The sequence below is a fragment of the Gobio gobio genome (assembly GCF_949357685.1).
Source record: "Gobio gobio genome assembly, chromosome: 14".
Lineage (NCBI taxonomy): Eukaryota > Metazoa > Chordata > Actinopteri > Cypriniformes > Gobionidae > Gobio > Gobio gobio.
This window is the reverse complement of record NC_137107.1, coordinates 19834794-19952581: the sequence shown is the minus strand read 5'-3', so window position 1 is coordinate 19952581 and position 117788 is coordinate 19834794. Positions and strand designations below refer to the sequence as shown.

General features: G+C 38.6%; 5 protein-coding genes across 6 annotated transcripts; 3 read left to right on the top strand and 2 right to left on the bottom strand.

The window, feature by feature from the left end:
* Positions 1 to 9139: 9139 nt before the first annotated feature.
* vtnb (vitronectin b) lies at positions 9140 to 25120 on the bottom strand. 2 transcript variants are annotated; one of them, XM_079835915.1, is made up of 10 exons: positions 24811 to 24923; positions 24595 to 24714; positions 21285 to 21547; positions 20455 to 20679; positions 20225 to 20364; positions 19393 to 19549; positions 11624 to 11773; positions 11314 to 11545; positions 11076 to 11233; positions 9140 to 9542 (listed from the first exon to the last, which is right to left on the bottom strand). In XM_079835915.1, the coding sequence occupies exons 4-10, from the start codon at positions 20663 to 20665 to the stop codon at positions 9421 to 9423; spliced, it is 1170 nt and encodes a 389-aa protein (XP_079692041.1). In that variant the 5' UTR covers positions 20666 to 20679; positions 21285 to 21547; positions 24595 to 24714; positions 24811 to 24923; the 3' UTR covers positions 9140 to 9420. The 2 variants fall into 2 exon arrangements, with proteins under 2 accessions (XP_079692041.1, XP_079692040.1); XM_079835914.1 differs by lacking the exon at positions 21285 to 21547 and having other exon boundaries at positions 24811 to 25120.
* Positions 25121 to 40793: 15673 nt separating this feature from the next.
* slc13a2 (solute carrier family 13 member 2) lies at positions 40794 to 55251 on the top strand (the record flags this gene model as incomplete). Its single annotated transcript, XM_079834534.1, has 12 exons — positions 40794 to 40913; positions 42397 to 42525; positions 44550 to 44686; positions 44781 to 45013; positions 46360 to 46543; positions 46779 to 46901; positions 48008 to 48217; positions 48312 to 48445; positions 48544 to 48683; positions 50357 to 50518; positions 54175 to 54312; positions 54435 to 55251. The coding sequence occupies 12 exons, from the start codon at positions 40794 to 40796 to the stop codon at positions 54576 to 54578; spliced, it is 1854 nt and encodes a 617-aa protein (XP_079690660.1). The 3' UTR covers positions 54579 to 55251.
* Positions 55252 to 55400: 149 nt separating this feature from the next.
* On the bottom strand, positions 55401 to 91728 carry unc119a2 (unc-119 lipid binding chaperone a2). The gene is made up of 5 exons (XM_079835913.1): positions 91265 to 91728; positions 65519 to 65632; positions 62066 to 62165; positions 59944 to 60116; positions 55401 to 58544 (listed from the first exon to the last, which is right to left on the bottom strand). The coding sequence occupies exons 1-5, from the start codon at positions 91566 to 91568 to the stop codon at positions 58432 to 58434; spliced, it is 804 nt and encodes a 267-aa protein (XP_079692039.1). The 5' UTR covers positions 91569 to 91728; the 3' UTR covers positions 55401 to 58431.
* A 2629-nt stretch (positions 91729 to 94357) lies between these two features.
* cryba1b (crystallin, beta A1b) lies at positions 94358 to 98402 on the top strand. Its single transcript, XM_079834735.1, has 6 exons — positions 94358 to 94399; positions 95327 to 95399; positions 95527 to 95645; positions 95734 to 95875; positions 97334 to 97476; positions 97698 to 98402. Exons 2-6 carry the CDS (start codon positions 95355 to 95357, stop codon positions 97843 to 97845), a joined length of 597 nt encoding a protein of 198 aa, XP_079690861.1. The 5' UTR covers positions 94358 to 94399; positions 95327 to 95354; the 3' UTR covers positions 97846 to 98402.
* Positions 98403 to 101061: 2659 nt separating this feature from the next.
* On the top strand, positions 101062 to 116363 carry cpdb (carboxypeptidase D, b; the record flags this gene model as incomplete). Its single annotated transcript, XM_079834533.1, has 21 exons — positions 101062 to 101654; positions 103318 to 103520; positions 103609 to 103751; positions 105636 to 105802; positions 105884 to 106227; positions 107052 to 107243; positions 107314 to 107496; positions 107582 to 107664; positions 107842 to 107932; positions 108379 to 108524; positions 108597 to 108766; positions 108854 to 109123; positions 109377 to 109572; positions 110131 to 110269; positions 110355 to 110486; positions 111008 to 111103; positions 111208 to 111269; positions 112176 to 112307; positions 112407 to 112592; positions 113408 to 113504; positions 116122 to 116363. The coding sequence occupies 21 exons, from the start codon at positions 101062 to 101064 to the stop codon at positions 116361 to 116363; spliced, it is 3867 nt and encodes a 1288-aa protein (XP_079690659.1).
* Positions 116364 to 117788: the final 1425 nt, after the last annotated feature.

Genomic DNA, 117788 nt, shown 5'->3' with positions numbered 1-117788 from the left:
TACACTTGGCACAATGCAGTCAGGCAAGTACCGTTCTCCTGGTAACTGCCAAACCAGACTCGTCCATCGGACTGCCAGACAGAGAAGCATGATTCGTCACTCCAGAGAGAGAACACGTCTCCACTGCTCTAGAGACTAGTGGCAGTGTGCTTTATACTACTGCATCCGACGCTTTGCATTGCACTTGGTGATGTAAGGCTTGGATGCAGCTGCTCGGCCATGGAAACCATTTCCATGAAGCTCTCTACGCACTGTTCTTGAGCTAATCTGAAGACCACACAAAGTTTGAAGGTCTGTAGCTTTTGACTCTGCAGAAAGTTGGCGACTTCTGCACACTGTGCGCCTCAGCATGTGCTGACCCCACTCTGTGATTTTACATGGCCTACCACTTTGTGGCGGAGTTTGTGTTGTCCTCCTCAATTGCTTCCACTTTGTTACAATACCACTAACAGTTTACTGTAGAATAAGTGAGGCAGTTTTTCATGAATGGACTTATTGCACAGGTGGCAACCTATTACGGTACAACGCTTGAATTCACTGAGCTCCTGAAAGCGACCCATTCTTTCACAAATGTTTGTAGAAGCGTCTGCATGCCTAGATGCTTGATGTTATACACTTTAAAAAAAAAAGGTTCTATAAAAAAAAATTTGCTTGGCACCAAAAATGGTTCTTGGCTCGTAATCATAGGGGAACCTTTTTAAGTGCTATCTAGCAGCAATTTTGGTGCTTCAGTGGTTATTCAGCGGTTCTTCACCGGTTCTTTGACTAAGGTGCTATATAGCACCAAAACATGTTAAGATATGGTGCTATATAGCACCAAAAGTGGTTACGACGAAGAACCATTTTTGGTGCCATATAGAAACTTTTTTTTTTTTTTGAGTGTACATCTGTGGCCATGGAAGTGATTGAAACACCTCGATTCAATGATTTGGTGGGGTGTCCCATTACTTTTGGCAATATAGTGTATTATTTAAATATTGTATTTAACAAATATGGTAGCTCTAGGCTATGTGTATGGCATGCTTTATATGCTTTCTTTGGAGCTTTGATACAAACATTATCTTTTTAGAGGAGCAAACTGGAGTTAAAGAGTGCCAATTTACACCACCATGTAAAGATGTTCACATGAAAAGACATCTTATAATACATCAACTATTGTTTTTAAACTTTTCAAACTTAAAACAAAAATTAACTACAAAAGCAATACAACATTTGGGATCTCTTTTGTACCATTTGTTGGACTTAAGTCCTCTACATTTCTAGTGGTCAGCAGGAAGCAAATAGCATGTTAATTGGCCACTTTTCATGCCAGTCACTCTTAACAATGTTTTAGCAACCTTGTTTCTACAGACCCCAGAGTTATTGTGTCCTAAAAATTCTTTAAAGTAAATTACAATTATAGAATTCAATGAATACACCAACAGCAGCTGTGAAAATAGTTCCTCATCCACAAGGATCTGTGCATAATCTATCATAGCTCCTTCTCTTTCAGGTGAATCGCTGTGGCACAATTTTGGCTTTGTATCAAAAATTCTTCTCAGTAGCACTATACCTCTAAAGTATGAAAACTGGCCGAACTCCTTGAAATATTTCCCCAAACTGACAGAATAAATGGCAGATGTTTCCACATCAAACAAAGAGCCGGCCTCAGGTGTTTGCGCACTGTGAAGGGAGAGGAACGCAGCTGCGATGACACGTCATTTGCACCATTGTGACACTACTGTTGCCCTGGGCGCAGGAAAAGACAGAAGATCCATTGGAAAGAAAATGTATGAATGCAAACACACACATTCCCACATACCAGGCACTCATACACTGGGTGGACATGTACACAAAAATTCAAGCCTGTATTGAAGCATCAGAATTTTGAAATTAGAAAACCTAGAGTTAAACTTAGGATGCAAGAAATTAATGCAATATCATAATAATAGGATATTCATGATCAATTTGTAACTAATTTGCATAATTTGTATTTTAAAGGATACAAAAAAAAATATATATATATATATACACACTCACCTAAAGGATTATTAGGAACACCTGTTCAATTTCTCATTAATGCAATTATCTAATCAACCAATCACATGGCAGTTGCTTCAATGCATTTAGGGGTGTGGTCCTGGTCAAGACAATCTCCTGAACTCCAAACTGAATGTCAGAATGGGAAAGAAAGGGGATTTAAGCAATTTTGAGCGTGGCATGGTTGTTGGTGCGAGACGGGCCGGTCTGAGTATTTCACAATCTGCTCAGTTACTGGGATTTTCACGCACAACCATTTCTAGGGTTTACAAAGAATGGTGTGAAAAGGGAAAAACATCCAGTATGCGGCTAGCCTGGCGTGGCCATACTCAATTCTAGTCAGAATATGAGTCTGGTACCGCTCCATTGAGCTTTGATTATGGGGCGTGTTTCAACCGAGCCAGGAAAGACCTCAATTGGATAGACCCACAACCAATCAGAGCAACGGAGCGACGCGTAACGTTAGTTGTCAAATGTCAACAGAACTCAACTGCACTGTGTTACCAAGTCCGTGTTTTTCTCCATGTCCGCGGGTTGAAGCGACCCCAATTATGTGATTATATAAACCCAGGAATGCGAATTTTAGCAGGCAACCTTGCCAAAATAACATATTTTGCCAACCAAACGCCATTTTTTTCCGGAGAACCCCCCGGAAAGTTATTGTTTTGGGCTATAGTATTGAGTAGCAATTGTGTGCGACATTGTAAAAACACTTGGAAACCCTGTCTGCACGCACGCTGGATTAAGTAACGTTACAAGAAAAAGATGTGTAAACGATCTTTGCCAGTAATAAAATAATTTAAGGATACACAGAGTACTTACCAACACGATCATCGTTTCTGAGAGAAATAGTGAAGGTGAATGCATATACGAACAAGTTCTCCGTTTAGGATAAGAGCAAATTCAACCCCAGAGCCTTCGATGACGTGGATGATTACGTACTGTTGATCATCTGTCCATCATAGTCTAAAGCCCGCCCTGATGATTTCATTGGTCCGAACAGTTTCTGTTCGGGCATAATTCCTCCTCTATGGAGCGAGTCCAGACCGAATTGCCCGAGCAAAACATTTTGTGGGCGGGGCTAAATTCGGCTGGCATCCAGGCTAGTATGCGGCAGTCCTGTGAGCAAAAATGCCTTGTTGATGCTAGAGGTCAGAGGAGAATGGGCCGACTGATTCAAGCTGATAGAAGAGCAACTTTGACTGAAATAACCACTCGTTACAACCAAGGTATGCAGCAAAGCATTTGTGAAGCCACAACACGCACAACCTTGAGGCGGATGGGCTACAACAGCAGAAGACCCCACCGGGTACCACTCATCTCCACTACAAATAGGAAAAAGAGGCTACAATTTGCACGAGCTCACCAAAATTGGACAGTTGAAGACTGGAAAAATGTTGCCTGGTCTGACGAGTCTCGATTTCTGTTGAGACATTCAGATGGTAGAGTCAGAATTTGGTGTAAACAGAATGAGATCCATCATGCCTTGCTACCACTGTGCAGGCTGGTGGTGGTGGTGTAATGGTGTGGGGGATGTTTTCTTGGCACACTTTAGGACCCTTAGTGCCAATTGGGCATCGTTTAAATGCCATGGCCTACCTGAGCATTGTTTCTGACCATGTCCATCCCTTTATGACCACCATGTACCCATCCTCTGATGGCTACTTCCAGCACTAATGCACCATGTCACAAAGCTCGAATCATTTCAAATTGGTTTCTTGAACATGACAATGAGTTCACTGTACTAAAATGGCCCCCACAGTCACCAGATCTCAACCCAAATATAACATCTTTGGGATGTGGTGGAACGGGAGCTTCGTGCCCTGGATGTGCTTCCCACAAATCTCCATCAACTGCAAGATGCTATCCTATCGGGCCAACATTTCTAAAGAATGCTTTCAGCACCTTGTTGAATCAATGCCATGTAGAATTAAGGCAGTTCTGAAGGCGAAAGGGGGTCAAACACAGTATTAGTATGGTGTTCCTAATAATCCTTTCGGTGAGTGTATATATATGCACTATATTGCCAAAAATATTGGGACACCCCTCCAAATCATGTGGAAGTGGAAGCCATTGGGAATAACAGCACGTAATCAAGGCCACGTAAAATCACAGAGCGGGGTCAGCACAGTGCGTAGAAGTTGGCAACTTTCTGCAGAGTCAATAGCTACAGACCTCCAAACTTCGTGCAGCGTTGTTTTTCAGGGGTTGGGCTTGTCCCCTAGCTCCAGTGAAAGGAACTCTTAAAGGGTCATGAAACCCCCTGTTTCAGCAGCAGTCAGTTCTCACCACAGTTAGTTAAATGGCCGTGAAGATCGGTTACACTCACAGTGTGGATGAATCACGTTTGTGTGAAGACTCAGGATCTATTGAAGAGAACTTAGGCAACGCAGAAACTCATAGAAAGCGGAAAAAACACTCGTTTTTGATCCATTAATGCATCTCTCACTTACTGAATGCGATCTCATTGTTTGAAGCGCCAGTCAGAGGAAAATGCCTATCAACGCGTGCTGTCATGAATAATTAAGCGCTTGCTGTCATGAATTAAATAACACGTCTTCTCATAGGATAAAGACACGCAGACTCATGAATAATTATGAGACACCGAAGAGTCATCGCCGTACTATACGAGAAAACGTCACAACCTAGACGTTAACATGAAGGCGAATTTAAACCAGGAAGTTGAAAACAGAGCAAAACGGTTAAAAATTAACTAGTTTTCTCCCACATTCAAAACTAACAGATGGTAACATTGTCTTCCATGATGTTCAACACACATGCCTCTGTTAAAATCTCAGAAAATTTGGTTCAGGGTTTCATGACCCTTTAATGCTTCAGCATACCAAGACATTTTGGACAATTTCATGCTCCCAGCTTTGTGGGAACAGTTTGGGGTTGGTCCCTTCCTATTCCAACATGACTGCACACCAGTGTACAAAACAAGGTCTATAAAGACATGGATGAGCGAGGTTGATGTGAAGGGACTTGACTGGCCTGCACCTCAAATTTCAGTAACAATATACATTCTAAAACCCTTTTATTACCAATATAATATAATGCTGTAATATTGTATAGGACACGATAACATCCACAGAGAGGAAGGAAAATGTCCATGAAAACATTTTAGGCACTTTACTAAAATTAAACGTGAACTTCAGTTGAAGAAGAACTTGTGTCAAGAAGTATATTAAACATGATGTGACATGTTGCTATCAGCATTCTTCGGGTTATCTCTGAGACTTTACCCGTACATACTTTACCCCACTTCTAATAAACGTGAGTTAGCTTTTACTAGAGGATATCATATTGTGCACTGTGCTTGAAACTCGAAAGGACTGTGCCCTTGTGAAAAAGAAGTGCCCTTCATTGTAGGCCTATATGTGCATCACGATAATGTTTCTTAACACAAAATTTTAGAAAGTGCATTTTGTAATGTCAAATTAAAGTTTTACTTTAAAGCACATATTAAATCATGTTTTAATAATACTTTATGTACTAAACTGCATCTTCATTATTAAAAACGTGTAATTACAAAAATGACAAATATACAAATACATGACAATTTTCGGTTACACTTTGTTTTAAGGTGTTACAGTGTAATTATACATTTTACTGAGTAATATTGATTAACTAAATGTACTTATGTTTAGTTTAGGGTTAGTTGCAAGTTATTTATAATTTGTAGTACACTGCAAAAAAAAGTGTTACCCAATTACATCAAAGTCTATTTTAGTTTAGGCCTACCATAAATGCTTGTCAGTACATTCGGCAGTAGGCTACTTTAAGACCCCTGTGGTGAAAATCAAGTTTTTAATGTTGTTTAGATGTCTGTGGTGTTTTTAATAGGCTTTAAGACATGTGCAAATACATAAGTCAACACCATTGCTAAGTATTTACTCCTTAAAACTGCTGTGAAAAAAAGACTCAAAAACGCGGTTTGAAATCGATGTTGTTTCTGACGTCACAAATTCCTTTGTAACCAATAACGTCACGAGCGGGCTTTAGCATATCATTAATATGCTGCAAGGCAGGGAGTCTCAAGAGAAGCCAGATCATCCCTTTTTTATGATATGAAAAATCGGGTAGGTTTACTAATATAGCGGCTTGTGACATATATCACGATGTCATGATGAATGCCTTGCAGATGTCTTCAAACAGCCTTGAAGATCAGTGATGAAGCCCACATGAAAAAATACTATAGTATATTATAGTAAAATTACAGTAAAATTACTCTAGTAAATACTATAGTGTTTTTGAACCATACTATAGTAAAGATACTACAGTAAATTGGAGTATATTGTAGTATATTATAGTATTTACCACACTTTGTTAATTTACTGTAGTATATTTACTATAGTACGGTTCAAAAACACTTTACTAGAGTAATTTTACTATAATATAGGCCTACTATAGTATTTTTTCATGTGGGAGCCCTAAGATATTCCCCAGAAAGTGTTGATATGAAAAGAAGAAAAATAATATTAACACAAAAGCTTAATTTGAAGATGTGAAAATCAATTCCTGTATGTTGCTTAAAAATACAACTTCGGTAAACTGCAAACTGTCTTATAGTGCTCTGGTGTAAGCTTCATTGGCAAAATTTATTTATCTTGTTTTTACTTAGGGATTTTTTTTTGTGACACAGATGACCATGTGCATGTGCAGGTAACACCCCCGCCATCATCTCCAGACAGAATATTTTATTTAGCAGTATTATTATCACGTCAACATTGGGGAAAAATACACATTGATTTATGAAAGTGATGTCTGCCGCCCTCAAGTGGCTGTGAGAAAAAACACAACCACTTCCCAGCAGCCACTTCAGATGAATTAAATAATTATGTAATGCCTTTAAGAGCAAATATTAAATGAACCACAAAAAAATTGAGAATAAGCAACAGGGAAATTTAAACCTGGAATATATCACACAGGCTACTTCTGAAGGTTATTAGAAAAATTACATTTGAGTTATCTGGCTAAACCCAAATGATTTTGTAAAGTTGTCTCAAGGGTAAATCTCACTAACCATAAAGTTTTGTGACAAAAAGTTTCAATTACACAATACATTTTCTTTAGTAGTGTTTCATTTATGTTGTTTCAAATACTAAATACAAAAGGATAACTTTCTGAATTCTGTCTTTCAAACTAAAACCCAAAATATATTTTTGTAATGGCTGTTTTTGCATTCAAATTAGATAACTTTGTGGTTTACATGTCATACAGTGGCCTCAAAAAGTATTATAATCATCCCTTTAGGATCCTTCAGCACTAACTCATCTTGCAACTAACCAACAGCAAGAGCAATTCACAACTGTGGTAAGGGACTTTTTATTAATTCAGTTTTTTATTTTATTTATATGTTAAAAATATACTTTATGTATTTAATCTCAATTTATGAATCAATGTCTCTGCTGCTGACCTTCGATTATCCAATTCAACCATTATGATTAAGCAAAAATTACTTTAGATAAACTTCACATTCTGTGTTTCCTTTTTTCTGAAGACTGTTGAACTTTCTTCTCCTGTACTTTCTTTCTGTAATACAGAACTTTTTTCAGAATTTTGTTTGAGCTGCGCCCTCTACTGTACATGTGTGAATTTGCATTACCTTCAGGTTGAGGCTTATTCATTTCACTTTTGGTGTGAAAGGGTCTTTACATTTGCCAAAAATGTAACTTTTCTTTTTGGTTATTAAAAAAACAAGCAAGCTCAGTCCAGATTAGAAAACTTTGCATAAAAAGTAATTAGTAATGCAATATTGTAATGAATTAAATTTTTTAAGTATAAACTGAAGAAAAAAAACAATAAGTAAGATTTACTTAATTTTTCTTTGGCAAGTTTTTGCACGCATATTTTTAAGTAATTTTCACATAAGGAATTAACACATCAACTCTACTTAACTAAGCTAAGTAAAATGAACAAAGAAAATAAGTACTTTTAACGCAAAAGGTTGAGTAATTTCTACATTGTTGAAGTTTCCCTTGTTTAACATTTTACTCAATAAATATATATTGAAATAAACCCCATGCTTTACTTAGAAATATCTAAGTAAGTGTCACAATAGAAAACAGAAGTCATGTTGTTTCTGAACACCTCAATACTTGGTACACAATACACAGTGACGGGAACATTTGATGGATCATTTTTGAGTATGAATGTGTCATTTTGAGTAGAAAATGAACTCCAAATGTCACAAAATGGCAAGTTACTAAACCTAACAAAAAAAGCGATGATAAAACAGTGTAAATAAACCTGGAAAACAGCGAAAAACCAACCTCATTAATTATTCAAACCCCAGTGCATGATGGGAACACCAGTGTCAGGAAAGTTGAGTAGTTTTACTTAATTTTATAACGTTGATATTTAAGCTTGAACTGAGTACTAATATAGAATTTACTTACTTTTTTAATTCTTGCCTGAACTAACTTTTTAATGGAGAAATTACATTAGTTTTTTTCTGTAGTATTTACTTCACCACAAAATAATTTTTATCAGTATAACTTTCCCCAACACTGCTCATAGCTCAATACTGCTACACTCAGTCACTTTTTTTGTGGCCATACTTTTCCCAGCGAGTGAAACACTCATTTGTGCCACTAGAGGATGCACTCATCATGGGGATAGAGAGAAAGAGATGAAGGAGGTGAAATGGAACTTACACTTCCATCTCTATAACCAGATATTCATTTTATGGTGCATAACAGTAATGCTTTGAGATATGTTTCATGAGTTAAATGCCTCAACTCTAAAACCTTTCATCTTTCAGATACATTGTATTGTGTAATATAATTTCTTTGCCAAAGTTGCTCTATTCATTAAAGTGATCTGAATTATATGTGCTATGCTAAATGTGAGTTTTGAGACCCCTGCAGAGAACTCAAAAGAGGTTGTGACCCAACAAACATGCTGGGAATCCAGTCCTGCTGAGCTTCAACAGAGGAGATTCAAAACAGGACAGATCGTTTTGTCTTTTTTCAATTTTGTGCACTGATGAATCCTGCTCAATGAGACCAGTTACATGCATTAAGAAAGTAAGTAAAGTCAACATAAAATACAACTGACTTAAAAGTATTTCAGTAAACAAATCAAATGATTCAGTAAATGAATAAAAACATGACATACGACAATGCTGGTTGCACTGGACAGACCGTTTATTATTATTCAGCATTTTTATACTTCTGTATACAAGAACAGTTTATGAGTTCATATATCATATTATATTGAATCATAGTAATACGTTTATCAGAAGATTTATCCTAATGCATGCAAAACCATTGCTATAACTGTAATGTAACAGATAACTATAATATTGATAGTACTGATTAATCCCCATAAATGGCTTCTAATTAAGCAGTAACATTAAAATCTTTGTGATTAACGCAAATATGGAAACCTTGTTTCTTATCTTTTTTCTGACATGTCCTTTTCTTTACATCCCAACCAATATTTGCCAATTGATCTTGGGTAAGGAGGGTTTACGTAGTCAATCCGTTTGGTCTGCAGGTCCACCCTGTAGTATTTATCTAGAGGAGCAATGCCACAATATTAATACAAATGTTGAAAAATATATAAAAAAAAGTGTGTTTTATTACCATTAAAACAACATGTAGACTGATGTTTTGGGGGGGTCAGTGCAATTTAAAAAAAATTTTTTTTTTTTGAAATAACTGTTATTTAAAATATTTTAAACAATTTAAAATAACTTCTATTTGAATATATTTTAAAGACCCTCTCTGGTGAAAATCAAGTTTTTAATGTTGTTTATATGTGGTGTTTTTAATATGCTTTCAGACAAACAATGTGCAAATTCATAAGTCAACACCATTGTTGAGTATTTTCTTCTTATAAGTCCAGTGAACCAAAGACTTGGTTTGAAATCGCTGGTGATTGTTACGTCACAAACTACCTGGTAACCAATCACATCAATGTGTGGGCGGGCTTTAGCATATCATCATTACTATGCTGTGAAGCAGGAGAGTCTCAAGAGAAGCCATACGGGTATATTTTTCTGTTGATATGAAAAATCGTATACATTTAGCAATATAGCGGGTGTATATGTATATTATGTATATTACCATGTTATGATGAGCTATATGCCTTTCTCCACTGATGTTCTATGATGTTTAAAGCGTTTCTAAGGATGCTGATTTTCAGAAGGCAGACTGAGTTAGTGAACAGGAACATGGTTTGTGTAACATTAGCAACACATTATTAGCTGTTTGATAACGTAGTCAAACAAAAGGCTAATCATATTAATTATTGTTATGTGTCCGACGTTGTAAAGAGTGATATATTGTGCAGCGTTTACTACAATAACTTGAGTAAAAGTTGAGCGTCTCTGAGCTGCTGTGAGTGAGTGGAGGCGGGGCTAATTTGCTTATTATTATTAAAATTACATATTATACTTGCATATTAACTTTAAAATGTAATCTATTCCTGTGATGGTAAAGCAGAATTTTCAGCATCATTACTCCAGGTTTCAGAGTCACATGATCCTTCAGAAATCATTCTAATACCGGTATGCTGATTTGTTGCTCAAGAAACATTTCTGATTATCAATATCAATATTGAAGACAGTTTTGCAGCTTCTGACTTTTGTGGAAACAGTGATACATATTTTCAGGATTCTTTAATTAATAGTTTGTTCATTTTTTGATGATCAAAAGAACAGCACTTAAATGAAATCTTTTGTAACATTATACATGTCTTTACTGTCACTTTTATTCAATTTGTTGCATCCTTGCTGAATAAAAGTGTTCATATTTTGTTCATTTCTTTACTGATTCCAAACTTTTGAACAGTAGTGTATGTAATTTCACTATTGCCATTTGTGATTGAAACATAAAATTATATATATATATATATATATATATATATATATATATATATATATATATATATATATATATATACATATATATATATATATAGTTTTTATGATGCAAACCTACATTTTACCCATCTTCCAAAGTGCACCTTAAAAGTAAACTTTAGCATAAATATGTTTTGGATTCATCTTAACAGAATGAACAGAACATTATCATGACATGCAGTACCTTTCTTAAAGAAGTAGACGTTCTGCACAGGTGTGGCCTTCTCTTGGACGACCTCCTCATCAATGTAGTCCATCGGGTCGTAGCTCATGTCAAATAAAGATGGACGTCTTCCACGGCCCTTTTTCTGATTTTTTCCTTGCTTCTCTGCTCCATAATACCTATAACACATATTGATACATGTAATCGATACATCCCCTGTAGAAAATATACTCTCAGCAGACCTCAATAATTAACAAACCTTTCCTCATAGTCCAATCCAAAGTCTTCCCAGAACAGCGAGCGGCTCACTCTGGCTCCTCGACCCCTGGTCTTCTTTCTGCGTCCGGTTCGGCCTCTGCTCAGTCTGCTGGCTGGAGACGGCGAGGGACCAGGGTTTACATACAGTCGGCCGACCATTGCAGCATCTATGGGAGGTTTGATGCCAATCCAGTCTTTGGAAATGAAGCGTGGCCCTTTGTGATGCCCTTGAACTGGGTGGACAGGGAACATTTTAGAAAACCAGACATATATTGAACCCTCTGCTTAACAAGATATGTATGCAAACTTACAGCCTTGAAAGAGCGCAGCAAACAAGCTATCAAAGTCACAGTACACGTTTGTATAACGTGTGAAGGCAACAGAGGGCGAAGACTTGGTCATGCGGTCACATTCTTCATGGGAAGGCTGGTGTTTGAACTCATATTGGTAGTACTGGTCCCCTGCGGGACAAAGGAAAACATTAAATCTTGAATAAATCCACTGCATAAGGTGCATAACGTCTCGGTTACGTATGGTAACCCTCGTTCCCTGAAGGAGGGAACGGAGACGTACGTCGGTAATAACCGACGAATTGGGATCACTTGAGAGAGCCCCTATCAGCTTCGAGATTTAGAGAACAGGCCAATGGGCCATTGGCGTGCGAGATTTGCATCTCGCGCTCCGCCCCGCGCCGCGGGTATAAACAGGAAGCGAGAGCATCGCACTGACGTTTTTCACTGAGGAGCCGAACCAGAGACCGGCCAGGCAGTGATGGAAGGAACTGTGGCGACGGGACGTACGTCTCCGTTCCCTCCTTCAGGGAACGAGGGTTACCATACGTAACCGAGACGTTCCCTTTCAGTCGGTCACTACGACGTACGTCGGTAATAACCGACGAATTGGGATCCCTATGGAAAACGCCACAGTTACTACCACTTCCAGCGCCCAGCGAGAGCCCCTCAGACCCCGTTCTGAAGCGGGCGGGAAGATTCACGCCAGAAGAGTCATACTGCTGTTCCGCAAGACCCATTCAGCAGACTTGATTGGATAACGCTGGGAAAGCGTGCCCGAAGGACGCTGCGGGAGCCACATCATGCCCGGAGGGAGTTACCATGTGGAGAGAACACGTATGGGCTGGCCGTGGGCAGCACAACATACGGAAGTCCCAGGGGAGGCCCCGGCCTAATGCAGGCGGGGGACGACACCGTACTGAGACGGCAGAGAACTCTGCCAAGGGAAAGACACGAGCTCGCCGTAGGGAGCTGTACCGTGGAAAATACACGTATGGGACCGCCGTAGGGGTCACGACATACGGAACCCAGCCTGACACAAGTTCCACCAATGCATACGAGTGCCAGACCTGGCGTCGGACGCTCCGCAACATCCGACTGCCGAGGGGTGCGGAGGACTCAACAGGGTTCGCCAATCCTGGGGAACTCGACTGGAGAAATAAGCGCACGTATCCGTTCCAGGGGAAGGGAATGGCGCAGCAAGCCGACACTAGAACGGGCACTTCAGTGAAGCTGACTATGGGAAGCGAGCACACGAGAAGCCACCGGCTCTACACGCAGGCTATAAAACCTAGCGAACGTGTTGGGTGTCGCCCAGCCCGCAGCTCTACAATGTCTGTCAGCGAGGCGCCACGAGCCAGCGCCCAGGAAGAAGCTACACCCCTGGTGGAGTGAGCTCTAACCCCGAGCGGGCAGGGCACGTCTTGGGATTCATACGCCAAGACGATGGCATCCACTATCCAGTGGGCCAACCTCTGCTTGGAGACAGCCTTTCCCTTCTGCTGTCCTCCGAAACAGACGAAGAGCTGCTCTGAGGTCCTGAAGCTTTGCGTTCTGTCCACGTAAGTCCGGAGAGCACGGACGGGACAGAGCAAAGCTAGGGCTGGGTCTGCCTCCTCCGAAGGCAGCGCTTGCAGGCTCACCACTTGGTCCCGGAAGGGAGTAGTGGGAACCTTGGGCACATATCCAGGCCGGGGTCTCAGGGTCACCTGAGAATCACCCGGCCCGAATTCCAGGCACGATTCGTCGACCGAAAATGCCTGCAGGTCCCCTACCCTCTTAACTGAGGCCAATGCAATCAGGAGTATTGTCTTTAGAGACAAGATCTTAAGCTCTACTGACTGTAAAGGCTCGAAGGGCGCCCTCTGCAGTGCGGTCAGCACCAGAGTCAAGTCCCAAGAGGGTATAGAAGAAGAGCGAGGAGGATTTAGTCTCCTCGCTCCCCTTAGGAACCTGACGATCAGATCATGCTTGCCTAAGGACTCACCATTAATGAGGTCATGGCTTGCGGCGATGGCGGCAACATATACCTTGAGGGTGGAGGGAGACAGCCTTCTCTCCAACCCGTCTTGAAGAAAAGATAGCACAGATCCGATCGAACATTTTCGGGGGTCTTCTCGGCGAGAAGAGCACCAGTCGACGAACAGGTTCCACTTCAACGCATATAGCCGTCTCGTAGAGGGGGCTCTGGCGGAAGCGATGGTGTCGACTACCGCTTGCGGTAGGTCACCTAGAACCTCCGCGTCCCGTCCAGGGACCAGACATGGAGTTTCCAGAGGTCTGGACGCGGGTGCCATAGGGTGCCCCGTCTCTGAGACAGAAGGTCCTGCCTCAGAGGAATGGGCCAAGGAGGTGCTGTCGCGAGGAGCACTAGTTCCGGGAACCACGTCCTGTTGCTCAGATGCTTCTGACTCCACAGGAGGAGATGGCGGGCGAGTTGGGACAAACGGCGGGAGCGTAGACCACCTTGTTTGTTGATGTACGCAACGGCCGTCGTGTGGTCCGTCCGGACCAGAACGTGCTTGTCTTTGAGCGACCCTTTGAGGCGGCTGAGAGCAAGACGAACTGCCAGCAACTCTAAGCAATTGATATGCCATTGCAGTTGGGGCCCCGTCCACAGACCCGATACTGCAAGCCCGTTGTACGTGGCACCCCAACCCGTGGGTGAGGCATCCGTGGAGACAACATGATGCCTGGACACTTGTTCTAGAGGCACTCCTGCCCGTAGAAATGAAGGGTCCGACCACGGGGTGAGGGTTTGGCGGCATCTCGGCGTCACTTGGACACGGAGGGACCCGCTGTGCCACGCCCATCTCGGGACTCGGTCGTGTAGCCAGTACTGAAGCGGTCTCATATGGAGCAGCCCTAGCGGCGTTACTGCGGCTGCTGCTGCCATATGCCCCAGGAGCCTCTGAAAATGTTTCAGTGGAACCGCTGTACTGCGTTTGAGCGTACTCAAGCAGCTCAGCACCGACTGGACGCGCTCCTCGGTGAGGCGCGCTGTCATGGCGACCGAGTCGATCTCCATCCCGAGAAAAGAGATCCTCTGTACGGGACAGAGTTTGCTCTTCTCCCAGTTGACCCGAAGACCCAACCGGCTGAGGTGCCGAAGCACCATGTCCCTGTGTTCGCACAACTGTTCCCGCGACTGGGCAAGAATCAGCCAGTCGTCGAGATAGTTGAGAAGACGAACACCACGCTCTCTCATGGGAGCAATGGCCGCCTCCGCGACTTTCGCGAAGTCACGGGGCGACAGGGACAGCCCGAAGGGCAGGACTTTGTACCGACATGCCCGTCCGTCGAAAGCAAAGCGTAGAAACGGTCTGTCGAGGGAGAATCGAGACATGAAAGTACGCGTCCTTCAGGTCGATCGCTGCAAACCAATCCTGGGGACGGGGGCACCTGAAGATGCGTTTCTGCGTTAACATTCTGAACAGCATCCTGTGGAGGGAACGGTTCAAGTAAGGCAGGTCCAAGATTGGCCGTAACCCGCCGCCTTTCTTGGGTACAATGAAGTACGGGCTGTAGAACCCGGACTTCATATCGGCTGGAGGGACCGGCTTTATCGCGTCCCTCGCCAGTAGGACAGCGATCTCCGCCTGAAGCACGGGGGCATCCACCCACGCAATAGACGTGAAGTGAACGCCCCCGAACTTGGGCGGACGCCGGGCGAACTGAATCGCAAGCCGAGTCTGATGGTACAGATGACCCAGCGAGACGGGCTGGGGAGCGCTAGCCAGGCCCCCAGAGACCGAACAAGCGGGGTCATCGGTACCACAGACGTACCCGCAGCAGGGCAGCGAGGCGGAATGCAGGGACCCCAGGACGACATGGGAGTGGTCCGTGTAGGGGTCTGGGTCTGACACACGACCTGCATCCGCTGAGGGGGTGCGCGAGTGTGGGAAGGCCGCTTGAGTGCGTTCCCACAGCCGGCACCCCCTGCTGGCGATTTGGAGAGGCACCGGAGGCTGACAAGGCATGTGAGCGTTGTACACCGCCCAGCGCGCTCTCCAAATGAAGGAGGGGCTGAGCGTGGCAAGGCTTTGTGGCGTTGCACACGGTCTGCCTCACCTCCTTCCTCAGCGGGGAACAAGAGCGGCGAGGCATAGCGTCGCGCACTGTCGTCCGCACACCGCTGAGAAGAGGGGAATGAGAGTGGCGAGGCTTGTAGCGTCACACACTGCCATTCTCGCCCTCTTGTGGGGAGGGGAATGAGGGCGGCGAGGCTTGTAGCGTCACACGCTGCCATTCCTGAACTCCCGAGACCCAGAGATATTGGAACTGTTCTCCTCTTTTTTTTTCTTTTTTTTTATATATATAAATATATTTGGGTACCACTGGCTGTTTTTAACCCCAGTGGCGGAACAGAATTACTAATGGTTTTTACCCGGCCCTCCTCCGGGGGAAGAACAGAACCAAACCCGGGTCAATGGTGTTTCTGGACATCGTCTAGCCAAGGGCCAGCGCTGTGCGCAGCTCAACCTCGGCTGAGAACTACCCTCATGCCCTAAGCAGGGCGGAGGTGGCCTGCCAGTGGCACTGCCACCCCACCGATGAGGGTAGTGAGAGAGAGGAAAACTTTATACAGATTATGGCCCTATTGGTGTTCCATATTTTGCCACCAATAGTTCCACAATGCAAAAGCTTTCCAACGCACATCCGGGAAAGGCAAGGGGCAGGCAAGGCGATTTATGCGTTGCACTATGCCTCAGCCACCCGGGAAAGCATGGCTGTCGAGCATGAATCGGATTCAGCACGAGCGCCCACTATTATAGTGGGAATCTCAGCATCATCTTCATTTTCAACACATAACAGCCCTCTCTCCGATGCAGCGATTGACATCTGTCCTCTGCTAGAGCCCCAAACGAAACGCTAGGTCCCTTTTTTATTTTTTTATTTTTTTATTTATTATTTTTTTATTTTTTAGGACCAGCAATCCCATCTGTAAGCTACCAGCAGACATGTGAGACAGTGGGCGTGGCCGTGAGACGGCACACGGTGCGCTGAACACTCAAGCCCTTATGAAAAAGGCAAGACGAACAGCGCGCCGACGTGGCTATGCTCTCATTAGAGAGCATAGACCACCCACAAACACAGTCTCAACATGCGTAGCCGCCGAGTGACGCGCGCTGAGCTGCCGTGGCAACCCGCGCTGTCACTCGGCAGCTAGACGGCACACGGCGCGCTGAACACTCAAACACTCACGCGGAAGGCGAGATGACCAGCGCGTCGACGTGGTCCCGTTCCCCTGAGAGAACACGGATCACCCACGAACACAGTCTCAACATGTTTATGCGAGAGGGATCGTGGCCGTCAGGACAGGAAACAACCGCATCCAGAAACGCACGAGTGGAATGACGTCTTGAAAAAGACGCAGTGTCACACCCGTGTTGCTCTTTTGTGAGGAAACGCTCTTTAAGCAGTGCTGAAGCACCCAGGGGAAGACCGCAGGCTTGCTTCATCAACGCCGTTCGGCTCCGAAGTGAATGACGTCAGTGCGATGCTCTCGCTTCCTGTTTATACCCGCGGCGCGGGGCGGAGCGCGAGATGCAAATCTCGCACGCCAATGGCCCATTGGCCTGTTCTCTAAATCTCGAAGCTGATAGGGGCTCTCTCAAGTGATCCCAATTCGTCGGTTATTACCGACGTACGTCGTAGTGACCGACTGAAAGGGAACCATATTTCAGTGCTGCAGTGATGACGTATTTTTGTCAGCATTAAACTGGTTCCCTATACAAAAACCCAATAGGATTTTTTTTCTTTGGCTTTTGGATTGTTGTAGAAAATAAGCAAAAAAGTTTATGATTCTCAGACATTTTGTTCATTATGACAATCTTCACAAATGAGCACAACTTATGTTGCCTAAATACAATCAACAGAAGGAAAAAAACTAAAGGTAGGCTAAACTAACGGTATGGTTGCATGACTTGAATGTCACCATCACTAAGGCTGTGTTCAAAACCACCCCCTCTATCATTCACTATTCCCTACATTAGTCCACTAATATAGTCCACTTGAAGGAGTGAATGAAAACAAGTGGCTGTTGCTATTGTGTTTGTGATTGCTGTTTAATAATCATTTGAATCTTAGCAAACTGGCAGCTCCAGTAGTAATGAAAAGATTTATCTTGAACTCTGTCATGCAAACTATAATTTAAACAATTTAATGATCATTTAAAAAGGAATTTATACCTGTATGATACACTGTACCCACATTGGACCAGCGGTTTGGAAAATGGATGGATGCATGGATGTGTGGATGGATGATGGATGGATGGATGTTTGGAAAGGTGGATGGATGGATTCATGGATGGATGCGTGGATGGATGATGGATGGATGGATGTTTGGAAAGGTGGATGGATGGATGGATGGATAGATTGGATGGATTCATGGATCAATGGATGGATGGAGGCATAGTTATATGGATGGATGCATGGATTCATGGATACATGGATGGATGCATGGATTACCAGCAGCCATATCACGCTGTAGCCCAATACTGGTTTCCCACTGAAGCTAAGCAGGGCTGAGCCTGGTTAGTACCTGGATGGGAGACCAACTGGGAAAACTAGGTAGCCGCTCACCCTGTGGTCTGTGTGGGTGATGGGGACACTATACTGTAACAAGCACCGTCCTTCAGATAAGACGTTAAACCGAGCTCCTGACTCTCTGTGGTCATTCAAAATCCCAGGATGTCCTTCGAGAATAGGGGTGTAACCCTGGCATCCTGGCCAAATTTGCCCATTTGCCCCTGTCCATCATGGCCTCCTATTCATCCCCATGTATATATATATACGATTGGCTTCATCACTCTGTCTCCTCTCCATCAGTAAGCTGGTGTGTGGTGGGCGTTCTGGCGCAATATGGCTGCCGTCGCATCATCCAGGTGGATGCTGCACATTGGTGGTGGTTGAGGAAATTCCCCCCTTCTATGTGTATAAAGCGCTTTAAGTGCCTAGAAAAGCACAATATAAATGTAACAAATTATTATTATTATGGATGCATGGATGGATGGATGGATGGATGCATGGATGGATGAATGGAGGGATGGATGCATGCATGCATGAATGGATCCATAGATGGATGGATGGATCCATGGATGGATGAATGGATGGATGGATGGATGGATGGATGGATGGATGGATGGATGGATGCATGGATGGATGGATTGATGGATGGATGGATGGATGGATGGATGCATGGATGGATGGATGGATGCAACTGAGGGTGCCATCCTCTGGCGAGATGAGGGAATTAATTTGGCTCAACCCTCAAATTTTGCAGAGCAATGTAGGATTGAATGAGTGCACTCCATACCATCCACTATGGTTTTGGACACCACTACAAACGGCTGTTCCTTCAAATAATACCCTATTTAAGATTCTGACAACTTTTTTATTCGTTTTTTTGTTTGTTTTGTTGTTTTTTTCCCCCTGAAAGTTCAAGTTATAATAGTTTGCAAGAATGTGAATATAAACACAACAAGTGCTGTGAAAGTGGACTAATGAGTATGTGTATGTACGGTGTGATGACGACTATTGCCACTGAAAACCTCTGTATTCCCATTTAGACACTTGTTGGCAACATGCCTTTTTCAAGACAAGTAAAAAAAAAAAAAAATAGTTTACTGATGTGAAAATATCTTGTGCTTGTGTTAACCACAGACCTTATTTCAGGTATTTAACCCAAAAACCATTACTAAAATGCTAACTTATTTCCAGGTTTTGGCATCAAAAAATGACATGATCGCCATAGCACTCTATTATAACCTTCATTTGACTTTCGCATACCTTTAAAAAAATACACTTTTTCCTTTCCATGATGACCTGGTGCTGGGATTGCAAATGCAGCATCAATATCATCTGGAATCTTCTCAAAGCCCACGGATATGTCTCTTGGATAATCTTCATCCAAGACATCACCATCAAAACGCCAGTACTTGTTGCCCTGTGATTCAGGAGTGACATAACCTTTCACATTTTGCTATAAATATTTTAGTTTCCATCAAACTAGCTTCTCGGCTAGTGACATATATATGAGTGTCCATGATAAATAAATATTGATTTAAAAAATCAAAAAAACTTAGATAAAAAAAAAAAAATCTAGTTAAAAACAAATAAAAGTATAAATATTATAAATATGTCTTTTCATTTTTTAGGTTTTAATGATTGCAAAATGGATTATGGTGTGACCATCAAAGTAAAAAGTCATAACATATTTCTCTTACAGCTTGAATACGTAAGTACACATCTAATTAAGTTTTTCTTTTTACAAATATCATGAATTATTAAGTTGTGTTTTTTGGAGAGTCGCACCACATGACATATTACAACCTGAAATAACCTTGTCATAAAAAGTTGAAACGATCTGATATTTTAGAAGACTTAACCATAACAGTCATGAGGGTCTGTAGGAGTCCTCTCTATGACATCATTTCCTGCTTTCAGGGAGTTCAGAAACAGTGATATAAAGAATAACTTGGACTTGGAGTGGACTTGCTTTGTAACTTTGCAGACCTTTTTCATGCTCAAACAGCAACAATTACACACTAAAGAAAGCTGAAAATGTAAAACAAAAGCATAATAGGTCCTCTTTAATATGAAATAAAATCCATAAACAGACCTTGAATATGTACGTTTTTCCCTGGCAGTTGATGCGTGTGAAAGCAGCATCAATAGGACCAGCGATGCCCCACACATCCTTGATGAGTTTGGGATACCCAGGCATGACAGATCTGTCATCTAACTCAAAGAAATAGTCTCCTGGAACACAAATTAATAGAGGCTTGTGTAGGCAAACTGTACTTGAACTGAGAAAGAGCCATAGTGATTGCATTCAACCTCTGAACTCACCTCTGAATGCAAAGATTGAGCCATTCTTCAGCTGCATGAAGGCATCAAAGGTACGGCCGCTACAGGTGACGGCGTCTGGATCGGGTGGAAGTGTAGGAGACACAGGAGTGGGAGTTGTGGTGGTGAGGGGCAGAGAGGTGGTGACTGTCACATTCGATTCCTCTGTCGGTGTCACTGAAGAGGTCAGATCCTCCTCAGGCACATCGAACATGTCACCACGGGCAACTGCAGGGACAATTTTGATTGATTTTTGGTTGATTTTAATGAAAAGTAACAGATTTTAGATTTATTTTCTTTTTTAGTGAAGAGCACAATGACACGTTGTTCTTGGGGTCTTACACAGAGAAAAAGGGTGTCAAAATGGTCCCTTTAGGGGTACAACAGCTTGTCACTGGGGCAGTACCTTTAAAAGACATATATTTGTACCTTTTTTACCACAAAAAGGTTCATAGTAGTACCTTAAGGTACTTATTTGTACTCTAAGGTACTAATATCCACCTTTTAGGAGTAAAAAGACAAAAAAATTAATTAAAAAAAGTCCTTTTAAGGGTACTGCCCCAGTTACAAGCTGTTGTACCCCTAAATGGATAATTTTGACACCCTTTTTCTCTGTGTGATAGTGCTTGGAAACATGTTATCATTCATTTTGTTACTACCTTTCATGTACATAAATTGATATATGTATGTATATATACAGTAAATAAATTAATAAATATATATATATATATATATATATATATATATATATATATACACACACACTGATCAGGCATAACATTATGGCCATTATATTGTGTTGGTCCTGATTTTGCTGCCAAAACAGCACTGACCCGTCGAGGCATGGACTCCAATAATCCCTTGAAGGTGTGCTGTGGTATCTGGCACCAAGATGTTAGCAGCAGATCCTTTAAGTCCTGATACTCGATTGGATTGAGATCTGGGGAATTAGGAGGCCAAGTCAACACCTCAAACTCGTTGTTGTGCTCCTCAAACAATTTCTGAACCATTTTTGCTTTGTGGCAGGGCACATTATCCTGCTGAAAGAGGCCACAGCCACCAGGGAATGTTGTTTCCATGAAAGGGTGTGCATGGTCTGCAAAAAATCAAAGGAACATCCACATGGATGGCAGGATCCAAAGTTTCCCAGCATAACCTAGCATCACACTGCCTCCACCGGCTTGCTTTTTTCTCATAGTGCATCCTGGTGCCATGTGTTCCCCAGGTAAGCGACGCAAACAGCCATCCACGTGATGTAAAAGAAAACGTGATTCATCAGACCACACTCTCAGAAAAAAAAAGGTACAGTGGAGGTACAATTTTGGGGAACAAAACGTATAACTGTACCTTTAAAGGTACACAATTGGTCCTTAGGGTACAATTATACAATTGTTTTCTTCTACTTAGAGCAGGGGTAGGCAAGTTTGGTCCAAGTGAGTCACTGTCCTGCATAGTTTGGCTCCAACCCTGAAAGACATCTATAGAAGCTCTTATTGAGAATTAACAGAGGTTTAGATGTTTATGTTTTATTGAAAATATGTGGTCATCATTATGGTGATCAGTGTTGGACAGTTTGACTCTTCGCTTTTTATGTGAGTTTGTGGGTTTTTTTACAGTGAAAACAGTAAAAACACATAATCTGTTCAAATCAAAATAAGCCATAAACTAAAGATGTCATGAAGAAAGATGTTTGACTAAACTCATCACTGACTAAAAATGTTAATAAATAATATTCACCAACAATACTTTCTTGCTACAGATCAGAGCTTCAGAATTTTGATTTTTAAATACACTCTAGGTGGAAAAAAATTAGACGCACACAGATATCAAGAATCAGCATATGAATCTCAACAATGGTGACATACTTAATGTTGCCAGTGCCATGCATGCTGGGAGCCATGAGTTTTATACTGTGGTGGCTTAGTAAGGTTGGAGCTAAACTCTGCAGGACATCAGCTCAGACCGAACTTGCCTCCCCCTGACTTAGAGGTACAAAAACGTATAAGGGTTCCACCACAGTGACAGCCACTTGTACCTTAAAAGGTCAAATGTTTTACTCTTTTTTTTTTTTTTTGAGAGTGCAGGCCACCTTCGTCCATTGCTCTGTGGTCCAGTTTGGATGCTCACATGCCCACTGTTGATGCTTTCTGTGGGGGACAGGGGTCAGCATGGGCACCCTGACTGGTCTGCGGCTATGCAGCCCCATACGCAACAAACTGCGATTCACTGTGTATTCTGACACCTTTCTATCAGAACCAGCATTAACTTCTTGAGCAATTTGAGCTACAGTAGCTCGTCTGTTTGATCAGACCACACGGGCTAGCCTTTGCCCCACACATGATGAGCCTTGGCTGCCCATGACCCTGCTGCCGGTTCACCACTGTTCCTTCCTTGGACCACTTATGATAGATACTGACCACTACAGACCGGGAACACCCCACAAGAGCTGTTTTGGAGATGCTCCGACCCAGTCATCTAGCCATCACAATTTGGCCCTTGTCAAACTCGCTCAAATCCTTAAGCTTGCCCATTTTTCCTACTTCTAACACTTCTACTTTGAGGAAATGATCACTTGCTTCCTAATATATCCCACCCACTAACAGGTGCTGTGATGAAGAGATAACCAGTTTTATTCGCTTCACCTGTCATAATGTTATGCCTGATTGGTATATATATACAGTATATACACAACATGTGTTGTGGAAGAAGTGACAACTGTTGTCCATAACATTTTCAGTGTACCACAGTCGTCACTTCTTCCACAACAAACAATTTTGTGAGTAATAAAGGTTTATCAGAGTTTAGTACACTTGTTTACCAAGAACATAATTAATAAGTTTGAGATAAGAAGATAAGAGACATGTGCTGTGTGAAGCAAAATCAGTTATGGTAAATATCACCTGTGAACAGCATATTTTCATTTCCAATTAAATGGAAATGGTTTGCTACACTGTCATTCTAGTTGTTTAGTGTGTATTATTAAATTGTATTATTGTGCATATGTTCTATATCTTAAGTTTAGAGTTTCTATGGTTATGTAGTAAAATAAAAAAGTTAAAAAGCAATGGAATTAGCTTTAGCGAGACAAAGGAGTTAAGTGCTGTCATTTCCATCATGGACAATGCAGAAATTGAGAAAATGATACAGGAAAATGTGGTGGTAATGTTTATGATGTTTCAGAAAAGACAAAAACAGTTATCTGATTCATGTTATGTATGCTATGTAATCTATCTCAGTTTATCTTTATTGTTTCTTTGTCTGCTGTCATGTTTATTTAGCGACCTTGAGTTTGCAGAAAGGCGCCATAAAAAATAAACATTATTATTATTATTATTATTATTAAAAAAATGACAGAATTGTCATGCAATGCATGTATTACATGACAACATTGTTAATAGACAAATTAAACTGGGACTGTGAAAAGTGTGTGTTAAAAGTTTATTTTCAAAGTCCACAAAGGGCCAAAAGTGCACATAGTTGTTGCAAAACCTTATTGTAAACATGTTTCCCAAACACTCCCCTCATCTGCCATTGGTCAGGCAAAACAGAAAGCCCCTCCCCATTCTCACACCATTGGCAGAGCCTGTGTTGCTGCGTAGGACTACTCAAGCTCCTCAAACAAACAGAGCAATGTAGCACCACAGCGTTCACGCTTTTCAGGGAAATCATCCCATAAATGGTGTACTTATAGTTGAGTCTGCATAATAAACTATAGGACATTTTAACAAAATAAAAATAAAATAGATATAGTAACACACACGTCAGCTTTAACAGGCTAAATAGATCATTCAGTACATTCAAATACAAATATACTATTCAAAAGTTTGGTGTCAGCAAGACATCCACAAAAATATTAAGATGCAACAGTTTTTCAACAGTTTCTGAAGCTTCTTAACATTTTCTTCATTGTTTTCTGGAATTGGAAGTGCCAATTCATGTGTGAAAATGATTCTTCATGCTCCCTCCCAACCATTCTTTCACAATTTGAGCCTGACAAATGTTGTTATTATATTTTTTATCAAACAAATGTATCCTTGGTGAGCACGAGATACTTTTTTTCAAAAACATTTGACAGACTTCAAACATTTGAACCATACCGTGAAAATACATCAATACACGTTAGAATGTGCATTAAGTTCTTACTTTTTGTCCGACAGGCGCTGTCAAAATCCTCACAGCAGCTTCCATAGTACTTGCACATTCTATCACACTGGCATTTCTTTGTAGGATCAAAGCCACTCTGACAGCGTCCCAGGCATGATTCTGTAGGGAAAAAAATGCAATATGTAGATTTCTCTGAAACACAATGAGAATAAACCAGCAGTCTAATTATAACAAAGCAGTTTGTGGGGCACTTACCCTCCGCAGCGAAACAAGTCGCCAAAACAAGGGATAATAAAATCACAAATTTCATTTTTTAATGCGACATCTGTCAGCAGTGAGTGCCTAAACTGCTCTAGAAACACCAGTGTGAAAGAACGACAGAGGACAGTTCAGACATCTGTGCCGATCGATGGTTCCAAAAGTCACCCACCCCCCTGTTTGTTTAGTCTGAAAGAATCAATGATTACTACAAAGTTGCTCTGTTACATGTCTACATAAAGCTGATTTTTAAAGTTAAGAGAGTTTAACAAAGATGTAACCGAATGGGGTCTAAAATGTACAGTATAAGGCTAATAGGACAGTAATAAGCGGGACTGTTTCTGTGACCTAGTATTGAACTACTATTGAGCTGGCTACTATTGATTTCACTGTCTGAACAACTAAACTGGCTGATGTTCAGTTCTGTTCCAAATGAGATATTATTACCACTTTAAACAACTGTATATAAGAGCCTTGAGCTATAGGCCGTGTTGGAGGAAGGTCTTCAACCCCACTACAGAAATATTTGCATCAAAAGATGTGAAAAAGTCTGTTCAGTTCATATGACAGGTGTGCTGACCAAGGTGCTGAAATAATTGGAGGAATAAGAATTATAAACATTTCTAACTAAACTCGATTAGTAGCTGTAAATGTAGTTTCTGTAAATTGGTATCGCAATAATTTATTATTATAATGCTTTTTTCATTTCTTTATTTTATTTTTTACTACGCTGCATTACTGTGCAGATATTTATGTTCTGATTTTCTGGTTTGATTTTATATAAAACTTTTACTTTTTAATTCAGCAATTAAAGCAATACATTTAGTCACTTAATGGAATCCATTCAAACTTTCTTTAAGGGTAATGTAAGTCTTTGGTGTTATATATTTTTCAACATTTTATTTCTATTTTTATTTATGTACTTTTTACTTCTAATGTTATATTTTATATAACAAAATCTTAAGATTTGTTTGAAAAACATTCCATTAATTTACGTTAAGGCAAGACACTACAGACAAAACCAATTTTGAGATTTGGGGCTAATATTAAAAAAAAATTGACACTAAAGCAAAAGATATAAATATGTGGCTTAATACCAGTTTTGTTTGTGTGAAAACGTGCCAAAGACTTTTGCACAGTACTGTATGTAACCTGAGATGGGGTTTTTCCCCCTATCTACAGTAGTGTTCAAAATAATAGCAATCCAACATCACTAACCAGATCGATCACTGTTTTTGGTAGAAATTATATTTCTACATGGCAAATATTTTACTAGTTGGTGTGGTAGAGTAATAGAAAACCAACAGACCCAACCGTCATGACATGGATGCTGCTGGATGGATGAGTTGAAGGTGATGGTCCTTCATCCAGCCATAAATATCTGTCAGGCAGGCAGCAATAAAAACAACAAACTGTAGGATCAACTGGTTGAAATGAGAAGTCGAGTTGAGTGTCATCAGCATAGCAGTGATAGGAAAAGCCATGTTTCTGAACGACAGATCCTAATGATGACATGCAGATAAGAGAAGTGGTCCAAGCACTGAGCCCTGAGGAACTCCAGTAGCTAGGTGTTGTGACTTAGACACTTCACCCCTCCACGACACCCTGATGGACCTACCTGAGAGGTAAAACTGGAGTGCAGTTCCTGAGATGCCCCTCTTCATGAGAAGAATGGAAGAAAACGTGGAAGAAAACGGAAAACTACCATTCTAATGGTTAGAGAATAGCCAAAATGGCAAAGACTCAGCTCCAGGCTGATCAAAGAAAGTCTAAAGTTACCTGTGAGTATTGTAACAATTAGAAGACGCTTATCTGAAGCCAAGTTATCGGCAAGAAGCCCCCCGCAAAGTCACATTGTTGAAAAAACGTCCTGAAGAGGTTACAATTTGCCAAAGAACACATTAACTGGCCTAAAGAGAAATGGCGCAATATTTTGTGGACAGATGAAAGAAAGATTGTTCTATTTGGATCTAGGGGCCGCAGACAGTTTGTCAGACGACCCCCAAATACTGAATTCAAGCCACAGTACACTGTGAAGCATCATGATATGGGGATGTTTCTCATACTATGGTATTGGGCCTATTTGTCGCATTCCAGGGATCATGGATCAGTTTGAGTACATCAGAATACTGAAAGAAGTCATGTTGCCTTATGTCGAAGAGGAAATGCCCTTGAAATGGGTGTTTGAACAAGACAACGACACCAAACACACCAGTAAGTGAGCAGCATCTTGGTTCCAGACAAACGAGATTAATGTTATGGAGTGGCCAGCCCAATCCCCTGACCTTAATCCAATAGAAAACTAGTGGGGTGACATCTAAAATGCTGAGGCAAAACCAAGAAATGCAGAGGAATTGTGGTGTGCAGTGCATTAGTCCAGGGCTGGAATACCAGAAGTTGGTCAACTCCATGCACTGCAGATGTGAAGCAGTTCTCAGAAAAATATTATATATTATTTCAGCGATTCACAAGAAAGCTAAATCTTCAAGCATTGTTCAGTTTAAACAGTAAATGTTTGACTTTGTAAAGAAAAATGCAGACACTGCTATTTTTTGAACAGCCTAATATTCCTTTTTCTTCACTTTCTGTAAAGTAATAACACATTTGATACATTTTTCTTCAGGTTTTGATTTAGAATAGAATGTGCAGTGTTCCCGATGCATTTGCGTGTATTGAAATAAAAGTTATTATAAGGATTTTGAGCTTTACTTACTTTTTTAAACGCACTGCTATTATTTTGAACACAACTGTACATCCTGAATGTTTTTACAGAGATATTTGATTTTATATCATCCGCCTGATTTATACTTTTCATTCCTAAAAATATAGTATGGTGATAAATATAGTATGGTGAAAAAGTATGGTGACATCTTTTAGTATTTTTTTGTTTACCCTATTTACTTTTTTTACCTATGTCTTGCATGTCAGCATTCAAAATATCACAGTGATGACATCTTAATATTTGCATGCCTGCATTCTTTCTTACATCTATTTGCATAGGTATACGGACTTGTGCATAATATGTTAAACTATTGGGGAGGATTAGGGGAAAAAGAAATGGCTGGGGACACTAATTTTATAAACGAAGAGCAGACAGAAAAAATATATATAAATCTAGAATATAAATATATATTTTTTTTTAATTCTGTATTGATGTGTTGTGACGTTTTCAGACCAGATTAAATTAGAATAAGCGTCTCAGGTTACGACTGTAATCCAACAATATTCCCATTAACCAAACATAACCAACTGATTTTACTGGTATGGTTAGGCTATAAACTAAAACATTGACTTAATGTGACTCTAAATTCATCTGAAAGCAGCTTAAAACAATCAAATGATGTTCCTTTTTAGTATCATGCTTAGGTTAGATATTTTAGTAAGTAATTATTAATTTATACTGGTGTAAATTTAGAATCCCAGATAACTCGTATCACGTTTGTTCCTTGATATTTCTTTTCAGGCTGTAACTTGATGTCCTGCCAGATGTTATTATTCAGAAATAGCACAAAATTGCTATGGGTAAGCTAGATAATAATGTAGAATGAATGGACTTTGTCTTTTATTGAGGTCAAAAAGATAAAAGTTCAAATTCAGGAACAAGGAAGTTTGTCATTAAAAGTATTATCTTGACTTAAACCATATACGGCCACTTAAATTAAAGTCCAATTGAGTGTAATTGATATGTCATGTAATAATTCGAATATCTCCGGAGAACCCTGATGTTTGTTAGACGTGAATTATGACCCAGAGCATGTGTAGAAATACTAAATTCCACAAGGATTCCTCAAAGGGGTGCATGCATTCAGAAACAATATTCTCATGACCTTGAGATTATTTCCCAATTGACTGTTTTGGAAGACTTGGTGTCTGTTAGACAGCCATAAAGATGACTAGTCCTGCCGCGACCATGGTCTAGCATCAAAGCTCAGTGTACTAAAGATCATCTAGCCTATAATAATGCTGAACAGCTCCATAAAGCTACTGTTATTATGACCTTGTAAAGTGAGAGCAGTATCTATGTATTCTCAGCACTTAGGGAACCTAGACAAGGAAGAAGAACCTGACACTGTAACATATGAATGAATTGCATTTACTATCAATGTAAAAGACACAGTGAGGCTTTTAAACTGTAGTATTTGGGTAGAGTTAAGGTTTTATAGTATGCTGTCCTCACATCACGCAGTACATACACTCCAAAGGTTGTGTAAGTGAGATTATGTAACACAAGAGCTTTATCTTTAAGGAACAGAACTGCTAAAAGAAGATCAAAGCTTTGGACAAATGTATATGTTGGACCTTATTATAATAGGTGAAAAATGTTCATTGTATTGGTCAATGGGCTTCAAAGATAAAACTGGTCATTCTTAATTTAATTTCCAGATTAAGTCCTTAATAATTAAAAACGGAGAGTTCAAAGTCTGTGAAGATTACTAATTAATGTTGATAAAAGTGTAAGTAAGGGCCCTTGTCTCTGTCTGTACACTGAAGATTATCAGGTGTATCACATGCTTGGCTGATCTGTTCATTACGAATGCATGTATTACAGTAATCCAGCTTAGCACAACATTGTTATGCATCAATTGGGCTTCACGAAAAGACATTCATAAACCCTTATCTTAGTTTTGTGAAAAGTAAAATAAAAGTCATATTGCTCTTGCACAAGGCTATAAAACTATGAACATTTTAAAAGTGAAGTTATGGAACCTTAAAAGTTAAACTGGGAGGGTACAAAACATTTTCTATGCAAAAGAAAAGAAATTCTAACAAACACCAAGAGCTATTTTTGTTATTCAGATATGACTAGTGGCTATTAACATTAAATAGTTTATCATAGAATATATATTTAAAACACTTGGTTATCTGTTCCAATCAACTAGATTTATTCAAACCCATACGGAAATGTAATATATGTACATATATGAGATATCAATATCAATATATTGACATATAACTCTATTCCATAAATTATAAATGTTCAAATTATGTGACAAATTACTGTCATTGACATGTCACTGATAAATGTTGTAGAGTCTTAGTATAGATTTTATGTGTAAAACAAATGACATTTAAAATATAAAATATGTATAATGTTACTTATTGTCAGGTGAGGCAAGGGATGAAGGACTCAAGGATGCAGGGGTTAATGGGCTTTTCATTAGACTTCAAAAATGAACAAACAAAACACAAACAAACCCCTTCATGCTACACAGAACTTAGACAACATAAAAGCATTCATCTGCTGATAGCAGCCCACTTGAAATAAAGAAATTGGCTCTTGCACTGATATTTGTGTTGTCCCTTTTTCCATTTATTATCCTTGTTTTAACTCTACAATACACCTTACTCGACTCCACAACACCATAAGAGCTACAACAAACAAATACAACATTATCAGTATTTGCAAGGAATTCACCTAAATGAAAAGAAACAATTGACTATAACAACATTACAAAAATTAAGGCTATAACACATGGAGCACTAATGTCCGAAGCCTGAACCAAAACCAAACTAGAATGAAATGCCAGGATCCAAACACCACACAAAGCAATTCACACAGACAGAAGAGCACATTATCTGAGCGAACTCAAACCCGCAACACAATAGGAGTGTCAGAGCTGTCACCAAAACAAGAATAAAACCTTATCCAAGTAACAGAACCCTAACAAAATGTATATGTAAAGTACATGTTCATAATGTCTCTCTCATATTCTTTTGTATCATGTATAAATTGCATAATTATACAAATATACTTTATTAAACATGGCATATTTTTACATTTACATTACTTTATAAAATATCACATTTGTTAGCCTACTTATATTTTAATACAAGTTATGAACATTTGCCGTCAACCATATTTTGTTACTCATGTGATCCAATTTCAAACAAAATTAAAAACAATTTGACAGTGTAGACTGCCCAAAATTAATAAGAGAATTCTATGAGCATACAAAATGTTTGCATATATGTTCACGTAAACTTACCATTTCAAATATATATTTTTTACATATATGATCTTATCATAGTGCACCATATAGAAATTCTTTCTATAAATATCTGTAATAAATTAATATATACAAATTTTACAATATAGGTATTTAATATGTGGTATACAACTATATAAATCCATATAAAATCCTATATAAACATACTGAATGTTTGCATATATGTTGTTTAAATAGACTTGCATATATAAATTAGACATATATTGTTTACATATATGGCATTAACAACAGTACCATAAAAAAGTAATCATATAAATAATTTTGATATATGTACATATAATAATGATTCTATGGGTATTTCATACATGGTATAAACCTATATCTTCATATATCGTGAGGAAGTATATATGTGCTAATAATGTATTGCCTATCACTACTCGGATATAGGGGCATATATGTTCATATATTACATTTCTGTATGGGAACCTCCATGTCAACTAACTCTCACTAGTGTATTAGTAGACTGTAGTAGACTGTTGGGGTTGGGGTTAGTAGAATAAGTTGACATGTACTTGTGTAGTGATTTGTATTCAATTCACCGATGACGTAGTGATTTTAGATCGCGTGTCACTTAAGGTGTGGTTATGAGTGGAGCAGATGACCCCTCCACCCTTTTGATACAGGGCGTCAGCTATACTATCTTAACAATATAAGAACACTCCCAAAAGAGCTGTTCAGTAATTCAGAATTTATGTAAATTATAGGGAGTTTGTCAGCTGATTTATCTGAAGGATTTGCGAGTCTGGACAACTAGTAGAGTCTTTGATCATCAACACAATGAAGACACAGTGTAATAAAATCAATGAAATTGATTAACAATAGATAATATGCAAGAGTACATACTTCAACGATTAGTAATTCTAGTAATGAATATGCACTTCTAGAGGATAGTAAACTAATAACCAAAAAGAAAAGTACTGAATGAAACAATAAAACCAATAAATGATGTGAACACAGAATGGATAAATGCAATGCTGTTGAACAGAATGTAGCAATGGAAGAGAATTGTATGGGAATGCTTCTTATGGGAACCACCTAATGGTTCTGGAAAATGGTGATAAATAAATGCTTATTAATCATTAAACAAATAATAAACCTATTATTTGTAACAAGCTGACCTCAGGTAACTGTTATCTAAGCGGGTTAGAAAAACATATGCTGCGTGTGCAAACTATAATGCCAAGGTTTCTAGAAAGAGGTTTGGTAAGTGTATTTTTAAGTTCCACACAGTCGGGTGATCGGTCCAGCAGTAGAGACGTCTTCCACTGGTTATGCAGGTAGTGTGCAGTGGGAAGAGCGCAGAGTTATCATCACGCTGGGCTGGAGGATGTGGAACTTTGGTTGCGCCACGAGGGTCCTTAAAAAGTGGGTCAAGCAGCTGGGTCAGTCGAATCTTCATGAGGAGCCGTGTGGGACAGGCAATGTGTGCCGATGCAGAGGTCCTTGGTGGACTGGGCTGTGCTGCTGGAGTCGTCGAAAGGGTCAGATAAGATCTCTCAGTGAGAGAGCCCTTCTTGCAGCAAGAGTGCAGCCGAAAGTAATATAAAAAGGTTTTGCTTGCAAAAGCTTAACCTCAACTGTCTTGTAGTTAACCTCAACTCGTCAGGTCAGAAACTCGGGACGTGGTGTGTCTGTTAGTGTCTCTTTCCCCATTGAGTTGGAAATGCAGAACAAGGGTGTGTCTACCCACGGGACATTTATCCCTTTCTGATGCGGAGGAGATTGAAACCTGGAGTGTGATTGGCCACTGATGTCCGAAGTAGCCCCGATGTTGCCCACCCTAGTGTGGAACTCATTTGCATAGCATAAAGTGGCATGTCTTTAACAACGTCTGCAGCCATAGTGGCCAAGCCAAGGGTGAAGGCCACTGAGGCTGTTCCACCCTGGGACCCTGAACTGTCGGCGCCTCCTTGGTCCCCAGAACTGCCGGTGGAGGCTTTAACAATAAACAACAATGTCTTTAATGTTTTACCCATGCATTATTTCTTTACCAAACCTCTTTTAAAAAATAAAAGGCATCGTATGGAACAGATAGAGATCAAACATGATAAGAAGCGGTTAAGTCATCGTCCACGCATTCGTTTATCTGTTAATGGATCTGTAAATAAAAATTAACATAAACTGTGCTTTGTATGAAGATGAAGTGGATGTGTTACAGTTTATATAAATTTGAGGCCTCCAAACATGTGTATGAATGTGAATGGATTTAGATAGATCTCTGTGGCCTCTCTTTTGCTGCTGCATCCAGGAGCTCCTGAAGGAAATTGGCAGCTCTTGCCTAAACCTTAGGAATGAGTTTGGTGGTTAAAGTCAACTTGTAGACCAATGAGAAGTCCTCTCCTTGGTGGTGATGGGTGCAGAAGGTCCCCCTTACTGCCCTGTAAGAGGTATGTGGCAGTTGTCTTGGGGCCCATTTCAATAAGGAGGTTCAACCAACTCTGAGTTTAAACCTGAACTCTGAGCTGACTTACTCTGAGATGGGAAACTCTGAGTTTTTGGGTTTCAGAACAGCTGAATTGAGGTATACAGTTTAATCAACTCTGAGTAGACTGACTCTGAGTTAAGCACAGGCACTCTAACTATGAAAAGCCACGATCAATGGATCTCCGAAATTACGATTATGGCAACAGCACCCAACAAAAAGACGTTTGCATACTTCCGGGTCAATATGTAAGTTTAATTCTTAATTATTTTAATTAAGTTTAATTTTCATGGTATCCAAAAGGCAAAAAAAGAATGTGGCAGCAGCTAAAAATTAAAAATTAAAACATAAATCAATCAGGTTCAAGGGTGTTGGTTTAATGACTTAAGAAACATTTGACATATTAAATAAATATTATTCAGTGTCCAATGTGCAGCAGCTTTTCCCACATAGACCCTTTTCACAGACTGTGATGACGTGTTTTAATGGTCATCAATATCTAAATATCTCATTGTAAATCCTGCAATGTTTTTTGTATTTTTTTTTTTACAGGGAGTGCAGAATTATTAGGCACGTTGATTTTCTGATCATATTTTTTTTCCAGGCACATTTGACCAATTCCAAACCACAGTAATCCTAATAACTACTATTGATTTAGTATTTAATAATGTATAAGTGATATATAATTGTTCATGAAGGCTGGAAATGAAAATCACCTTATATTCAGGTGTGCAGAATTATTAGGCATGTTTTCTTTTACAGATAAATTGAGCCAAAAAAGAGATTTAACTCAGATTGAAAAGTCAAAAAGTATTAAATGCCCATGAGAAGGATGCAATACTAATGCAATACTAGACATTGCAGTTAAGGCATGACCATTGGACAGTGAAATGCTCGTTGGGTCAGCAGGGTCAGACAAAAACATGTGGTGGAGAAAAGACACCTGTTAACTGCAAAAGAATTAAGAATTAAGGTGAAGAATTAAGGGTGAAACCATCAGGAACCCTTTAGTCTCCAGCGCCACCATTTTCCAGAGCTGCAACCTACCTGGAGTCTCCAGAAGTGCAAGGTGTCAGGATCTCAGAGACTTCAGTTAGGTAAAGAATCCTAAAAAATTACCCCCACTAAATAAGAATCACAAGCTGAAGTGTTGTAAAATACATGAAGAAGGTTTTTTTATAGGCTTTATGGACAGATAGGTTGAGAATGACTCTTGAAGGACCAGCACCACATCCTCTAGTACCACTGTTTGAAGAATTCATCTTCCAGAATCTGGCAGTACGTTTTGGGAGTTCATTTTTAGTCCATCTCTGCAAAACGGACTTCAGGATGGACTAAAATGAACTCCCAAAACGTACTGCCAGATTCTGGAAGATGAATTCTTCAAACAGTGGTACTAGAGGATGTGGTGCTGGTCCTTCAAGAGTCACTCTCAACCTATCTGTCCATAAAGCCTATAAAAAAACCTTCTTCATGTATTTTACAACACTTCAGCTTGTGATTCTTATTTAGTGGGGGTCATTTTTTAGGATTCTTTACCTAACTGAAGTCTCTGAGATCCTGACACCTTGCACTTCTGGAGACTCCAGGTAGGTTGCAGCTCTGGAAAATGGTGGCGCTGGAGACTAAAGGGTTCCTGATGGTTTCACCCTTAATTCTTCACCTTAATTCTTAATTCTTTTGCAGTTAACAGGTGTCTTTTCTTCACCACCTGTTTTTGTCTGACCCTGCTGACCCAACAAGCATTTCACTGTCCAATGGTCAAGCCTTAACTGCAATGTCTAGTATTGCATTAGTATTGCATCCTTCTCATGGGCATTTAATACTTTTTGACTTTTCAGTCTGAGTTAAATCTCTTTTTTGGCTCAATTTATCTGTAAAAGAAAACATGCCTAATAATTCTGCACACCTGAATATAAGGGGATTTTCATTTCCAGCCTTCATGAACAATTATATATCACTTATACATTATTAAATACTAAATCAATAGTAGTTATTATGATTACTGTGGTTTGGAATTGGTCAAATGTGCCTGGAAAAAAAATATGATTAGAAAATCAACGTGCCAATAATTCTGCACTCCCTGTATGTATGTACATTTATAACACTAATACTTTGTATTTTATTACTTTTGCATCAAATTACAAAAAACAAGTTACCGCTGCTGTGAGGGTGCTTCTAATAAAGCATCTATGGGAGTTGATGGTAAAAATGAACATCTTTCTCTCTTTTCACTTCCGTTGTCAAACTCACTGTATTTTTTCCCTCTTTTTGAAAGTTGTAAATCACTATTGTGGAGTTTTTCTTTTGCTATTTGAACAAATGGGGACACAAAAATATATATTTAATGTATTCTCTCATTCACCGCTATAAAAGTTAACCCAACTATGACAACTTCAACTTCGTAAACCCAGAAATGTGAAAAGGGTCTATGCTCTTTTCACATAATGAAATGTTCTCTAATCCCACCTGTTACATTTATTAATTAGGGTAATGACATTAACATTTGACTTCTACTCAGGCCAGCCAAAACACCAGCACCACTGACAGATGAAGAGGAGATGGAGGAAGAATATTAACATCCAACAGGAAAAAGAATAAGTATTTGTATGTAAATAAATGTATTTAACAGCTGTGGTGGTGGTTATGGCATATATCTTGTACTACCATCTGGCAGCATCCTTCCATCCTATACAGTAATTCGTTTTCAGAAAGTGTGATGATGGGAATATGAGTGTCATCAATGCGTCCAATCGCTGGAAATCCTAAAGGAAATTCTAATTATTAGGTTACTTCTAGTTTTTCAAGTGAATGTCAGGAACCTGTATAAAAGGACATGCCATTTTTGTCACTTTGAAAGTGTCCTCATGTTGAAAATATAAGCAATGAATGAATGTTCCTGCACTGCAAAAAATGCTTTTCTTACTATGTATTTTTGTCAAGTGGCAGATAATTTAATTTGTTTTAAGTAAACTTCGCTTACTTTAGATTTAGATTAAACTTATAATTTTTTGATACTTGTACTTGAAGTACGACCAAAATACTCAGTAAGAAAAGCATTTGTGGCGTTTGAATGAATGAATGAAGTATTTAAACACCGCTGGCGCTTTTAAAAAGGGGTAGGAGACCGAAATAAACTCTGGGTTTACCAAAGAAAACCTGCTCCTGACCAGGTTAGGTTCACAGAGTAAGTTACCCAGGTAACTGACTCTGAGTATAAGTTACCTCTCTTTCAGAAACGGGCTTGACTTACCCTGCTTTCTCGGGTTTGACAGACCTCCCATTCTGAAACAGAAAACCCAGAGTTTCCCTTATTTCAGGGTTAACATACTCAGAGTTTTCACTTAACCTTCTTTCTGAAACGGGCCCCAGGTGTGTCCTTGCTGGAATTATTTTCATAATCATTTACACTGTACGTCTGTCACACGCTGGTTGAAGAAAGGATGAGAAAGGATCTATTGGCAGCAGTTTTTATTAATTAAAAAGCTCTCTGGAACACAGAACAGAACAACCAGCTAAACACAACGATAACGGACAACAAGACAGGACTAAACACAGGGCTTAAATACACAGAACTAATCAAAGAAACATGACACAGCTGACGAGACAAATGAACAAGGCACAGGTGACAGGGATAACACAAATCAGAAACCATTGTGACAAACGGGCCAGGGAAACTGAGGGTGACAGAACCAATAAACACACTGAAAGCAAAACAAGACTACAAATACAGACATGAACAGGGGCCCATTTCAATAAGGAGGTTCAACCAACTCTGAGTTCAAACTTGAAGTTTTTGGTTTCAGAATAGCTGAATTGAATTAGTTCAATCAACTCTGAGTAGACTGAAAGCCACGATCAATGGAGCTCTGAAATTATGATTGACCATGGCAACAGCATCCCACAAAAACTATATATATTTTTTTTATTTATTTCTCAACTATACATGTATGCTGTGTTTTTGTGGAGATCTGATAGTGTTTCACCTATTTACTGCACAATTACTTAACTACACCATACATTGGCTCATGATTTGATTTGATTTTTTTATGAAAAAAATCACTTAAATGATGATCTTAATTTAATCTAAATTGTTTTTGGACATTGCTATGTGTTAGGGATAGAATAGTGCCTGTTTGTGAATATCTCAAGGTTTGTGGAAAAACTTTAGGAATTATAGTTAAGGAAGTAATTTAAATGATTTTTTCTTATCTTGCAAATTATCTGGGGGTAAGACAGGGTATGAAAAAATATCTTGTTTCTGTTTACATTAGGATAATTTTTCTTAGCCAAGTGGCAGATAATTTTACTAGTTTTGAGTAAAATGTGCTTACTTTAAATTTTAGATTTATATTTAATGTATAAATTCAGATATTTGTACTTGAAATAAGACAAATATACTGAGTAAGAAAAGCATTTGTGCAGAGGGAATGAACAAATTAAGTATTTAAACAGCACTGATGCTTTAAAAAGGGGGAGGAGACCGAAAGAAACACTGGGTTTACCGAAGAAAACCTGCTCCTGACCAGGTTAGGTTCACAGAGTAAGTTACCCTGGTTACTGAGTATAGGTTACCTCTCTTTCAGAAACTGGCTGGACTTACCCTGCTTTCTCGGGTTTGACATACCTTCTATTCTGAAACAGAAAACCCAGAGTTTCCCTCATTTCAGGGTTAACATACTTTTCACTTAACCTCCTTTCTGAAACGGGCCCCAGGAAAACATAAAAACAAAAAAAAAAGTCTAAACAAGACTGAACAAACCGTGACAGTACCCCGCCCTCCTGGAAGGCGCGTCCTCGTGCCATAAAACATCCATGGGGTGCGAGGATGGCGAGGGGGCAGCTTCCGCAGAGAAGGAAGCCTCCACGCCGGCAGTTCTGGGGACCAAGGAGGCGCCGACAGTTCAGGGTCACCCTTGGCTTGGCCACTATGGCTGCAGACGTATTCTTGGGAGGAGCCATGGGGTTATGAACAGGAGTGGGCTTTTTGGGCTGGAGCAGACTCATGAGCTGGAGTCCTCTCTGGATGCTGGTCAGGGGTTGGAGCCATCACTGGACACTGGTCGGGGGTTGGAGCCATCACTGGACGCTGGTCGGGGGCTGGAACCGTCACTGGACGCTGGTCAGGGGCTGGAGCCATCACTTGACGCAGGACAGGAACAGAAGTCCTCTCTGGACTCTGGACTCTGGACAGGGACGGAAGCCCTCACTGGACTCGGGACAGGAGACGGAACCATCACTGGACTCGGGACAGGAGATGGAACCATCACTGGACTCGGGACAGGAGACGGAACCATCACTGGACTTGTTGACTCTGCAGCGGCCTCATGGGCTGGAGCGGACTCTGGAGCAGGTTAATAGGTTGAAGCTAGCTCTCGAACTGACTCATGGACAGGACCAGATTCTGGAGTGGATTCACAGGTTGGAGTGGGCTCTGGAGCGAACTCTGGAGAGAACTCACAGGTTGGAGTGGGCTCTGGAGCGAACTCTGGAGAGAACTCACAGGTTGGAGTGGGCTCTGGAGCGAACTCTGGAGAGAACTCACAAGATGGAGTGGACTCTGGAACAGATTCATGGGCTGGAGTGGCTCTGGAGCAGACTCATGAGATAGAGCGGGCTCTCTTGTATTGATAAGAGCTGTCAAGTGTAGAGAAGCAGAGCCTTTCCTCATCACCACCAGTACTGATGTTATAGGAGGGTCTGCTGACTTGAAAATCAGATCCATACTAGTAGAAATAGACTTTGTGGACCTGTGTTTGGGGACCCTGAAGTAGACTTATGAGCAGGGAGGGAATCTAGACTCTTGAGCTCGCATGATGAGTGATGATGGAGCATGACCTGGGAGGCTTCCAGAGACAGGTGGAGATTCCGCTGTTATGACTGCTGACACCTGAATGACTGGCGTGAACTCGGGTGGTTGTGACTGAGGGGCGATGGTGTCTTCAATTGCTTCACCTACTGTGAAGGCGGATCCACTCAGCCACAGCACATATTCAATATATTGATCCAGGAAACATGTGGTAGCTGCCGCTGATATTTGTTGAAAAAGATGATCGTCCAAACCACTCCAGAAGGCTGATCATTCTCTGGAGGGTATCGTCGTTTCAGGGCACCAATTGGGAGAGCTCAAGGAACACCTCCACATAGTCTTCAACAGGGACTATGGTGACTGGTGAATCTGTCACTGTGCTCGTATTGCTGTCGGTTTTAAGGTCTTGATCTTCTGTCAGGAAATCACCAGACTCAAAGGCAGATAGACAGTGAAAACAACACAGGTGTATTGCAGTATTAGGATATAAGCACACAGGTAAGTAAACAGGAATATAGCAGGTTGGGGAAAATGACTGGATAAATAATAGAAGTATTTACTGTGTTGCAGGTGGAGATCGTGGATACATGGATGGTGAACGTGGAAAGCACACACGATGGTCCAGACAGGTGAGTATACTGGTAAGTAAGAGCAAAGGCTTACTGGAGGGATCGCTTGAGAAATATAGACACAAGGAGCAGGTAGAAGATCGCTGGAGAACTACTGGAGAATCTTTGGGGAAACATCTGTAGTCCTTGATGTAGACCAGACAATCACTGAATGTGAAGTGTGTGCTCTTATAGTGCTCCAGATGGCATGTGTCCATCGCGTAATTGATGGCGTAATTGGTTTATTTTAATGCCGCTGGTCATCCAGTTGCCGGTGAAGGCTGGAGATGGTGGTCTAGTGGGTCACAGATGGTTGCTGGTTCGATCCCCACACTGTCAGTGTGTCCTTGAGCAAGGCACTTTACTCAACGTTGTCTGACAAATGCATATATGTAAATGAGTGAAGGTGAGACCCAGGAGGGATGCTGGGAAATGTAGTCTAGAGTGCACATGTGACAAATACATTAACACTTGTATGAATTAACAATAGTACATAATAGTCTATTCATAAATGAGCAGTAACAGAATAATATACTGTAAAAAGTTGTTATTTCATGATACCAAACCTAATTAAGTAATGCTAATCAACTGAACCTTACTGTAAAGTGTTTTGTTACATGATTATTTAATTCATCTTTAATTTATTCGATACAAACAACTCATAGGGGAGTGACTTTACAAACCAGCACAATGACAATTATATTTTCCTCTATTCCCGCACATTTGTCTTTTATTTTCCCAGAATAGAACAGTGAGAAACATTCTTTGCATATTTCTGGTGTCAAATAGACACTTATCAGAGTGACTCCTACTCTTCCATGATGACATTGGCAGTGTGAAAAGTTCAGATGTGCTTTTAATAAATTCATTAGTCAGTGTTTAAGCAATACAATGAATTGCGCCTTTAGAAAAAGATAACAAAAGGGTTAATCTTTTTTGTTTGCTATCTCTTTTACCCTCCCCTCCTTCATACCCCTATTTACCCTCCCCTTGTTCACACAGTTAATGTTTAATTTTTCTTAAGTGAGAATGCCTATAAACACATTGATCACGCTCAACCTTATTTGCTGTGCTCACATCATCAGCACTCCATTCACCACACACCTGACATCTGCAGCTGAGGGCCAGAAAACATGGGACTTCCAGAAGATGTTGCAAAAATTCTACGCTGGATATGGCTTCACAGAAACTACCTGATCATCTTCATCACCCCCCTTCTTATATTGCCCCTGCCGCTGGTCATCCAGACTCCAGTAAGTGCTTTTCTGCGGGGGTATTTTGCCCGTGAACATGTTAGCTAACATAGTTTCTTTATACATCTACATTTGGTTTCTTTTAATGGTCCTTTTAACACATTCTGTTAAAAAGTTCTACTAACTCTCATTATAGTGTTAGTCGAGTAGTAGTAGATTGGTAGGGTTAGGGTATGGATAAGTTGACATTTAGTTGCAAAGCTATATATAGACGGTAGAATGTCTGTTGGAGGACCATCACAATAAAGAGTTAGCAGATATTAAGCAGTCAGTCTACTAATACTCTAATGAAAGTTAGTGGACCTAGTTACTTATATACTTATAGTTAGTTGACTTAGTACTTATAGCAAAGTTACTTATCAACAGATCAACAGAATGTTGAAAAGGGACCATCAAAATAAAGCGTTACCCTACATTATTGTTGATTATTGATTTTTCTGTAATAGTCAAATGACTGAAATATGACAATGTGACCAAAAAAAATCTGTGAGGGCTGGACACTATATTTACTCAGCTTGCGGAGGTCATCCCCAAGTCACAAACAAAGAAAATGAAGACATGTGGCACACAGTTACTCAAGATCTTCAGACCAGGTTACTCTGACCTTGAGAACTTCAGCTGAAAAAATAATGCACAAAACTCTATTCGAATAAATTATTGAAATTGTAATGTTAATTAAAAAAAGAATTATCAGACATTTAAGACCCCCCTAAATTGCTAAACTATTACTATTAGCGTTATTTTTTGTATTTCTTTCGAAACAAAAACCTTACTCAAGACTGAATTGTTACACAATTCATTATGCACCATATTACTCATACTCTTAATAAAATGTTTAAATTAAGCCTACTGTATCGAATTTGATACACAGAATTTTAATACAACAGATCAAACCTGTGCTGAAAAACCTGTTGCACACAATATATACATAAGCAAGTTAAAGGCCTTTTAGTATAATTTTAAATATGTCCATATTCAGTTCGTGTCTTTTCTAATTTGTAGAAACTAAACAAAGTTTCAATAAACTGTTCCATAAAAAAAAAAAAACTTACATTTCATTTTTCAGGCTTTACAGGGTTAAACGTATAACACTGCCTTTTCTCCAGAGATTAAAAATCCTCCATAAAATAAAAGCATCCATAAAAGTAAATTAATTAAAACTGGTTTATAGTCGTTTATGGTCAAGGGTTACTTTTGTCAGCATTCTGAGAATGATAGATGTGTATAAATCGGTCTTCAAGAGATACAGTAGTGACCCCTGGTACCTTCACTAGATGGAAGAGATAGAATCAAATCCCACCTTTCCTCCCCTTTGACAACTTAAGATGAGATGATTGCCATAGACCTGGGATCTCTTCTTAGATGTGCAATGCATCTAATTCACATCCAATAATTCTCTTCAACAGAAATATGTCCTACAGCTACGTGAATAGGTGATGTATTCTCTTACCTTTTGACACGTATGACTCTTCTGTTTTTTTAGGAGGCAAATTGTGGTTTTGTCATCATCCTGATGGCGCTGTACTGGTGTACAGAGTGCATGCCGCTGGCCATCACTGCCCTGCTGCCTGTCGTCCTCTTCCCCATGATGGGCATCATGGAGTCTTCAAAGGTATCATAAAAATATCCATGATTAGCATTTTGTATTTTTACAATTTATTAAATTATAAAACAAGGATCTATCTATCTATCTATCTATCTATCTATCTATCTATCTATCTATCTATCTATCTATCTATCTATCTATCTATCTATCTATCTATCTATCTATCTATCTATCTATCTATCTATCTATCTATCTATCTATCTATCTATCTATCTATCTATCTATCTATCTATCTATCTATCTATCTATCTATCTATCTATCTATCTATCTATCTATCTATCTATCTATCTTATACCTAAATATAATGGGCAAGCTACTCACATAACAAGTGTTTATCATAAGTGATGATCAATTTTATTATTGTGGTAACAAGAACAAAAGGCATGGAAAACTACTTTAAAGTAATGACTGATCACATGGCCAGAGAGATTTACCTACATCAGCATGAGATCTATTTGTACAAGCGTTATCTCTAATGATTTGATAACTTTATGGTCCATAAAAGCAGTTTTTATGAACACCTTGGAACATGTCACCAGACTGTGATTTATCTTTATATCCCTTATCTTTCCATCTTTGACTGATTTTAGACACTCAAATCGAATGAGTCTGTCAATAAGGAAAAACAACCACAGCACACTGCACTGTATCCCATAATGCAATGCTCTCAACTTGATTTAAGTTTCCATCTCCCGAATGAATGGTTTTGAACATCTTGACCTTCTTTCTCAGATTGCCAACACATTTTTACACAAAATTGGATTAAAAATGCTTATTTCTAAGAGGTTTACGTTATACTACTTTTTGAAACGATAACCATTGTGTAATGCGTATACAGTTTCACATACTATTCTTTAAAACATTATACAGAATACTACAGAGTCACTAAGAGGATATGGTGATGGAAAAAAATATGAGATAGAAGGAAAAATTATATTTCAATCCTTTTGCTTTCACTTGCAAAACTGTCTTCTAATTGTCTTCTAAATAATCTAATGACTGTAAGCTGTTACTTTAAGTTAGTAGAATGTCTAAAGTGGACTATAGAAATAAAGGGTTCATATGATTTCCATCACAAAAGCTTTGTGAGGGAATGCAGTATTTTGGGGTGAATGCAAAAGTTTTGCATGAGAACACAAGCATTAAAATATATTTTCCCCTCCCTATCATCATGTCCATTTGCTGCGTCCATAGTATACACACTGTAAACCCTAATTTGAGTAGGGTAAACTTAAATTAAACAAATTAGTTCAGTCAAATAAACTTTTATGAGTATTTATAACTTTCTTTTTCTTTTGAGTTCACAAAACTGACACATTTCAAGTAATCTGAATTGTTTCATTGTTTTGAGTTGTAAGAAACTTTTTTATTTTAATTTAGACAAACTTACATTTAACTAAAACGGGACTGGGATTTCTATTTCCCAGCATGCTTTGACACTCGAATGGGAGAGTAAATGCTGTTAATGTTGTTTTGTTTGTGTGCAAGATTCATTAAATGGGAGATTTAAGAGTGTTTAACATTTTGCTATGCTAATTTAGAAGAGTTTCTGTAATGTTGGTTTTTATGGGGGGTTACCATCATGAGCTTTGTTTGAGAACAGATATAGTCTATGGTGAATGCTCTATACAGCCGTATTCATTCAGCAAATGCTATGCCAATGCTATCAACACATTGTTTTAGCAAGCTGCCAATTAGCAAGTTAGCATTTACTGAATTAGTTAACTCTAGCCAGGTTTCCACTACTAGAAACATTTAAGTTGTAATTATGCAATAATTTTAAGTTAAATGTATGAATTAGCTAACTCAAATATTTTAAGTTAAGAGCAATTAAAATGTATGAGTACAAAATTAAAATTTGCCAGTTCTGTTTACTTAAACTTTGAATTTCTTAACTTAAACATTTTGATGTAACTGATTACCTAAATTTTTTTGAGTTTTGACAATTTATTTGGATTTACACTGTAGTATACCGTAAATTTTTTTGAACCCAACTAGAACTAAATATTACGTGTTCTTTGTGTTTCAGGTGTGCGTTCAGTACCTAAAGGACACCAACATGCTGTTTATTGGGGGTTTGCTGGTGGCTATAGCTGTTGAACACTGGAATCTCCATAAGCGCATCGCTCTGAGTGTCCTCCTGATAGTTGGAGTTCGGCCTGCTTTGTAAGATCACACACAATGAAATCTTTCGCTTCAGATCTGTCTCAATCACACAATCACTTGTTTTTTTTTTTCCTCTGTCTGTCAACTTCTGCAGGCTGATGCTGGGGTTTATGATCGTAACAGCCTTCCTCTCCATGTGGATCAGCAATACGGCCACCACAGCCATGATGTTGCCCATTGCTCAAGCTGTTCTCGAACAGCTCAGCACCACAGAAGGAGAATCTGATGAGAAAGAGCTGAGGGAAGGCCAAGATAATCAAGCGTTTGAGTTGACCGAGGTCAACATCAAACAACCTTTGGACATTATCTCTGGAGACAAACCCAACAGTATGTCTGACATGTTGACACTTTTAAACTTTATTTCATTATTATAATGTTAGCCTGTGCATCTTTTTTTTTTTTTTTATAACTTTAATTTATAACTGACTTTTTGGCAAAAAAACACACGTTCAAATGCATTTTCACTATCTTTCTTACTACAAACTTTTTTCTGATGTCAACCATATGGCAAATAGATTTAAATTTTATTGGCTGGAGCCCCGCACATGACATGCAAGAAAAAAAGTAAAGCGTGCGCACAAGTTACTAATTCGTTCCCTCGATTTATAAATCATGCGCACGATTTACTATTTCGTTCCCTCTATTTATAAATCGTGCGCACGTTTTACTAATTCGTTCCCTCAAATTGCTAAATCGTGCACACGATTTACTAATTCGTTCCCTCAATTTATAAATCATGCGCATGATTTAGGAAATCGAGGGAACGAATTAGTAAAACGTGCGCACGCTTTATAAATCGAGGGAACGAAATAGTAAATCGTGCGCACGATTTAGCCTACTAGTTTTTTACTGCATGTCATGTGCGGGGCTCCGTAGTCATGATATAAAAAAAATATATATATATATATTTAAATGCAATTTTCTTCACGTCATTTATAAATGACGATGTCCCGTAGAGGGTTAAATATCTCACAATGCGTCAAAACCTTTACAAATGTATCATGTGATTTGAAGCTTTGTTGTCGAAACATTTCTAAATTCAGAGGGTGTTGATCCTGTAAACCAATGAACCAGTGTCTAATATATGATTTGAACTGATCTCGGGACAGTTTTATAATGTAGACTAGACAGCAACACAGTGACGCTCAGATCCGAGCCACATCTGGTACATGTGGATTGCACGCATACCAGATGTGGGCCGGATCTGGGCGACACTATTTTCCTGTCTGAGGTCTTTTTTCAATTATTTGTAGATCACACTTTCATGAAAACATTTGCAATTGTTTGGGCTATGTTCTTATTTCCTTGACACTATTTTGACCGGCAGATGTTTTGAACACATCAAAAGAATTTATCATTTTGCAAAGCATTTGGTTCAATTGATTTGGAGTTTCGTAAAGCTCATTTTGACCACAAAGGATAACATAGGACGCAACATAGGACCCAAATTCTGTGACCTACCGAATTCTATGACCATAGTAGACGCTGTTGTAACCCTACCCCTACCCCTAACATCACTACAGTTCCTACTTGGGTCACAGAATTTGGTGTAACACTAGTTTTAGCCACCCGAATGAGAACAATACAGCATTTCCACTATTAACCAATAGAGGATGAGTGGTAATAAAGCACAGTCTTAAAACTTACATCCCACCTGTTCTTAATCTTGACAGGCAATCCAGATCTGGAGGCAAGAATCAATGCCCTCTCTGAATGCAAGAGGAAAGAACGTGAAGCAAAGTACCTTTGTCTCTTTAAAGGAATGAGTCTATCTGTGTGTTACTCCGCCAGCATTGGAGGAACTGCCACCCTAACGGGCACCACACCAAATCTTATTCTCAAGGGCCAGATGGATGAGTACGTTTGTCACGTATCCTGTATTAAAAATAAATTAATTTAATAATTTATTGATAAAAGATAAAAGAAGAAAAACTTTCCATCATTGTTTTGATAATAATCATCTTTAAGGTTAAAACCTTTTTGTTTTTATGCATTATTTTTATTTATTTTTATACCTACAACATAAAAATGTTGACATACAGCATTGGAGCCAAATTATAACATGTAGACACTTTTGCACTTTCTTTTATAGGATTTTTCCAGAAAACAATGATGTGATCAACTTTGCCAGCTGGTTCGGTTTTGCCTTTCCTAACATGGTTCTGATGCTTGTGCTGTCTTGGCTTTGGCTGCAGTTCATGTACTTAGGCTTTAAGTGAGTAACTTGCATCCTTTACATTAAACACAGTGTGTCCTAGATATACAGTGAGTGTTGTTAGTTAGATCAGTGGTCCTCAAGCCTTTTGACTCAAAGGGCTCCTATTATTCAACACAATTGTATAAAAAAAATGTTTTGGCTGCTGTAATTATGATTATGATTTTTCTGTTTAATTTCAGACTTTTTTATTACCAAGATTCTGATTCTATATGTCACTTCAATAGATTTAAGAGGGAAAATAGGATTTCATATTTTGTATATACACTCCTGGGGCAAAAAAAAAAAAAATTCTGTTTGGATTTCAATTGGCAAACGCTTAAGAGTCAATGATTGGATTATTGCTGTGATTATTGTGTTTCTAGCATGTTATATGTTTGGCAACAGTTCTTCTAACCCTAATCGATGTTAAACAACAATGTAGGAAGACACATCATGGCCATTATTCCAGGATGACAATGTCAAGATTCTTCAGGCTCAAACTGTGAAAGAATGGTTGGGAGGAATCATTTTCACACATTTCACACACTGAAAGTCTTTGGGATGTGCTGGAGGAGACTTTACAGAGTGCTGGACTCTTGCATTGTCAATACAAAATCTTGACCAAAAAAATTATGCACCTCTTGATAGAAATAAATGTTGTGATGAATCTTGACATTGTCATCCTGGAATATAGTTGCGATGCGTCTTCCTGCATGGTTGTTTAAGAAATGAAATGCTACACACTCCATCAATTAAGGTTAGAAGAACTGTTGCCAAACATATTACCTGCTAGAAACATAATAATCACAGCGATAATGATCCAATCATTGACTCTTAAGCATTTTCCTATTCTATATAAATCCATACATCAACTTTTATTTGGCCAGGCAGGGTATATCCACATAATTTCATTAAAATAATTATATAACATGAATTTAAGTCATATTGTGGTCCCCTTGAAGTTTGAGTTAAGTAGATGTACCTAAGAAAAATGTAGTCATGAAATGTTCTCTCAAAAGAAGCTTACAGGGGGAAAACCGAAAATAAATTTGAATGAGTTATTAATCTGAAGTTTTTAAGGTAGAAATCTGAGGTTGGTTTAAGCAGTCTCTTCATCCCCCCAGTTTGAAAGAATCTTTTGGCTGCGGTTCGAAGAATAAGGGAGACAAAGACGCTTACAGAGTGATGAAGAACGAGTATAAGAAGTTGGGTACGATGTGTTTTGCTGAGGGCGCAGTTCTTGGCATCTTTGTGATCCTGGTGATCCTGTGGTTCACACGAGAACCAGGCTTCATGCCAGGCTGGGCTAGTGAGCTCTTCAACAAAAACGGACAGTGAGTACACTTCACCCAAAACCCTTTTTTTTGTGTGAAAAGTTCTGGTCCTTACATATGAATTTCTTCCAATTTTCTCTTTGTCTCTGTAAAGATTTGTCACCGATGGCACCGTGGCCATTTTTATGTCAACCCTGTTCTTCGTCATTCCATCTCGGATAGACTTTCTCTATTCAATCAAATCGCATGATGAACATGATGAAGAAGCTGAAGGAGTTGAGCAGGAAGGTAAGGTGGTTCTGCTTTCAGAGTATTTGCACAGAATATTGTGCTATCAGTTTAAGCCAGGTCTTAAACCAGAGCTATGGTCCATCTGTTTTATAAAGGAGGAGCAAACCAGGACAAGAAGAAGAAGAAACTGAAGGGTACGCCCACTCTACTAAACTGGAAGGTGGTGCATGAGCGCATGCCCTGGAACATAGTCCTGCTCCTGGGGGGAGGATTTGCCTTGGCAAGTGGAAGTGAGGTAAGAGGACAACAGAAGAACTTATTACAATGGCTTTTAAGGAATTACAGTTAAAACTAGATTTTTTTTTAACATTTTCTGAAGAAAAGGAGAAAATTCTGAAGAGTGCTGCTCACCCATGCAAAACTCGCCACCACAAAGCTGGGGTTGTTAGCATCTTTGTATAGATTTTTTGATGATGTGTAAAATGCTGAGGGACAGATTTACTAACAGCTTGCGTCGACGCAAACCCTGTTTTGTCATTCAAAAACTACTGTCAGGATTTACTAAAGACACGCAGTGAAACATTAGCGCTGAAAAGGAGTAGACAGGGATTACTAAGGTTTGCGCTCGTCAATTTACTGGTATTTGCGCCATTATTTACAGCCAAAAAAAGGCATGTCTTAAACCAGACGCTAATTTGCCAATACATTCTTGGTAGATTGCGTTGGTCATTATGGAAATGATCCGGCTGCGTCTGTGTTCTATAATTTGCGCATCTTCAGTAGGCCTAGATCACACACAGTACTTTCCACTACCATCTGTGCTTTTTTGGAATTGCGCTCTCACGCTAATTTGCCCTGCTGTTTAGTAAATCTGGCCCTAAATGTTAAGTTATGGGCTTATATTGAATAATATAATAGCATAAGTTATTGATGAACTCTTTATTTCAATTGTCCACTTTAGACATTCTACTAACTACATTTGCAACTACATATCAACTAACTCTCATTAGATTATTAGACTGTCTGCTTAATATCTGCTAACTCTTTATTGTGATGATCCCCCAAAAAACATTCTACTGACTAGAAGTTACTTTGCAACTAACCTGAACCCTAACAGTCTACTAGTACTCTAGTGAAAGATGGTACTTATGCTCACAGAGACTGCATTAATTTGATCAAAAACACAGTAAAAACTGTAATATTATCACTTAATTCCGTTAAATTGATCAAAAGTGACCATAGAGACGTTGATGATGAACGTTCTATTCATCAAAGAATGCTGAAAATGTTTTATCGGTTTTCAACATTATCAATAACAACCATTATTAAATATAAACCATAAACCATTATTGCACAAATAATAACTGATAAAAAATTGTGGACCAAATAGCCACTAGTGTTTTTTGTACAGAACAAAGTTCTTGAAATGTATGTAATTATGAAAAAAATTTACAGTTAATTATTTTAATTTATTGACACTGGATTCCAAAGTACAAAGAAAAACATAAAGGGGACATACTGTACATGGATGTGATGTGTGGTGTAACGTGATGTGATGTGATGTGATGTGTAATGTTATAGGGATAGTTCACCCAAAAATGAAAATTCTGTCATCATTTACTCACCCTCAACTTGTTCCAAACCTGTATGATTTTCTTTGTTCTGCTGAACACAAAAGAAGATATTTTGAAAAAAGTTTCTAACCAAGCAGATAGAGCAACCATTGACTACCATATATTTTTTCCCCTACTAAGGGGAAGTCAATGGTTGTCTATGGTTGCTCTATCTGCTTGGTTACAAACATTCTTCATAATATCTTATTTTGTGTTCAGCAGAACAAAGAAAATCATACAGGTATGGAACAAGTTGAGGGTGAGTAAATGATGACAGAATTTTCATTTTTGGGTGAACTATCCCTTTATGTAATGTGATGCATGATGTGTAATGTAATGCGCAATGTTTGTGTAGGTGTCTGGACTATCTGTGTGGTTGGGTCAAAGCCTGGCCCCTCTGCAGACCATCCCACCCTTTGCCATCTCTCTGATTCTGTGTTTGCTGGTGGGAACGTTCACGGAGTGTTCCAGCAACACGGCCACCACCACGCTATTCCTGCCCATTCTTGCCTCTATGGTGAGTACACAACGTGCAGAAACCTACCACACCTATTCTACAACATACAGTTCATCCGGAAAGTATTCGCAGCGCTTCACTTTTTCCACATTCTGTTATGTTACAGCCTTATTCCAAAATGGACTCAATTAACTATGTTTTCCTCAATTCTACAAACAACAATTCAATACCTACAAACAATTCTACCCCATAATGACAATGTGAATGAAGTTTGTTTGAAATCTTTGCAAATGTATTAAAAATAAAAAACGAAAAAAATCACATGTACATAAGTATTCACAGCCTTTGCTCAATACTTTGTTGAAGCACCTTTGGCACAAATTACAGCCTCAAGTCTTTTTGAGTATGATGATATGAGCTTGGCACACTTATTTTTGGGCAGTTTCTCCCATTCTTCTTTGCAGGACCTCTCAAGCTCCATCAGGTTGGATGGGGAGTGTCTGTGCACAGCCATTTTCAGATCTCTCCATAGATGCTCAATCGGGTTCAAGTCTGGGCTCTGGCTGGGCAACTCAAGGACATTCACAGAGTTGTCCCGTAGCCACTCCTTTGTTATCTTGGCTGTGTGCTTAGGGTTGTTGTCCTGTTGGAAGATGAACCTTTGCCCCAGAGCGCTCTGGGGCAGGTATTTTTTTATCAAGGATGTCTCTGTACATTGCTGCATTCATCTTTCCCTCGACCCTGACTAGTATCCCAGTTCCTGCTGCTAAAAACCTTCCCCACAGCATGATGCTGCCACCACCATGCTGCACTGTAGGGATGGTATTGGCCAGGTGATGAGCGGTGCCTGGTTTCCTCCAGACATGACGCTTGCCATTCAGGCCAAAGAGTTCAATCTTTGTTTCATCAGACCAGAGAATTTTGTTTCTCATGGTCTGAGAGTCCTTCAGGTGCCTTTTGGCAAACTCCAGGTGGGCTGTCATGTGCCTTTTACTGAGGAGTGGCTTCCGTCTGGCCAATCTACCATACAGGCCTGATTGGTGGAGTGCTGCAGAGATGGTTGTTCTTCTGGAAGGTTCTCCTCTCTCCAGAGAAACACTGAGAGCCGAGAGCCGCGTCTAGACCGTTCTCTTTTGCGTCTCATGTTCACGCGTCATTTGAACATGAGAATTTAAAGAGAATGATCATTGCTGTTATTTTTCCACTAAACTATGCGTTCTGAATGGTTATCACACAAGCAACAGTGCTGTCTTCATCTGCACTGTGACAAAAGAAAAAAATAAGTAACCGAGTAGCTAACTTCCATAGACACATTGTGCTTGTGCTCTATCAAAGAAAACAGAACAGACAGCACAACCGCTGCGTCTCGGAGCAACACTGTGTTTTATTCCTCAAATAACCAGCGTATTTGAACGAATCAGAGTAAATTATTTATTTAAGCTACCCATTCATAAATACAGTCATTTGCTAAGTTAAATAAATGAACACTTTGAACGAATCAGTTGAATTCAACTCACTCCTTAATACAGTAGCTAATCTACTGGCGGTCTTAGTTTCATATTTTAAAAGTAGCCTATTATTTAATTAATTATTAGCTACTAATTACATCTTCAACAGTGTTCAACGTTACCAATTCTCTTTCTAAAAAAACTATTCCATTACTTATTACCAATTACTTTCCAAATCCCATATTAATCTCGACCAGTTGAAGATTCTTTCAAATAAATAATATAAAATTGCATAAATTATTCTTGAACTGACCAAAATATTTAAAGAGAGGTTACATTACAGTTTAACATAAGATGTACAATTTTGATGTTAAATCCATATTGTTTTATATAGAACTGTTGCAGTATTTGAATCACATCAGAAGTAGCTGTAAATTACAAAGAAATTAAGAGCAATTCCTTACTTTACTTTGCTACTTTACTATTAAAGTCATTAATTCATCAGTTAGTAATGCATTACACCAACACTGATTATGCAACTGCAGAGTAAATCCAACATGTCACATCTGAGTTGCATTAAGTGTAAATACATTGATGGATTTTGTTGAAACTGACTTTATTTGATTGGTAATAGACATACAGTGTTGTCTTATTCTGATTGAACTAATTGACTTAAGAATCTGACATAAGAGGACACATATGACAATACATTTAAAAATAATATTCATCTCTGGCTTTATTGTGTTATTTCAGGGTTTTGATCTTCTCTTGACAGAGAGACACATCCTGTATTTTATTGTGTTATGTTACATATTAATTGTTCTAGGAACCTCAAAGGATATTTACATTTTTGTGTATTTTTTGCTACTATATAATGATCATTAGTAGTGTAGGAAGAGACCAACATAAACTCAAGCCCAGGGGCCCGCAGACCCCTCAGTCTTGCCCTGATTCTATTTATTTGTGCTATTGCTTGTAATTTGTTCTTACTGACTGTTTACTTGTCTTAATATTTATTAAAATAATAAGACTTTTTTGTGGTGGGGCCAGTGTAAATTTTTGCAGGGCAAGTAAAAATCTTTGTGCTCTGACATGCATGCTGCGTGCCAATTCGCCTACTTATACTACGTCCTAAAAGCATGTACTCTTTTTGTGAAGAAAAAGTACATACTTTTGAGTGTGTAGCAGAAAAGTATGCAAGCTTTGGGACGTACTACTTCGTCATCTTTAACGGACTCTGTTGCTTAGTTACGTGCGTCCCGTCACCGTTTAAACTGCCCTGTCAATCATCGTCACAGTTCAAATCTTTCACATTCAATTTAATTTCCTACCGTATCGGAGAGAAATGTAGTAGCCCGTTGATCTGCCATTCGTGGGTCTTTAATGTAGAGACTCCTCTCATGTGTTTGCACAGTTAATGGCCAAACGTATCATTACAAAAGTTCTCAATGCTGTTGCAGGTGAAATATAATGTGGCTAACATTGAATAAATATCTTTTCGTCAGGTTAAATACTGATAATTGCTCACTCAAGCCCCTTTATCTAATCCTCTCTACTTAGCCATCAGACTCGAGTAACCGTCATGTTTGTAGTTTTTTAACACTTTTTATCTGCGTTTGTAGTTTTCGCAATGGGTTATGGGCAATATCAGCCGTTAGAGTGTGCATCGATCTGCACTTTGAATTCTGACCGGAAATAGTAGACCATCCGGGAATCTTTGGAATACTCTTTTCAACATACTACGATTTGGGACATACTAATTCTTTTTTCGAATACTATTTAGTACGGATAGTATGCGAATTGGGACGGAGCAGCACTGTTAACTGTGGGACCTTATATAGACAGGTGTGTGCCTTTCCAAATCATGTCCAATCAACTGAATTCACCACAGGTGGACTCCAATCGAGTTGTAGAAACATCTCAAGGATGATCAGTGGAAACAGGACGCACCTGAGCTCAAATTTGAGTGTCATGGCAAAAGGCTGTGAATACTTCTCGTTTTTTATTGTTAATAAATTTGCAAAGATTTCAAGCAAACGTCTTTCACGTTGTCATTATGGGGTATTGTTTGTAGAATCAAGGATATAATTTAATCCATTTTGGAATAAGGCTGTAACATAAAATGTGGAAAAAGTGAAGCGCTGAATACTTTCTGGATGCACTGTACATTACACACATGAATTCCTCTTAAAAGTGAATATCGAAGCTGAAGTGTTTAACTTGCTAACAAGTATGAAAGTGGTAATAATGTGTCGTCTCTACTCTCAGGCCACAACCATCGGGCTCCATCCTCTCTATGTGATGCTGCCCTGCACGATCAGCGCTTCGCTGGCATTCATGCTTCCTGTAGCCACTCCACCCAACGCCATTGCTTTCTCTTATGGCAACCTCAAAGTCTTGGACATGGTATGGTCGACTACATTTTATATGAGTTTTGATGTTCCATTATAAAGTTTAAGTGGGAATTGAATGTTAAATGTGTGTATATGGAAAACGAGTGGCTAATTGTATTTTCCTTCCGTCCGAAGGCAAAGGCGGGCTGCATTCTCAACATCATTGGCATTCTGTGCATCAACCTCGGCATCAACACATGGGGAACGGCCATGTTTAATCTAGGAACCTTTCCCTCATGGGCCAATGCCACAATGCTAAATGTCACACATACACCATAAACATCTTTACGTGGTTTAGTGAGAATACTGAAGGGAATGAAAGGGGGGAAAGGAAAGGAAGCTAATCCAAAAAATGCCATCATCGTATACATAACAGTGTCAGTGTTAAGAGTGTGTAGCGTCCGTCCCCTCATCAGTGCCCTATGGAGCAAAAGCTTAGTTTTTCTTAAAACCTCAGTTTTTCTCAGTATCTTTTCAAGCACTAAATTGAGTGGCCAGTGAGAATTTACAGCCTCCATTTAGTGTTCGGAATTATGCATCACTTATTTACATCTTTAAAGTCACTCAAGTATGAGGACTTTGTAAATGTGAGTTGGCTCTATGTAGCGCTTTAGCTGGCCCGATGTGGGTCAAATCTGACCCATGTTCAGGTTCATACAGAACCTTTTTTCTACATACTTTGTGGCTTTGGTTTTCACAAGTAGGTTTTCTGTTCTTCCATTTGTGCTGGTTCACGAAATTTTATTTAATTTATAGGGTCTGGATAAGACCTTTTTATATTTTAGATCCCTTTTTGGATCGCTGCCTATTTAATACATTTTAATACACAGTTGAATCATAAATCTTAATTTGTAGCACGCCTCTTAATTAGAAGTACTATAAATACTTCAGTGTAAATTTCACAGCAATTTTCAGAATGTGTGCCTTTTGTCAAATAAAACTAGTTTTGTGCAAACTTGTGAGACATGTCATTTACAGTACCTGCACTAGCAATATTGTTGATAAATGGGAGCATATTTAAGCACTGATGTCATAATGTCATTTAAGAAAAATTGCAACTTGGGACCTGCATTTGTTTTAGGTTTTTTCTTCATTTTATTTATAAAACAAAATTGTGTTTTTCAAAGATGCTGAACTAGGCTGCATTTCATGGTTTAAAAATGCAGAAAAAAACACCATTATTGTGAAATATTACTACAATTTAAAATAATGGTTCTATTTGAATATATTTTAAAATAAATCAAATGTATTCCTGAGCTGGATTTTCAGCAGCCATTACTTTACATTATCATTTGCGAAGGCACCTATTGAAATCGTTAGTGTTCTTATTATTATTCACCCATTGGAGTCTATGGCAGCCCATAGAACCACTTGAGTGAAAGTTATGAAATTTGGCACACAGATAGAGGATAGTCCCAACTGTCACATTGCAAATTTTGAGTCTCTAACTCAATCTCTCTAGCGCCACCACCTGTCCAAAGTTTGACTCATATTTATGCTAATAACTTTTGAACCATAAGGGCTAGACACAAAATTCAATTCAACCCTATGATGTCATTTTCCGTCATGAAAATTTTCCCGCCATTTTTAATTAACTGAAAAACCTACATTTGCGAACTCCTCCTAGGCCGTTGCTCCAATTTTCACAAAAATTGAACCAGATTTTACGTAGCGGTTGCGAAAATACACTTAAGGCTATATCTCCGCAATGCTTTATCGTATTCAAACCAAACTTGGTACATGTCATCCCAAGCATGACCTGAGGCCACACGCAGCGTTTCGGCGCAGCTCCACCTACTGGTCTGGAGATACGAAAAATAGCTATTTTTGCTTATAACTTTTGAAACTCACTCGTTAGATTCAGGACATCATGCCGAGTCGTCTGATGTCCAATTTCACCATATCGGCCATTTTGAATTATGTGCTAAAATGCTGTATTTTATGAATTCATGGACGGATTGTTATGAAACTCGGTATGGGTCATCAGCACAATAACCTGAAGGAGCCTGAGAAGTTTTGAAACAGTGCCACCTAGTTGATAATTTTTTTCTCCAAATGCTTATAACTCTGGGTGTGATTGACTTATTTCATGGAAGTAACTTTTTTTGTCTCCTGAATCCTTGCCGAGTCCAACGATATCCGACTTGCCAGGTTTCGGCGTATGGTTTGTGCAGCGTGGTATTTTAGCGCTTATAAAATGTTAGCTGATATCTTCAAAACCGCTAGTCCGATCGAGACGAAACCAGCGTCAGAAGTTCGGAAACATAGGTCGATTGCTAACTGCTAATACCCAACTGTCAAAATATTGATAGTTAGGGGTAGTAAAATCCAATCAAAGTCAGGTGTCAGTCATTTTTTACGTGTTTTTTCATATAAATGTCTATAACTCCAAAACGAAATGAGATCCTCACTCAGAGGACACACACAAAAAAATTGTTGGATTGTGCCTCTTGGTGGCGCTATAATAAAACAAAATATGACATTGGCTCTATACAACTCAATGTTTTAATGTGGGGTTTTAACATTTTTGCTTAAAATTGCTTCCAAATGTCATCACTAATTTTTTTCAGTTGGTCTGCTGCCAGTTTCCTTGTTTGCTTCTGTTGCGCTTGGCCCCGGTATTGCAGCTATATTTATTATTAATAATGCTGAAAACAGTTGTTCAGCTTAACATTTAGCTTAACCTTTTTTCCCCCCAAAAAACGTTGATAAATAGAAATTCAAATACACAAAATATCTAAATTTGCTAGTACTAAACAATAAGAATTTATTCAAAATAACGGTTTATAAGAAAAAAAGACAACTTCAGTAATTTCCAAAAAAATTCAACATATACATTTATTTCTCTTTTATTCCAGACTGGCGTTTGAACGGTCCAAAACATACGTTTTATTTTCTCCCCTCTCAAAATCATTTACAATAAATCACAATTATAAATAAAGCTGTTACAAGTCAGACTAGAAACATTTTTCAAGTTATTCCTCCATTTCACACACTTACACAAGTCCTTGAAAGCCTCTTCTTCATTCATAAAAATGAATGAAAAACAGGGTTTCTATAGATCATCCTCCTAAATGCACTTTTTGCACTACGAATACAAGGATCCTTGGATAAGACATTAAATCTGATGAGAAGAGACGCCATCTCTTGACCTCTTTGAACTAATCTTCTTTAGACAGCTGAAAACGGCTATTTCTTTCCTTTCGTTTTTTACAAAGACAAAAAGAAACCACACGAACCGGACGTTTGAAATGTCAAGGCTTGTAACGTGTGCCGTGTTCCCTTTTCGGAAGACGTTTTTCACAAACGTTGCTTTATCTACATCTCTCGTTCGCAGCATGAATGCTGCATAATCAGGAACTTTACGCATTTGAATGCAAAAGTTCCTAGTATCCGCAGATCCACAAACTCCTTTTGAATTGATTTGACTTCATTTTTTTGCTTGATTTTTGTTTTTATCCACACAAATAATCAACATCTCAAAATTAAGCAAGTTTGTTCACGTATCAAAATATATCTAATGCAACACAAATCTATCAATTATGTCAAGGTCTCACCATAAAATCATATATTCTATTCAGGATGAAAAGTTCACAAGTATGAAATTCTGATGTAGCTTATTCTGCCGGGGAAAGTAATACTCAACATCAACAATATTTAATGGTCTTATCTGTGTTAAACTGTGAGGACGGCGCACTTAGACGCCCCCCTCACACAAACACACACGCACACAATCATTGACTCAAAGCCCCCACACTAACATACACACGCACGCGCACACACGTTGAATAGCAAAACCTAAGTACCATTCACATTACAACGCCTTGCCCATAAAAACATGGGACAGGAGTGAATTTGCTCATGTTTGGGGTAAGTTATAAAATATAATATATATCTATATTTGCTGATGTGAACAATGGCAGTTTGAAACCAGAATAAGATAAGATATGTATGCATCGGACAACAAGACCTTATGATACGACACTCTAGATGTCAAAAACAGGCATGGCGCACTGCAGGCAGCCGTCTATGACACGGATTCGAGGAGGGCGTGACTGCTGGACAAAGACATGTGATTGGTTCTTAGGTCTGTCAGTCAAACTCTCTGCCTCAGTCCCGTCCCACAGCTGTCCTACGGGCCTCCGCTGTACGAGTAATCTGCTTTGTTGTGCATGACCAGCTTGTTGTCCACAAAGTAGAAGCTGTCGGACTGCGTCTCGTAAGGATGGACGATCATCTCACGGACTGAAATAAGAAAGAACACATCAGAGAGCACAAAGCACCATTAAGATATGCAAATAATGTTATAAGTATGAAGCTTTTTTTAAACACTCATAGATGCTGTTAGGTCAATGACATGTTCATTAATTTCTCAAAGAAGTCAAAGAGAGTCAAAAAACTGTTATAAACCTCATTAAAAGGATGAAATCCTTGAAATAGTAATATGCATGCAATGCATTATTTTCGGTTCAATTTTATAAATAATATATTCAAATACATATGCAGCGTATATATAAATGTATAAACATTCAACCGATTTATAAACATTCATTAACATGCATATACATATAATATATGCGTGTCTATGTGTGTACATATATACACCGATCAGGCATAACATTATGACCAGGTGACGTGAATAACACTGATTATTCTCTTCATCACGCCACCTGTTAGTGGATGGTATATATTTGGCAGCAAGTGAACAATTCGTCCTCAAAGTTGATGAAGCAGGAAAAATGGGCAAGCGTAAGGATTTGAGCGAGTTTGACAACGGCCACACTACAGTGTGATGGCTAGACGACTGGGTCAGAGCATCTCCAAAATTGCAGCTCTTGTGGGGAGATCCCGGTCTACAATGGTCAGTATCTATCAAAAGTGGTCCAAGGAAGGAACAGTGGTGAACCGGGAACATGGTCATGGCTCATTGATGCACGTGGGGAGCGAAGGCTGGCACAACAACCAGTTTGAGGTGTTGACTTGGCCTCCAAATTCCCCAGATCTCAATCCAATCGAGCATCTAGGGGTCAGGACTAAAGGATCTGCTCCTAACATCTTGGTGCCAGATACCACAGCACACCTTCAGGGGTCTAGTGGAGTCCATGCCTCGATGGGTCAGGGCTGTTTTGGCAGCAAAAGTGACCAACACAAAATCAGGAAGGTGGTCATAATGCTATGCCTGATCGGTGTATATATATATATATATATATATATATATATATATATATATATATATATATATATATATATATATATATATATATATATATATATATATATATATATATATATATATATATATATATATATATATATATATATATATATATATATATATATATATATATATATATATATATATATATATATATATATATATATATATATAATGTTCAAATTCATAAACAGTAGGGTGAAGTTACTAAAAAATTTATTAATGCAGAATATAACTAAATATTTGCACAGGCATCTGTATTTTAACTATATACCACAGGAATAAATGACTAACATTTCTTAAATTTTAAGAATATTTATACACTGTTTTTACAGTATTGTGATCAAATAAATGCAGCCTCTGTGAGCATACAGTAAGAAATAAATCTGTGAGACCCCAACCTCCGTTTACAATGTTCATGGCACTTACTGAGATCCTCTGAGAGCGGCGGGAACTCATAGATGTGCTCACAGGTGTTCTTGCTGCTGGGGATGCAGAAGCCAAACTCAAAGTCGAAGCTCTTCAGCAGCTGTTCACGGAAATAGTGCCTCTCGATCATCCGGAAGTTATTGATGGGGATGTCCCCTACTGTGAATTCAACACTAAAAACACAGAAAAAAGGGTAGACAAGATATTCAGTTCAGAGGTTTGGCTCTTCAGTGTTCATTTATGTATAGTTCTTCACTTGTGTAAATTTAGATGGCTGTTTACTTATTACACTTCCTCCGACTGCTCGGCATTCCTTTCCTCGGTGTATTACGTGAACTAGATTCATTATTTATAATGAGAAGCTTATTGCATCTACCTCTACATTCTGCCCTTTAGCATGATTATGTGATTTATTCGACAGGTTTCATTTTTGATTATTATATCTAATAAGCATGCGCCTGTTGTAGTGGAATATGAGACGGCTCCACTAATGAATATCAACTGTCGGTCCTTTCATATGCTGCTGTGTTTATTTTCTAAATGTTTAATCTCTTTGCAAGAGAGGACAATATGATAGGACAGGACTATAGTGATGAACTAATAATGCAAACATGTAATAATATTATGCATGGGTTCATTTTTTAGTAACTTCACTCTACTGTTTATTTTAACAGACATTTGAATTGGAACCAATATAGTTATGATTGGTTGAACTTGACCTTATGGTTATCTAGGAAATAAAAAACATTTTATATTTCAATATATATTACCATAACTTATTTCTGCGATTCTTTCAGAAATAATTGTAATATGCTGATTTGGTGCTCCAACATATTTTATAACTATCAATGTTGAAAACAGTTGTGCTGCTTAATATTTTTGTAAAAACACGGACACATTTTTCAGGATTCTTTGATGAATAGAATGGGAATTACATGAAATAAAAATCTTCTGTAACTTTAGAAAACGTCTTTACTGTCCTTAATGAATAAAATTATTAATTTCTATTCTATACACACACACACACACACACACTGGCCACTTTATTAGGTACACCTGTTCAACTGCTCGTTAATGCAAATACATAACCAGCCCATCACAATAACATGGCAGCAATTCAATGCATTTAGGCATGTAGACGATCTGCTGAAGTTCAAACTGGGCATCAGAACGGGGAAGAAAGAGGATTTTAGTGACTTTAAAAGGTGGCATGGTTGTTGGTGCAAGATAGACTGATCTGAGTATTTCAGAAACTGCTGATCTACTGGGATTTTCTCTAGGGTTTATAGAGAATGGTCAGAAAAAGGGAAAATATCCAGCGAGCAGCAGTTCTGTGGGCGAAAATGCCTTGTTGATGCCAGAGGTCAGAGGAGAATGGCCAGACTGGTTCGAGCTGATAGAAAGTCAACAGTAACTCAAATAACCACTCATTGCAACCGAGGTCTGCAGAAGAGCATCTCTGAACACACAACATGTCAAACCTTGAAGCAGATGAGCTACAGCAGCAGAAAACACTGCGGTGCCACTCCTGACCGCTGAGAGCAGGAAACTGAGGCTACAATTCACACAGGCTCAATAGAAGATTGGAAAAATGTTGCCTGGTCTGATGAGTCTCGATTTCTGCTGTGACATTCAGGGTAGGGTCAGAATTTGGCGTAAACAACATGGATCATGGATCATGGGTGCTGGTGGTGTAATGGTGTGTGGCATATTTTCGTATCATAAGGCACACTTTGGGCCCCTTAGTACCAATTGAGCATAATTTAAACCCCACAGAGTATTGTTGCTGATCGTGTCTATCCCTTTATGACCACAGTGTACCCATCAGTGTATCTCACAGCATCTTCTGATGGCTACTTCCAGCAGGATAACGCGCCATATCAGAAAGCTCAAATCATCTCAAACTGGTTTCTTGAACATGACTGAGTTCACTAAACTCAAATGGCCTCCACAGTCACCAGATCTCAATCCAATGGAGCACATTTGGGATGTGGTGGAACGGGAGATTCACATCATGGATGTGCAGCCGACAAATCTGCAGCAAAGGGGGTCCAACCTGGTACTAGCGAGGTGTGCCTAATAAAGTGGCCAGTGTGTATGTATATTTATGTACTGTACTTACGTGGCTCCAACTTGACGTAGCCGTAAGAAAGCCGGTGTAAACTGATAACGTACAAACCGTCCAGCGTTTGGATCAACATCTCTTTTATCCCCTCCTTTATCTGAAAAAAAAACACCAGATAAACATCACAATGAGAATTAAAGTTATGACATAATTGAAGTACAGGTATGTCTTCATTTGCTTATGATGATTATGTAACCAAGTGTTAGAATCGCTAAAACAAAACAGCAGAGATTAGCAGACTTTTTTGAAGCTGTGAATGGGCAGTTTTTTTTTTCCACAGCGAATGCACATCATTCACTGCACATTACTTCATGAATCGCATCCGATTTCAAACTTCCTGTGACCGCAGTACCACCTAGTGGGCAGAAAATGACTAATGCCCCTTTATAACTCTGGAAATCCTTAGACTTTTTAAAAGTAAATAAATCAATAAATCAATAAAAAAAATACCTTGTTTTACCTAGTGAAATAAAACTTGGTACGTGCGGAATCGATTGAAAACTCTCAAAAACCTGAACTGCTCTGCCTAATATTGTGCTTGTGAAATCATTCAAATCTTCATATTCTTTTGATCATTTGTCTGTTCAGACTGCAGATGATGTGCTTTACCCCATGATTGCAGCTATATTATTTAATTGTTTATAAACTGTAAAACAATAACCATAAAATGAATAGTAATAAAGGGACCCATGAGTCCTCAAAGGGAATAGTAAAACATGGTGTCTATAAAGTCCTGGAATAATATTTGTAATATACAAATGTCAAGTCAAATTACTTGCTAAATGTTAATAATGTAAAAATGTAACCTCATGCTAACAAACACCTTTTTAGTGTCAAAATATATCTGATATATTAGCATATCACATCTCAATGCTGCAGCGGATTATTTGACTTTATATGTAACAACACACTCAAACTTTCTTTGCGATGTCAAATGTCAAGCCCAAAAGTTTGTTACTCAAAAAGGCTAATTAAGCCGCGTTTCCACCGCAGGAACTTTACCCCGGAACCAGGAACTTTGGGGGGGAACTCGGTGTGTTTCGACCGCAGGAACCAGGGTCTAAATGAAGTTCCGGGTAAATATTTCCCCCTCCAAACGGCCCTGCTTGCGAGGTGGGACTTTTCAAAAGTTCCCGAACTTTCGGGGGTGGGACTTGGGCGCTGAACATGCTGATTGGTTGAGCTCTCGCAGCTATTTTTTTCTTCCCACCGCCATATTTACAAGTCTTTTGCGAGGTTCGTTCCGTGGGTTTTGCGTTCAGTAAATATTTTTTTTGCAACAATGGAGTTCAACAAAAAATTCGACCGATGGACCGACGACGAGGTTCAGGCTTTATTGAGCATATAAGCGGAGGAGGACATCCAGCGGGAACTGGAAACGGCGACCCGCAATGAAAAGGTAACGTTATAACTGAAGATATCGACTCGGTTCCAGTCACACTGGAAAACAGTGCAGAGAGAAGTTGAAGAAATTAGACAAGATTACAAGAAATTAAAGGATCATAACAACCGGAGCGGTTCCGACCGGCGTACCAACAAGTGGTATGACCGCCTGGACGCGTTGCTGGGACACAGACCGTCCTTTTCTGGTGCAGCGGTAACGAAAGACTCGGCTAGTGCGTTGTTGGAAACCATCCAGGAATCCGAGTGGGTTGAAGGTAAATATATCATCTTGGTATCATCTATTAAACTCGTTGCAGTGTTTAAACACGTTGCAGTAACTTTTTTCAACGTGCTTTTCCAGACGTAACGAGTGGCCCTGATGAATCGCAGGCAACGGAGACCAGCGTGTTTTCCCCCGCGGTCACCAGTACGTTATAAAGCTGACAAAAATGTGTATATATTTTAAAACTGATGTGTAATCCTTAATGGTTTTGTTGTTTTTAATTGTAAACTTAAATTGCCCATGATAAAAATTGCACACTGGGCATTGTTCAAGCTGGGCAAACAATTGTTCATTATTTGTAGTGAAAACACTTTAAATAATTAATTGATGGTTTCTATTGTTTCATGGTTGCCTTGTGTATTAATTTCCATGTGTTTCTGTGCAATTTTTCTACTTAGGGAAAAGGAAAAGGGACTGTGACTTTCTTGATGCACTGAGGGACATGGATCGGATGCTAACCGGGCTGTCCTGCAGCATGGACAAGAACAGCCTGACCAATATATTCAGCTGTTACTGGAGAGCCAGGCCGAGGAGAGATGAGGAGGCAAGAGCTGGCATTCCACCAGTCAGAAGCGGAAGAAAGCAGACGGCAGCAGAGGGACAGTTTGTCCAGTTGTTCAAGAAGTAGCCACAATGACCAGCCGCTTGAATGAAGCATTTGCACTACCACATTTGTACTTTATATATTGTACTTGTTGGCACAGCTCTTGGAAAGGTTACTGAAAAATACACTTTTTTTTATATTGTTGTTTTCACATTTTATATTTTCATTTTATTGTTCTAGTAATTTATTTGTCTTTGCACACTTTTATTTTAATTTTGTAAGAACTAATCTGTCTAAAATAAAGTAAAATGTGTAAAATGTCACTGTGTCTTTAATTTCCACATTTTAACTATATAACCACATTCTAATTGTATTCATATAGTGTAGGAAGCAAATAAAAGGGCTGCTGCTCGCAAGTCTTTCTGAATATGCACATAAACATATCTAGAAAACCCAAATATTATATTTTTAAATGTATAACTATGTGAATGTAGTATAATAACTTATAACCACAACTTAAGTGAAGCCATAAGTGTGGTCCTGCTTCATTTCAAATTTGAGGAAGAAGTCTCTAAAATTATGCATTTAATGAAGCATATTGTAATACTAGTCATGTGGTTTATTTATTTTTTTGTGAATGTTAAGAGCTGTTATTGTGATAAAAAAATAAAATACTTGCAGTCTAGTACCTAATCTTTCAACTGCTTAATTCAGTCTATTGTTTTCATTCAATTAACTTTTCACACATCTGTCATGAATGACTGAAACCTCATTATCCTTTTATAGAAAATGTTTTGTTTTGGAATTGAGCTATTACAACACATTCAGATTTTGGATTGCCCATCATCCCATTTTGCATTAAAATGGTCAAACCAGGTGAAAGTGCACGTTTAAATAGGCAGTGTTGGTAATGTGTGTACATATAATCAGCAAAAGCAGCGCTGCTTGCATCACCTACACTTGTTATTGTTGCAGACAGTATCGCGCAAAAGTGATTACTGTCCGTCGGTGACTGGGAGGAGCAGCCGCGCGCATTCCCACGTCACCGGACTAATTTGCCTAATCTCCCCGGTACTTTAGACCGCGGTGGAAACGCAGATTGTAGCAGATCTGGGGGAGAAAAAGTTCCTGGTACAAATAGTTCCGGGTAATTTCGGTGGAAACGCGGCTTTACAGGCCCAAAACTCAAAAACCAAACTGCTGATCAGATGACTGGAATCAGTAATCTGCTCACACTCACCTATGGCTGGTGGTTTGGTGATCTCAAACAGTATGGTTCCGGTCTCCATATCCCTGATCTTGAACCGTGTGAAGTCAATATTGTACACATTTTCTTCTGGATTACACAGGTAGTCTGTTAGGGGGGGGAAGAAACATATTTAACTACATTTACAAATGAATGGTTCCTGCTCCCTAAAATCATTATATATACTTTGTGAGTGACAGCTGTAATGATTACGTCAACAGTTCAAACTGGTACCTTAATCATTTAGTAGTATACAGATGAATAAGACAGCAGAGGCTTTACTGGAAGCAAAGTCAGTAAGCCTTAAAACAAAAACCAAATTATCCTATAAAATAAAAAGCAAAAAAATGGATAAAAAAATAAAATGAAAAATAAAAATGTGTCCAAATATCTTAAAAGGTCCGTTTACACAACATCATTTTCAACTAAAAAGTTATGTGTTTTTCATGGAGTCGTGTGCATTTGGATTCGGTATTGACTCATACTCGAACATATTAGGAATTGGACTTATTCCCAAGTCGAGTCCCATTCAAAATATTTCATGATTATTACTGTACGTTAATATTTCTTTAAATTGATGTTTGATTGACACATCCAATGATTGGTGATTTTCTTGTGCGCAACTGTGCATGACTTGAGATGTTTGTGCAAAGACTCCCGCCAGGTTCTCTCCCACACCCGTGTCCCGCCCACTCTGATTCTATTTTACACTGTGTCCCACTTTCCAGAAAGTCAGATTGCTATATTATTTCTCTTCTATTGTCTTTTTATTGTTTTTGGCATTTAATATAATATGAAAATAAAATAAAACGACAACAACAACATTAGATACAATTAGTAGCAGATGATAGAATAATTGAAGTCATAATAATAATATGTAAATAAATAATAACTGTAGAAATTACATTGAGTGAAGAAAAAAAACAGTTCCAACTATGGTCAAAAGCATGGTCGTACGCTACATTATTTCTCAACTCTGTTATTTTAATATATTTTCTGTTTACAAAGTAGGACAAAAGTGTCAGAGAAAACCAAATCTCGGTTAACCCTCTGGGGTTCTTCGGTCATTTCTGACCCACATTTTTTTTTTTAATGTTCGAAATCGTAGCTTCATCGGAATGGTCCGAAACTTGGTGACTTTATTGGTACTTGGTATATGAACACCCCAAATAATTGGGGACAGGATTTGAAAAGTCTAAGTGGTCGTAAAAAAAAAAAAATAGTCACACTCAGGTCCTTCGGGTCAAAAATGACCCCCATAGGAAATTAATGGGAAATTGGCAAAAATATGAAAATACAGAGTTTTTTTATGCACACAATCTACAAATCAGCCAGGATGCAGAAAAAAGGACTCAACAGTGAAGGGGTGAATCTCTAAAACATAAAGAGTGCAAAACAGACAAAAAAACTCACACACACAAAAACACAATTAGCTTTTGGAATGGCACGCGTTAATTTGTGTGTGCGTGTGTTTTTGTGTGTATAAGTGTGTGTGAGTTTTTTTGTCTGTGTTGCACTCTTGATGTTTTAGAGATTCACCCTTCACTGTTGAACCCTTTTTCTCTGCATCCTGGCTGATTTGTAGACTAGATTGTATGCACAAAAAAACTAATTTCCCATTCATTTCCTATGGGGGTCATTTTTGACACGAAGGTCCTGAATGTGACTTTTTTTTTTTTTACGACCACTTAGACTTTTCAAATCCTGTCCCCAATTTGTTTGGGTGTTCATATACCAAGTACCAATAAAGTCACAAAGTTTCGGACCATTCCGATGAAGCTACGATTTTACGAAGATCCACTATGGTGTTAAAAATGTGCTATTGCGTGATAAAAATGCTCAATGTGTCCACCGGAGGGCACGGATCTCATTTAAAAAATTGCTTTCATGAGGCCTAGGCTTGACTCTAAAATGAAATACAGCTTTAATAAAAAATAAAATTATATATATATATATAATTGAATATAATTTGTATTATATTCAATGGGAACAAATGGGTCATATAATTATTGCATAAATATGAATTATAAATCATAAAATTATCTCAAAACACCAAAAAAGAAAAGAAAATATTATTGAAAAAATATATATTTCATTGATTTTACTCAAATCTTGTTTTATCTTAATCCCGCCCTCTGGGTCATTTTTGACCCGAAGGTCCTGAGTGTGATCCATAAATGAAGAATCCCAGAGGGTTAATTAAATAAATATCAATACAGATACAATGACTGTTGACAGTCTCAACACTGAACATCTTCCCCCAAAAATGTCTAACAGAAGGCCGTCCGCCCTCTCTCCCTCCCACATAGCATCTGTCATATCTACAACCAAGAATGAACTTCCATCAATACCTTAAAATTATTTCACACTGTTCTGGGTTGCTCATTCATATTGCAATGTGGCTGCTAGGGTGGCCAGGTGCTTGACTTAAAAGCGGTCAAGATCTGTCTGTTTCAGGCCTTCATTGTTTACCACTAAACCAGCAAGGATATAATGTAAACTAATGTAAGCTATTTTTGCTTCAGTAAACCCCACAACGAGACGTTGCAGTGCCAATCAGTGTTTGCTGCTCTGTAGGTAGTGTTTTGTGGGTATGTTCTGCGAGCCGTACCCATGAATTGTAGGTATCGGATTTCTGACTCATTCTTAGGCAGTTCATTAGAGATGCCAGAATGACGGTTCCCGTGGGATGTTATTTGACAAATAAATTAGACCCTGCCAAGACAAACAGAGGCCACATTAAAAATAAGCCATTTCAAGTCAATGATTTGGTCATCACCCTTATTGTTTTACACACAGCAATGGTAATCCATTAGTATTTTAGGCTAAGTGCTGTGATTCACAATTTCCAATTCAGAGTTCTTAAACTTCAGGGTATTTATACAGTAGCTGTATTAAGCCTCATCTTAATAAAGTGGTACCAACTGAATCAGTCTGGACAGATATAAAGGTCTGAAAGGGAAAAACCCCTATCCATTGCATTAGGCCTAGCAGGGAAAAACAATAATGTGAATAAAAACATCAAATGCAATTCATCAGGGCTTATACAACCACAGAATTTAAATTGCAAATGAGCTCTCTATTAAAATGCACAGTTGTTGGCTCTTAATATTCAGTTTTTTTGTGTGTCCGATTTCCTGAGCACACATTCTGTGATCTAGGACATTAGGCCTAATGTTATTTTAGTTTCAAAATAAAGTGGTTTTCAGCTGTTATTCTAATTGTGTCGCACATCGTAAAAACACATCGTTGATTTGAAAAACATCTGTATAACAACTGATAACTGCTTTCTGAAAACTCAGGATGCAATGTCTGCAATTTGTAAATGGAAGTTTACTTAATTTGTGCATCATTTTAATTGCCCATAACCAGATGGGAATATAGATCCAAAAGATACACTACATTGCCAAAAGTATTGGGACACCCCTCCAAATCATTGAATTCAGGTGTTCCAATCACTTCCATGGCCAAAGGTGTATAAAATCAAGCACCTAGGCATGCAGACGCTTCTACAAACATTTGTGAAAGAATGGGTCGCTCAGTGAATTCAAGCATGGTATGTTATTATAACAAAGTGGAAGCAATTAAGAAAAACAGCAACTCAGCCACGAAGTGGTAGGCCACGTTAAAAAAAAAAATCAGAGCGGGGTCAGCGCATGCTGAGGCACACAGTGTGCAGAAGTCACCAACTTTCTGCAGAGGCAATAGCTACAGACCTCCAAACTTCGTGTGGCCTTCAGATTAGCTCAAGAACAGTGTGTAGAGAGCTTCATGGAATGGGTTTCCATGGCCGAGCAGCTGCATCCAAGCCTTACATCAACAAGTGCAATGCAAAGCGTCGGATGCAGTGGTGTAAAGCACACCGCCACTGGACTCTAGAGCAGTGGAGACATGTTCTCTGGAGTGATGAATCATGCTTCTCTGTCTGGCAATCTGATGGACGAGTCTGGGTTTGGCGGTTGCCAGGAGAAAAGTATTGAATGACTGCATTGTGCCAAGTTTTTAAGTTTGGTGGAGGGGGGATTATGGTGTGGGGTTATTTTTCAAAGGTTGGGCTTGGCCCCTTGGTTCCAGTGAAAGGAACTCTTAATGCTTCAGCATACCAAGACATTTTGGACAATTTCATGCTCGCAACTTTGTGGGAACAGTTTGGGGATGGCCCCTTCCTGTTCCAACATGACTGCACACCAGTGCACAAAGCAAGGTCCATAAAGACATGGATGAGCAAGTTTGGTGTGGAGCAACTTGACTGGCCTGCACAGAGTCCTGACCTCAACCCAATAGAACACCTTTGGGATGAATTAGAGCAGAAACTGCTAGCCAGGCCTTCTCGTCCAACATCAGTGCCTGACCTCACAAATGCGTTTCTAGAAGAATGGTCAAAAATTCCCATAAACACACTCCTAAATCTTGTGGAAAGCCTTCCCAGAAGAGTTGAAGCTGTTATAGCTGCAAAAGGGTGGGCCAACTCCATATTAAACTCTACGGATTAAGAATGGGATGTCATTAAAGTTTAAGTGCATGTAAAAGCAGACGTCCCAAAACTTTTGGCAATATAGTATATGATGGAAATTGACTTGGGTGTTATTTTTTTAGTCTTATATAATCTATGCATTTAATTAAAATGTGACAATTTATTTATTTTTGTATGAAATTGCAAACAAAGTTAAAAAGTCAAATTGTGAAAAAGTAGTAGAGTGCAATATTTTAATGACTTCATCAAACAAGCAAAGTGATAATTTTAGTGAAGTGATAATTAAAGAATCATGGTGGAGGCCAACATTCTGAATGTGGACCGTACAATTCAGTTTACATGCAATTTGAGTACTGTTGAAGAACAGCAATAAAGCCTGCCAGAAAATTTAGACATGCATGACATTAAATTGAAGACATTAACCAAAAAAGCTCACACTAATGTGTGAATGTTGGGTTTAGCTACCTGAACCACACTGTCTGCATGGTCTTCACAAGGTTCTGATATTTGCAAATTACTTAATATACCACAAAACCCTATTTGAGATACACACTAATATATCATTTAGAAAGGATAGTACACAAATGCATCTAATGTGTCTGCTTTTCTTAAGACAAATCCACAGAAAAATTGTCCACAATCATGCACAATAACATGTTATTAACAAGATCCAGGTTCTGAATGGATTTAACATAGCATGCATGCATGCTACTAAATAAGCCCACCTGAGAGAAGGTGCATTCCCGTGGTCACATGCCGCAGTTTAGCCCCTCCTCTCTGGACACTGTACATGTGCTCCCCCTGAGCCCAGGGCCCAGATTAGGGCCTAAGCAGCTTAAGGCGTCTCAGCATGGCAGGGGCGGATTGGGACGCGATCAGGAGATTTAAATGGAAGGCAGGTTTTGTGTACCTCTCTCTCTGCAGCACTACACTGTGATGTAACTGCAACCGACCAAACATAGTCCTCAATCATATGTTTTCCAAAACCGGTTTTGTAATGGCATTGCTCAGACAGCAGACAAAACAGACTCTGACCTAAATGGAATGCCGTCTGACCCATAATGCAAATAAGCTGGCTCTCTAGAACAGGTTGGTTTCTGGATTTTGAGATGCTACAATAGGATAATAAAATAATTCAGCACCTGAATTTGGATCTTTGGCTAAACAGAGGTTTAATTTGTTATCATCAGTTGAACTAACACATGAACTAACAATGTTATAATGTAACAAATAATTCTAACACATTTTTTATCTTAGTTAAACGTTAATTTCAACATTTACCAATAGATTATTTAAAATCCTAAAGTTGTATCTGTTAATATTATTTAACGGACCTGATCTAACAAACTAACAATGAACAGTTGTATTTTTTATTAAATAACGTTAACAAAGATCAATAATAACTAATGTTGGTAAAATGAATCATGGCCTTCTGATATTTAGTCAGCATTTCCTCCATTAACCATTCAGCCAAGATCCTCAAATTATTTACATACATACAAAACATACATACTGTATATAGTATTCACAATACATCTCATAACCTTGTACTCCAGTTATACGAGATGCACATGATTATCTTTTGCTTGAAATGTTATGAACAGCAGCTATGCTAATTATTTGCCATTTGCTTTTCGGTTTCTAACTAGACATTATGCCAGCTCCAGTTTGGATCCAGCCTTTTGTAAAGATGACACCAAATAACGGAACATTTTCCATACAGTATATTGTAATCATTATGATCACAACATATAATCATTGATTTACAGGGCTCATTGTTTCTGGTTAATACATGGCATTAGCTAAACGGATGATCTGTATTGTCCTAGAACTGTACATTTCTGCAATATAGACATTAGTTTGATAGTCACCTGACAACAGATTACTCTTAATTTTAACACAGAAACATACAATTTCAGTAAAGCTGCTTTGGACGCAAGGGTTTTCCTGCACTTTAAGACACTCCTCTGACTGTCTGTGTAAGCACTCTGTGAAGAGCGGCAGATGTTTATATTTACAACGCGTTTTTGGAACATTAAAGAGAAATTAAATTTTTTTCATTTACTCACCCTTAAGTTGTTCCAAACCTATACGAGTTTCTTTGTTCTGTTGAAGTAAAAAGTATATTTTAAAGAATGTTGGTAACCAGACTTCCATAGAAAAAAAAAAAGAAAAAAAAATATGGAAGTCAATGGGTGCCATCAACTGTCTAGTTACAGACATTCTTCAATATATCTTTTGTGTTCAATAGAAGGAAGAAACTCATACAGGTTTGGAACAACATGAGGGTGAGTAAATGACGACATTTTTGGGTGAAATATCCCTTTAAGAAATGCCAAGCAGAGGTGTTTAAATTGGTGCTCAAAACGTGCCGCGAGTTCTGCATGCTCGTGAATCCTGTCATTATAACCAACAAAGTATAAACGCCAATAATAGATTCTATACAGATTGCACAGCTTCATGGATTATAGAGGGAGTTTTTGCAAGAGTGCAGCTTTGTGTACCTCGGATTGTAGAGCTTCAATGATTATAAATGGCAACAATCTTGGCTTATAATATACATTTTTCATGCTGCTAACTACATATTGCAAAGTTTCCGGATTGACAATCGTATTTAAATGCGCGATTGAATCCGATAGACAGTGATAAACATAGCATTGGACGGAACTGATATCTGATACTGTACATTAAATGATCTACCCACCACTTTGTTACTTGGCTGTTCACTTTTCAAATCAGTCACTAAAATGTGTTGATCTGTCCTGACAGTAATAATTTTTTTAACTCAAAAATAGGATGAGATGAGTTAATATTAGATTTTCAGGTATTATTGACTTAAATTGAAGTATTTCAATTCATTCTTTACAGTAGCAGGTGGTGAGAACATGGTGAGAGCATCAAAAAGCAGAGAAACACTCAACTTCATGCAAATAAATGGCCAAAAAAAAAAAAAAAAGTTGTACAGCAACCAATCCTTGAGGTCTTTAGTCATTAGACTTTCAAAACCTGCCAATGCTTAAATCACATTGTTGCATATACTTTATTGTAATTCAGATTCCAAAATGTACATGAAACTTGGGTGTGTTACAACCTCACTAGGTGATCTACATTCATTCAGAGACGTTCATAATAACTGACTCATCTTAAATCTATTAAATAATCTGTGCAGTGAATGACAGCGATAGTAATGAGGATTATCGCTGCAATGTAATTCCTCAGTATCCGCTACATAACTAACACCTTCAGAGCAACACAAATTCATTTAACATCGACTGCTGTTCACTGACTACAAATGACGCTTTGTACAAAATCACCTCTCCACTCCATCGCTCCATCTGGCTATTCCTCTATGCCAGATTTTTGTCCGAGAGAGATACAGAGTGATGGAGTCTGCGTGAGTGTGGATATAAATGTGTGTAGCAGTACATCAATAAGAGGTGGCCTGTAATCCGCTCCTCAGGCACGTCGCCCAGATCAGTGAGGTAATGCACAGAGTAGCAGGTGTGTCTCTATGAGTCGGGAATGGGCCGGTGTCACACTAACATTTCTCACGGTGGGCGGCAGAGACAGAGTGCGCCGGAAGGACTCTACTCAACAGCTCCTGTAAGATGCACGAATAAAGCCAAAATTTTGTCAGAGCTTTGGTCAAGGATGGGGGTCGGCAGCCTTTATGTCACAAAGTGCCATTTTTAAGTTTCTGATACTGTGCCATATACTTGGTTTAATATCTCCGAAATGTATAGCATTAACTATGTACAGCGGAACAAGCTGTCAGTCAGTATTGTGTGCGCGTGATGTGAAGAGGTCGTGCTAATGGTTTATCAGAGCTGTGCGCTTTCATTGACTTGAGTTTAATTCTCACTTTGTAACTCCCAACTTAAAACAAGCTGTGTTACTATGAGGAATGATTACCTCAATATGTAGATCTGTATGCTAGGTACTTTATCTGAATTAAATACATAAACCTCTCTAGCTTTTGCTCACGTGCCAAAGATTTCCCCATTGGTTGCCGACCCCTGGTCTAGGAGTTCCAACATTAAGCTGTGGTGCACATGCAAGCAATGATAGTTTGAATCACAGTGTAACACTGAATCCAACATAGAGGTGTGCGATATACATCATCTATGATAATAATGTGATTGTTGTTTTAACAATGTGCGATCTGACATTATCGAGCATGTCCCTCACTTTAAAAAAAACACACAGAGAGTGCACGCATCCACTACTACAGTAGAATAGACTAGTGTGCTTGTGAATATAGAGTGCACGCTTTCACTGCGTGATTTAGTCCATTTAAAATGCATTTAGAATGTCCCCAATATTCAAGATAAGGGGACAAAAACACGTCTGTTACGTCTTTTGTATTTATATCTTTTAATAGTTAAATCAATAAATCACACAAAGAGTGCTGCTTTTGTCTTCAAATATCATCATCAGTGATATTGATTTGATATTGATGAACAGTAAAATAAGTTATTTAGTGATTTATATTTTAGACACAACATTGCCCGTTTTTGCTCTATTTCGCCAACGAAAAGGACTTCTTTTACGTCTCTAAGCAACACACTGCGGTATTTCATTACTGAATGAATGAATTGCTTGAATAAATGATTCAGTGACTCACTCATTAAGACAATCAAATGCTTCGTTCATGAATCAATCAATCAGCTGTTTGAATGAATCGGTTGAATCTAAAATGACTCGCTCATTAACAGTGACTTGCTGCCACCTACTGGCGTACATACTGGTTAATTTCACATTTAAAGTATCTTTTCATTGTTTAAATCATTTCAAATCTCAATATTCAGTGTTTTATGTATAAAACATCAAAATATTATTTATGCATTTGTAACTGCTGGTTAAATGCATTCATGTCCCCTCTGAGCTTCATTAAACAGTCTCTGTAAATGCATCTAAATGCCACTTCAGATGCAGCTTCTGAATTTCCTCTGCATTGCAAAGATGAATTTAGTTGATACTGATTTCATTTGATTGGTAACAGCCCTATTGTGTCTTATTATTCCAATTAAATTGATTGATTAAATGTAAGAAATTGACACAAAAGATGATACATACATTTATTAGGTAAAAAAAAAAAAAGGTAAAAATGCCCATAAAAGTTCAAATGAATCTTTTTGGGGAAAATACTCCAAGAGTAGCGATACTCCAAGACATATGGTAAAAGGTTAACAAATTTGGTATTAAATTGGGGGTGGAAATTAATAGGCTTGGATTTGGTGCTGGAAACCCAATGCACAGGACAATGGTGACACCAGAATAAAAATATTCAGGATTCTGAAGCTGAAAATATAATTTTAGACGAATATGCTTGCACTGTGTCACTGACTAGATATATTTAAAATAATGTAGGTCACTTTTTACTGGCAAAATAAGACATTTGGCATTATCAGGACAAATATTCATTATACACTATATTCAACATTATAGTAGTTTAATAGCCTAGAAATCTAGACGCACCCTAGCGGTAGCAAATCTAAGTTGCAGCCAGGGTAGTCTAGCAACTCTCCGTTGGCTTGCGAGCTGGAAAAACCAAACTCTGGTCAGGCCAATCACATCGTGTAGAGAGTCGGTGGGCGGGCTTAGTATAATGACGGCAGAGTTGTGGTGGTTCTGCATACTACTTGTAAACAAAGAATCTGGCGAACAGCGGTCTTTCAAATCGGCTTTGGCCACGACTCTGGAAGACTTGAAGTAAAGGTTTTCTTTGAGAAAAGAACGGCACTCAAGTCATTCTTAAGAAAGGAAGATGTGTTTGGAGTTTTGCCGACCGGATACAGCGAAGGTTTAATTTATACCCTAGCTCCGCTTCACCTTCTTCGTTGCTCTGGTTGGTTGTAGCGCTATCCTATTGCGTGCAGAGGGGATTTGAAAGACAACCGTTCATCCCACCACTCGGATTGAGCCCTGCCAATGGTGAGTTCCCAGACCCAACATCTTGATGTGCGTCTGGCTTGTCAGGCTACGGTTAATCGTTAAAAGATCGCAATCTCAATTCAAATACCTGCACAATCTCATTCCTAATGTGGGTCTGGCTTGTCAGGCTAGTAGTTTAATGATGTAGTACTGACTTTTTCCTTATACAGTAAATTTTCATTTTGGGTGAACTATACACAATACAGATTGTCAATCCAGGATATGTGTGGTTGCATTTTTGTATTGCGATACATTGACACAATATATTGTTACACCCCTAGTATTAATACTCATGCCAGCTGTGAGGGACAAAATATTCTAAATTCCAAAAACAAAACAAATGCTGCTTGCTTAAAGAGCACCTATCATGGAATTTTGAAATTTACCTTTCATGTAGTGTGTAACATAGATCTAAGTGAATAAAAACATCCTGCAAAGTTTGAAATATGACAGTGCACCGTATATATCGTTTTTTTTTTCTTTCAAAAGTAAGAGTCGACTCTGAGTCATTTTTAAGAATCGTTAGAAGACCGAAGCTTTTTCTCGGACTAGATGACGTCAACTTGTCAAGTTATTTGAATACGATACGCCCACTTATTGCGCTCCAAGACGCCAGTGAAAACTAGAAAACATCATGGCGACGAGACGCTATGTTCTGAAGTGCGCCTCAAAAGCAAACTTTTTTCATCTGCCCAAGGATGAGCATTTGAAGACTAAGTGGCTTGAAGACAAACCATACATCGTCGCGATTGTGTGTTTATAAGTCTTCAAATCTCTCTATTTGCATGTTTCGCGATCTCAGTAAGCTTTTATTATGGACTTCTATTATGGCACATGGTGTCTTCTTCGTCTGTCTGTACCATATATGGACTACATGTGCACAGAGCGCCCTCCGGCTGCCAGTATGAATTGAAAACAACACATAAGAGACTCAATCGCTCATGATTAGGCTACATCTGCGCATTTTGAGGAAGTATTGAATAAAAAATACTCCTCTGTTTAGAAATTTGACACAGACATATGAGAATCTATCAATATGTCTCCTCTGCACACTTTTGAACTAAAAGCCCTGAGGGATGTTGATTTGTCGCGAGTCTTCGTGAGGAGAATAGAGGAGTTTTTTTATGATTGAGATCAGCTGAGGCTCATATTACAATCAAACGGTACCGACGCGGTTTTCATATTCATAACTCCTGACACATATTAACAAATTACTGTCACTATAAGACTTTGATGGGCATTCCGTTTCCGAAAATATCTGCACAGACTATACCAATCACAACTGACTGGGTCATCGGACCAATCACCGCAGATTAGCGTCACGTAAAGGCGGGGTTTTGAAAAGTGAATCACTAAAGGAATCATTTGAGAATCGCTGTCAAAACAGGTAAAAATAAATGCATATTATAAGAAAACTAAAGTCTTTTTTGTCATTGCATGCATGCAAAACTGTTGTTGGGGACTTCTAAAACAATATTTGGAACATTTTAAATGCCATAATAGGTGCTCTTTAAAAGAACTTTGTGCTTGCATGGATTGTGAAGATTTAAACTGGTATACATACTGGCCCTTATAGCATAAATAGAGATACAGAGATGAAACATGACATAAAATGAGAACATCAGTACTTTTCTGACCTTTAGGGGCAAGCCGCACAACAAAAACCGTTTAAAACATGCTGTGGATGTGTTCATTACCATACTAGTCCAACCACAAAAAAAACCCACCAGATACATAAAAGCGGTCATAAACTGAAAAATGGCTTGCTAACAGTATCATCAGCAAAATAAACCACCACAAGGTCTGATAACCCTAAAATAGGTGAATAGCCAATTCAACAAAACAGACATGTAATACCAATTTACAGTGTATTTCTAACAAATTAACTTTTTAAATATGTTCAGATTAGGTAAACGAACATTAGAACTAGATGCTTCACTGTAAGTACAAAACAACCCTTAACTAGCAATCACTAACTGGCATTTCAAAAGAATTTAGATCCAGATAATTGATTCTCAGCTGGTAGATCATGACCAGGTCACAGGTCAGTTGGGTCAGCTGAGAACCACTGATCTAGATGACATTCAGGAGCCGCTCTGAACGTGACCAGAATATTTGTAATTTCGAAAGCATCTGAGAACTTTATCTGTTCCGCACCGTCTTGCAGCACTTTGCACATGCACACGAACAGGATGTAAAAACCTCAAAAGGTACTTGATGTTCTTATCACAAAAACACACATGCACATTTGTAGGACGAGAGGACCTGATAGAGGACACAATTACACATGTCCGGTAGATTTAGGCTCAGCTTTGTAAATGCCCAGTCAAGAAATTCGCTTTGTGGCCAACGCAGACATGACCGCCATGCCTTTGGCCGTTTTAACGTGACCCTGGATCATTCTGCATTAGCATCAAGTAGCGGCGGGGTGAGAGGATAGGACGCTGAGAGCACACCATGGAAACAAGACCAACAACCTACTGGCATGTCAGAAGATTTTAAAGCGCTCAACAAGAATAGAAAACATGAGTCAAGTAAAAAAGGGCAACAGGAAGTCACCGAATGTACGTCAGCCAGTGGACGGAATAAGAGCGTGTTACATGAACTCTCGATCTTTCTCTGTGTGCACATGTCCTTAAGCATCACCACTCAAAACTGAACAAATCTGTCTCATTAAACAACGGTTCTCTGATTGCAGACTCTAGCTTTATACAAATATGTAAATATATGTAAATGACTCACATGGCAGGTTAGATTGATTTCTTTAGTTTTTTTCTGCTCAACTGTACTGCCTAAAAACAGCTTGAATCGTCTCAGTTTGTCTCAGGGATGACTCAATTTGGACATTTGTGAAATACTGAAAATTACAACTTATAGCCAGATACTAAAAAGTACAGGGAAAAAGTACATAGATATAAAAAAATATGGATGTAGTGTCCGTGACGTCACCCATAGGATTCTGATGAGCCGTTATGAAGCGCAAAGTATGGACGAGATGGCCGTTGCCATCTTGGCAGTGCGTCACTCCCAGATAACAGAAAATGGGCAAAAAGACTGGATGTGGGCGGAGCTGAAGTGACGCGATGACTAACAGACAGCAGATAAATGGCTATCCACCTGTCACTCGAAGTGGCCTCGTTTAAGATAAAATGGACAAACTACGACCTGCTCAGGGGCATCGCACCCGTGGGGACACTTTTCCCGGTGAGAGGGTTCAACACCCGTACGTTTTATGAAATTTTTCCACAGTTTTGCACAAATGCCTCTGTGTCTGCACTCGCTGCAGCTGCCTCTCCATTTCAAAAATGTATTTTGCCTATTAAATGCAACGTTTTTAATTTCAAAAGCATTTCTAAATTAAGTTCATATTTCCAACAAACGAAATTCTGAGCCAAAATAACGAAGTGGTGCTCAAGTAGGCTATAGGGCGCTTTCCTTTCCATTAATGCTTAATAACACTCCTATGTCTCCGATTGGTGGCCGGGACATAAACCTACCAACATCCGTGGCATCATTTTTGGAATGACTTATCGAATATTGCTGAACTACTGCACAATGTTTCAAACGAATGGAAAATTCTGAACAAAGGCTTCGTTTTGGTGAGTGATTCGTTAAAGGTCCCGTTTTTCCTGTGTTTTTTTAAGCTTTGATTTTGTGTTTACAGTCTGCAATATAACATGTGTTCATGTTTCGCGTGTAAAAAAACACAGTATTTTTCACACAATTTACTTATCTGTATACCGCTGTTTTCACTGTCCTAAAAACGCCTTGATGATTTCCTTATTCTATGAAGTCCCTCCTTCAGAAATACGTAATGAGTTCTGATTGTGCCAGCGGTTCCCGTGTTGTGATTCGACAGCAGCGTAGCGCACGTTACCGGAAAGGTCACGCCTCGTACCATAACGGAGAGATGCATGTGCTCAAAGTACAGTGTCCCTGAAGGCCAAACAAAGGTTATTTGACTCCGGGATGAAAATAACAGCGTCTGGACGACATGGCGACAAACACACTCTACGAACGCAACCGAATGCAACACTTCCTCTTCTCCACGTGGGAGAGCAACAAGACCACGCCCCCTTTTTTGCGTATTCTTGTGGGCGGAGGTTAGTCGACAAACTGTTCTATTGACGTCATTAAAGCAGGATGTACAGGGATGTAGTCCAAACCGGCCGTTCGCTGTAGGCTTTGAAAGGGAACTTCTGTTAAATAAAATATCTCGCTTGGCATTGAACTTTACAGGTATTATTTATGCTCTAACAGCAACATTACACACTAACTAAAGTTTGAAAAATGGGATCACGAAGAACAGGACCTTTAAATGTGTCTAACATGACTGTTGCAGCTCGGCAAGTTCTCATGTGAGATGTTATGCGCACACACTGAATTTGGTTTCTCAGCGAGCGCTAAAGTTGTTTTTCTTCTGCATTAGCCTATGTTTTAAAGATTTTTTTGTGGCTCTAACCAAAGTAAACTTTTTTTTGCTTTAAAGACATTTTTTGTTAATGTTCTAAAGAAACTGAAAAATTGTCACACTTAGTTGTAAATTGAGAACTCTTTATTCTTAATGATTGTTCTTTGCAATTGTATGGCTTACTATGTTTCATTAGAGCTTGTTAATCTTGAATATAACTTTGTTAATAAAATAAAAGTATTGAAAGAAATCTTCATAATCATTTTTAATATGGCAATATTGTCAAACAGAATTTCTAACTGTTCAGGACAATTAGTTACCAAAAATGTATGTTAAGAATCGTTTTGGGAATCGGATTGTTACTCCCAGAATCGGAATCGGATTGAATCGTTACGTGCCTTAAGATTCCCACCCCTAGCGGCCAGTCGATGAATTGCAGTATATGTCACTTCCGTACTGGCTTCAAGAGAAACTGCGGGAGGTTGCCGCTCGGTATATACACATATCCGTTTTGTTTTACAGAGAAACCTCACAGCTCGAGATATATTTTACTCTTTCGATGTATATTAAATATTTCAAATTAAATATCTGAGCATTTCATCTAAACATCAGGCAGTCCAGAGTATGCAATTTTAGTTCTTAAAATGTTCCATACATTTAGAACAAATGAACAAATGTTTGTACGAAAGTTGGTTGGTTAAAGGTAGTTGCAATGTTTATCATTAACACTTTTAGTTATACTGGTTGAAACGCTCTTCACTTCCGCTGACCAAAGTTGAAGCTTTCATAGGCCCGCTCACGGCGCTGACATCTTGGGACCGAGTCTGCGCAGTAGCGATCTCGGGACCGGAGTTGCGCAGTAGAGAACAGGAAGTAGAGGCGCGATTATCAAAAGCCCGCCCACACTCTCGCAGATGCAGAACAATTCATTATGTTGGTGTGAAATAAACAGTTGTGGAAGTGTAGAAATTAAAGCTAAAGCTCCAATCTCCTCCCAAAAATCCAGAAAAAAGTCTGTTAGTGCCTCAGTGACAAGTTCACTCAGAGAAGCCGTCAATCTCAGCTGTCAATCATGACGTCACACCCCCCGTTTTTATAGCATCAAATAACTCACTAAAACTAAACTTATTTAAAAAACGAACACTTGAAATGAAATTATTGTAATAAAAACTGCCTAAAATGACAGAAACCATCTTTAGGAAACAATTATTTGAAGTGTAATTAAATTGTTTAGTGTGTCTCGCGCCCATTCTAATACATGGAGATGCGGGGTTTAGGAGCTATACTGGGACCGGCCACCAGGGGGCGATCGAGGCGCGAAAGCTTCAATTTCTGACTGAAGCACTACAGGCTTGTGTCCGATTCGCCACATTATGACTCCTTTGAACTGAATCATTTTAACGACTGGTTAGAACGGATCAGTCCAACACTGAACTCATGAATCAGTTGAATCATTTACTCAGAACACTTGAAATGAGAACACAAGTGTGCTTACCCACTTTAGCAAGAGTGGATAGTAAGAATTAGCTTTAATCATCCACAGTCTTTCAGCTTATTTATTTGGACAATGTGTAGTAAAATAAATAGCCTAAAATCATTTAGTTTAGACTGGAGTGAACCCAGAACAAAGTTGTGGTTAGCTAGCTGATAATTTTATGAAATTGTATATAGCAGAAAATTAGGCTATTTGTTCATTTTTTAATACTACTTTTTAAATATTGATATGATTATATACCAAAACAACTATCAGTAAATAGTGTAAAAATGAGGAACAAAAACAAACATCAAGGTATCAAAATAAGATAAGCAAAAATTAAAAATTTTCTTTGAATTTATTTAAAATGTTTTGTCAGTATTGCACTTGCAGATCACGTGGGTAGGGAACTTTTTTACTGTGCGTGCGTGTGTGTGTGTGTGTATGGATGACCATGTCTGTCAGCCACCACCGAAGACCATTTTTGACCCAGGAAAAACCCTGCATATATACACTATTCAAAACTGATTAACGCTCATTTGTCAAAAGGAACACATTTATCATCCTCCTCCTCCTCATCATCATCATCATCATCATCATCATCATCATCATCATCATCATCTCTGACCAGGCATTAGAAACAGCTATGCTCTGAAGGGGATTGAATCTTTTACTACAACGGGCCATGCTAAGGACACTGGGTTGCAAAGGAGTGGTGTACATTTTTAGCGCATTAAGCTTGGCAGATTAGCCATCTGGAATTTAGAGGTGCAGATATAGACACAGGAAATGACAGTAAGAGCAGACAGTGGAGAGAAAGGACAAGGGATGCAGTCAAATCTCACCTGTTTCTTTAAGTCAATACTAACAAAAAATAGATCTTTTTTGGATGCAGTCAAATCTCACCTGTTTCTTTAAGTCAATACTAACAAAAAATATATCTTTTTTGTAAGAAGTCCTAAATTTGTGTGATTATTAACAGGGTTGCAAAGGGGAGGAAAATGTCCGGTACATTTCTGGAAACTTATCAAGGGAACTTAATTTGGGGAATTATGAAAATATTCCAATTTGCAAACTTAAAAGGAATTTATTGGAAATTACTTTAAACTGTATCGTATACAAACATAAATAAACATTTTGTTTAATAAGTGGACATGTTTGGGGTTTTTTTGCATATGGATATATTTTCCAATGATTTACTTTTAATTTAGTAAATCTGTCAAATAAATATATTTTCATTGCAGCAATTGTTATGCAAGTGTTATTTATTTCAGTCTCACATGATCCTTCAGAAATCATTCTAATATGCTGATTTGATACTCAGGATTCATTAATGAATAAAACGTTAAATAGAACAGTATTTAGTCAATCTTTTCTAACAATACAAGTCTTTCCTATCACTTTTTATCAATTTTTCTCAATTATCAAAGTATTAATTTCTTCAACAAAAAAAAGGGAAAAAATTACTGACCCCAAACTTTTGAATGGTAGTGTACAAAAGATATTCCCAGTTTATTCCCATTAATTCCCAAATATTCCTGTTCCATCATACATCAGCAGAGAAAAGTCTGTTGTTTCACCGGAAGATTGAGTTATGATATTGATTGAAAATTACAAGATCAAAACTAATTTTAGAAAAATGAAATGCATGTATGGATGAATCATTCAAAACAAGATGAATAAATACATTTTATAAAATATTTTCATATCATGCCCTCAAACAATAGAACCTACTACACATTCAGTCTAATATTTTTTTCTTAATTTCGTGAGGTAAACAAAAGTCATATTTTAAAGTGACAGTTCTGTAATAGTGGGTAAGACTAGGAGGCGAGCTAATGATTCTCGAGTATCTACATTTATGTATAGCAAGCAGTGCTTTCATTTCTGCTGCAGATGAAGTTATAAAGTGCCTGAATAAATGGCAATAGAATTGTGTTAGATTAACACTGAAGGAGGGTCACATTTAGAATCAAGAACAGAATTGGCATGGAACTGAACACACACATAAGCGGTCAAATCCAGCCTAGAGTTCAGTGAGACGTAAACAGTGCAGAAACTGTTGAAATAATATGCTAAGACATCTAGTGAGGTCAAACAAGCTGGCTAACAAACAAACAAAAAAACTGATGTGTTGTGCACTAGATGCAGTCTTAAAGAATAACAAATGTAGTTGATTAACTTAGAAAGAGTAATGAGCTTTTCCCTGATTTGCTGGTCTGCTACAGTACAGCCTTGTATAAACTACTTTCTGATAATTGTGTGCATAAAGTTGGAACAGGATATTACATTTAAATTGGGAATGAATACTGGAGAGTCCATGTACTACGACACACCGACTCTCTTCAAGTAGGATACACTCATTTGCATTTATTTTTCATCAGCTGTGAATAGTAAATCATGTACTTTTAATTTTGAGTTCCAATAACCAAAAACACCTTCTTAAAGATGATTAATGTCTTAAACTGACCAAGTAAAATAGCTACAGAATATAGATATAGATACTGTGTCTGTGAAGTGAAAATAATCCTGAAGTGAACCGATGTGTTAGTGTAAGAAAAATATCCATATTTAACACGTTAGCACCCGCTAGACCGCCTTCCGTATTCAACTTGCGTGGAAAGTGTAACGCCTCTAACAGTTCAAAATGCTTACTCTACAACCGTCGTCATTGCCGCGCCAGTTGCGCTTTTCCCGTAAGTTGAATACGGAAGGCGGTCCGCCAGATATTTCACTTTATAACGTGTTAAATCTGTATATTTTACTTATGCAAACCCTTCGCTACGGAAGGCCTTTATTAACCCCCGGAGCCGTGTGGAGCACTTTTATAATGGATGTGTACACTTTTTTTTAGGCTTCAAATTTTGGGCTGCCATTTAGGCCCAATCACATTTCTACCCCTTAGCCCTTCCCTTTCCCCTACGCCATCGTTTTACGCATTCACGTGAAGAGTTAGGGGTGTCTCGATTCTCTTTTGGCTGGAGTGGTAGGGTAAAGGGGAAGGGCCATATAGCCCTTCAAACGAAGATTTTTCAGGACCACACTTTGAACGAAGGGGAGTTTCTCTCCACCAACTACCATGCAGCATAGAATGTGTGTATGTTGCCACTCAGGATCGATCACTTGCGTGTCGCCTGGCTACCAGTTTCTCCGTAGCTTGCTAAACGCACTATTTGAGTGATTTGAACACATTAATAATAGTTTAAAAATATATATCTGGTCATCCTTCATAACGCAGTCGATATTTACATCACATTTCATCTGTAAACTCTTGCGTTACCATTCAAGGCGACGACTGACATGACGTATAACATTATCGCATCACCACAGTAGATAACGAAACGATATCCATACCGGTCGGCTCGGATCAGCACGGAATGGAACGGTTAATAAACAAAGAGAACAGTTTGGCCCGATGGAAAAGTGGCTTCACTAGTCTTGTATGTTCTGTATCATTCTGTATCATCTTAGGAAACTCTAGCTCACACGTTTTTGACCTGAAAATTAACGCCGTTTTATTAAGTCCAAAAAATAAAATAGAATTGGGCCTTACTGCCATTATAATGCTTGGATTAGCCAGGACATTTTTTAAATAAAAGAGTAGAATGAGTTTGGAAAAGGGTGGATTCGATCTTGGGTCGGGTCCCATCAAAAGCCATTGCCATCCATCTTCACGCCACTGATTCGGTTATCAGCAAGATAATTTTGTCAGAGTTAATGTAAATGGCCTCTGTCAACAAGGCGGGCTATGATGCACTTGGTTTAAACAGACTCTCTGTTAAATTAATATATACTAACATGCTAGCCTGGATGATTCTGACAATGAAGTGCAGGTATTAAAACAAAGACTTTAGTCAGTGGAGCCAAAGGGCTGGAGTTCACAAGGTTTGTTCAGTTCACAGGGTTTGTCTTTGGCACTTAGAGACTGCAGTATGTGGATCATTGTCGTTCAGACTGAATATATAAATATTATAATTCTATTTCTCAAGGTTCAAAGTTAAATTTATACAGTCTGTATTTTTTTTATTTAATTCGGCCTTGAGACAAATAGGTCAAGGGTATTTTCTCGCCAAGAGCCATGATGATTCATTTGTTTAGTTTCTGAAATAATGCCTAAATTAGTCAAAATATGAATTAAGTTACCCAATTTTTAATAAAGCATCGTTTGGGACTAATTACCATGAGCAAAGCTAACTGTTAAAAAAAAGGCCATAGAAAAGGCTACTCACTTTTAATGGACTAAAAGTAAGTTAACAAAAGTTACTTTGACGATTTCTGGTCTGATAGCGACGTATTGTAAATTTAGGACCGTCATTGCTCAGGAATGCCATTTACAAGAATTTTAAAACAATGAGCTCATCTAACATCCTGTGACCTTCATGTACTTCCTTTTCCTGGTGCTGACTGTAGAAAAAGTCACTTTCATGTCATGTGTCCAATCCTTTGCAGAGACAGGAAATGTTGCTCAACGTAAGGCAACTTGGAAATGACATAATCCCAAAGCATCATCAAATGCAAATGGACAGAAGGCCAAGTGAAGGACCTAAAGTTTGAACCGGATGAATTTGGAACCGGCAAGGAACTTAAAGGGTTAGTTCACCCAAAAATGAAAATTCTGTCAGTAATTACTCACCCTCATGTTGTTCCAACCATGTAAGACCTTCGTTCATCTTCGGAACATAATTTAGTATATTTTTGATGAAATCTGAGAGCTGTCTCACTCCTCCATAGGCTTTCAGAGGGAATGAAACTTGATGGCCCAGAATAGTAAGTAAAAACGTCATTTAAGGAGTCCAAATGACTACAGTGGCTCTGTATTAAGTCTATCATGCGACGAAAATACTTTTTGAGTTCTCGCGCATGCGTCGTGGCACTCCTGCGAACTCTCGTCAGAGGCTCAAATTGAACAACAATAATAGTGGTATAAAGTCGTTATTTTTGTTGTTTTTTTCCGCTCAAAAAGTATTTTCGTCGCATGATAGACTTAATACAGAGCCACTATAGTCATTTGGACTCCTTAAATGACGTTTTTACTTACTATTCTGGGCCATCAAGTTTCATTCCCTCTGAAAGCCTATGGAGGAGTGAGACAGCTCTCAGATTTCATCAAAAATATACTAAATTATGTTCCGAAGATGAACGAAGGTCTTACATGGTTGGAACAACATGAGGGTGAGTAATTACTGACAGAATTTTCATTTTTGGGTGAACTAACCCTTTAAGGACAATGTTTCGAGATCAAGCCTATTTTATAATTATTATAACATCATACATGCAAAGAAATATATTTTGAGAATCTTACTTTTATATTAGATCTATCATCTATGCCTCTGAAAACATTTACACGTCCAACTGCATGCAACCGCTTCTCTAAAGCTTCAGGTCTCCAGGAAACGTGCTCTTAATGAGGTGATAAGGAGCTCCTGCCCCAACTTCGACCTGCAGACACCGTTTCCATGGTAAGAATCTCAACATATGCCTCAACAATCACAGAGCAAGTAATGCATTATCAGAAGGTGCTAATATTGGTCACTCGGGTTCCAACGTACGTGTTTCTGTCAATTGCTCTCAGAAGATATGTCATGTTCATGGCTCAACAATAGATCAGATTAATATAATTTAATTTTAATATAATAGAAATAACTAATATAGGATTGATATAAATAATATTAATATAATTGTTTTCATACAATTCTAAAAAAACTAATTCTTTTAAGCATGAGTGAATAACAAAAAGACAACAGTGGAACCATTATGTATGATGACAGATCAAAGTCGAGGCGGCCAAGAGTTTTGCGCACTAAAATTTATCAGAGCTGAGGTTTGAATCGCTTGATGAGTCAGAGCAACTATCGAAAGAAAAATGATGTCTTGTGAGAAAAAGCACAGGTTTGTTGCTTTGAGTGGGCAGCATTTTTCAGATGTTCAGAGAGACCCATCAGGACAGCTTATGGAGTCATATACTGCAAACAGGTGAATTTATGTAATGTCTGAGCAAATAAACATGCTGTTTGAGTGGACTAGAAACAAACATGCACCGCATTTGTAGGGCACATTATAACTGTTTCCACACAGCAAAAACAATGCCCATGCCCTGCTTATTTACATATGTCACTTTAAGGCCTGTCGCAATAATCAATATATCGATATATCAAACAATATGTATATAGACATGACCTCAATAATTTTTTTGTGATATATATTTGCAATATATCGTCCATTATGTTTACATGATCATTATGTAAACATTATGTTCATTAAAGGGGTGGTAAACCACGATTTCACTATTCTAACTTTAGCTAACGTGTAATGTTGCTGCTTGAGCATAAACAACATCTGCAAAGTTACAACGTTCAAAGTTTAAAGCAAAGGGAGATATTTGCTTTTAAAGAAATCAGTTTCTAAGAACTACAGCAAACGGCCAGTAGGCGACTACACACATTCCTCCAGGGTTGGTGACATCAACAGGCTCAATATTTACATAAACCCCTCCTCCGAGAATATTAAATAGGGGGGGGTGAGGCCATTTTGTATCGCGGCGCTGTTGTGGTATAGTTAGGCTGGAGTGTTGTTGCCGCGATGCCGAGGAAACGCTGTTATTTTCATCCGGATTGCAGGTCTGGGGTACTTGCTCTGTTCAGCCTTCCTTGGGACGGGGGTGCGTTGCAGAGCGATTAACATACAGCATGTTATATGCACGTGTGTATGGGTCAGCGGGGAATCAGGTGCGCGCAGAGCTCCCTGCAGCACATCTAACCGAGGAAAACATCCACCGTCTTCGCGATTTCAATGCCAGATTTGCACAACGTCAGCTGCGTGAAAAAAACACTGCCGGTGCGTGGATGCATGACGCGCGCGCTGCACATTTCACGGAGGACAACACAAACTTCCACAAACTTCGCGAGTTCAATACAGGATATGCACCACGGCTTGTCCTGAAAGCTGGATTTACAAACAGAAGCTGTTTACGGGCCACAACCTGTAAGTCTGATTTATTTTTCATCGGTGTGTTTTCCTGTAATAGGTTGTAGCAAGGAAGTAAACAGATGACAACGCTGTTCTGCAAACCAGTCTGTTAAATGCTCATTCATACTTAACGTTATCCGACGAACACCTAACGTTACAAACACTAACGTTAAAATCTCAACAGCGAACCAGACATTAGTGTAAATGATTCTTTGATTAGAGCTTTTATGTATTGTTTATCTACAGGCTTGCTAAACATGCTTCTGTGTGTGATTTGGCTAACTTACTAGTTAAAGCCAGTGCTTAGTGTTTGTTTTGGGTTAGTTCTTGCGACAGATATTTGGCTATAATCGTTCTAAAAATACTAAAGTTAAAGTGCCATTCAGTAGCGATCATTATAGATCCGCAGTCTTTACTCTTGAGGAATGAACAGGTTCTGCTCGATCATCTTCACTCAAATGTTCTGGGTCTGATTCGGGCTCAGATTGGTGTGGTTTTATTGACGCCGTTGTTTCTAACACTGACCAAAGCACAGCCTCCGGTAAGGGGCGTGACGTTTCCAACATACGTGCACTAGGCGTTTAGTGAATCACAACACACTGGGCCAGCTAACCAATCTGAGCCCATCGCGTATTTTTGAGGGACTGGCTTCATACAACCCGGAAAGCATCAGACCGTTTTACAAGGAGGGACAGAGCAGTGTAGAATAAAGGTCAAATATATGAAAAATAAGGCAATTTTTTTTTAAAACGAAGCATGAACACATGTTACAGTGCACCGCACAAACACAGCCAAGCCTTCAAAAGAATGTGTTTTACCACCCCTTTAATGTTTTTTTCATGAATTTGTATTATTGTTGTCTAATCAATAAATATTAATAGCCGTTATGGGGTTACATAATTATTGTAAATTAACTACCTGATAATACATTTTACATGGTGTAATTAATTATTTTATAAATGCATTTCTTTGATGCATAAAAATGTGTAACTAATAGTGCTGGCCAATTGATTAATCACATCTGAAATAAAAGGTTATTAATATACACAAACTTTATGTTAAATGCGATTAAACGCAGCACTAATGACAGCACTAGTAACTAAACATAATTTATAAATTTGCGTGGGAAAAATATTTATGCCAAGTAAAAATCTGAATGAATGAAAATGCTTGTTTTTTTATGATTCGAAGTAATTCTAAATTTCTACCATCTGGACATTATAAGTTAATTTACCTTAATTTAATCACCTTCATTTGAACTTAGCTGGAAAACTAAATTATTGTTAAAACTTATTAAAAACAAATTATAAAAGCCTACTTTGAACTATCCAGAGAGGTTGGTTAACAAGCATGTTCATAGCGGAGTCAAGTCCTTATATAAATAATTACACATTGCAAAAATTTGAAAAAATGGCTGCCAAAGGAAGGATATATTCTTGGGAACTGTAACAATATTAATGAATTGGTGAGGAAGTGGAAGTAGCCACCAATTCATTTAACAAACACTGTGTACATAAATGGGACACAGAAACAAGGTTGAAACAAAATTAGGCAGAGGTGACGACATGAACAGGTGCAAGTTTAAACCAATCCAGTCCAGAGGTGGGGCTCTTAAAAGTATGTATTATGTTTACATATAGGCCTACTTTAAATGGATTGCTGTTTTTTTTTTAAGATAACATCTTCGGAACAAATATCATAAACATGAACACAAAAACAACTTTAGTGCATTTGAAGAGTAGATAACTAACAGTTAAGAAGATGCACCAAAATATATGATGAAGAGCCTGGACAGATTGAGGTCAAAAAATTGCAGAAATCCTTGAATTCACAAACTTGTTAGAATTGAGCATGAATCAATTAATTAATTAATTATAATGCAAACTTTTGGAACCATTCCTAAGAGGTTAGGATTACATGCAGCCTCTTCATAAAGAGTTCATGGGATGTGGATGTTGTATAAGGCATTACACGGGCATTTAAAAACAGTAATGGAGGGCTTATTGGCCACCTGTTCCCTAATCATGCTTAGGACTGGCAAGGCTGAACAATCTGAGGTGGTTAATTATAGTTGATCCTTGGGGAATAACACTGCCCATGTTATTTACTTATTTCAATTTCCAAAGTCGTCCATTAGCTGATAAGTTAAATTCCAGCCGTTTTAACCCTTTTAAAAGATCTTTATATTGCGCTACACTGATGCACTGGAACGCATTAATTAGACATCAATGTGTTGGTGGTTTATATAAAACCTAATGATTGCTTCAATATGTTTCTCAAGCAAGTTATTTAATCATTCGTTCTTATTAAAGAAACCCAATGATCTGCAATATGGCGATTACAGCATAGTGAAGTGTTCATAAACAAGAGGATCTGTGATTACTCATTCTACTGGAACCTGCGTTGATACAAAGCGCGACCGAAAATGCACGATGTTTAGCGAAGCATTCCGAGTGTGTTCCGATCCACTCGATCACTTACTTTCAGTGATCTTCTGCAATCCCAGCACATCCTCTGGGCTGATCGTTTTGTTCGCGAGCAATTCCTCTTCTGTGGTCGCGGGGACTCCGACGTCTGTCGCGTTGCAGCCCTTCTTGACTTTCATGGCCTCGGCTAAATCAGGGTTCGAGTTCGCTTTGCTGCCGCGGATGCTGTGGCGGTTATTGCCGCTGCCGGTGTCTCCGCTGCTGCTGCTGCTGCTGCAACTACCGAGATTAACGCCGCCGGACTTCTTAGAGCTCGATGGGTCCTGGCTGTTGCCTGTGCTGGTACAAGAATAGCTCATTATCCGTTCCTCCTCCTCCACCCCCTGCTCCCCCGGTCTAGCAAAGACACAAAACAGTCACCCTCCCACACCCGAAGGGCTGAGCAGGTCGCCCGCTTAGAGGTATTTAAATCCTCCTGTTCTCCGCTCACCCTGAATCTCTCTCGCGCTCTCGCTGAGGGACGTACCAATGCGCGCGGGAGGGGTTCACATGACGTTCAGTGGCGCGTGGCGACAACAGACCATATTCATTTGACTCATAGTAAATTGTATTCCTGAGAAAATTATGTTGGATAAAATAAATCGTCGAGTCTAGACTGATTTGGTCATTCTAGCGTACCGTGCGCGCCGGGTAGCTGTTTTGAATCTCCCTGTTTGTTGTGTGGTACGGCCCAAGTTGATTCGTGAATTGCGTGCATTAATTCAACTCAGATAAACAAATCCAAAACGAATCAAATAAAGCCACAGCAATTGTGAAAGGTTTTAAAGCAAATATCATTAATTATATTATTTTAAAAGAAAAAGAAAACTTTAACGAGATTGTCAATATGAGCTTTTTTTTTTTTTATCTAAATGTAATTTATTTTCAGTCGACATTGACATGTTTACAATTAATGTGAAGCGGTCCGCACCAGTTAAAAAAATGTATTCAACACTAAAAATAAAGGTTTCAAAAGAGGGTTTTTTCAGTGATTTCACTTTAAATAACCTTTCAGTGAATTGTTCATAAAATAACCACTGTTTCCTCTTAGTACGAAGAAGAAGAATATTTCAACAATCTGAAGAATCTTTTACCTCTATAAGTAACCTTTTGTGCAATGGAATGGATGTTAAAGGTTCTTCATTGGAGCCATAGATAATAAACAACCTTTGTTTTTAAAAGTGAACTTGTTAAAGTTAAATATCACAGTCCACAAGAGGACGCCACAAGACAGTACAACAAAAATGGCCGTTTGTTCTGTGACTCACAGTGGTAAAACCACTTTATAATCAACATTTCATTTATACCAGTGAATGAGAGACTGACATCTGATCAAACACCACGAAGAAAATTTAATTAAGCAATTTAGCAAATAATACAACTATATGTGTTTGTAATTTCAAGGTTTTGGTTGGATTGAAAAGGTTTCACCAATTTATATACTCAATATTAAACGTGTGCCTGCCATCTTTGAATACCTTGCATTTAAAGAACTTCCTTTTAAGAAATATAGTTGTGATTATTGGTATAGTATAGTCCGTTATATTGCAGCTATTATTGTTGTGCTGTGATGGAAACCTACAAACAACTTAAAAGACAGAAAGAAAAACAAATGCATCGATACATTTCATCAGTGCATGTACAATAAGTTTATGTTACAATAATGTTGATACAGATGTGAGTTAATAATATGACCGAGAGAGTAGAAGAGAACACACTCATTTCATTTCCCAGGCCTGCTGAGCTGGCTCGTCTCTTTGTCATCATGGTGTGGCTGCCCTCATCAGCAGAAATCCACACACACACACACACACACGTGCACATGCAGACATTTTTACACACAACCACAACTACATTTGACACACACACTTTCACATAAGCTTCACAGATAAACACGTCATACACATTCGACACACACACCTCTACTCTGGACTAAACAATGTGCTGACTGCAGTCTGTGTACAGCCATTGTTTTGCAAAGAGACTCGAGTTGAGGTTGCGAGCTTAGCATCACACTTTAAAATAAAATGACTTTTAAAGTTAAAGTTAATAAAGAAAGCATATATTTACTGGGGTTAGTTTTCACAAGAAAATACAATTTCAGTTTCTCAACTTCAAAATTAGTTTTTTTGAAAGTTTTATGTAGTCCACTGGTTCATATTTTGTTCCTCTTCTTCATTTTCAAATAAGTTGCAAAGCAACAATCATTTTTTGACATTTAAATATAAACACTCTTAAATATAAAGGTTCTTTAGTGGCATCAACGGTTATTAAAATGTTCTTCACAACGGTTTCTTTAAGAACCAAAGAAACTGGTTCTTCTATGGCATCGCTGTGGAAAAAACCTTTAGGAACCTTCATTTTAAGAGCGTAATGTAATGGTGTATTTGTCTAGATTTAAAGTCGGGCAGTATCGTTTCATTGCTTTGGTAAACACACTGATTCATATTAGCATTTTCAATGCCATGTTTTTCCATTTATGGGACAGAATTCTCATCCGTGTTACTCATTGCATTACTCACACATCGCCTCCCTAATTTGTCCAAAAACCCAAAATAACATGTAGGCCTATTGTAAACAGCGACTAAAAACTGAATATATATAAATAATCGTTATTGTTTTGAGATAATTTCTTCTCATTTGTTCCTTGTCTCTTGTAAAAAACACAAGATATAAAAAGAACAACATATTTTTACAGAAAACTATACATTTGTATGCTGTTTTGAGTCTGTGAAATCCCAAATACTGTCCTTAAAGCAAATGTGAAGGGACTTATCTCAAGTTATAAGCATATAACCATTTAGTAATTCACATAAATGTGACCTAAAATCAGTTATTATGCATTGCTTCCTCCAACAGCGTTAAAGTAAGTGATCATCAGGTAGACATGCGAGTAAGCCATACGGCTGCCCCACGTCTCCATGGCCCCTCATTGGTCGAGATCACTTCATTGTGAAGAGTGTGCGGAGGAAAGAATGGACTACAGCTCAGGACAGAAACAAAAGGCATCCAAAGCAAAGTGCTGACCGCAGCCGGGGTCTGTGAATCAGGGAGCCCCATTGAAGCGGCGTCTGTATAAATAGCCCCACAAATGCCTGAGCAGGAGACCGCGTGGTGGATTCCCCTCAACGCACACAGCTCGTTCTGTTGGGTAAGTCTGGTAAACCCTGTGCCTCTGCCAACTTTAAACCAGATAGTGATTAAACAAGCTCGGAACACCATAGTGAGCATTCATTATGCAGAATGACTAGACAAACAACGATCCACTGATACAATCAGACAAGCTAATTATAATTATGATAGGGGAGATATTTATGAGACCTGACGTCCATTAGACAGTGGTATAAGCTGCTCAGTTTAATTGATCCAACAGTGTGCAGGCTTGTCGTACATAGGCTTTTTTTTTAAAAAAAGATTGATGCCATTTAATTAGTAGTAAAATTGCATCCAATTGAATTTAACATTAGGCCTATTCAATAAAAATATGTAAGGATTATTCAATTAAATTTTACTATTACTTAAATTGCTTGAATCTTAAAAAAATGTGCAGTGTAAATTACTCTGAGTGAAAAAAAATAGTGTATAATTACTCTGACTGGCACTTGTTTTGGATGAACAGATGTGCTTCTTGTCGTTTGTTGTCGTTATACAGAGAATGTGACGGTTATTTGTCCCGCCCATCCTCCACTGTGATTGGACGGTTGGATGAAAAGTGACAGTGATGAGCGTAGACTGTAACGTTTTTTTCAAAGGTCGGCCAAGCGTAAAATAGACGCGCAGCGCAGGCGTTTTGAAAACGCGGCGCTCCCATTGAAAACTATTGAAAAAAATGTGCTGGCCCTTGGGAAAAAACGCTTTGGTGGGCACAGGCCTCGTCACGCTGCTGGCGTTTTTAAACACGCGACGCTTCCATTGAAAACAATTGAACTGTGCTGGAAAAAAAACGCTTTGGTGTCACTGGTCACATTAGAAATGCATGAAAAGGCTTGATTATCATGTATAGCATTTTCTTTTTGTGGGTACATGTTCAGCAGTGTTGTGAACTGTTCTGATATAATGTCTGGTTCCTTGCATGCAGGTCAGTCAGCGCTAATATATCTGAAACAATGGCTCTGACAAACCCTATGTCAATGCCCATGGGACCATGGAAGGTAGGCCTACAGTGATTTATTTAATTAAAAAAATATTTGAATTATTTAAGTGTAGTGCAATGTGGGGCATTAATTAAATGATGTTCAACATGTTGAACTAAAGACACCATGTATGTTTCTTTCCCAGATTACCGTTTATGACCAGGAGCATTTCCAGGGCAGGCGTTGCGAATTCACCGCTTGCTGCCAGAACATCATGGAGTTCGGAATGGAGACTGTCCGCTCCCTGAAAGTGGAGTGTGGCGCGTGAGTAAAAGCGAACATCTTTGATTACCCAAGTAAATCTCTCTTCCTCTCTCCAAGCCCTTCTCCTAATTGCTTCCTTTTTCTCTAGCTGGGTCGGTTTTGAGCACTCTACCTTCAATGGCCAGCAGTTCATCCTGGAGAAGGGAGATTACCCATGCTGGGAGGCCTGGAGTGGAAGCAATGCTTATCGCATTGAGAGGCTGATGTCCTTCCGCCCCATCTGTTCTGCTGTGAGTGAGACCATCTGCACCAGAGACACGAAAAACACCCACCATTAGACTTTCTGATCATCACTATTTCTGAACACATTTGTTTGTCGAGGTTCGTGTAGATAGATGCAGAACCTGATTTCACCAAGTGCAACATGATCCTGGATCTTTGTTGCTCCTGGAAGAACATTCCAATCAACCAATCAGATTTAAGGGACAAGTTAACAGTTTATGTCAAGTTTAGACTTACAATCAGGGTTATGTGCTTCTTCATCAGCGTTATTCACCTATCATTTCCCTCGGATTTTAGGTGTAACTTATGGGTAGGGTTAGGTTTAGGGGTGTGGATATGGTTATTAAATTTTCTGACAGGAATGTTGTTCCAGGATCAACAAAATATGCTGTCTAACTCATCAAAATCAGGATGTGCAAAACAGGCATTATGAGAGAGGTACTGATTATAAAAATCTCGGCTATGCGCCATTCAGAATTGAATTGAGAATAACTGAGTTTGAATTGAGCTAGCAAACAAATTCCAGAAAGTAAAATTAAAATAGAATTTCATTTTTCAGTATGAATTAGCCATATACATGTTATCATACACATGAGAAATAATCAGAAATATCAGTCTAAAATATTTGTTTAAAATAAAAATCTTATTTATATAAAAATATATCAATATTATATATTTTTTTAATTCAATGTTTTATATTTTAATTCTTAAAATTTAAAAATTTAATTTAATTTTTATTTACAATGACATAATTTACATATAAACATGTTATCATACACAAAAGGGGTATAATCAAGAATATTAAAATATAAATCTGAAGTATTTACTAAAAAGCAACAAATAATAACATGCACATGTTCATAACATGCACCGTTACGAAAAATTTGGCCTATACGAGAACCGATATATTTCTTTATATTTGAAAGCCGATAACCGATATATTGGCCGATGAATCTAGATCCAAATTTTTAAAATAATTTTTGAGAGCCTGATTACAAAAACATGTCTCAAGCACACAATTATAATGTTCTCATTCTGATTTTATGTAGCCTATATGACAGACGTGCTGCACATGTTGCACTTAACTATAATTTCCTTTTTTGAAGTGATTCCGATCATATTTCAAGCAATTTAAAACCATCATGGCGAACAGAGCGCATCTGAAGTGTCTCAGCTGAAGAAAAATTTGGCCGTTATAACATTAAAAATGAACATATATTGGCCGATATATATCGTGCATCCCAAATAAAAAATATAAATCTATTAAAAATCAATATTTTAAAAGCCAATGATTATTTATTTCAACTTTTATTTTCATGGTCATTCTATGGAGCATGCTGGAAGAACATTTCCCAGAATGCAATATCTTGTTAATTTTGTTAAGTAATCAGTGTGACTCAAATCGTAATTTTGCTCACTAGTGCATTCAGCAACTCATAGGTCTTTGGTTCTTCATTCTGAAACAGATGCAAAAGGATTCCCGTATGATGCTTTTCGAGTGCGAGAACATGAGTGGAAAGCAGTGGGAGGTGTGCAATGACTACCCCTCCCTGCAGGCTATGGGATGGTGCAACAACGAGATCGGATCCATCCAAGTCATGAGTGGCGCGTAAGTATGATCGTTTGAATGGATTTTGATCCGATCATACTGTTAGGGTCAATTTTGCCCCAAAACAAAGGCTAGCATTCTGGCTTCCTGCTCTCTTGTTGCTTTCGTGTGAGAGTGCTTCAGTTCGGGCTGGCGTCACTGCATTCGTCAGCGTTTGAGATCTAAAATGCCCAACTTGGCCTCCATGGTAACATGCTGCATCTGTGTCCCTTTTTCTCTAGCTTTGTATGCTACCAGTATCCTGGTTACCGTGGTTACCAGTACATTATGGAGTGCGACTGCCACGGAGGCGAGTACAGGCACTACAGGGAGTACGGCTGCCATGCTCAGACCCCTCAGATCCAGTCTATCCGCAGGATCCAGCATTGAGAGGAACCAGCCGTGTCCTTCCTCCCTCCCCTCCCCTCTTCCTCCTTCTGAGCCCTTAAATCCTCCACTTCCTCCATCCCTCCGTTCCCAGCCATGCAAGATGGTTTGTTGACCAGGACGGCAGGCTGGTATACTGGTGCTACACCAATGTAACAAGTCCACAGCACTTTTTTTTACCAACTACACGAGGAAAGAAAGACAAACTATTGACGGCAGGAACAATGAGAAAAAACCAGCAGAAGAAAAAGACCTGTATGATTCCAGCCGAGCGGACGTGGTGCGGTGAGAAGCCGGGAGCGTTGCTCTACTTTCTTCATGACTTGCTCATCATGATCGTAGCCATTGCAGTTTTCATGGTCAACATCTGTACGATTTTTGATGAATAAAGAACATGAGTATAAAATCTGAGGAAACAAAAAAACAGAATACTTGATATCAGCTGACTATGGTGTGTGGATTTTTCCTGACCTTAAGTGAACATTAGGGCAAACATTCAACTCTCACAGATGAACATAAAATGAGGTGTAATGAATAGTCTAAAATTAAAATTTGAAATGAAAAGATACAATGTGTCAGATTTTATATTAAAGCGCGACAAGGACAGCCTTTTGTCCTGTCTATATCAAAATAGCACTATATCTCTAATTCAATGATGTGTATACTTTTGTTTAAAAAATATAATCCACTAAACTAAACTAACTTTCAGATGCTGATATATATATATCCTTTTTTTTCAGATAATATTTTAATAATTTTAATAGTTTTAGTGCAGTTATCATATAAAAAGAAATCTAAATTTTGGAAACATATATTTATAATGTCACCTTTAACATTTTACTCTTTACAATTACAATTTTATACACAAATATATAGCTGCCTGCCTATTATATTTTAGGAAGTGGGTCTTTGGAAGAGGATCATCATATATTGGGGTCAAAAGTTTTTAATAATCAATTAAAAAGGAATTTATACAGTACCAGTATGAAATTACGCTGTACCCACATTGGACCAGCGGTTTGGAAAATGGATGTATGAATGTGCTGTATCTGAAATTGCATACTTCCCTACTATAGGTGAAAAACAGTATGTGACAATAGAAGTGTGTCTGAATTGACAGTACTCATAAAATGCCCTGTCCAAATACCCACATTTGCGGTCTTGGCCACTTGATAGCATGTGCACGCAACAGGAAGTAAGTGCCCAAGACTGTCCCATGACTTAAAAATGCCAAAGCGCAGTGCTCTTAAAGGGATAGTTCACCCAAAAGTGAAAATTACCCCATGATTTACCCTCAAGCCATAAGCCTCATATATCCTAGGTGTATATGACATTTCTTCTTTCAGACGAATACAATCGGAGTTATTAAAAAATGTCCTGGCTAAGCATTATAATGGCAGTGAATGGCACCCCAAAATTTGAAGTATCCATCCATTATAAAAGTACTCCACATGGCTCCAGGGGGTTAATAAAGGCCTGCTGAAGCAAATAGATGGGGTTTTGTAAGAAAGATGTCCATATTTAACACGTTATAAAGTAAAATGTCAAGCTTCCAGCGGACCACCTTCTGTATACAACTTACGGAAAAAGCGTAACTGGCGCAATGACGATGACGTCGGACGTAGTGTAAACGTTTTGAACTGCGAGAGGCATTACACTTCCGCAGTCTGGTGGAAGCTAGATATTTTATTTTATAACGTGTTAAATAACATGTTAAATATGGATAAATATGCCCCCCCCCCCCCTTTACTTTTATAATGGATGGGTGCACTTTTTTGTGCTTCAAATTTTGGGCTGCCATTCACTGCCATTATAAAGCTTAGAAGAGCCAGGACAATCATGGGATAATTTTAATTTTGTGTGAACTATCTCAAATACAGCTTCGGTTCCACTGTAAGTTAAATGAATTTGATTACATATAATTTGGTAGTAAAACAAAGTTGCACATTTTATTGGTGCAAAGATGAGTAGGCTATGTGTATTTTGTACAACATTGGCAACAGCTTTTTATCACTTAATTAGAAGCACCACGATTTAAAAATTATCTTCTGTTAGTTACATAGCGACTACTGAACAGACATTTAGAAGTTTATTTTAAAATGCAAAGAACTGACAATAAAAAAATGCTCTTTAAACACTTGCATTTTTTGACACACTAAGTGTGTCCCATCGGGTTTTCAAAAGTTATATTCACACTTGCAGTCTTCATGCCTACTTGAACACTTGGGCCAAATACAGGAAATACATCATGTAAGTAGACAAGTGGTCAAGTGCAAAGACCGCAAGTGTGGGTATTTGGACAGGGCAAAAGAGTAGGCAAAAATTACACGGATGATCTACTTCTTCAGGCAAGATTCTGAAATGTGCATACAATGGACACATTACTATCCCATGAGGCCACGGGGGAGGATTTGTGAATGGCAGAGAAGCGACACAACTGATGCTGGTAGGTCACATGATGAGGACAACATGGCGAATGTAGTACGTCTGAATTCACACAACATACACTCATACTATACAGAATGTACTTTTTAGCGGTCGTGGCATAATTATTTATTCAAGTAGCTACACAAGAGAGTAATTTCAATTTCGGACGCAGCCCAGCAGTTAATTCGCTGCGACCCTCACAGTGAGTATATTATGGGTATTCTCTACCGGTTGAGTGCACATCGGTTGTACAGTCGTTATTACAGTGCATTGTGGGATTGAATGAGTGCACACGATAACGTCCACTATTGTTTCGTACAGCACTATAAAATGGCTCTCCCCTCAAAAAGTGCCCTATTTATGAGTATGGGGCAATTTCGAACAACGCATAAGGGATTTACTTCCCTGCTTCTTTTTGCAAGGGAACTGCAAATACAATCTAAAAGGTGACTCAAGTGTTTTTGTTTTGTTATCATTCTGAGCAAATACAGCACCTAAAATACACTTTTAATTATAAATACATAAAATCTTATGGGCAGAAATGTTATGGACGTTTGTCAACTACCCTTTAAATGGCAGTGGTTTAATCCATCGTTTTGGTTTGAACCATCGCAAACCAATTCTCTACTGATTAAGCCAAGTGAAATCTATTAGTGTCCCTAATTTGCCCGCTGGCAGACCAAATAATGACCCATTTTGTAATGGCGCAACAAAAAAACAACTGACAATAAAAAGACAAACAAAAGATTTGTTAAAATATCATTATTGTTTGCAAGCCACTACAAACACGCAATGTATATTTTGTGGCTAATTTTGTCGCATATTTTAATAATTCCGCAGCCAATACTTGGCTTGAGAGACACCAGCACAGTGAACGAAGAAACATATCAGGGGTATTATAACTACGCCGCCATGACCGACCGTCTTCAGAGTTTTTCTCTCAAATACTCGCACATTTGCAGCCTCGCGACCACCGGACAGTCTGTCGAGGGAAGGGAGCTTTGGGTCATGAGAATAACAACGAACCCGAGCACGGACGTACCGGGCAAACCCAGGTTCAAGTATGTGGGAAACATCCACGGGGACGAGGCTTTATCAAGGCAGGTGTTACTGTATCTGATTGAGTACCTGTTGACTCAGTATGGCCGCGAGGTGAGAGTCACGGAGCTGGTGAACCGAACTGACATTTATATCATGGCCAGCATGAATCCAGACGGATTTGAGCGGGCGGTGGAGGGAGACTGCGCTGGAAGTGCTGAAGGCCGCGAGAATGCCAAACATTATGACCTCGACAAGAGTTTCCCAGACCGGGATGAGCCCTCCAGCGAGACTTCAGATGATAAACCCGAGGTCACGGCTGTCACGAGATGGATTCTTGAAAAAAAGTATGTTGTTTTCTCTACACCTCAATGATTGTAACTTTTTCTGTACACCGCAATGATTGTAACTTATGTCAATTGTAATATTTAAAATATATATATTTTATTTTATTATGTCAATTGTAATATTTAAAATATATATATTTTATTTTATTAATTACTCACCCTCATGTCTTTCCAAGCATGTAAGTTAAGACTTTTGTTCATCTTCGGAACACAAATTATCTTTTTTTTTTTTTTATGAAATCTGACAGCTTTCCGTCCCTCCGTTGACCGCTAACGTTATGCAACCGACGCTTCATAAAGTTCATAAAGCGATCGTAAAACTAATCCATATGAATTTAGTCCAAATGTTCTGAAGAGACTCGCAATATGATAGGCAATATGATGAACAACAGATTGAATTGATCCTTTTATTTACATATAAACATGGAATCAGCGAACATAAACAGAAGCTCAACCGAAAAGGCTTGGCGCGCGAGAACAAACCCCATTGGTTCTTGCAGAAGCTCAAACGCTGCATAACAACCGAGAACCTCATTGGTTCTCGCACGGCAAGCGAACATGTTTAAAGGGTTAGTTCACCCAAAAATGGAAATTAGACCATGATTTACTCACCCTCAATCCATCCTAGGTGTTTATGACATTCATCTTTCAGACGAAAAAAAACAAAAGCTTTATAATGGCAGTGATGGTTGTATTGTTTTTGAAGTCCATAAACGTGTATCTATGCATCATATAACTGCTCGACGTGGCTCCAGGGGGTTAATAAAGGCCTTCTGAAGCAAAGTGGAAACATATCGCCCAGCCCTAAGTGATTGTCTTTTCAATTCATACGGATTCCTTTTACGAACTTTTTAAAGCGTCCGAGTGTCAGTTGTGTAGCTGTCAATGGAGAGACAAAAAGCTCTCAGATTTCCTCAAAGATCTTGTGTTCCGAATATGAACAAAAGACTTATTGATTTGCAATAACATAAGGGTGAGTAATTAATGACAGAATTAAAATTTTTGGCTAAACTAACCCTTTAAGTCAATTATTTAATTATTTTTATTGAAATAATTTTATATTGACAGCGTCCGTTAACCTCGCCATACTGTTACAAATGATTTGGTATTTTTTTGTTATTTAGCAGGGTCATCAAGGGTCTTTCCTTTTATATTTTTCACATAACAACTGCTGCCTGCAATTTGGTTATACCACACTGACTTTGATTTGGCAGACAAAATTAGCAATTAAGAAATGACAAGGTATGCTAAATTTCAAACCACCTTGATTATTTTTGACTATCATGATTATCGTCAGCAACAACTATTAAAACATCTTTGTTAATTGAAATAAAGCTGAAATAAAATACAAATATTAGAGGGGAAAATGGTTGCCTTGCATGGCAACTTAACTTACTGAAATAATTTTATTGAAACAAAAAAATAGAAGCTAAAACGGATTAAAAACGAACTTGCAATATAAAGCTAATTCAAAATATTAATACAACATAAAAAATACACTAAAAGAACACCGGACTGTATGCACCACAAAAATATAAAACATTCATCTTGATTTATTCAGTGGTGTAATGTGAAAATCTCAGATCAGAAGCAAGAGAACAAGTCGAATCTTTTCACAAGAAGTGTTTTCTTACCAGGTTTTAATGCTCTTTGTCTGTTCAAGGTTTGTCTTGTCGGGTAGTCTACATGGGGGCTCTGTGGGGGCCAGCTTCCCTTTTGATGACAGCAGTTCTTCTGCAAGCCCAGGGCTGACAGCAGATGAAGCCCTATTTCACCATTTAGCACAAACCTACACTGAGAACCATCCCAATATGAGACTGGACGATCCTGGCTGTCCTGTTGATCCCTACAAAAGCTTCGGAAATGGTATCACAAACGGTTGGACATTAAAGTCAGGTATTTTAACTAAATTAAACTCCACTGAGCTTTGGTTTGGTGTCCTGTATGTGCGCAGGGGGAATGCAGCATTTCAACTACCTCAAAGGGAACTGTTTTGAAGTCAGTTTTAAATTCAGCTGCTGCAAGTATCCACCAGCTTCTCAGCTTTACACCGAGTGGACCAACAACAAGGAGGCCCTTCTTACCTACATGCAGAGAGTGAGTTGGTTGGAATGTTTTCTTATGTAGAACGGTCTCCGTTTTTTTTCTATTGCTTGTTCAATTTACTTGAATAAAACAAGTTAATTTAATTGCATCATGTTCAACAAATGTACTTAATCCACATGATTTTAGACTGCACAAATTATTTATTTATGTTTAAGTAACATTATAAAACTGGGAACAGTATCACTTCCCATCATGCTTTGCATGGAGCTGGATAGGAAGAGTTTATGTTGAAATAAAGTGTTTTTTTTGTTTGTTTATTTAACATGTGTAAAGTTGTTAGCTGACAGTAGTGGTGGGAGCTTTGAAAAGTTTCGAATCAATTGAACCAATTCGCAAAATGATTCCCTGTTTCGATGCCGCCACATGCTGGTGACCCCTGCTGGTCAGAACAGTGTAAATGCAACACCAACTCAGGCCAAACATGCATAAAAAAAAAACATTTTACTAACCCATTGCAAATGTTTTTATTGAAAGTATAATCTATCAAATGCAATTAACTAATATAATAAGATTAAATATCAAGTGTCTATATAATGTGTTCTTTTATTAATTTTCAGGGCTTTTGTTTGTTCCATGGATGGCTCCACTAAACAGGCAAATAAGAGACTATTAACTACTATTATTCCTTTTAATTATTATACAAAGGTCTCATTAAAATGTCTACAAAATGTATAAAACTGTTTAGAGATCAGGTATCCGATCAGCAAAACTCCGAACACATCTTCCTTTCTTAAAAATGACTTCAGTGCCGTTCTTTTCTCAAAGCAAAGCGCAAGTCTTCCAGAGTCGCGGCCAAAGCCGATTCGAAAGACCGCTGTCCGCCAGCTTCTTTGTTTAACAAGCATGTTTACAAGTAGCACATGGAACGTTAAGCCCGCCCACCGACTCTTTACACAATGTAATTGGCCTGACCAGAGTTTGGTTTTTCCAGCTCGCAAGCCAACGGAGAGTTGCTAGACTACCTTGGCTGCAAATTAGATTTGCTGCCGCTAGGGCGCGTCTAGATTTCTAGGCTAACAGAGATCATTACTACTGCTAACAAGAACTCGAGTTGCCTTAAAGGGATAGTTCACCCAAAAATTTAAATTACCCCATGATTTACTCACCCTCAAGCCACCCTATGTGTATATGACATTCTTCTTTCAGACAAATACAGTGGGAGTTATTAAAAAAAAAAAATATCCTGACATTAATGGCAGTGAATGGCAGCCCAAAATTTGAAGCCCAAAAAAGCATGTCCATCCATTATATAAGTAATCCATATGGCTCCAGGGGGTCAATAAAGGTCTGCTAAAGTGGCGCGATGTGTTTGTGTAAGAAAAATATCCATATTTGAAGCTTTATACTTATATTAGTCATACCATTTTCATTTTTATTAACACCCCGGAGCCGTGAATGGATGCACTTTTTTTTTTTTTTTTTTTTTTTTAGGGTTCACATTCTGGGCTGCCATTATAAAGCTTGGATTAGCCAGGATATGTTTTAATATAACTCCAATTGTATTCGTCTGAAATAAGAATGTTATATACACCTAGAAGGGCTTGAGGGTGAGTAAATTATAAGATTTTAATTTTTTGATGAAATATCCCATTATTGTAAAAGTAACTATAGGACTGCTATGAATGTAACCAGTAATATATTATTGATGCCAACACCTAACCTAATATCACGTGTGTAAAGAAAAGTTATTGTTAGCTGATAGTTTACTTCAAAATTGAAGTCGTTATTGGACAAGTCTTTAGTTGAGGTTACTCAATTCAGTTCATTTCATGCAACATAAAGTATTTCAGTAGAGACAACCTGCCCACAATTGAATTCAATTCAGCCAAAGAGTGACCATTAATGATATCAAATCTTATTTTGCTTCTGTTTAAGGCTCATATTGGTGTGAGAGGTTTCGTAATGACCAGATCAGGCTTTGGTCTCCCAGATGCGACAATCTCTGTTTCTGGAATTGATCACAACATCACAACCTGGATGTTTGGTGATTATTATCGGCTGCTGCTGCCTGGGAGATATGACATCACTGCTAGCTCACCTGGGTGATTATGTGCAGATGCATAAAAGTAAAACCCTAAGATGGAGTTGGTCCAATTTGATGGAATTTCTCATGTTTCCTTCAGGTACCTTTCAAATACTGTGAAGAATGTGCCGGTGATTGAAGGCAAAGCCACACTGCTAAACTTCACTCTTGAGGAACCTGTCGAGGAAACGTTAATGTTAGATTCCTCTGAACAGCATATAGTGGTCAATGAAGCTCTGAGCACACCAGGGCCTCCCACCTCAAAGTATCCAATCCAGACTTTGGACTTCCGACATCATGGTTATGATGAAATGGAGATGTTGTTGCAACTGTTTAGTGCTGTCCATCCATCCATCACTTATCTGAACTCTGCTGGACAATCAGTGCAGGGCAGGAATCTTTATGTGATGGAGATATCCACCAATGCTGGTGTTGTTCAGCAAGGTGCAATTGCATAGTCACATTTTTATATTGTGTATCTGTGTACACTATGGGTCAAATGTTAGGAATAATTTTTTTACACTTACGCATTCTTATGCATTTATTTGATCGAAAATCAGTCCGCATCATTACTCCAGTCTTCAGTGTCACATGGTCCTTCAGAAATCATTCTAATATGCTGATTTGCTCCTCAAGTATTAATCATGTCCTTATTATCAATGTTGAAAATAGTTTTTTACTATTAATATTTTATATATATTATATTATATTATATTATATTATATTATATTTATTATATTATATATTATATTTATGGATTTTTGATGACCAGAATGTTCAAAAGAACAGCATTTATTTGAAATAGAAATATTTTGCAACATTATAAATGTCTTTACTGTCACTTGATTAATTTAATTTGAAAGTATTAATTTAAATGGAATAAAAAGTACTAATCTCTTTCTAAAAACTTAATTACCCCAAACATTTTAATGGTAGGGTATCATGTTTCAACATTGATAATTAGAAATGTTTCTTGAGCTGCAAATCAGCATATTAGAATAATTTCAGAAGGATCATGTGTCAAGATTGGACTAATGATGCTGAAAAAGAATACAGTAAAAATAGTTTTTTTTTTTAAATTGTCATTTATTCATGTGATGACAATTTAAAAAAAATCTATTTTTACTGTATTTTTGTTCAAATAAATGCAACCTTGGTGAACATAAGAGACTTTCAAGAACATAAAAATATCTTAATTCCAAATTCCTGACTGGTAGTGTGCATTAGTATGTCTCACTGCTAGTGATTACCTCCCCTTATTTAACCAGGTAAACCAGAGGTCATGTTTGTGGGTAACCTGCATGGAAACGAGTTTATCGGTCGTGAGATTCTCCTAAACCTGGTTGAATACTTGTGCCGCAACTATGGAAAAGATCCGTTGGTCACACATCTAGTCAATAGCACAAGAATTCACATCATGCCTTCCATGAACCCAGATGGGTATGAATTAGCACTAGAAGGTACAAGCAAATATATTGTCAGGTTGTTTGATTGTTATTTTCTGCATTTACCCTGATTTTCTTCTCGTAGCTCACAAGGAACGGTTCTCAGGAGACCTGAGTATTATTGGCCACGGTAATAGTCACCGTGTTGACCTGAATACAAATTTCCCTGAACATTCACAACCGAAGAACACTGTTGAAGCAGAAACTCGAGCAGTGATACACTGGATCAAGGCCCACTCCTTTGTGCTGTCTGCAAGTATACGTGGAGGTACAGAAAGTGGCAGTTTTAAGTTTCTCAAAATGTTAATATACATTTTTAAATGATAAAACTGAACTGCCATTGTTGTCTCTAGGGTTTAGGGGAGTCGTGTATCCGAGTTCCCTTGACTCCATTGATGAGAACATGTTTAAATCAGTTGCAGAAGCCTACTATATGGTGTGTATTTTGAATGCGGTGTACATCATGAATTACTTAACATCAGTATAACATTTAGCTAAATTTACTGACACAACCATCAGCAGAAAACGGTGTAGAAGTGTGTCAGTGTTTTCTATAGTATGTATATCAAATGTCTCCAATTTTCCAATGCTGTTGTCTTTTTATTGGTTGTAGCAATCTCAAGCCTTTCAAGAGCCTCAAGCTTGTGACGTGCCAAGAACCAGAGAGAAAAAAGGCACTAGGCGCCATCGTCCAATAGCCACAGGTCAGACTGAAGCATAATCACTGATTAAAGTCAATATTAAATAAAGATGTATAGATCTAGATAGGGTTTGGGGTCAGTGTGAATAAAAAAAGTGTTATGCTTGTATGCTTATTTTAACACGATCCTTCAGAAATCCTTCTAATATGCTGATTTGATGCTCAAGAAACATTTCTGATCAATGTTAAAACAGTTCTACTTAATAGTTTTTTTGCAAACAGTGATGCATTATTTTTTCAGGATTCTTTGATCAATTTAATTTGTTTTTGTTGAAGTAAAATAATGAATTTCCTTAACTTACAGACCCCAAACTTTTGAACAGTTGTGTGTACTGTTTATCATTATTGTTTTATTATATTTTGTCTTGCTTGTCTGTACATATTCTTCTATGTTGAGTATCCTGTTTCACACAGAAATTAACATTGTTTTTCCCTTCTGCTTAATGGTAGGAACTGATATGCTGACTTGGGCGTATCACGGCACTGACACTTTAGCCGTTAACATCGGTCTGAGCTGTGAGCTGCTCCCACCAGAGGATTCACTCTCAGAATTCTGGGAGAAGAATCACAGGGCGCTCTTACAGTTTATACAGCAGGTGATTCTTTTACATTTGTATTTTTGGGTGAGCTATTCTGTTTAAACATTTGCATGACGTCTCGTATGTCAGGTTCATATGTTTGTGAGGGGTATGGTGACTGATGGTCATTCTGGCAAAGGCATCGCTAATGCCACAGTCATGGTGGAAGAATCAAGACATCAAGTCCACACCAGCAGCACAGGCCAATACTGGAGACCCCTGGCTCCTGGTTCTTATCATCTCACCGCCTCTGCTCCAGGGTGAGACCTTACCCTTCACACAAAATGAACAGAATGCCAGTTATAAAATGGGTCAGCCATTAAATTTCTTGTGCTGTTTCCCCCCAGTTATACTCCAATGTCAGCCTCTGTCCGGGTGTTGGAGACTCGGGTGGAGCAGGTGGACTTTAAGCTGACCAGAGATGCATTGCAGTTATCTGAAGGAGAACAGAAGGACTTGGAGAAACTGGTGGAGAAGCTTTTAGCCCCTGGTGGGCTGGATCAGTTGATCCGCAGCCTTCTACCTGCTCAGACCCTGGAGTACAGAACCTACAGGGAACGCGCAGAGTTCCTAAGAGGACTGACCTTAAACTTCCCTCGCATCACACGGCTGTACAGGTATGTAATGCTGATTGGGAGTGCATGCTAAGTATTTTGACTTGGGCCAGTAAGTAACCACCTCCTATAACAATGTGCTAACACCCTCTCAGAACACTTTAGCCACCATCAATGACAAACCTCACTAACATTTTTGTAATTATGTGAGGCAAAGTAACTTCAGAGTTCATGAGAATTCACCGAATGGAGTTGGAGGGTAAATGATGTGAAACTTCAAATGTCTTTGTTTGAATCTTGTTTCTCCTGGGGTCAGTTTGGGTCAAAGCACTGAGTTCAGAACTATCTGGGCCCTTGAGATCGCTGGCAATTTGGAGATGCCTCAACCTGCCGAACCCAAGATCCGTTTTGTGTCCGGAGTCCATGGTGATGCGGCAGTAGGTCCAGAGTTGCTGCTGGAGTTTGCTTCTGTTCTCTGCCTCAACTATGGCAGGAGTCCTGCCGTCACCAAGGCAAGCTTCACAAAACATTGAAAAACATTTTGTAAAAACATTTTCTCCCACCTTATATTATTTCCAACACCAGCGCTGTTTGCTCGCAAAAGTTTTGTGAGGTGAATAGAAAGTTTCTAGGGGGTGAGCGAACACAAAAAAAGCATTGACGTATAATTTCTCCCATCTCAATTTTTTGCTGGATTTCGCGAACAAAAAACGGTCCATTATGAATAGTTGTATGAAGTGAAGTCCCTTTCAAACCAAAACCGCTTTCTGTTGGTGAATCCAATGAATTTGTGAAGACGAGTGAAACCTGCTTGAGCAACTTCTTTGGCCTCACACGATTCTTGATTGCACGGATTGAAATGACTGGATTTCATCCATGAAATTTCGCAGAGGAATGTTAAATGTGCCTGGACCTTTAGAATTGTCCAAAAGGCAGCGGCCTATTTATGCTTCCTATCTTTTGGAACATCCAGTGCATCTGGAGTAAATTTATGCTGCTGTTTAAGTAGGCAGCTCAGAGTTTGTGTATCTGTCATTTAATACAGTTTGTTTGTGTGTCCATCCTCTTAGCTGATTGACAGTAGCAGGATCCTGATTCTCCCGTGTGTGAACCCTGATGGTAGGGAGCAGGCACTTGAGGGACTCTGCTCTTCCAGTGTGGGACACACCAATGCTCATGGAATAGATCTGGATACTGATTTCTTCTATGGTCTGTCAGCTCTCTGCATTGAAACGATGTCATATTACAAAAGCTTGTGACGTGGTCAGTGAATAAGACGTGTATCTATACTTAGGTAATGCATCAGCGCAGCCAGAGACGCGTGCAGTGATGGATCTGATTTATGGAGGGGGTTTCTCTCTCTCAATAGTGCTGGAGGGAGGCTCTCTGCTGGCCACGTATCCTTATGACAGACCTAATCAGCATGGTAACCAACAGCACAATATTTGTTTATTACTATTACCCATTCTTTTTGTTAAGGATCCTAACTCTATGTATTAAACTCTGGCATATAAATGATAAATGAAGTTAAAGGGATAGTTCACCCCCAAAAAGGAAAATTATCCCATCATTTACCCTCAAGCCATCCTAGGTGTTTATGACATTGTTCTTTCAGACAAAATCAGTTGTATTAAAAAATATCCTGGCTAATCCAAGCATTATAATGGCAGTGAATGGCAGCCCACAAAAGTGCATCTATCCATTATAAAAGTGCTCCGCATGGCTTAATTGTTTAATAAAGCCCTTCTGAAGCAAATCAATGGGCATCAAATTTTGGACTGCCATTATAAAGCTTAGAAGAGCCAGGACATTTGTTAATATAACTCTGATTGTATTCGTCTGAAAGAAGACTGTCATATACACCTAGGATTGCTTGAGGGTGAGTCAATCATGGGCTAATTTTCATTTTTGGATGAACCATCCCTTTAATGTCTGATTTTCACCCAGCACAAAATGAGGAGACGTTGAAATATTTGGCCTCCTTGTATGCCAGAAGTCATCCTTTCATGCACTTGGGAAACCTGAGATGTACAAAAAAGACAGGTATTATTGAAAAGAGCAAAAATTAAAAGAATACTGCTAAAATTACATGGAATGGAGTCATCCTCATATCATGTTTTGTTATTTTTTTGGCTATAACTCAACAGAGAAAATTCCAGGAGGGATCCTGAAGGGTGAGGATTTCAGCGCTCACACTGGCAGTATGAAGGTATTGGAATCTATTGGAGATTGTCCCAATGGCAGCTTTTCTCACATGTTTGTAGATAATGTTCTTGTCGTAACATCTGTCGCTTATGACTTGCTTGTTGTGACTCATCAGAGTATTTGACACAATGTAAATTAAATTACTGGCATTTTGACCATGTAGGGCCCTGTGTACACCTGGTATTAAGATACATTTTTGCCAATTGGATCATAAGTGGACGACGCTAAATGCAGGATCTAAAAAGTTTTGAGCTTGTCCGCTTCCAGAGGTAGGTGAAAACGCATTAGACCGCTCATGTGGTCGAATGTGTACGAACAGCCGCAAAAGACTCTCCACCTACTGACCTAATGCGTAAACATTATGGGAAGTGCCAAGTTTGGTTTGAAGACAAACTTACCAAGCACCATGTTCTCAATCCTGATTTCTATTACTCAGTGTTCGTTGTGGTCTCGTGGCTGTCAGAGCAGAAACTAAAGCTGCTGCTCTCCATATGTTGTTCCGTCATCTCCGGTCGTATGTAAATTGCGCGAGCTTATTTCGTCCATTAGATCGAAAGATCGGGAAAAACTCATGCATTGAACCACCCTCACCTCAAAGAAATCAGGACAGAAGTGGACAAGAGACGGATTAAAACACCAGGTGTAAACGGGAATGTGTCTGCCTCGTCTACTTGTGATCTGATCGACCAAAACACATTTTGATACCAGGTTACAACTTGTGTGCTGAATGAGGCAGAACTGTTTAAAATGATCAAGTGTTTCGCTCTAGTAGTTCACCAAAAATGAAAATTTGTCTTTTAACCCAGTTAAATCAATATCCAAAATCCACTGTAGCTCTCAAATCAAATTTTCTTCATTTTTCCATTTTGTATGTTTTTTGTTTAAGAAACTACAAATGTTGCTCTTTTAGGACTTCAGTTTGGACGTGGGCGTTTGCCCTGAGATCACGGTGTACACTGGCTGTTGTATGTTTCCACCTGAACATCAGCTCTTCTCTCTGTGGATGGAAAACAGGATGCCTCTTTTCCGCATGCTGGTAGAGGTGGACACGCTTGAACTTTCTCATCTTCTCAGAATGGCTATATTTTCAAGCAATCTAAACTCATTTTAAATCCGTTTTCCACATATTTGATCTCTGAAGGTTCACCAAAGGCTGAGCGGTGTTGTGAGGGACAGTAAAGGCCGTCCAGTGTCAGATGCTGTTGTGGTGGTGAACGGCTCAGTGAATGTTCATGCAGACAGTCAAGGTCACTTCACCACTCTCGTGGCTCCAGGCACACATCAGCTGCAGGTTCAGGCCCATGGATATCAGCAAGTGCTCCAGCAGGTATGTTTTAATAATGGCTGATGGCTTTAAAGAGGTGAAGAAGAAAAGAAAAAAAATAATTATATATACATATATACATGCATACATGCATACGCACGCGCACACACATTTATTTTAACTTGATAAATATTTAATATGGATGAATTTGACACAATAAAACTGTCACACAATATAAATGAAAATATTACTGTTCAAAAGTTTATGGTTGGTAAGAATTTTTTTTAAAGAAATACACTAAATTGATCAAAAGTTAAAGTCATTTATACTGTCTATAAAATACAAGATTTTGATTTTATATAAAAGGTCAAAAGGTTTCCACAAAAGATTTCCACAATAATATTAGGCAGCACAACTGATTTCAACATCGATAATAATAATAAATATTTCTTGAGCAGCAAATCAGCATATTAGAATGATTTCTGAAGGGTCATGTGACTCTGAAGACTGGAGTAATGCTGAAAATTCAGCTTTGCTGTAACAGCAATAAATTACATTTTAAAACCGCTTGTTGAACAAGAAAAAATGTTGGGCAGGACTTGATTTTGGATCATTGTAGTTTGCTAATTGCTGCGATCTGATGTGAGTGACAGGTTGTCTCACACTTTGTGCCATATTGCATTTTTTAAAAAGAGAGAATTATATCACAGTATTACTGGTTTTACTATGTTTGAAAGAAGTGCTCACCTAAGATGCAATCATTTGATCAAAGACATTTAAAAAAAAAAAATGTACCCATCCCAAACTTTTGAACTTTACGCTGCTTCTGTCCAGGTGAAACTACACACATTCTACAATTCTCTCCCCTGTGGTTTTAGGTGAATATATCCTCAGACAGAGTGACCAGACCTATTGTGATTGATTTTACAGCAGACAGGACTCCCCTCAATCGGGCAGTGTTTGGAATTGCCACAGGTAAAAAAAAAACCTTTTGTTATAATTCCAGAGACATCATTGGTCAAGATTGTGAAAAGATTGGTCAAAAGAAGTTATTGTATATTAAAGAGGACCTATTATGATTTTCTTCCTGAAATGCCTCAATTGTAGTCTTAAAGGCATGATACACTGTAAACCCCCAAAAATTGAGGTAATCAGTTGCATCAAATTTAGTTATGATGTTCCCGATTTTTAAAGGGTTAGTTCACCCAAAAATGAAAATTCTGTCATTAATTACTCACCCTCATGTCGTTCGACACCCGTAAGACCTCCGTTCATATTCGGAACACAAATGAAGATATTTTAGTTGAAAGCTGATGGCTGAGAAAGGCTTCAGACAGGCCTCCATTGGCATTCAGTACATTTATGATCCCAAGACCCATAAAAGGCACTTAAAACATCGTTACAAAGTCCATCTCACCACAATGGCTCTACAATAATTTTACGATGCAACGACAATAGTTTGTGCGCAAAAAAAAATCTAAATAACACCTTCATCCAACTTGTTCTTGTCTTCCGTGTGTGCCTCCACGACGCATGCGCGAGAATATGATGTAGCGCCAGCGTTCGGGAATCCATGAAATGCACACATGAGCCCGATTTTGAGAACTACGCCGAGACCTAAAGCACGATCAATGTAGAATTCAATAGCTTAGATACGCGCGTCTTCCTCTGCTTGTAAACAAATCGCTTCTGGGTCATGTGTCCGAACGCCGGATCTGCGTCATATTCTCGCGCATCCGTGTGTGCCTCCACGACGCAAGACAAGAACAAGTTAGATAAAGGTGTTATTTAGATTTTTTTTTTTTTTTTGCGCACAAAAACTATTGTCGTCGCATCGTAAAATTATTGTAGAGTCACTGTGGTGAGATGGACTTTGTAACGACGTTTTAAGTGCCTTTTATGCGTCTTGGGAGTGTAAATGTACTGAATGCCAATGGAGGCCTATCTGAAGCCTTTCTCAGCCATCAGCTTTCAACAAAAATATCTTCATTTGTGTTCCGAATATGAACGGAGGTCTTACGGGTGTCGAACGACATGAGGGTGAGTAATTAATGACAGAATTTTTTTAATTTGTGGGTGAACTAACCCTTTAAGTAAGCAGAACTATCAAGTTTTGAGTTTGTAGTACTCATGTATAATTACTCCTAACTTGAAGTACTGAGTTAGCTAACGCATACATTTGGATAGCAATTAACATAAAATATTTAGTTAAATAAATTAGCGAATTCTTTGCAAAAAAAGTTCTTGCATTTTTTAATTAGTAATTTACTTCACTGTAAACCCTAATAAGTTGTCTGAACTCATATGAATGAGTTGTTTTAAGTTAATAAATATTTTGCTAGCTATAATATCTATTTCAGAAAATGTCAACTTGCCAATTTGTTAACAAATAACTTAGTATAGCAATTACTGAATGAGTTCAGCAACCTGCTCTCAAACCATGCGGCTGCATGCGCCACTTGTCACCATGACTCTTCAAAAACCTGCATTACCAGAAACTCTTCTAAATTAGTATAAAACATTAATCATACTAGAACTCCCTTACCATTAATCTTGCACAAAAAAACATATTATATAACACTTAATTTTAGCATTTACTCTCTATTTCGAGTGCCATGGGCAAAGCACCCAGTTTCAGTTAAAGTTAAGTTAGTCTAAATTAAAGGAAATGAGTTCATACAACTCAAAACAATGAAATGGTTCCGTTTACTTGAAATATGTCAGTGCATTGAACTCAAAAGAAAAGTTTGTCCTACTCAAATCAATTAAGTATTTTGAGCGTTAGGGTTTACAGTGACGATTTTTGGATTAAAATATCCAAAAATCACTAGAGCAGTTATATAGTTTGTTCACTTGTTGCAGCACTGATGATGTCTCTCATTTAATGTTCATCAAAGAACAAAGGTAACCATAATAAAAACTATTAAGGTAAAGTTAATTCTAAAGGTATAATTTATTATTTATGCTGTTAAGAAAGGTGTTTGATAACTATTACATTTCTGTATATGTCTAACAGGGAAGGCCACAGGTAAATATAACGTTTATTATAATGGGTTTATTTAAAGATTAAGTTCACTTAAATTAAAAGTAAATGTTGAAATTGGTAGCTTTCATTTATACTGTAACGTCATTAATGTTTCAAAGAGACATTAGTATCAGTGATACTGGCCTTCATTCATAAAAAGATGCCATTACAATACATTTAAAATATGCCGTCTTTAAATTGTTTCTACAATAATTTGGAGAGTAACTGAAATTACAAAATTAAAAACTCCAAAAATATAAAAAACTTGCGATTTAATTACAGAAAACAATGCGATTAGTTATTTTTTGTAATCGATTCCCAGCACTAAGTGTGTATATATTAAAATTAGCTGTTTCACAAATTCAAGTATTCCTATTTAAACCCATATTATAAAATCTTTGTATATTTCTTAATTTTACTGATAAATTCAGGCCATAATAATTAGGAGCTTGGCATTTACTTGTCAAACTCCCTCTGAGTGAACTGAACTATTAAGTGACTTGAATGAAAGGACTTCTATAAAAAATGTATTGGTAAACTGTCCTGCAACCCTTCATCCTCATTTAGCCTCTTTGATAAGCGTCTTGATCTGCACTCTCCTCATCTGGCACCTTCGCTCTACCAAGTTCAGCCGCATACGAGACGGGGTTCGTTGGTTGCGTCGCAAGAGGCAAGACCTCCGAATGGAGGCGATGGCTTCAGAGAAGTCACCTTTGCGACAGGAATTTCTGGATGAGAGTGAGAGTGAGGATGACCCTTTCTTTGTGGACACTGAATGTACTGTCACAATGTTTAAGAATAAAAAGTAATTGTCTTTTTGCTCAGTAAGTCAAATTACTTTGTTTACACTTTAGCAGCATTGCATCTTTCCCACTACATTCGTTCACAATGTGTTTTGCTTCCTTTGGCCTCCCTAAACTTCATAAAATGTACGCATTTATTAGTCTTGTGGTAATGGTGGATGCACCGGTAGTTTGGGTGTTATTTTTGTTTCAAAAAATTTCAAATCACCCTTTAAGTACACCTTGGGCTTGTTCTTCGTTCTCTGGATTTTACCGTTGAAGTTTTGACATGATCCAGGATTGTTGGGTTCTTCGAAGCTCATCCTGGAGTTGCTGTCTACAGATTGCTGTCTTAAGTATTAAGCGAGGTATGAAGAATGGACCCCTGGTCTAGCAATCCTTTATCATTGAATGAACAGCAGGTGGCAGTAAAGCACCAAGACTTTTGACAAAGGAAAATAAGAAACAAATGAAACATTCCTCATCCCATTCTCATCGATGTAATTGCTCAGGAACGCAAAACTCTGTTACTGTTGCCCATAGTTTTGTTCAGATCCCTAACCCCTAAATATTCAACATAAGCACATGGGCTAAAGCACCTCAGACTTGAGGTAAGGTGTGCTCCAGGAGCGGTTCTACACCCTTTTTAGGGGGGCTTCGCTTAGTGCGGTTCATTTGAATAAGTGGGAATGTTGCCATCTGAACCCTGGTCCGAATCTGGTGCAGTTTGAATTAAATATGAACTGAATATGGACCAAAGACTAGTAACAAACCAAAAACATGAAACAAGATGCGACCCTAAAAAGGGCAGAATGCTCAATCATAACTTTTCTCGTCATAGTCTCGATGTTGCCCATCACAGTTTGGTACTGACTTCAAAACCACGTCTCCTTGCAGCAGTTTGTGTGTCTGACGAAGTGATTCCTGCCGCTGTTTTGACTCCTTTACACATTTTATAAACTCTTCACGAGTTCTCAACTGGTCAAAATGCCATCATATATAGGCTACGCACATATGAGTGAATTTAGCCCAGAACACAGCACGGTTTTGGTTTTTTGGTAAGTTCTGTCGTGAAAAATACTTGAAAATAGGCTCATTTTCCAACTCCCCTAGAGTGAGGTAAAACAGTTGAGTTTTACCGTTTTCGAAACCATTCAGCCGATCTCCGGGTCTGGCGGTAGCACTTTTAAGCATAGCTTAGCATAAATCATTGAATCTGATTAGACCGTTAGCATCTCACTCAAAAATGACCAAAGAGTTTTGATTATTTTTCCCATTTCAAACTTGACTCTTCTGTAGTTACATTGTGTAACTAAGATTTTCTAGGCCGATTATGGCTAGGAACTATACTCTCATTCCTGTGTAATAATCAAGGAACTTGCTACCGCCAGACAGTGGCGCAAAAAGTGGGTATGCGCTATATGCAGCGCATAGGGGCGCAGCATCTTGGGG

Coding starts and splice junctions, on each gene's coding strand:
- unc119a2 (XM_079835913.1), bottom strand. CDS start 91,568: ATGAGCTATTCTTGTACCAGCACAGGCAACAGCCAGGACCCATCGAGC. Junction 62,166..65,518: donor CACCAAACCACCAGCCATAG/GTGAGTGTGAGC, acceptor TTTTTTTTTCAG/ATAAAGGAGGGGATAAAAGA. Junction 60,117..62,065: donor CTACGTCAAGTTGGAGCCAC/GTAAGTACAGTA, acceptor CTGTGTTTTTAG/TGTTGAATTCACAGTAGGGG.
- cryba1b (XM_079834735.1), top strand. CDS start 95,355: ATGGCTCTGACAAACCCTATGTCAATGCCCATGGGACCATGGAAG. Junction 95,876..97,333: donor TCCGCCCCATCTGTTCTGCT/GTGAGTGAGACC, acceptor ATTCTGAAACAG/ATGCAAAAGGATTCCCGTAT. Junction 97,477..97,697: donor ATCCAAGTCATGAGTGGCGC/GTAAGTATGATC, acceptor CTTTTTCTCTAG/CTTTGTATGCTACCAGTATC.
- vtnb (XM_079835914.1), bottom strand. CDS start 24,865: ATGAAATTTGTGATTTTATTATCCCTTGTTTTGGCGACTTGTTTCGCT. Junction 24,715..24,810: donor GACTTGTTTCGCTGCGGAGG/GTAAGTGCCCCA, acceptor TTTTCCCTACAG/AATCATGCCTGGGACGCTGT. Junction 11,234..11,313: donor GGATTGGACTATGAGGAAAG/GTTTGTTAATTA, acceptor TATGTGTTATAG/GTATTATGGAGCAGAGAAGC.